The following is a 128,724-nucleotide window of genomic DNA, read 5'->3' on the forward strand; positions in this document are numbered from 1 at the left end:
TTGAAATGTCAACTCGGCAACTGACCTGTAAACTCGCGTAAGACTCGGGAATACGTGGATATGAGTATTTAAAATATTTCTAGAGGAAAAAAAGGGGGGGGGGCGGGGGGAGTTAGGGAAAGCACGTGGAAAGGCCGCGGGGCAAGAGGCGGCGGCAGCAGCGCGGGCGGGAGGCGGCGGCCGCGTGAATCCAGTCCGGGTTTTGGCGCCGGGGCCGCGGGGTAGCAGCGGCGGCGGCGGCAGCAGCAGGAGCGGAGCGGAGCGCGCCCCGGCCCCGTCCCCGTCCCCGTCCCCGTCCCCGTCGCTGCGCGCCGCGCTCGCAGGGCGCGCCCGGGCAGGGGCCGAGCGGCGGGGCGGCCGCGCTCCCGCCTGGCCGCGCCCGCGGGCGCCCATGGCCGCGCCGCGCACGGCCCGCGCCGCCGCCGGGCGCCGCTGAGCGCCGCCGCCTCTGGCGCTCGGCGCCGCTGCCCGCAGGCTGCGCGGCGGGAGGCGGCGGCCGCGGGGCCGCGCCGTGCCGGGCCGCGCCGTGCCGCGCCGGGGGCAGCATGCAGGCGCGGCGCCTGGCCAAGCGCTGCAGCGCGGGCGGGCGGCGGCTGAGCGCGGCGCACGGCGAGCGGCCGCCTAAGCCCGAGAGCGCCTGGAGGCCGCCGCGGCGCGAGGGATCCGCCGCGGCGCTCGAGGAGGAGGACGAGGACGAGGAGGCGGCGGCCGAGGTGGAGGAGGAAGAGGAGGAGGAGGAGGGCGGCGGGGCGAGCCCCCCCGCCGCGCCCGGCCCGCACGGCAGGGGCCCCCTCAGGGGCAGCCTCAAGGTGCGTTCCCGCCGCGCGGGCGGCCGGGCCGGAGCGCGGGCGCTGGAGCGGGCGGCGGCGGCGGCCGGTGCCCGGGAGCCGCGGGCCGGGGCGGCGGTTGGAGCGGCCGCCCCGCCCCCCCTTCCCCTCTCCGCGCGGGCGGTTGGGGGCGCGGCCGTTGCGGGGCCATTGGGGGCGGTTGGGCCCGCGGCCGTTGCGGGGCCGGTGCGGGCGCGGCCCCGCGCTCAACAAGTCCCGGACAAAGCGGCAGGGAGGCAGCGGTAATGGCAGGGGGTGCGGGACAGCCCGCTGCTTCCCTCTCTCCCTCGCTCCTTCTTTCATTTTCCTAAACGCTAGAGGGGAAAATAACATTTTGGCAAAAGCTTTGGGGAAGGGGGAGCGGTTGAAACGGTCTGTGCCGGGGTGCGCGCGCAGGGAGTTGGGGCCGGGTGAGGTGCCGTTGGCGCGAGGTGCCCAGCTCGGCCCTGCCCGCGCCGGCCCTGCAGGGACAGGTACGTGCATGTCACCTGGCGCCGCGCCTGGCCCCAGCCTGCGGCCCGCCGGAGGCAGCCGCCGTGCGGGCGCTTCAGTGAGTGACTTTGGTGGCGTTTCGGTCTTGCAGCCCTACTTACGGGAAGTTTCCAAGTGTTGGAACCCCGCGCAGAGACCCAAAATGAAAATGGATTATTTGCATAGTCTGAATTGGGTGCTAGATGTGCGCAGGTGGGGATCCTGCAAATTTAGGCTTAATTATTTTATCGAGAGGGGCTCTCTGTAATTACTGTTCCCTTGGGATATGCCAGGATGGTAGAGTTCAATCTGTGTGCAGGTCTGCGGAAGATCAGTGTGATAGATATGCAGCGATTATGGCGAATTGATGTGTGTGAAAGGGCAAAGGGTATCCATTTTGGTTTGTTTTAATAGGCTGTGTAATGACTCTTAATTTAACAAGAGCTAGAGGTGCCTGTTGCAGTGCCTTTTTGACATTGGAGTCTTTCCTATATCCATAAGAAGGGCAAATGGAGAGCAGAGAAATTCAAGTTATCCCTCTGTTGTTTCAGAGAGTTTGATGCAGTGGTAACAGTAAATAAATCTGACCAAGTTCGGTCACTGGGCTCTCTGGCTAACTGTTCAGTGAGGTTGTCAAGTACCATGACGTAGCGTTATGGTCTGCAGGGGTCAGGCCAGCGTATCTCCAAACGCTGACACGCTGGTCCTGCGTTGTCACTGCAAAGCTATCAATGTGATGCTTGAACTGCAGCCTGGGAACGATGGGTACCGTCGAAGCGTCTGGGGCCATGGGTCTCCTGACAGTGAAACTGCTACTGCTGCAAAAACTTAAGAGAACATTATCCTTTGCATTTCATAGGAGAAGCAAGTAATGCTGAATTCCCAAATGGAGAACTGCAATCTGAAATATCATTTGGATTGCATAGCTATAATCTGTGTAAAATAAGAGTTATCTGAGTATATTGTTTTTTCTGCCAGCGCTTATCACACTTTCAAAGAGTAGGTCTGTTAACAAAAAGTGAGATAGTTGGGCTATCTTTCTTGCACTTAAGAGCATATGTTCACATAGGAACATGTACTTATTCCCCTGGAAACTAAATCTGCCTCACAGGTGAGATGACTGAAGTAATGTATAGCAGGCTCATTTTAGTATACAGAATCTTCTTTTAGTGTACAGAATCAAATCTTCTGTGTGTAATAGTTCAGTAAATAGGTGCTGGCATTTGCTCTCTTTAGAAGAGTATTTCTGACTCATGACATGCTCAATTTTTGGTTCCGGTATTTACACTACTAAGTACAGTAAAGAATGGAAATTGTTATAATTTAACATTTTAAAGAAATTACAGCATCTTTGCTTTGTGTTTATTTCTTTAGGGAATAATAGTGTAGGCAGATTAAAGGTGAATTAAGTAGATAAAAACAAATGCAGAGGACTGACTGCAAAACTGAGAGGATAATAGGCCTTGCACAGTACATCTGTGCCCTTGGTAAAATGGCATTTTACATCTTGACTTTTCACAAAATGACTTCCAGAGTGCATCACAGCAGCCCAGTTCAGTGTGGATACAAGTGTGGATGAGTGTATCATGGAACCTGTGAACTGGAGCTGGTAATTTTAAAAAAGTTCCTGAGACTTTTCATTTTGATGTGAAGTTATTTGGGCCATCAAGCCTCACAGCCATGGTTTTTTGTTGTTGTTGGTGGTGGTTTTTTTTTTTTTTTTTTTTTGGAGGGAAGTCTTCTGCATGCCCTGGATAGTTGCATCCAGTTTCTGCTTCTCTCAAATATGTGGAGAGAAATAGGAAGTAGTAGTTCCCCAATACAAGTCTTTTCTTTCCAAGGCTTGTATTTGGGCAAAAAGAATGTTTTGCTTGATTAGCAAGGGTTATATCATTTAGCTTTCATATGTGCATGAAATATATTCTAACAGGCTGTATGCGAGATGCAGAATTCTTCAAGCACTAGTTTTACTTGGTGATGGAGAGATCTCAAAAACTCTTTAGGAGGTTACATACAAGCTTAAAAATAAACTGAAATGTTCCCTCTCAGACTAATAATGGTGATAACAGTCTTAAGGAAAATGAATTTATAATGTCATAATTCCTGGTCTGACCTTGGAGCCTGTTATGTGGGTCTTGCTACAAACGCAGAACAGATAATATTGCTCCATGTTCTGGAAAGTTGAAGGGTAGCACCCGAGCTAATAACCAGCTATTGGCAGGCAGTGCAAGACAAGGAAACTGTAAGACAGCATCAGCAGATTAAAACCAGGAGCTCAGCCGTGTGTTGGTAAGTAAACAACACATTTATTTTTTAAGTTTCAAGCTTATAGTTTCCTTGGCTGAAACTGCGGCTAATGAGGTTGATATGGAAGCTGTGCAGCTAGACTTGGGACTTTTCTTCCTGATTAGAAATAAGAAGTTTATATGTGAGTGGAGGCAGAGATGGGGGTGGTGAGATTGTAAAGTGTTTTTTTTTTTTTTTTTTTCTCCGCTCTCCCATAACTCAGAATGAATGGAAATAATGTGGTGGGTTTTTTTATGTATTTTTTCCTTTTTTTTTTTTTCACGAAGAGCAGATATAACCATATTGCCCTTAAAAGGAACTGTGTTACTGTATTTGAAAACTGGTTATGTGAGAATAGAGAGGTATAATGGAGTCACGAATCTTGGTTCTTATTTGTTAGACCGTTTGCAGTCTAGGATGAATTCAAGTTAGGATGACAAATGCAGGTCATGACTGTGCAGGCTCTGCCTCCATGTATGCAGTGCAGCCTGTTAGACATGTGCATGCAGCTCTGTCTTCCTGTGTTTGAGAACTAAGTGTTCGAGAACTAAGTGTGGAAGCAGTGTCCTTCATGGACCCATCAGCAACATTTGCAACATGTTATGCTGAATGTAGGGGCTCACAGACCATCTGTGCCTGGCCTGGCTTGTCCCTATGCTGCTCTTTCTAGCCTTGCCTCTGACTCAAGTTCACCAGGAAGCCTCACAGGTCTGTAGCTCACCTTTGTATGCTCAAATTCTCCTCGACCATGTATTTTCCCAGCTGTTAAATTTGATCACTGAAGTGCGCTGGAGTTTCTGAAGGCACCAAAGAGATCTGAAAAGACCATGGGATTAACCTGTGTCTCGATGTCTGCTGCTTGGCCACATCAGAGGCTGGGATTTTGGCTGCTTGGGTTGTAGAGAACTTGCTGGTCCCAGCGGGTGTCTGCTCTGGAAATACTCTTGGGATTGAGCAAGGGGGTGGTGGTTGTTTTTTTTCCCCTCAGGATGAGAATGCTTGTTGGCTTTCTGATCCTTACCCTTGAATATCTGTAATACTTTCAAGTGATTTATTGAATGACTGATGGCTAAAAGTAGTAAGCGGCTTGACCCTTCCTACTACTTGAGGTCAATCAAGTGAGTAGAAAAGAATACTGGGCTAAGAGAAACTGTGATCGCTATCTCTGTTTATTTCAGAAGATTAAATGGCAAGTGTGCAGTAAATAAAAAGTGTGTTAACTTCTGCGGTGTTCCCTAGATTCCTGGGCTTGTGTTTGACATCTTGAACTGCGGGCTGTTGCGGAGCGGAGCGTGTAAGCGTTTAACACTACCAGCAGCGATGAACGCGCTGCGGTTTGATTGCTCTCACCGTTCAGGCAACTTGCCAAACTCTCCCATCTGAAATGATGGTTGTGGTGACATTTTTCTCATTGTATTAAAAAGTACATGTGTGGGTGGTATTTGTTGTTTGACAACAACACTAATGAAGACAGGAAGCTGAACAACTTCTAGTAGTTGAACTGTGGATAAAAAACACAGATCTTTTTGCTGTTTCTATAAGGGACAAAGACTCCAACTTCCATAAAATCCTAACAGAGCTGAAGTTGGTGGGGAAAAAAAAATCCCACTAATGTAAACAGAATGGGAATTTAGCCCAATTACTTAACCACATGTGAATCCATTAGTCTCCTAAAACCTTTCCACAGCAGCCCTTGTAAGTTTTAAGTATTGCTTCTAACCATAGGGGACAGTTACAATTACTGGACACAGCAAAGAAGTAAAACGTCTCCATGATTACATACTGAAGTGTGAAATTATACGGCCCATCATTTTGCCATCTTTAGTTTTTTTTTTTTTTTAACGTAATGGCAAAAAGGTTACTTGACCTTTAGAGAGGCAGTGCAATTATGACAAGCAATCATAAGATCGGATGATTACTTTAAAAATCTTTCTGCTTCAGCAGATGAAGTGGCTAATGCTTGTATCCTACTGACATAGAGAAGAAATTTTGATAACCTCATATAAGTGCGATGTTGTAAAGTTGTTAGCAAAACATTTAAGCTAACATACACACATATCTCTTCGAAACAACCAAAGGTACTGTGTTTGGATTAAAAATGTCTTTGCATGTTTTTTTCGCAAGTCCTTTTTAATTGATTACTAATGTAAGTACTGTCAAAGGAAATTCTGAAACCTATTTATTACCGCATTCTATGGCTTCAGGGATAACTACTGCTAATTAGTGTTCTCACACAAGACAAAGCTCCTCAATCCTGCTTCTCTGTGTAGTTAAATGGATGTTTCTACTGCCACATCTCCCACTCAGCGAGGAAAACTGACATTGCTTTTACCTGCAGCCACACATAACTTTAGGAGAACCTCTTAACTGGTAGCTGTGCATGTGTCCAGGGACACCGACTTTGCTGCATCCTGTACTTTTTTTTTTGGCCAACCCAGCCTGCAATTTCTGTCTCTATTGGCTCTTCTATGGACAGCCCAAACCGAGCCCTTAGCATTATAGAATGCCCGAGCATGTTCACCAGGTGTTGGGGAGGTGAGAAGACTAAGTTATATCACAGGGTATTTCCCCATCACAAAGCTGGGCACCAATGCCACTTGAAAATGTGATAATTGGTTTAGTTAAACTTACTCTTTGTGAAGCCAATATTTGGAAGAACCAAATAGGGCTTTCCCTCCCTGGCTAAGCAAGTCCCTTTAACTTCCCAAGAGTTCAATACTTAGCATACTTAGCAGTGCTTAAAATGCAATAAAAAGATTACTAGGTGAAAAAATGTTTCTGGCAAATCACTTTCCGCTTGTTCAAGGCTTTCCAAGCTAGTATCTAACATTTTAGAAATCTAGGGGCAATTTTTTGTTGTTATTGTTTGTTCGAAGAAAAAAGAAAATAGAGTTTAAGTCCTCTTCTGAGATTTCTGAAAGCCTTCCAGAAATTTCTGTTTATGGCGGACAGCTCAGAGTGAAATCCAGCTATCCGAGTTTTCAGCAATTCAGAGAGTTGGAGTGTATTTTTTAATTATAAGCATTGCAACCAAATTTTGAAAATGGACTTATTCAATAATTAGTTTTATTAATCATTAGTATTTTGTAATTATTATGGCATTTGGAAAATTATTTGTAATTATTATCGTATTTGAAAAAGGAAACTTCCAACTTTCACGTCTTTATCCCTGTGATCATGCATTAGAGGAAAAAATGACACATTAGGTGAAAATTAATTTTAGTTCAGAACCAAAAAAGATGTATGCAAATGGCCATGAATTCCTAGTTTTCTTATGTCTTTCCCCCTCTTTTCCAGTGTTATTACCAGCTCACTCTCCAGTCTCACATTTATGCTTCTTTAGTCCTCACAGAAAGTTTTGTACACAAAATAGCATTTCCAATGTCTTAAGTTGATGATTGTTCACTATGGGGTACAAGAGATACTCACATTTGAAAACCTGATACTTATCTGGGTATGTGCTTAGAGCGTGTTTTGGTCATTCATTTGCATTTATGCTGTATAATTCAGGAGTACCTTATGTTGGTGCTGGCGGACACACTTTTTGTGGGTATATTAATGTATAGCCAGGTAAGTACAGACATACACGATAAAATGGAAGGATAGCAACTTCTCACTTACTCTAGCTGTTGCACCATTATCAATCCTTCCAATATAAATGTTTAGATTTGTATTTTAATAATAAAAATGTATATACTCTAGACAATTTGGTATTCATTCAGATGATGGGGATACAGATTTTGTCCTAGCCAGGTTGAAAATGAATACTGTGGTCCCACGTAGGTATTGGAGAGAGCACTTTCAGTGATCTCAAAATGCATTTTCTTTTGTAGTGTTGGAGAGCAGCAGTTTACAAATGCTCAAAGTGAATAGATTGATATAGTTTGTGTGTAATGAGCAACCACTCGTGAAGCAAGCAATTAAATGCAAAGTATACTCCAAAATGTAATAACGCATTGAAATTCAGGGCAGAGTACTCCCAAGCATCAGTGCAACAATCTGTCTTACCTCTTTGTGTTCCTGTATGAATAGAAATTTGTGGAGGAATAGGAATTCAGTTTGTACAATGCTATCTTTCCTTCCAGTGATAATGCTCTTTTGAGGTGGAAAAATCATACTGTTCTTATGTAGGAACTCTTTTAAGAGAACTTGAACTGGAAATATGGTGCAAAGTAGTAAGAATAAAACTTTTATTCTTTTGGGGATTTAGTGTAAATATATAGATGTTTTACTTGTGCACTTATCTCGGAAGGTTCAGTGTTTCTCACTGCTGCTTGTTGTACTTTGCTGTGAGCTTTACCCATTATTTCTGTCTCATTCAGAAAAATAGGTAGACTTGTCCTTATTCCAAAACATATCCTCACTGTTGCAGGTAGGACTGTGCCTGAAAATAGACTTACAGCTATTGACCTCTTATTTTGGTCAAATAATATTCATTTGATTATTGTTTGTGTGCATTAATACTTTTCATTAATGCTGCTTAACTGAAATATATTGACTCCTGTTTCTTCTCCCTCATCAAGCTACATTTTTATTCTGTAGCAGATCAGAAATGGTGTTAAAGCCTCATATAAAAAGAAGCTCATTACTTTTGTTTTCTTACCAGACTGAATTTTTACGAGTGGTCCATACCACACAGCATGTTTACATCTCTTTTAGAAAATGGAAACAGATGGTCATAAAACCAGGATGGAAAAATTGCCTATAAAATACAATAGAGGCGTATTGCAGGTTGGCCAGTGCTGAACTGTCTTATCACTGGTAGTTTCTTTACTCTTAAATGGAATTAGACCAACTGATTATGTAGTGACTTGAGTAGAAATTAGGAATCCTTATCTTTAAGTCCTGTCTTTAGCTATGTGGTTTTAATGTTGCAAGTCCATCTGGTTAAAATGTTTTAATATGGACAGTGTAGATTTATCTAAAGTAGGGACAGTGTGTTGAGTGATTATCCTTTTAAAAAAGAAAAACATTTCTGAGACTGGAAATCAACTATTGCAGCATAGGCGAGAGAGTGGTGGTTTTGGGAGCGCCATGGGCACTCAATCCACTTACGACTTGTTTGGGTGCCAGTTGAAGTTTTAGGATTGAGAGAGGAAAGGAAATTTTTTGGGGGGGAGGGGAAAGGGTGAACGTGGTAGTGGCATCAGGAACAGCAGCTAGTTTCCCAAAGCATATTTGTAGTAGGATCTTATTATGAGTTTTGGATGCAGTTAAGTTTCATACAGATGCTTCTCTCTCCCCATGCGCTATTTTTTATAAGTTTTAGGAGTGCTCTTTCTTTTGTAAAACAAGCCCTTTAGCCTGTATGAAATAAATATAATGGCATAAAGAGGTCGCAGCCCCGAGATTACTTAATTTAGCCAGCTGAATCCTGGGATTCAAGCCGTGTCAGGAGAGCTGGGAGGAAAGGCCCAAGTCAGCGAGCATGCCCAGAGGCCGGAGCACCCAGCTGGACTCCCGCTCCCGTCCCGTTATCCGACAGCAGGATGTGAGCTGTGCTCTGCAAAGCTGCCGTTTGCTGGGTTGCGTCTTGGCACACAGATGCAGTCGCACGCGCCACCGGCTTTTCAGCTGGCGTAAGATAAAGTAGCTTCACTGAGGAAGCTGCATTGAGTTGCATGGTTAGATGCTGTTGCTCTTCAGTTAAATGCTGCTCCATGCTGTCCAGCTGCTTTCGTTCTGTGCAGTTCCACCATAGTCACTGCCCACAGCCCAGTGTCTTGTTGGTAAATTAGCCTGGGAGTTGTTTATAAAACTAATAGCAAAGTATGCACAGTATGCAGAAGTGATTGTCTTGCTGTTAGTACTGATTTGTGTAGGCCATCGCAAACCGTGTTAAAAATAAGGTCAGTGCCACCAATGTTCCCACCTGTATTGCACAAGAAAGAGAGAGCTTTGAAAGAGCTTAGGTGGGAGTCAGTTCTTACATCTGAAGATGTGTTTCTCTATATTTGGATCATGTATAGATAAGTGCAGCTAATATTTTGGGGAGTAATAGTTTGCATAGTATAGGACATCTGTTAAATGCTATTGAACTACTGAAAATAACATTTTAAGCAGCAGTATGTCAGAAGCAAGGGAAGGAGCTAAAGCCCAGTCCTGTTGTACTCAAGAGATTCCACGTGTTGGATTTCGTCCTTTAAGTTTGCACGCAGATGGTACCAGATAGGTCTGCTTATTGTAGTGTTTCCTGATCCTTTGGCTCAATACTTGACCTGTTTAATCGGGAAATGACTGAGGAACAAAAAGATTATTTGCTGTTCAGGGCAAAGTCCAAGCTCAAATTTAATTGGAGTAAAAATTTTACTGCACCGTGGTCATCTAATCAGTGAGAAGCTTTTGGGCATAGGAAAAAATGACTGTAAATGTGTTTACTCAGAAGTTTTAGGAAAAATTGCATTCTAAAGAAAAAGTGCTTTAAATTCCCTAAAACTTGTGTTGATGTTGAGCATGCCTTAATTTGGGCAGGACTTGGATTGCAGTCATGTGGTCCTGTTTGGAGTGTGTGAATTTCAAGACTGGTAACCTGGTTATTTACCAAATGTAAATTTTTATAGGCAGGTTAAGATGGCTAATACTATGAAAATTATAAAGAAAAGTGTGGTAATCATTTAGTCTTAATGTGGAATAGTAAATTTTTCAAATTAAAAATACTACTGGAACAAGGAAAAAAATCCTAAAAATATAACCTCAACCTAAATATATGCCATTGTCTTGGCAACCTCAAAACAGAAGTTAAAATTATTTCTTCCCTTCAGTAAATTTTCTGCTTAGAAACCAAAGCAAGCAGCTTCTTTCAGGTTTTGCAGGGACAGGTTACCAAACTCTCCAGTTAGCTCGTGTGTTGGGGTAGGGCTGCCACAACACCAAACCACGGAGCTCAGAGCACGAGTGTTTCCAAGTGAAGAGGGAGAGATGACTCCATGACCCTGAAAGTTCAGGTCTTTGAAGCAGTTCCTAAAAATAGTCTTGCTGTTAGATGCTGAAAACTTGGAGTGAATGGGAAGGCCCACCACATAAAGAAGCATTTAAAAAAATAATGCAATGGAAGGCCTAAAGAAAGAGCAGAATCTGAGTAATATCCACATGTGAGAACTGAGCTGTATGGGTGAAGATAGGGAGAGCAATGAACTGTCATTTCCAAGCAGTGGCAGATCAAAAGGTTTCACTTATCCAATGACAGAGGAGGGGAGTTAGCAAAGGGATGGGGGGGGTAACAAAACCAGTTGCAGACGGAAACAAAGTTAGAGCTGAAAAAGGCTCTATAGAACATTTCTATAGAACATTTATAACTGTTACATTTCTATAACCAAAATGCAAACTTTCAAGCAATGTCAGTTGCCTGAGGCCAGTTTACAAAGCACTTGATTGAAAGCAAGTTGAAAATTACATATAGCTTGAGGGTGAAATTATGCAGTGAACTATATAGAAAAGCAGTTACCTTGGTATCATTCAAACATGCCTTTTTCTATAAGTCATTGTGTGGATATGGAAAAACACTAGAAGATTTTATCAAGTGTGGATACTGGAGGCAATAAGGTAGCAAGTGCTGTGGTATGATGAGAGGAATAGCCAAACCATCATCAAACAAGATAATCCTATAGTTTAACAATAACTGCCCAACAAATGAAAGAGAAATGCAAAGTGCCAGAAGTTAAAATCAATTGATATTATTATGTTAACTGCTCCCTGAGACAGGTTATATTTTGCGTGGACTAGACCTGCTGCTGCATTTTTGGTGAAATTTGTTATAGATTAATAGGACCACCAAAAGGCATATGTGAAAAAAGTTCCTGGTAAGAACAGTTAAAAAGCTTAATTGGAAAGATATATTAAGAATTGGCGTGTTATCTCTGTGCTGTGAGGGATCGTGGTGCGGAGCTTAAGGACTACAATGTTTTCATGGTTAAGGATCAAGGCATTTACCAAAACATGAAAAAGTCGATCAGTCAAGTTCCTGTGGCACTTGATGCTTTCTGAAAGGAACAGCGTCAACAGCTGGCTGCAAATGTGGTTGGATTTCCTGAAGAACAGTTTGTACCCTTTCAAATACAACAGATGTACCAAGTGGAAATTATTTGTATTTGCTGACAAACTGAAACCTGCTGAAGAGTGGACAATTGCAAAGCACTGACCAGTGAGTGGCATTCTTGACCTTCTGTTATGACCACCTGCTTCTAAAGTACAAAAGGCTCTTTATCTGAATCTTTTTCTTTATGCTATTAAGGGAAAGTTTAGAAAGATGGTAATAAATATTTTCAAACATTCATTGAAAACTGAGGAAGAGGGTTAGTATAGGCAGTGTACAGATTTGGTCTTCATTTTTAGTGTTCCAGCCAATGGGCCTGAACTGACTGGGTGCAGCTCTGCGGCGCTCTGAACACTTATATTTGTGTGGATTGGTCATTTTTTCAGCTTGACTGTCAAACGCTTCTATGGGTCTGACTATTAATTACATTGTACTGAAATAGGAAGACCAAACTGTAATTTGGATATCTATGAGTAGCATATGGAAAAGCTGGAGTGGGGGGAGTATGTGATGGTACGATGAGAGGTGATACTGTAGCAGTGGGGGATAGAATTCAACTTGTGTATGCAGCTTCCTTTGGTGTACTTGTACCTTTTTCTACTATTTATATTCATAAAGGGTCTGTTTCATTTTTGGTCTTGAAACAACTGCCAAAAGTTCTGCTATGGCAACACTAGAATAGGACATATAAAGTGATCTGTCCTGAGTGTTTACATGTTAGTGATGACATGTTTAGCGTACAGAGCTAAACAAAGTTACTTGGCAAGCCTGCATTTCTGTAGACTAAAAATAACTTGCGCCAGTTTTACACCTGCAAAGGTTTGAAAGTAGGGTCGTGGGGGAAGAACTTTTAAATATTTCTTTTTAAGTTTATAACTGTATTTACATGCATACATACATATAATCATTTTTTGCATGATAAAAAGGGGTATTAAAGTACCGTAGCTTAAATAGGAAGGGGTCTCTGCTTAATCTCACTTGGCAGAGTTCTGCTTTGTGCAGGCAGAGGTGGCTGCTACCCCAGTGCTTCTCTTGCTCTCCTGGCGAGTTAGCACTGCAGCTTCTAACAGGAAAGGCCCAGATGAGCAGAGGTAGCAGCACCAGCTCTTGCGTGTGGCACGTGTGCCCTGCAGGAGAAGCCCTGTATGTCTGGGAGGGAATGGGAGCCGAGAGGCTCAGGGAGCCGGGCCTGACTCCTTCAGGAGGGAAAGCAACTGGGATTTCTTTTGTATGAAGTTATGCAATACAGATGTATGTGCAGGAAGTATATATATGTCCTGTGGCTTAAAACATCCCAATTCATATACCTTTTTGATTTAGTATTAAGAGAAAATTGATTATTTTATCAAGCAGCCAAGAATTGCTTCTTTTCCTAGATTGTCCTCAAAGCTGGTGAGAAATTAATGCCAGTTTCAGGATTTATGAAGGGGGAAAAAAAAAAAGGTATTCTTTGATTCAAAGAGTTATTTAGAGGTAGTTTTTTCTGCTTTTCTCCTACTTTTTAGTAGAATTATAGGAAGGAAAATTTAATAATTGCTTTTATTTTTGCAGGCAGCCAGCATCAAGCGTGAAATGACCTTCCCTGCATTTCAACAGGAGGATGTAAAAACTGATACCAGTCAAAAACTGCCAGACCAACAGTTTCTCCTGTTTGCCACGAAGGAGGAAGATTTAAAAACAGCAGAGACCAAAAAAACAAGCAGAGTTCATGAGCATGAAAAGGAAACCACTCGCTCTATTTGTCTTCTTGAACAGAAGCGCAAGGTTGTTTCTTCAAATATTGATGTGCCTCCAGCAAGGTAAGGGAAGATTTTTTTTTCTTTATTTTGCTTTTAGTATTTTTAATGCAGTATTAGAGGCAAGTTTGATTACTGGTAAGACTGGTAATTCATTTCCAAACATTCATTTCCAAACAGTCCAAAGTCAATGAAATCTTGGCTACTTGTTGGAAAACTGCAAACACTAGTAGCAGGAGCTGAGATGGTCTGAAATGCAGCACTCTTGTGTTGCCTTGGCTTTGCAGTGTGGGAGCTGTGCAGAGCCTGCTGTGCTTCAGTCCACTGACCTGTAGTACCATAGTGTCTTCTGGAGGCTTGATACCAGTGAGTAAAGAAAGGGGTGGTGAGAAAGAAATAAAATTTCTCTTAGAAGAACAATGTATGTAGTCGAGATTTGTTTGTTACTTAATATAATCTACAGTGCCTGAGGCACCCGAGAAGTGTGTGTGTCTTAACCAGCAGAGGATGGTGCCAGCTTCACCTTGGCCTGACAAGCAGTGCTTTAAGTGAGAGAGATGAGAATCATTCTACCTGGTAGCATTTTTTATCATGCCTGCAGCCTCTTCTATCCCTGGCTAGACATACTCAGCTGGCTTGCAAAATAGTTTGTGAAATGAATTACTCAAGGAAGTATCAAGGAGGACCCAATGCAAAGAAATCAAATTTGTACAAAACAGCTTTTGGCAGGTATAATACTGCTTTTTCATTTCTTATTTTTTCAGGTTCTACTGTGAAGCTTACCTAAACTTTTGTGACCTCAGCACTTTCATCAGGCATTTTTAATTACTAACTATTTATAGGGAATTGTATGGAGAAAAAAAATATTTAACATGAGACTTGGTAGACATCACTGCAAAAAAAAAGTTTCTATATTTTAGGTGGAATTGTAGAGAACAAGAAACTGGCTAATGTTTTAAAGAAAAGGATCTAGAAAATAAGGAATCTAAAATATTCTGAACTTTGGGGAAGGACTGATTTGCTTTGAGAGTTAGAGAAAGAATAAATACCCTAGAAAATACTAGAATATCAGTACGAAATAAACATATTCAGATATACTAAGCAGATTAACAACTATCATTGGCAAAGTACTGACAGTGAAATGTGTACTTTATGTTGCAAGACAAAAAGTTGATGGGAGGTTATTTTTGTTCTTTGTTATTTTGTTTGTTGTTTGTCTTGGCATCAGTCTGCCTGCAAAGATTTTCTTAACCTACCTAGTAAATTTACTTATTCTTACTTTACAGAGAAATGCCTTTCAAGTTTATTTTTTATGGTGCCTCTTTAAAAATATATAGTCAAACTGAATATTTTGATACTTTTGATTTCCTTTTTTTTTTTTTTTAAAAAAAGGCAGCATAAAACAGCAAATTTTGCCATATCATCCAGAACTGGATCGTCATTTTCCTAAAGTCTGAAGGCAATAGTTTTGCCAATTTTACTCTGGCTCTTATAGATGATAGTTGCAAAAGAGACAAAATCCATGAACATTTAGACATTTTTTCCAGGTCCATCTCTGATTTAAAAAAAAAAAAAAAGCTAAGCATTTAAGACTCGAAAAACTTGGGGACCTTATTTGATATTTCCAATGGTGATCAACTCTCTAATGCCTGAGTATGAAACTTCATGCTTGTGTATCTCAAAACACTTGTGATCATCATAAAATTCCTCTTGGAATTTGTATTTCAACTGTGTAGTAACTGTAGACCTTTGTTTTCTGTTCCTACATTATGTGTTTTATTGGGGTTAAAATAGGGGAGAAGTCAGGATTTTTCCTTATGTTTACGTTTTTGTCTGCAAAAAATGAAATACAAGGTTGTCAATAGGATATTTTTCCCGTTTTTAGAGTCCCTAATTTGGATATGACCTGCAGCTTAGATTTGAGTGGTCAAACATGGACCAGATCCACCATATCTGAGTAAAGAAAAAAACCTCAAGCTTTCTAATTGGCTAACTTTTTATACATTTACTTTGTGCTTCTAGAGGAAAAGCTAAAGCTTAGGTGATTATATACCTTCTGTTAGTTTGAAATTAGTTTTTTGTTTTTCAGTAAAAACCTCTATTTCCTATATTCTTTTGGTTTATTATATTCACTGATACTTAGCAATGTCATTAATCATGATCATAACCTACTGGATTTTTTGCCATCTTTCCTTTAAAGCTGTTGCTATATGACTACAAAATAATTTTTTATTCATATAACTGTACTTTATCTGCTAATGAGTTTATATTCCAATGGGAAAATATATAATTTAATTGAAAATAAGTAAGTGCAGTGTATTTAGCAACTCTGTCTCTCACTGTCTCTTTATATTCTTCAGGAATAGCTACAAATAACTTGTACCAAAATAAATCTGGGTGCATTTTCTGACGATCATTATAAAGAAAGCAGTATTAGCAGTTAAGCATTTTCATCCTGAAGGGTTTTCTTGCCTGGGCTCTCCAGGAACACAGCTCTGGGCAGCCTGCTGATTTGAGAGATTGCTGTTGATCCGCAGGGCCTGCTGGGCATGACTGCTTACGCCTCATGTGTCTCAGCAGCAACGTGTGCAGAGTCCCTTAGTCACAGCTCTCCAGGAGCCCCTCTCAAAGATCAAAAGCAGCCTCAGCTTATCTGTGATGCTCTCCCTAGGAGGACTTCACCATCTGGGGGAGGAAGAGCCTGATGCTCAAGTTGGTCTTCTCTGTTTATGCAGAGATGTTCTGCTTAATCAGGGATCATCGTATGTGGTTTTTCTCAATCTGTTTTACGAAACTCTGGTGCTCTCTTGGGAGAGCAACTTTGCTGTTTTCCAAACATTTTGCACAGAATAGATTGATTATTGTCAGAAATAATCAACTATTTGTTGGCTGCTGATGCTTTTCAGGCACATGGATGAAAGCAAAAGGCCAAGAAATAGAGCCTGTACTTCAGACTTGCTGAATGTAGCATTGTAAGCCTCTGAGCTCTCTAGCCTTTCAGCTCAAAACCACTTTCAAGCTCTTTTCGCCACCCTATGGATTGAGTCTTCTCATCTGTCCATTTTTTTGTGTTGTTTTTTCTTTTTGTTTACTTTTTTCTATTTTTGATAGACTTTTCAAAATGAAAACCGTGTCCTTTATGATACGAGAGTTACTCCTAGATTAAAAACTTCAAGTGGACCCTTTATTTTAGGGCTTCTGAATGTTAATTGCTGGCAATACTGAGCACTGATGATGCTTTCTAATACTGAATTTTCTTTCCCTTATAGAGGGACTATATTTGTTCCCGTTTATAACGGGGATCAACACAGGGGTAGTTAAGCCTCCTATAAATACCATTGATAGACCTGGATTTCGTAGCTGGGTGATAAAGACTCATGGCTTAAGTATCAGAAGTCCCCATTGCCAAAGATGCGCACTGGTATGTCAGATGAGCATTATTTTCAACAAATTATCTTACGTGTAGCCTTAACTACTGTAAGTTTGCCACAACAAGCAGATATCAGCTTGTAATAGAACCAGTTGTGTGATGATTACAATTTATTTTTTCATCAACCTTAGATAGACTAGCTAGTCTGCCCAGAAGGATTTTGTTAGATTTTTTTCCATGTGATATTGTTGTTAAAGTGAAGATTTTGGATGAGATAAAATTAGTCTTGAGATTTTTCACTTACACCCAAAGCCACAACTTAATCTCATTGACAAAGCAAACTACTTGTTCTGGCTAATAATATTTTGCATTCGATAGTGGTTTTCACCCAGTTTGTTATAGCACCAACTCTGTGTTGCTGTGATCTTTCAGCCTATTTTGCTATACCTCATTCTGTAAGAGCAAGATGTGATTTAAGAGTGATAGAATTACTAGGAATATTAAGCTTATATATCATGAACAAGTTTGTTTCTTGTTGTTGTATTTGTTGTTGTAGCAACTGGACATCACAGAGTTCCTGTTTTCATAGTTTTCAACCTGTACCCATTCTTCTGATGTGTACAAGAGCGTTCATATTAGGAGAGGGAATATCTAACACCATTAACATATGGTTTTAGGTGTTCTGGGTTTTTGCCAGTGTTATTGTAAAGCATTTTTACTGCGGACTTGTAATTTCCTTCAGAAGAAATGAAATTCCAGTGAAAAGTAAGAGCACAATAATTTTATTATGCTATTAGAATGGCAAGGCTAGCTTTTCCCAGTGCCTGGTATTGTAATCAGTACTTAAAAAAAATCTTCTTTATATATAATTCTTCAAAAATAGAATTCGTAGATAGTTTTTGCATTAATGCACTGCATACATACATACATACACACACATATCTGTATGTGCATATAAATATTTCCTGAATATCAATTGTCATACTTAATGTTTCGAATTTCTATTCTTATATTCAAACACTGAGGAAGATTTGTCTCCATCTGCAGAAGTACAACTAATTTTCCTTAAAATCTCGTAGTCAAAAGAAAGAGCTGAATTATTTTCTGTTGGATCAAAGTTGTCAAAAAACCAATGATCTCATTACCAAGCAAATTTCAACAAATTTTTCTACTGTAGCACAGAGGAAAAATGTCTCCCTAATCTGCAGTGGACATTAGGTAGTGGATCTTGAAGAGCTGTATGCAGCAGTCCTTGCTGTTAGCTATCAGTGTGAATGCACGTCTTGTTTTCAGACTTCAGTGCCCTTAAAAAAATAGTGTGTAATTTCAAAACACTTTTAAACAGCAGGCAATATTCAGTAAAAGTAATTTTTTTGTGGTGTACAGTAGTTGTAACACACAAAAAAAATCCTGTTGAAATGCCATCTGTGCTGAGAAAAAAAGTCAATAGATATGTGTTTTTTAACTTGTGTATCTGTGAAACATGCAGGAATGATACCCTGTATTTAGTTGTGTGGAAGCATGGTCATGGCTAGGTTTTATTTAAATGCTATGAAACTAAAATTTTCTAGCCTATTCAGTGATACTTCACTGTCAGGAAAGACACAAACCTTGACCTTCAAAGAGCTGTTCTATCACTGATCATTATTCAAAAAACATTTTTGGAAGTTAACATCTTCACTTCTGCAGCACCATCTCCTTAAAGCATAAGTTTTGCACATAATAAAAACTGGAGGTAGAGAGCGAGACATTTCCATCTTTATAGTAGTATACTTTGTGTTATGTACACAAAGATTTTTCAGTGTCTTGTTTGTATCCTTAGGACTATTCCTCTACAGTGAAACTCATTTGGTCCTATTGATTTCTTCCAGTAGATAGTGTGTAATTGGTTTGTAGAGATGAAGGGCTACTCTTAGCACCTTTTATTAATTTTTATAATAAAGATTTTCTATTCTCTGAGATGTTTCATATGGATCAGATACTTATTTGCCTACTGTTAGTTACTTCAGTTTTGTGACAACAAGAATGTGAAAGGATGGAGCATTTAATCAGGATATTGGTATAGCAAAGTGCTTGTGGTATGTACGTAGGTAGAACACTTATTATTTTTCTGAAATGTTAATAGTTAGTTTTTTCTAATGGGCTAGATTTGCTTGAAGCAGACCCACGTGTTTTTCTGTTTTTAGCAGACTGAAGAGATTAATATAAGCTAAATACCTTCAATCTTTCTTTTTTTTTTTTACTCCTTGATAGTTATAAAGTGATTTTTGATGAGAAATATTGTTAGATAGATATGCTCGTTAGATAGATAAGGTCTGAGTATAGCAAGTATAATTTTGCTGAGTTGCTAGTGTTTTCAAATAAAATATCATTTGGCATAGTTATAAAAAGAGCACTGGAGATGGCAAGGTATTACACAGAATAGCATTCTGTTATTTGTTTATTATTCCATATGGAATGCATAGTTATTTCTGCACAGCTGAATGGCTTCTTTTTGCAAGCTTACAAGTGTTACTGTGTTACGTCCGATGACATTTTAATACATACTAAATGGCTGGTTCACTGTTTTATGAGACAGTGAGGGTAATATTTTTTTGTTCATTAAATATTCCAGTCAAGTCCATTACTTAAGGAGGTTGACAGTTGTGCATAGGCCTTTGTTTTAAATTCTCCTGTAGGAATTCCCTATAGGATTCTGATTTTAAGCCTATCAGGAGCTTCCAGCCTCCTGTGCTTTACACAGAGATGTACTGAGAGAAAGCTATGGGTGAAATGTGAACTTCTACTATTACTGGCTCCAGAGGAAAGGACGTCTTGTAAAACCAGTCCAGTCCATCCCTAGAGTAAAGGTAGATGAAATGAAATGAAATGAAATGAAATGAAATGAAATGAGGATAATTAACATGCCCAAGCAAATGTTTGTTTACACTTTCTATAGAATCAACGTTTAGAAAAATACTGTTTTTTCCGTCATTCTGGAACAAAGCTTTTGCTATTAGTGCCTGTGTATATGAATTGTTTATTTGGTAACCACATCTTCAAAATAGCCTCCGTAGGGATCTGAAATAACAACTACGGAGTAGTGTTACCAGAATACAGTAGCAGAGGGTTTTCTTTCTAATTATTCTTAATAGTAAATTCTAGGAATCTGAGCATTCCCTTTCCTTCTCTCAAGGAGCATACCAAAAGTCCAGATATAGCTGGATACTGGATATTATTCAATGGAAATTATTCTTTGCAGTGTTAATGCTGCATGTTAATGTTGTTGTTAGTGTTGTCTTGGGGCTGCTGCTGTGCTGTCTGAGGAACAGAGAATGGATGCTTTGAGTAATGGGGTATTGAATATGGTGAACAGAGTCAACCCTTGGTGCTACTTTTAATAAGATCTTCCTATGTTACAGTACCATTACACTTCTTTCAGTTTGGTCTGCTACTCAAAATGTAAGGTCTACTACCCAATATGTGAGGTTTTTGCGGTTTCTTTAAGGCAGAGCAGGTAATGGTGCATCCATTTTTATCATCATGGTATCATTATCCTGGGAAGATGCATAATTCTAAAGTGATTTGAGTTACAATGTTAAGGAAGGCGTGTTACTTTGAGCTCTGGAAGGTGTCCAGGTGGTCATGGTGGCCTTGCTCATCATTCCCAACTCCATCTCTTCTTCAAAATATCATGTATCTCATCTGCGGGTGGCATCCAACTCACTGAGTTCTTACTGTGCTTAAAAGGACCTAAGTCACTGTCAATAACTATTTAAAATGGAGTCAATTATGTGTTTATGCAAATGCTTTGCCCTTGAAATTTCCCATTAAATACTTCATAATCTTTTACTTAATTTTGTATATAAATGACATTCTTCTTCCCGTGCTGGCTTTGATCAGCTCTTTGCTGATTTGCTTTCTACCTTTTCTTCTTAACTCAATTTGTATCATCTCTTTTTTTTCAATCTTGGATGTCCTTATGTTTTTCTGATTCTTTCTTCTCTTAAAGTTGAGACAGGCAATGAAGAAGGTTTTTTTGTTGTTGTTTTTTGTTTTGTTTAAAAACAAACAAGAAGTGAAGACATAAAGATAAGGGTTATTACAAGTTTCCCCTTGCCCAGTGTCCCTTCACAGAGTAGAGGGGGAAGCGCTGTGCAGTAGTTCAGTGTAAGATGATTGTACACGTAGTGAGGAAGAGATAAGGACCCTGATGTGCTTGGCTGATCTTAAGACTTGTTTTTACTGAAAAGTATCTGCGAAAACAGTTCAGTGTTACTTTTTCATCTCTCTGCTTTGATGTTTAAAGAAACTATTTGAATTGCCCTTTCCTAACCCTTCAGCCTCAAGGACTGTGTTCTGAAGGATACTGACCTGAGTTCCCCTTTTGCTTTTGAAAATGCCCTCTTGGATAAAGTGATTTGATGTCCTGTTCCCTTCCAGACACTTGATTTCTTGCTTACTTGCTCCTTGAAGTAATGATGTATTTTTAAGCCAGGGTATTCCTTTTCCTTCATTACCGGGTTTAGGCTTTGTATCTTCTCACTTCCACTCTTCTGCCTGTCATTTGTCCCCTCTTGCGTCTTTGTCCCCCTGCCTCTCCCACCAAGGCAGCTGAACCAGAAGAAGAGCAACAGGGAAAAAAGTTCAGCACCTGGGCAGGATTTCTCACTAGCCAAAAGGAGGTTGCAGCAGGTTGACTTGCTGGAGCACATCAACAGGAGAGAAAAACAAGTTGCAAGCCGAAAAATCCAGCATGATGTTCATGCCATCTTTTACTTCTCTATGTCACTTAGCTTATTTTATCTAACTATGGTGGTTGCTTATATAGGGGTCACCAGGCCTGGGCTCCAAGACTCCGCATGCATAACTCTGATAGTAAGTGCGGAGCAACTATTAAGTATTTCATATAATCAGTGGGTGGGCAGGTGTTTGCATGACGTGCGCTCATGTGCTCTCCCCTCTGACGCCCTGAGATGTCTCTTCCCAATACTTAACCCACCTCACCTGCAGTGTTGCCACTTCTAGTACCTAATTAGAGTACTTTTAGATCACATGAATAATAATAATAATAATAGTAAAAATATAATCACCGTTGAAAAACCTTTAAAACCATTTAAAATATAACTTACGTCTGAAGATTTTTGTGTTCTGTAAGAACTTGGTCCTCTTGTCCTTGCTTTCTCAAGTGGCAAGCATCATATTCTTGCACGTTTTTCTGCTTTTCTTTTTCTAATCTACCTTTAAAATTAAAGTTTGTCCTAGCTAAATCTGTCCCTTGATGTTATGCAGACTTACTAAGCATGTGGCCTAGTATTGTGTCCTGTTGACTCACGGTGCTCTTCAGCTTCCCACGCACTCAGGCAGTGCTGTGGATTCTCTTCCTCCCACGTTTCTCCCCTTTCTGCTCCTTTAGTGGCTGGGTCACTGCTCTAGCCAGCCCTTAAAAACAAACAACCTCCAGACCTCACCCTCTCTCAAATGTTTGGCATTTTTTGGTTGGACTTCTAAAACCTTCCCTTCAGTTCCAGTGAGGAACACGTTTTCCTTCCCTTCACTGTTGGTAGCTTTGTCCTTAAAAGATATCGTTCCACGTATTCAGGAATTACTCTCTTCCCTTGTTTTTGTGACATGCGTGATATTTGAGATAAATGGTATTGTGCTGAAATAAAGAATTGCATTGTTAAAAGCTCCTGTTCTCATATTATACATGGAGTGCATTTGTGTGTGTGGAAGAGGTCCAGATAACCTTTTCGTGCACTAGTGCGCTGGAGAGGGAGGCCGCTAGAAGCAACTCGATGTTGTGTTGGGAAGGAAGTAGCTTAGCCAACAGCCAAACCACCTAACTAAATACTTAAACCCAGGCATCGCTTCTCACTCCTATTTTTGCAAAATCATCAACATTTGTTGTCTATGCTGCTTATAGGCAACTTTTGTTTCTGGAGGGGAAAAGGAGACACTTTATATAAGCAGCGAGCAACAGGCCGGAGTTCTTATCTGCTTTGCTCCACGGTACGGTTCTTCCCTGCTCTGTGAGGTAGCTGAGAGCAGCAACACGCTGTAAGCCAAGGCAGCTGCATATATGTGCCAGGATATGTTTATGCGAAGCACTGCATCACAAAAAGGACGATTAAAGCTCGCTGAGTAACCCCTGTGGTGAGACCACAAACAACAAACACCTTGTGTTCTTTCTATAAGCGGTGACAGACAAATTGTTCCTGATTGCTGTAAACAGAACAGCCTGGAGAAAGCGCCAGACTGAAGCAACTTACCTTGCTAGTTAAAAAAAATAAAATAAGTAAAGCCAAATGAACAAAAAGCCTGGAGAGCAACCCTTATAACTAGGTAGCCAATTTTCCCTGTTTCTGAGCCTGCCATGTGTTGCGAGCTCTGACGAGCTCTTTTCACTGTCTTCAGTTTCACTGTACAAACGTGCTTGGTTACCTCTGCTCCAGTGTAGAGTTCGTGAGGGCTCCTTTGCAGGAGGGCAAGGCACAAGCTGCACGGCCTCGGTGCTGCCGCGCTGCCATCACGCTGGGGGTCTCCCTGCGTGTGCTGCTGCTGCAGCAGGGCTGTCGCGTCGCCTGCAACGCCCACAACAATCACGTGAAGCTGGGGGGTTTATAAAAGGCACTGGGGAAAGCTGTGCTGTGACTGGCAGAGATTTATTTATTTTCTGGAAATATATGTGTATGCATATATTTACATGTATGTTGTCATTACTACTGAGCCTTTTTTTGTTGATAGGATTGCTATAATTTTAACTGAAAATATTTAAATGTGTTTTGAACAACCTTAAACTTATGCCATGTTCTGTTTTAAAATATGCTGAATACTCTTCCAGATTCCTCCTTTTAAGAGATGCATGGCTGCGTGTTTTATTTCTGGTCTATTGCCAGATTTCCTGTATTGTCATCCATACCAAATAATTGCTCACTTATTATACTGGGAGTTGAACCAGTATTGCCACAGAGATGCTCTCTAGGAGCAATTGATGTAGTAGATAATGGTATTTTTTTGAGTTAAAGCATTGAAACAACGAAAGTAAGTCTGGGGAGCCCTTCGCAGACCACATAGTTCTTTTCCTCTCCTATAGTAAGATGAGGTGTATATATCCCCTTTAATAACTGTTTTTCTAGCCTGTTCTTAAAAATGTTAATTATTGATGGCCCATTGTCCTGCAAGGGAGTTGGTCCCTGGGTTCAGTATTTCTCCTGACTGACTTTTGTTTACAGTTTGAACTAAAACTTCCCTCATTCGTTTTTCCATCCGTTGCTTCTTTCCCTGACCCCAGTTGTAGCAGAGCTCTAGGGAACTTCACAAGCACAACTTAGATGCCTGGAGCCTTTATGCTCTCCATGGGGAATCTGTGAATCCTAAATCCTGCTATGCATCTACATTTAAGCATCTACATTTTTCTGGTCTTTCTCTCTCTCTCTTTTTTTTTCTTCTACTGCAGTTCTCCAGTTTTAACATAGAAGGTAAAATAGAAGATTACACAAGCTCCTTAGTTGCTCAGATTGAACATTATGTGAGGTTAGTGAGTAGAATAAACAGGCAAGTCTGCTAGTATTTTCAAGTGGTAACAGAAGTAACAGATTCTGAAAACTGCGTCCAGCATTTGCTTCCTAGGAAAAGGAGTGTAATGTTTTCCACATTGATGCATTGTATGGGCTTAGTTGGACCTAACCCAATCTGTTGTTGCTCATGTGTGGCTGGAAGCCCAGAAGTGCTACTGTTGTTCACTGAGCATGGTACTAAAACCCGTTTGGAGAAGCCATATCCGTTGTTCACTTGCAACACCAAATCTTATAATCACTGCCAACTCTGCAATTCAAAATTAGTGTTTTTGTTTGTTTTTTAATATATGTTTATGTTGAGTGGCTGGAGTTTAGAGGGAGGCCAGCATCTCTGGCTTTTCACTCTGATAATTAATATCTGTAACCTAGGATAGTTGTAAATTGTGAATATACTTTAGTTGCTCCTTTTGCCTGTCTCCTTCCCTCCGTGCTCCCCCAAGTTCCCGTGTTTGCCTTCCAGAGGAGCGCCCCCAGAGGCAGGGACAGGTTTGCCATGCCCAGCGCTTCCAGCCCTGTTTGTTTACAGAAGGTGTAAAGGCCGCGCATTGCGTTGTGCTCAAAGGGAAGTGTGGGCTTTACTGGCAACCAGCCGTATGTTCAACTTTGAAACGCTGTGACTGTTCAGTTGAATGCTGGGGCACTGGGGCAGCTTTTGGCAACCTCCCGAAACACTCACTGCAAACCAGTGATGAAGCTCCGGTTTTTATAGCTAAATGCACACGCGCACACAAAAGCACCCAATCTAGTTCCTTGTCAATGGGGATTTGAAAAGCCCATAGTTTGCGGTGGCTTAGATGAGTCACAGAAATTATGCCTGTTTTCTCCCCACAAGGTGCTTTAATGGTTCTGTATGGGAATTGCTTGAATTTAGAGAGTGGTTTAATCAACAGCTCTGCCTCCATAAAAGTGAAAGATCGTTTCCTACTGTGTGTTTTCAGATGTGTTGTCCATTTGCAATTTTGCTAAGTAGATCTGAAAAGAATAAATTCCTGTGTGCTTTTCCTTGTGCATATGTTTTTAATATTCAGTACTTATTCTGCAATGCATCTTATTGGTGTGGTGTATAATATAAAACAGAGGATATTTTCTGTTTTATGACTGAACTTCTTTGTGCATGCATAGGGAGATGGCAGTTTATTTTGGGGAAAGATGAAATTAGATGCTGATATCTTAAGAATTTGTCATGTCCACAGCAGTTTGTCCAAGGTAGTAACTTTGCTGATAACGCTTAGCAAGGCATTTTTTGTGATGCGAGGCTGTATTAGCATATTTGGTGCATTAACACATATTAAAATAACAGAGAATTGTAACCAGTCCCACTTTAAGGATGTTCAAAAAGTGATGCAGCAGCAGGAGGCATCCACACAGTAAGGCAGGAACTGTATAAGGATTAGAAATAGACAATTCCTGGATTCTATCCCTGCCCTCCTACTGCCTCAGTTTCCCAGGCACCATCTTCTGTTGCTTTTATGCTCCATTTATCACTTTCTGAGATCCATGATTGGACATTCCACCTTGAAGTCAAGCTGAAAAGCAGAGGAAAAAACTTCAATCTAAAACCAAAACAAAATACCACATCCCCCATATGAAAACGCATACTCCTGTTTAAAAAAATACAAGGGAAGGAGAATCCACAGAAACTCTAGCTCCGGTGACTGGTGGTAGTGTTTTAAAATCAGAACTTCCTGTAGTAGAATTTAGCTTCCCATCACTGAGTTTTGTAGTGTGTTTTACAGAATCACGGAATCACGTAGGATGAGAGATGCTTCAGACCAGGCTCTTACCTGGTCCAATCTCTAAGCGATTCCAGCTGAGCAGGTTGCTGCCACCCTCAGCTAGCTGTGATCTGAATCACTGACAAGGTTGGAAATTCCACAGCCTCTCCAGGCCCCTACCCTCATGGTAAAAGCTTACCCTCTTATGTTACATCAGTTTTTCAGGCTATTTAAAAAAAGAAAAGAAAAAGAATTTTAATTTAAGAAAGAATAAAAACCTTTGGGTTGCACAGCTGATGAGCAGCCTTGAATCTCTGCAAATACTACTTTTTGACCCCAGCGTTGTTTCTGGATTGTGTGTATGGAATTCTTGTAGTTTAATTCTTGTAGTCATTTCAGCTTCTAAACTAGTGCTGCGGCTTCTAGCAGAGTGGAGTTAAGGAAAGGAGCTGCAAATGCTTGTTCTACTGGCCAAACATGCAGTGAACTCTGAAGGGCTGTGAGGAATGGGTGGCTTTCCACAAGCTCTAGCCTCTTCTATAGCCTCTGGAAATCCTTCTGCCTGCTCCTGTGAGGATGGTCAAAACTCAGACTCCAGAGCTATTTCATTGGTTTCTTCCAAACGTAGTTAGTCTCCTTGAGATCTTTAAGCTGGGGTAAATAAGCAAGTCGCTTTGAGTCACTGTGTATTTAAATGTACATAAAACTTTAGAGCATAACATATGGGCGAAGTGGTTTGTTTTTATAAATGTGGAACGCAAAAACTGCCGAACAGATTTAGCTGAAGTGCTCCATATAAACAACCCGCCCGTCTCTCTGGGTTGAAACCAAATCTGCAAATGTCTGGGCCAAAGTGAATTTGTTGAGAAGTTTTCCGGAGTAGCTGGAAAGGTTGGGTACCTTTTTCAATAAGGTTAGTTTATAGTTCACAATGAATCTTTACGAGCTGCCCACTAAGGAAATTATGGTTCTAGGACTGTTGTTGCTGAGGTCTGGCATGAGTTGTGGAGCTGGAGAGGCAGGGCCTAGAGCGGTCACCTGCTTGCTCAGTCGGGCTGCTGTTACATCCCCTTAGACAAACTCCACTTATTGCTGCGGAAGATACAAGGGCTAGGGGAGGTGCTTGGGTGCCTGGCTCGTGCGTGCTTTGGGGGCTGGTTGCGAGGGCACCTGCCCGGCCTCTGCGAAGGCTCCTCTGCCCTGGGAGGTCCCTCGGGGTGCCAGGCCTTGGAGAGCGGCTCCCACCGCCATGTTGGGTTGGTATCTCCTGCTGGGAAAAGCCGGAGCACGGCTGCTTGTCCAGGCTGCCCCTGCTCGGGGGCTGCCCTCATCAGGGGAGATAAAGTGCAGGGCTGTTAATCACTGACACTACCGCAGGGGGCTTTTCAGTGAGAACTATGTTTCCTGATGCAGATTCATGTTCTGTCATTTGCTAACAAGTTTTGTGCTTTTCAAAATATTTTTTCTGTTAACAAAAGATCTCATAAATGCCCTGCTTTGGCAGTGTGCAGATTTTGTGTATCTCGGTGTTTTTTTTTTTTTTTTTTTTTTTAAAAAAAAAAAGTTCATTGCTAAATTAATGGCTGAGTAATATGCATGTTACGGTGAAGTATATATATATTTTTTCTTTCCCTTACATTATCTTAAGTCTGGAGACTTAAGAGAGAAGAAGAATCATCTCTTCTCAAATATGGTTGTTATAAAAAATTGTGCAGCACACCATTTCTCATCTGTAATAGTGCAACTCTTGTTGCTCTAATTTTCCCAGGTTACTTTTAGCCTATTCAGATCTTGGTTTGCTGCATCTCCAGTACTCATATCTGCAAATTCAATCATGCTATAAAATGTACATTGAAGAAACATCCAAGAAAGAATACTTAATAGAATGTTTGGAGGTTCATTTTCTGAGAAATAACTTCTAGGAGACTTAAAATGAGCTATTCCTGGCGTCTTCGCAACTACTGTGATAAAAATGGTTCCGTACACTGTCACTGGTTCTTACGTCTTATTTACCAATAACTGTAATGCTGCTTCAGTTTTGTTTTTACATGACTCTCCAAGCTAAGCACCCTCACACAAAAATTGAATAGCATGAAAATGTTAAAATGACTCTGATGGCTGTCTAATAAACTCTTACATGTAGTACAAGCCTATATATCCAAAGAAAATTAGATTCTGTTTGAAATTTGAAGTTCTGCTCTAAGTCAAAGCAAGTGGAGCTACTTTATTCCATTTTATCTATTCCATAGATTTTTTTAACAGCATTGCTCAGCAAAAGAAAACCTTGGATTTAATAACCAATGCGACAGCCTGAAATAACATTCCTATCCTGTAGTCCTTGTCTACTGTTTATCTAGCAGCAAGTATTAAATGAAGTTTTGATTAATGGAGCTCCCAAAATAAAGTAATAACTTATCTTATTGCAACTGGAATAGCTATATTCAGCGAACGTAAATGGAGCTTTTTACAACAGATGTTAGGGACAGGAGGAGCTTAGTAGAGCAGAGTTAGCATTATCTTGATTTTGGTGATGCTATTTATCTGTAGCTGTGCAAGAAGCATTCTTAAAACAGGCCGGCAGCTTGACTCTACTTTAAAGCCTTTTTAAAATGAATGACAAAAGTTATGTTTTGGCGGATTGGTAATTTTCCCTGTTGGACCAGTGCAGCACAAGAACCATGATGATTTTCTTTCCCATTTTTTTATTACTAGTACTTTATAATGCTTCACTGCCAAGTAGAAGAAAAAGGGTTCCTTAAGAATTAAATTGTGCAAGCAGAGAAATTAAGTAGCTGGTGAGGAACTGGAATCTTCTGTTTGTCAAGGTCTTCTGAAATTCTGTGCTAATCCGAGGTCCCTTGTGTCTTACCCACAAATATTTACAAACCTTTTTAGTTGACTCCATGTCTTTTCTATCTCTGTCCTACTGATTGCTGATTTTAGTCAGCAATCTGAGTGTGTGTCAGCTGGCGTTCCTAGATCAGGGATGATGACTGTTCTCTGTGGTGACTGGACTTCTCCGTTCCTCACTGGGCCTGTGTTGCGCTTGCTCTTTGCTCGGTCGTTGCCAGCCGGCTGTCGCGTCGCCCTTGGCTCAGCCCAGGAGGGACTGACTCCCTCCCGGCTCCCACAGGCTCCGTGCCCCTCATGGCACTTTGCTGCAGGTGCCTTCTCCTCATGCACCGCGACCACTCACTATTTGCCTTTCAGAATCTCTTCAGTTTGTTTTTCCTATCCTGCTTTGCTGTGCCTTCATTTATTTGGGACAGTTCCCCCCGCCCCCGCCTTTTTTTTCTCTCTTAAACTTACTATAGTCGGTAATCATTCTGTTGACAATCATTTTGCCTTCCACTGCTTAGCTCCTCTTGAAACCACCACTCATTTTACAGCAGTCTCCTCTTATTTTCAGTTTTTTAGCAATAAAGCCCCAAGTCTGTAATCACTTCTGTACCATCTGACCTCTTAACAGGTTGCTTCATGTCTCTTTTTTTGCATATTATTCATGAACTTGCCTATATGAAGCTCTGGGTGGTTAGCACAACCTCCTTTGTGCTGCTTCTCCCTGATCTCCCTTAAAGCCTCGCTTAAAGCTTGAGGGCATCTCTTCACTTCGGGGTGTGCACTGGCTTTTGCGAGTGGTTAAGATGTGCCTGTTGAGCCTCAATTTTATGGCTTAGGATTGTTTAAAATGAATAATTAAAGTGAGATTATCAATTTCACTATCAAAGTGGGAATCATTTTGCACTTTTGAAAGAAGCAGAGATTCGAGTCCTTCACACAGGTTGTTGTATGCAAGTTTTAGTGCAACAGTCAAAAGAAATAGCTGTGGCAGGTTTTGTCTACTGCTTCACAGAAGAAAGATGTCCTGGATTTTACCAAGAAGAATATGCTCAAGTTACTGTGTTTTGATTTTGTTACTGGGATTTTCTATATTTCATCTATTATTTCATCTATATATTTTTGCTTGGAGAAGCTTATCAAACAATGAAGACTAAAACTTCATGGCATTAGTCACTGCCTTACATTAATTCATTTGCTGGGGCTGTTTGGAGATGCAATGAAAGCTTTTCTTCAGATAAAAAGGTTTATTTCTAAGTTGCGTATCTAAAATTACTTCTATTAAGCAAAAGCTCTGCTGGTGTGTTTGTCAGTGCTTCCTGCGGCGGAGAGGGGTAGTGTAGCGAGATGGAGAGATCTGCCGTTGCCTTTAAACTTTCACTTTCTCCTTTGGCTTTGTCCAGACTAATTTAAAGCACCTTTTTTGGGAGGCCAGCGGGGGGTGAAGAAGGAAGTTCTGAAGGAGAAATATGTGTGTACTGTGATGAAGCTGCAAACTTTGGATCCAGGGGCTAATTGCCCAGGAGTTTTATGTTTACATGGGAGATTTCAGAACAGTTTATCATTACAGAAAGTCTATTTATAAGATTCAAAATCTAAACTTGGATCAGAAGAAATGCTTTGGCTTGCTGTCTGTTTCTTGCTCTCTCAAATCTTGAGTGCATCAATGTGCACATGTTTACCCAGTTCTGGGCAGGATCCCTTGAAGTGAAAGGAGATTCAAAGACTGGCGTCTTTATGCAAACATTGCTGTTTTTTTTTTTTTTTTTGCCTGGGGCATAATTTGTCTCGGGCCCAAGGGAGCAGCTAGTGTTGAAGATATCCAGTTAGGACAAATACTGGGCTAAAGGAGCTATGCATCTCTCTGTAACACTTGTTATTTCCCAAGGCTTTTTGTTTGCTGGGCAGAGAAGGAACAAATAAACGGTGGTGACCTCGTTTAAAATTCTTGCTCTTTTCGGTACTAGAGTGTTCCAAATAAAACACTTAGCCAGCCTCCTACCTGCTGCTTCTGGCGAGTGGTGGTTTCTGCAGCTACTTGTCATAGTAGATCCTGCTTTTGTAGCAAGAGCACCTCTCTCCCTAAATTGTCTTCCCATATTCTGTGGTGGTACTGGCTTCGGCTGCTCCACTTCTCAGGCAGCAAGGGGCTTTCTGTTGCTTCCTCTTCAAGCCTGGATGAGAGACACCTGCGACACTTGGCTTCAGAGTTAAGATTATGCTGTAACATTTTCCAGTACAACATTAGCATTAAGGAGCATCTTGTTCTCACATTTCTCACATTACTGTGTCATCACTGCCAGATTTACTGTTTTTGTGTCTTGTTTATATTTGTTTTCTTGTCATGTTGATTTTTTTTTCTGTTAGTCTAAAGAGATGTGATCTTCTTTTTCAGAGTCCTGTTTTAATTTCCATGTCATTCTTTTGTGCAGGTTTCTATGTGCAGAGCTTTTCTTGTATTACCAGGAATCCACTCTACGCATTTTTCCTTCAGACAGAAACACATCTAAATCTCTGCTTTTTAGGTAGCAGAGCTCAACAGTCAATTTGAATCCAAGAAAATCCACTAATTGAGAACTATGACTAGCAAGCCTGTAACCTTGTGAGAGCCTATTCTGTTATTCTTGCCCTGAACAGAAACTTTGAGGTTTGATTTTTACAAGGCAAGAGATGATGTATTGCACATTAAAAACTACTTTACTTAGCTTTGGGTAGGCATTTTGATTTATCTTGTTTTTTATAAAAGCTCCTGCACAACTGGCTTCAGAGCAACTACAGCACCTGGCTTTTGCTGATGGATAGAAAATAGTATATATAGTCCTTTTTTTTTTAAAAACATCTGTGTCTCTCTAATACATAGAAATTACAGAAAGGATTTTGTGTCTGTAAGAGAAATACATGCTGAAATTTTTAACCTTTCTCAGAATATATTTCTTCTGTGAATGTATTCCTATTCTACACAATTTGGATTTATGTAGCATGCTCCTACTCAAAAGAGAGGAAGAAACCTGGCCTTTATGGATAGGTTCCAGATCTGCAGAGGAAATGAGATGAAGAGGTGCTTCCGGTTTTGTTTTGCTGAGTGGTATTCCAGCTGCATGGGGCGCCTGAGTTGTGCTTTTTTACTGACATCTGCAATTTTGTAAACTTCTGAAGCAAAATAACAACATTAATTTATTGAAGAATATGTATTAGTCCTAGCTGAACTTGTTAATATTTTTATGTACTTCGAAGGCTCACTGAGGTTAGGTTTGTTACGGACCTGAGCTAGTGTACTCATAAGAATAAACAAATGCAGCCATCCTGTCTGTTCAGGGATAGTTAGCAAAGCACATTAGTATTAAAATTACTCCCTAAGCATTATATTCCAATATATTTTTTCTGTCTCAGGGCTTTTTATTAACTGCTTAGTTATCCGTCATTAATAGGCTCTGCCTGCTCACCTGTGCTGCGCATTTTTGTATCTGTGCCTAAGTGTCTGATGACTAACCGGAAGCACGATGCCAAAGAGAGGAGAGATTGACAACACAGCTATATAAAGATTTTGTTTTTCAAATACAGTTGCCCTAATGTTGGTGAGACTTGATTTTGAGAATGGTTTTGCAAGCGAAAGGTCATGAAAATGAACGATGAAAATCAAGTAAAAGGCCTTGGCAGTCCTTTGAAAAGTATTTGTGGGTTTTATTCAAAGGCATGTCTCTTATTTTATTTGCTCTTTATTGAACTGAGCTGCTAACCTTGCAGCTTCGTTCTTTAGACAGAAGAAACGAGTTCTTTTGTGTGGGTGGGGGAGCTGTGACAGACCTAATGGGACCAACCCCCTGGATATAAGAGCAGCTCCTTCTGCTCCGTTAGCAGGAGTATCTGGATATAATGTTCTTGTTCGGGAGGAGCCCTGGGAGAGCACAGGGAGCGCGCGCGGCCCGGCGAGCTTGTGTCATTCTGCTGTGCCCCACTGGGCGCGAGCGCGCTGGGGAGGGCTCTCGCCGGCTGCAGCTGTGCCAGCTCCGCTCCCTCGTGATTAGCATTCCCCGAGCTCCCTCCCCGAGCTCAGCGACAGCCACTGTGCTATGAATTATGGAAAGAGCAACGAGAGAGCCTGCTACAGAAAATCAAGCATCAGGGAAAAAACAAAGAGGAGCGAACTCTGTGTTTTGCTTTTACTACACTGGTAGAAAATGGCAGGATTGCATTCCCAACAGGATAAGCACATCCTTGCCTATCGGTTCCATGTTTTTTTGTCTTCTTCCATTCCCTAATTTTTTGTGCTCTGGTTTTCAGCGATAAAAACTGACTTGCTTTTTGTTGGAACATGGATGATGCAGACCTAGTGTATGTATACATACATACTTCTTGCTTAGGTACAGTTTAACATTGACAAGACTGTATTATTCCACTCTGAAGCTGGGTTCTCATTTTTAAGGGGAGTTTAAATATAAAGCTTGAACTACTAGCAAAAAGCAAAAAAAAACCCATATTTCTAGAAGTCAAGTATAGACTCACTAGAGTGTTTTGTATTTGTTTTTAAAATAAGCCACGAGAAAGTATTATCTGAGAACTAGTCTGTTTTGTCATTCAGTGTTTTCAGAAACATTAATACATTGAATATAAGTCGATTAGGGTTTAAACATCCATGTTAAAAAGTAAGATCAGATTAAAAATTCTGCCTCCCTTGTGAAGGAAGTTGGCCGCCTACAATGGCTGAAGACCTAGTCTGATTTTCTCACAGTGTTCAAGCCATTTTGCAAGTGGGTCAGAGCAGCTTTTAAAATGAATCAAATACAGTAACTAGGAGCTATTGCTCCAATACTCTGCTTGGTGCTTGCCTGTGTTGGAGAGGTGGGTTGGTGGATTTGTACATGCAGTACAATTGTCCTCCAAAGTGCATAACAGATTTTCCCAAAGATTAAAATACTAGATTGAGATTTGCCATGCAGCTGGAGAGACCAGAGTTTTGTCTGGTGTTTGCAAAATATTATGGGACCTTTCTGAAAAGCAGATGCAGGATAAATGTTTGACCCTATTTTGGTTTCTCACACAGACTCATATGTGTACATATGTATATGTGTATATCTATATATAATCTGTATCCCTCAGCATAACTGTTGTCTGAGATGAGGATAGGGCTAACTTCAGTATTTCAAAAGCCTTAATTATTGCTCACTATCAGGAAACCTCAGCTGCTTTATTTTGGTGAGCGCCATAAGCTGTAGAACAGTGAGCAATACAAATGAAGGGAAACAAGAGGTTAAATAGAAGTAGAGTCTGAGCTATGCCCTGTTCATCCCCGTTTCAAATGTTGTTTGTGAATCTGGCTGAGTCCCCCCAAAGCAAACAGACAATAGAACATTTCATCTGGAGCTTCGAAATTCTAAAGAGGGTGCTGCAGGGTGAAGTAACTCAATACAAAGGCCAAACTGTTTTTACTGGTATGTTCACCCAGAAAGTTGCCCAATTAGAAAATCGTCATTTCTTTCAACAGCAGCCAGTGCAAATACATTAATGCCACACTATTTCTCATTTTCCCAGGGTGAGAAAGAGCGTCTTTTACGTACAGTAGCGCAGGAATCCCCATGTAAGACAAAATAAAAACTGAATTGGTATTTTCGTCGCCTTTTAAAATAGCAGTATAAAAAAAAAAAGGAAAAATTTGCTACTAGAAACAGAATTGCTACTGGGTTTAGTTTGACTCTTATATTCTCAATATTTCTGAGAGAAGAAGTAACAACTTTTTTTGCCCCCTTTTTTTGTTGTTGTCCTTATGAAGATCTACTGAAAACATGGCCAGCACGTAGAGAGCTTTCTGTGGCCATAAAATGCTTCAGCGGGGAAGCCAGCCTGTTTTCCCTGTCCCTTTCCTGCTCCCTGTGTGCTAGTGAAATCCAGAGTAAGGCAAGCAGACTTACAGCGAGGCAGCCTGTTTCCTTATCAAGGTTGTCCGTAGCGAGTAAATTGTGTGCCATGATAGCTCGGGTACTTGAAAAATAGTAATCTTTTAATTTAATGCTATGAATGGGAGTAGTGCCAAAATATGCTTAGTTAGGGGTGAATTCAAAATGCTTGCAGTGTTACCAAACCCATACATCCACTGAACAAAGCTCATAATGTTCAACAAATACTGTGGAGTTTCCAGTATTTTACAGCACTTAACATACAGCTGTGTGTGAGGATGAACTTAGAAAACAACCATCTTCCATTCAAAAACAAACCCCAATCTTAAAAGTGCTGAGACGAACTTGCACCTTGCCTTCACTGGGGAACTAATTAATTGTTTTGGAAGATCCCCTTGAGAAAAGTTGCTTATGCTGCAGGTCCCTGGGTGTCATGCCAGGGATCCAGATGAAGGGGCATCCGTCCTAGGGCTTGAGTTGAATTGATGGCTGGTTCTGGGCAAAATCCTTCACTCTTTTGCCACTATCTTCTCACATGTAAAATCCGGACTGTGATACCTTTTCTGTACTTCGGGAGGTATACTGGAAAGGGCTAAATATTACAGCCTAATAGTATATATTTTACCTTTAAGAGTGCTGTTATGGACCATGATTAAACTTATCAATCATCAGCAAGGGCATTTAAAAGTTGTCAATTAAATGTATGAGAATGATTTTGATTCTGGAAAGCTTAATACACATGGGGTTTTCCTTTGCATAGAGATACTAGAGTGCAAGTATCTAATGTAGGCTCTTGCTATGAGAATTGGGGCACTTAGCCCATGTGCAGACATAGAAATGTCTTAAATGGGAGCTGAATCTGACTCTGTGTGTCAGCCAACTTTACATTTATTTCTAAACACTCTTCTAACTGAATCTCAGCGTAGTGTATATAAGTTTAATTGTGTCAAAATCCTCAAAAAACAAGTAATTCTTTTTTTTGCATTATAATAACGCATCTTACTGTTTATCACAGTGGTCTGTAAAACATACCATATGCATTGGGCAGCATTTGTTCTACACTGTAGAAAGACTCCTCCCATATACATCTTGACACAAATTCTCTTTTCACCATACAAAGCTACAAGAAGGAGCAGCATTGGAACTGCACTGACAAGCACTCAATTCTAGACACTGAGGTTAAAATATTGGGCTTTTGAGCATTAGGAAATGTAGTCCTGCTCTCATGCTAGCACTGGTAAGGACAGAAAATTAGTTTCAGAGCTGCAACCAAAAAGCATCTCTCAATTATGGTAGTTAAGGAAGCTCATGAAAACTACAAATCAGTTGTGACTGCAAGTGGCTTGCAGGAAAGAGAGAATAATCAGTGCTCTGAACTACATTCTTTTTGTTCCCAGGAAACTGCTTTAATCTTACTGGAGGCAATATTTTATTACATTTAAAGACCAAAGAAATATGGGCATGGGTGTCCTAAATTTGTTATTATAGCATTCTGAATATTTTGTATGTGAGTGTGTTTTATTTTTTCCAATATTGCATGATACAGGTAAGGTGGGAGAAGACAAGAGTGATGGAGAGTAGGAGGAGAAAAACTACCGGTTTTATTTTGCGTATTTACACATTGAATAGTTTGTTGCTTTGAAACCCTGGACTGGGAAGGGCTAGCACCACACATTAGGTACACGTTGGGTTGAGTACACATTGTTTTCAGAATTGTCTGTCCTATTCTTCTCAGATTTTTTTGCACACTTACTGGGTATTTCAGGACATTTATAGGAGGGAGAGCCTAGTCTGTGAATTCGAGATCAGTTTAAGTGCAGATTGAATACAGTGCAGAGTTAACAGGACTAGTTCACCTCCTACTGATAGGATGGAAAAAGTTACCGTAGGATGGAAAAAATGGAGTATTTTACTCTGCATGAATATCCTAACCATAGGTATCTGGTTATCTCTACACTCTGCTGTGTTTTGCTGCACAGATGTATTTTAGCTTGTGTTCCTGATTAGTTGTTGGGTATTTCTGGAGCTTTCCTTTAGAAACCTATTATTTACAAGTCACCTGTCATGTACATTTTTATGTGGCTGTTTCCAATGTGCAGTTTCCAGAACTGAGTTTTAATGGAAGTATTTTTTGGAAATGTGAAATAATTTTTCTATTTAATTATTATTTTTCCTACATTCCATTTTCTAAGCAAAAGAAAAATAAAGCAAATTATCGCACTCCCTTTTATAGAGGCAGAAGTAAAAAGGCATATGCATTTTAATTCTGTGCCTAAGTGCTGATTAGGGATTGCTTTTCTAAGTGGATTGAGATTATGTTCCAGAGAAAAAAAAAAGTATGACTTTTGATACCAATAATATTATTGGTATGAGCTGAGTTTAACAGGCGAATAGAATAAAAAGTAAAATAATTGTGTGTGTGTGTGTGTGTGTGTATATACTCCTTTTTTTCCAATATTTCAGAATCTGATTTTTATAATCCAAGGACTTCTCAAGGAGAGTACCTCTGCTTTTTGGATCTCTTCACAGGGCATGGAATAGCCAAGCATGCACAAGACCATTAACTTTAGCACATTTTTTTAAAAAAAAAAAAACTTCAGAGGTAAAAAAGATCACTTGGATGAAGAAGGAAATTCATTGCAGAAACTTCTTATAAGTCCTTTGCATTCCCAGATGGGAATTTTTCCTGTGGAAAATTAATGGAAATTAAATCAGGTAGCAACTCACCAGGGTTGTCAGCTGATTTCTGAGTAGAGCAGATATTTATTTTCTCTTTCCCCTAAAAACTATTCTTGTCACTGCTATAAGTGAGTTTTAAGAAGTGTTATATAGTCAATTGTTACTACATGTTAACAAGATGTAGATCAACTTGTTAAATTAATCTTGTCAAGTTTATCTTGACTAAGTGATCAAAAAGATAGAACATAATTTCATAAAATCTGAAATGTGACTGTAGAAAAAAATAGTTCCCCTTTTTTATGTCTGCTTCTTATGTAGTAACACAGAGTTGTGGGATGCTGAAACAAAATTCTCTCAAAGTGTGACAAGGGAGAATGCAGTCTGTAAGTCAAATGAAATCCTTCAGTCTGTATGTACAGCTTTCCCATGTAATGTTGTGAAACACAGCTTGAACATGATAAATGACTTCCATCTGCTAAAGAAATAGTGCAAACCGCAGCTTTCATAGAGGTAGCTTTGTCAATTACTTAAAAAACATGATTAAAGTATTTGTCATTTGATTAATTTATGCAGCTTCATAGGTTAAGTGGAAAGTGGATACTCATTTTAAAGCTTACTTTTGAGAGTTCAGTTAAAATACTGGATGCTAAAAGCTTCTCAAGATGCTCATTTGTAAAAACAAACAAACAAAACTCTTCTGGTCACAGAATTTGAAGTGAGGCTTGGGTTAAATTCCGGTCTTTCGGCTGGAAAAATGAACATTGGCCACAGATTTGGAACAAAACCTATTCAGTTTACCAAAAGAAATCATGAGATAAAATATATCTCTTCCATGGTTGTGTCCTCCCAGCTGAATTGACATCTTAATAACCTCCAAACAGGGCCCCTGCTTGCTAGATTATAGCTGTGGTTGGCTATACATTACGTGTGACTTTTTGTGCAAGATCCCTTTAAAACATGACAGCATTCTTCAGTGAATCTTCTGTGGTTTTGAATAACAATAGCTTAAAAAATCAACTGAGAAATGACTTTCTTGACTAATAAAAATGGAAAGAAAATAAAAAAGATAAGGCTATATTTATTTTTTGATTACTGTATTTGCATTATAAAATCTTAACTATTCACTATGGCAATAATATTTCAGTGAAGCTGCGCTAACCTTTCCTGCTTCCTTGTATAACTCAGGGATTCTGTGGGCTAAAGCATGAAACCAGTTTTTCTCTGCTTCTGATTCAAGAGAAGAGTCGTATTGTATGACTGCAACAAGTAATTGCAACAACTTTCCTTTTTTCTTTGGTTTTGGAGAGTTGCTGCTTTAATATTTTCTGAAAAACAAATCTTTCCAAGCTGCTGGGTTGCATGGTAACTGAAAGGCAGGACTCCAAACACACATGCAGGAAGATAATTTTGTTTTGATTTTTCTGAAATATTTTAAACCTGATGTTTTCAAGAGACGGTGTTCCTCCATCATCAAGTGGTTTAAATGTGCATATCTGAATCTGAATATTGAAATAACACCTGTCTGCTAAAATTCATGTCATATGGATATTGAAATAGGCCACATACACATTAGAGCGTAGCAAAATGTTACAATAGGCCTTTCTCATATCAATATATAAACATACGTGTTTTAAAGATGTTGCTTGGAGTTAGATGTGGTGGAGGAAGTGTGAATTACAGGAGTTGGCCAAAGCTTCTTTCATGTTTTTCATATATTTTATTGTGCATTTGTATTAACACTGTCCTTTTGAAAACCTATTTTTTATAAATATTCTTCTTTGACTAAGGGCTATGTATTAGGTGTGTTTTTATCTAAATATAAGTGAATCAGGTACAAACAGGTAATGCAATTGTTGGTAACAATGACAAGAGCACAGAAACAAGGCAGTTTGAAACCAATGGCAACTTTATTGGGCCGAGGGAGGAGGCGATGAGGTTCCTAAAGGAGCCGTGGGAGGAAGAGGCGGCAGTTTCCTCTTCCTTCTTCTGTGGTAGGACCTGTGCTGTGAACCTGAAACATTGACGCTCGGTCATCAGGGAGTTAGTGTGGGTGAAGAGTCAGGCAGAGGAAAGCTGACAAGGATGAGCCCTTGTTTTCAGCACCCGTTTAAATTTTGTATTGAGTTTCTTTGGAAAAGTGGAATTTTGCCTCGCCCTGGATTTGTAGTTCCACAGGTGAAGTAATGGGTGGTGTAATGCCAGGAGTTTGATGTTTCGCTAGAGTCTTCTTAAGCCAGGTGAGGCAGGTAAGTGCCATACGAACAGGATACTTACTTAAAGGGTGAGGAAAGCCTTTTAAGTACAGAGCTAGGATATGTGGTGAGATTAGTGTTTGAACTGGACGTGCTCAGCTTTCCTAGGGCAAGCAGTCAAAGCCAGCAGACAAATCACAGATGGATATGTTGCGTAACAGCCTTGCTGATCCACAAATTGATGTATTATTTGTGACAGAATATCCCTTCAGTACTGCATTTAGTGCAGAGTACAGTTAGTAGAATAGACGTATGAAAATAATCCCAGTTTGAATCTGCCCTTGAGTTTATTTTCAGTGCTTGAAAATAAGACCCTTGATAGAAAGCAAGGAAAAAAATCAATCCTAAAGCACATGTTATTGTTTCAATAATATTTATGCTCATTAAATGTTTTTGGTGAAGGTTGTGACATTCAGTATGTTTGTTTAAAATTGATTTGTTGTGCTTTGCCTGGGACTGTGTGTAAGAATACCTTTTCAGCAAGGTCTGTTTGTGGATCATGTATAAATTTGTGTGACTCTATGAAATCTCCTGGCAATATAAACCCATGATTTTCTTTTTAAGATGGTCCTTTGAAAGTAAAGGACGAACATATATCTGTTGCATGGTTCATTACCTTTTTTTTATGACATTAATATACTAAAATTCAGTTATGAAGGAGAATGGAAGATGGGCTAGAGAACAAACAAAACTAAAAGTGAATGTAGAGCCACGCCGTTCTGTGTTGATTTTCTGTCTTTGCTCTCGCACACGTGTGCACATTCGCTTGCCCTCTGCCAGATGGAATTCTGCACATGTTCAAAGTGCTGGTAGAAGTTGTGCGCGCTGCAGCTACTGCAGGTCCTGCAGCAGCCTCCAGTTCTTCGCTACTAGCACAGTCTTCCCTGAAGCCTGAATGGACCGCTTAGGTTTTCAGTCGTATTGTCACGGATATTGCTTCAGACTGCCTTAGTTGGCCAAGTTATGAATCTCATGAAAGTTCTTGAAGTCCCAAGCGAAGCTGCTCAAGGTCTTTTTTTCTTTCTTCCCTGCTGAGCGGTGCCAGAAAGTGGCTTGTTTCCTTTCTCCTTGTTTGTGTTTTGTGTGTGCTCTCTCAATGGTCAATACCCGTCTGATAATGCAAACCGAGACATGAGTTGAATCCTCTACTAAGAGAGTGTAGCCACAACGGTCAGAGTTATAAGCAAAGCCTTTTCCTTCTCTGCAGAAAGGAGCATTTTAGATCATTTATGGAACTTTCAACAGTTCCCAGCAGTAGGATGGTAGACTGCAGTGTTTGGAGGGCATCCTTTTCCTTGGGAAGCTCATGTTACTCTTCTTCTCTAGCTCACAAGTGATTAACTACTAAAGCTTCTTCCTCTTGATTTCCTGAGCCAAGTACTTTGACATGAGGTAAAGGAATTATTTCACAAATAGAAGATGGCAGTTTATTAAGATAATCTAGTACTTATTAAGAGTGTGTTGTGAAGAAAAACATGGGCGAAGATGTGCTCATCTGCTGCAGTTTGCTGTACAGATGTCAAAACAGTGTCTCATATGGGATGGAGAATAATTCCTGCTGCCAGGGGAACCATTTACTGGGTCAGCGAAGAACCATATAGTGGACCAGCAGGATCCGGGGGGGCAGCAGGGGAGGGAGGTGAGATGGGAAGGGCATTCGGCAAAACTTTTCTACCTCCAGCTTTCCATCAGTGTAAGGTGCCCTGGGCTTGCTAAATCTGTACTAAGGTGTGCCAAGGAGAAAGAGTAACGTCAGTAGCTTTTTTTTCCTGCAAAATAATACATCAGGAATTAAAGAAATTTTGAGGCAAGTTTGTTCTGTAATAGTATTGAATTATGAAAATGCACAAATATTCTCCAGAGAGACTTAACAGCAGAGGTCCGGCTTGCATAGAATGTAGATAACTGTGTCTCCAGGATGGCACTGTAATCTGCCTTTGGAAATGGTCATTTATCTTACTAAAAACTGTTGGCTCAGGTGGATGCTGCTTTCAGCTAGTTACTCATGGAAAAGTAGCTCATTCTCCATAGAAGTCACCTCTCCTGTCCGAAGGGCTTTAATCCTAACTGGGAGTTCCCAGGGCAACAGAAGGAGGAGGTTGTGTTTGTCCCGTATTGCAGAGAGCACTGGAGCAAAGTGGATGTTAAGCAGGCACCAAACCTTGTCTGCCAACTGCTTTCAGAATTAAGCTACTCCTTTTGATCTGTTTTATTAAAGAACTTATTTATTTATCAACTTATCTATTAACAACTTTATTTATTTTATACTTTGGATTTTCCTAAAACTACAGTAGCATTTCCTCCTCCCTCTGTATTCTCTGGTGGTTGTAAGAAAAGGAAAGCCTGCTGAAGGAAGGCCAGCAGGAATTACAAAGGAGAGAGAAAGAGAATTGGAGCAAGGCGTCAACAAGACAGAGGGATTAAGATGAGAGAGGAAAAGTTAAGGAGGAAAAAAATCTGAATTTATGGAAATTATGGACCGTTTGCCTAGTTATATGTGAAGCAGTATGTTTCAAGTTTGCAGTTGACTTCAAACATCCCAGTCTACAGCCCTAACAGGTATGATTTTAAGACTAAACTACCAAGAGTGCACCTCAGAGGCTTCCCTGCTTTCAAGAGGATGAGGCATCTTTCAGAGTGTTGTGGAGGAAAAGAATTATTTAAATGACAGGGAGAATTTAAATGTTGAAGTTCCTGTGGTGATATACCCTCTGCTTATTCTTTATCACAGGGCATTGCAAATGTGCAGGCGCTTGAACATCTGTTTTGTGAATACAGAGAAACTAGACTGCTAGGCCAGCAGCGACAGCACAAACAGAGAGAACAGATAAAACCTGTTGTACGTTTGTGTCCAACACTGGAAAAGAATCCACTTCTTTATATGGAAGTAACTTTAGAGTCAGGGGTAACTTGGCTGAAGTGTAAGACTGGATAACATGAGCGTAGTATCAGACTCTCAGTAAAGGACTGTCTATTTTATGTCATGGTTATTATATTACTCATAAGATAGCAACAATAACAAGAATAATAAGCATGCTCTACTATGTATTCTAAAAATCCACAAGAAAAAAAAATCATTTAACAGTCTGTATAAGTGTTCTGACTTGACCAATAGTCGGTAGCACAAATACAGATTTTTATCAAACAGTGTTTCCATCTAACAACAAAGTAGAGAAGAATCTGGACCACTAGACAGAGTCTGGGTAGTAAATTCTCGGTTTCCCTTTGATGCCAGTTGGCCACAGTTTAGTTAGTTTATCTTTAAAAAAAAAGCATTTAGGACAAGAATGCCAAAGAAGAAAATAGAATTAAATCAGATCTGTCATCTGCTATTGGGCACTGCATCTGCAAATCTGCTCTTTTAAATGCAAAGCATTCAAATAGCAATACTTAAACAGACTCGCAGAGCAAACACAATATAGCACAAGGAACGCTTCATGTTAAAAGCAGATTGGAAAATTATTTTAATCAGGATATTCATGATACCTACTTTCAAGTTTAATGCAGCTAAGTTGATATTTATGTCGTTTCAGCAGGCATGATCGCTTGTAGTTGCAATAACACCAGATTTTTGTGAAACATCATGTTTGTTTTCACAAATTCCCATGATGTGTTTTAGAAGCAGTCTTGCTACCTGTGTGCTGTAGAATTGAAGTGTCTCACACTGGGACTCCAGGCAATTTACAGAGCATTTGGAAATCATCAGTAAATGTACGTTGCCCTCTAATTTCCAAGAGGAAAAAAGAGGACATATTTTGGGAAACACAGATGAGGGTAACCTAGAGAAAGAAAATGAAAAAGACAACTTATATAGGCTGATAATCTGGATCTTAACTTAGGGTTTCTTTACCCATATAGCTAAGCTTTCATGAGTCAAAGTGAATCAACTCTATCAGCACTGGAGAGATTGGCGTGAACCAAGGCGAGCAAGAATCGAAGCCCTGTCCCCCATCTCCTTCAATGGTATGACAGAAGCTGCTCTTTTGGTAGCATCTGTGTTAGTATCCACATTTTTTTAAGATATTTTCAGTTGATCCCAGTGCAACAAAGGAGCAATGTTTAAATCATGGGATGAGGAGATGCATCTCGGCTCTAGTAAGATGGCAGCTGTCTGTGAGTTTGTTTGGTCTTCCTGGAGGGAGGAAGGTTGTTAAGGAGATCTGTGAAAGGGTCAGAAAACTGTTCTAAAGACAAAAATTAACATTATTTTAGGGATTACTCAGAAAAGAGATTGTTTCGTGCCATATTTGTTTCGAGACCAAAGAGCAGGTGCCCTTGTGCCCTTGAGACTTTGTGTTGGGTTGTGTTGGCCAGGATCTTCTGGTGTCAGTACTTCTGCAGTTCAGGATGTTGTGTCTGAATTCTGAGGTGCCCTTTAAAAAAATTACAGAAACTTCTCATCTGTAAGTATGAGATTAAAAAGTCCCTGAAAAATCCTAAAGATCTAATGCTGGAATACAAATGCTAAAATGCAAATTTAAGGTTTGTGATCTTAAATGCGTTTTTTAATTATTACAGAATGTCTTTTTAATATGTTTTATTTTGACATCTCTTTCAGCCTGCAGTCTAAGACATTCTTTCGTAAAGCCCACTTCTTTAGCTTTTCAGCACATTGCTAAGCAGTCATAAAATCAGTTTGTCTGTCTCCTGAATGAGCGAGAACGATTCCTTGCCACCGGAATAGCCTCTGGGGATTTGGTTCTATATTCACCTGTAATTTTGAGCGACTGTGACTTGCTCTAAATCCTATCAGACATCGGCCGAGCCTCTGACTGCTTCTGTAATTCAGAAGCTCTTTTAACCTTTCCACCTCTGCACTGGGGCCTACCCCAAACTCCGGCTTGATTAAACATGGGAGGAACTTGGTGTAAAAGGAATACTGAAGTCACTGCGGCCATGTACCTCCAAAAGAGAAATTAATAGGAGGGCTGGGATAGCAAATATAACAGTGGTTAGCAAATGTTGCCCTGAGACTTTCTACTCCCTGTGCGGGTAATGTGAAAATGCTGGAACAACCAGAGAAATAACTAAAAGCATCCCAATAAAAGGTGACATTCTCCTCCGGAGTGCGTAATGACATTGCCGTGCTCCTTCTCATATACTGCAGCAGAAGCCTGGAGTGTACTGAGCAGGAAGGGACTGTGGAAAAGAAGAGGAGCCAGGGCAATAGCGGGTAGAAAACAGGGAGGATCTGCCATTTTTGCTCTGGTTGGCAGCATTTGTGGAGGAGCACCGGTATTTGGGGAGGGAAGTGCTGGTGTTTCTCCCTGCCTCTAGTCTGCAGGGCTCCAGCAGCAGCACTGGCAGCTCCGCACAGCCCTGTCCAGAACCTGTGGCTTTTTTCTCTTTTCAGTTCTGTTTGGTTCTAGCTTGACAAAAAATGAGGAGTCAGATAGCTCAAATTGATTAAACATATAAATAATAACAGCAAACCACAAGTAGCTCCACAGGTTATTTTTGAAAGTGGTGGATTTCAGCAAAGTGCTTTCCATCTGGTTTGTGTTAGTAATTATGTGGCAGCAGGACAGCAACCTGCTGGTGGTTTGGTTTAGGGAAGGGAAAGCAAGGGAGATACGCTGTAGCCTTGAAAGCTTTTTAAAGTATAATAATATTAGTAAAAATATATAATGTATATAAATGTGTATTTTCCTAGAAAAAATGTGTATTTTAATGCATTGAGGGAAAAAGCAGTTGAATATTATTTTTAAATTAAATTACAGACGCTTTTTATAGATAAATTGTACAGAACAAAGTAACTCTAGATGTATTAGACGTGTGTGTTGTCATTGATGTTCTAAAGCATATTTTGGAATGTTAAATTAATTCAAAGTGGGAATCGTAAGGGAGAAGAAGAAGGAGGAAGATGTTTCTGGCATTATGTTCCGCATTTTATTTGGGGAAAGACAAAATTCCCGTAGCATCCACCACAGGGGATATCTTTGGCTAAACATCGATGAGAGAATTCCTTTGGAAGGTCAGGGAAGCTCTACTGAGAACGCTGTTTTGCAGAGGCTCTGTGAGAGCCTCCTGGAAAAGGGCTCCAAGGCGCGACAGCTTTTGCCCTACTGCGGGAGCAGGGGCGCAGAGAGGCCTTCCCTTGAGCACAAGGCCTGGTGCTGGTGGCCCCAGGACTGCCAGGGAGTAGAAGGGACGGTGGTTCCCTGCAGGATTCTCCTGCTCCCTTCAGAATTAAAGTTTTGCTTGGCTCATCACACGTTTGCCATTTGTTTGATTGTTCCGTTTTGAAGGGCACTGTTTTTATGTCCTCCTTCAGCTTCTGTTGTTGCCCTGAGGGCTCTTCACCAGATACATTTTGCTGATAAATCAGGGCTGTTTGGAAAGCAAAAATTATTAATTGGATCAGCTTTCCCAGTGCATAGACTAAATTGTTCATGTAATCAGATTTATCTCCCTGTGCTGAATCTGGCTTGTTTAGCTGTTTCCATTTGTGCGGACTGTATTTAGGAACTGTAGACCTTCTCACAGGCCCAAAATGGCAGCAGCGATTTGCTATACATGCTCTCTCCCCTGCCCCCAAGCGCGCTGGTCTGCAGTGTACTGTGTTTGTGAAACCAGGGAGTGAGACCTAGAGCTCAGTCCCCTTCCCATTTGACTGGGTTTGAAAATCAAAATGACTCTAAGGAAGCCAGCCTAGGTTCTTAAGAAACAGTGAGAAACAGACCTCTGTTTAAAAAGTATGTTTTGTTTGGCAGGCTTTTCCTTCAATAGACTCTTCTGCTGAATCTACAGCTTCAAAGCAGCTACTCCTCAGGTGGCACTGTAGTGGGGACAGAGGTAGCAGAGGGTCTCTTTGGTATCTCTTGGCATGGCACAGTATCCTGGGCTGGTGTCGGGGCAGTGTCTGTCTCCGGGCACTTGAGGAGGGGTGGGAAAAGCAGAGACACCCTCTAGGGGAAAGCTCAGAAGAAGGTAAGAGGCCATGGTACCACATCCATGGGCAGTCAGCCACTCTGCGCAACTGGATACTTGTCGTTTCCTGGTTATATTAATCTATAAAATGTTTTTTTTTTTTTTAAAAATAGATTATATTCTATTAAATGCTAGTGCATTTTAGCTAGAAAAGATAGGACTCTCTTTACAAAGTTGTGTTTCTTGCAGGTCAGAGGGAAAGTGATAGAATTGTCTGATGTGAAGAGAAAGAGCAGACTATAGGAAATGCTCGTTTTTCACGGATTGCCTTCTCCTGGATGCTTCTGTTCACTTCTGCTCTATTCTAGGATGCTGAGAATCACTTTGTGAATAATGCCTCTCATATTATATGACCACTTTCCAGAGGCTTTTCATTTTCTCTAAACCGCTGCAGTCCAGACAGAAAGCGAGTAACAGCACCATTGATCGTTCTTTAAACTCTGCTCCCTTTCTAACAGGCAGACCTCGAAAGGTTCTTTGATTAATTGTAGCACAAAATCTGTCAGCTGAGCCAGAGGGAGGAGGAGACATTTGAGGGGGGCTTTGATGTCTTTTATTTTTTTATCATAAGTTCAGGTACATGGTTTTTAGAAGAGAAGTTCCTGTATGTGTACAATGAAGATCTTGATCGTAGTTAATTTCTAGTAGCTGTGGGTATCCTGAGAAATTGCAGAACAGAAGAGACGAGGCCTTTACTCCATATGTGAACTAGGCCTCAAGTATCAGAAGGTTGGTGTGAGAGGTGAGAGAGCTGTCTGCCCACGACGAGCAAAGACTTGAGTTAATGCATCGTGTTTTTGTGTTTGTGCTTTGGATACCAGCCAGTTCACTTTTTAGCTGTGTAAATTGTAGTATTCTCTTATTTCTTAAAATGTGTCACTGTAGCACTGTACGGATTTAATGTAGTCTTTGCAAAAATATTTCCTATTGCTTTTTGCTGCACTGTAAATTGCTCCAGCTTTTACCAAAGAGTGCTCAGGATCTCCTTGGCTGTTTACATGGATCATTCTTTGTGTAATTTTTGCTCTGTCTTTGCCTAGCACGTTAATTTTTAACCAAAGATAACAACAGTGAGCAAGGTTAGCTCATTTGTTTACCTGTACTCTGGCAGTGTCTTGAATTGTTAGATGGTAACAAAATATTATTTTAAATCTAATCTATTTTATGGATTTGTAGTATTTTGCAGCACAGTTTTGTAGATCTTTGCTCAAGATAGGAGGGTGGTTTCAGTGATTACTTTAGATATCTGGAACTATCCTAGAAAACAACCATAATCTTCTTGCTGATTCCTTGTTAGGATGTTGGTTTTTGCCATTAATGGTCAATTAATGGTCAACTGGAGAAAACACAAAATCCTTTTATTTTACCTGTAAAATGTAATGCAGAGTTAGGATTTTCCTTTCTTTCGGAAATACTTATTTCATTACTGGCATGCCAACTGTCGCGATTCTTTATATTGCAGATCATATTTTTGGTAAGCAAAGGCTCGTAACAGCATGTTTATCAGTGATGGTTGTGCTCGGTTTGAGCACATCATTGTGATGTGCTTATATGTGGGCAATCAAAGTAAGACTTCGGAGGCTTCATTATGAGCATTTAGAATTACAGATATGGCAGGAAGAGAGCAATTTCAATATGCTGTTGTTTGGTTAAGGCATAAATAAGCAGCATCAGTTGTGGCAGCCAGGACCAAAGATCGAGGTGTTTTGTGAACCGCCCTAAAAGGTTTTGGGGTGGGCAGAAAGAGCCAGGTAACGCAGCAGTGCAGCCGTGTCCTTCCTGCTGCAGGATGCTCCCCTTCCCCTCAGCCCTTCCTGCACGTAGATGGTGCTGCTGTCTTTACCTGTGCTTTGCCTCTCTCTTGAAGGCTGTTGTTGCTGCAGCACCGCTGTCTGGCTGATGCATGAAATACCCGCGCTGACTCTTGTGAGCCGAAGTGTAAAGATGTGATCAAGAGCTGTTTCATGTAAGCCAGGACTTGTACCTGGTAACATTCTTGTGGCTAGGAAAAAATAATGAAAAAAAAAAAAAAGATAATTACTTTTTTTTTGAGGAATGCATCAAGAAGCAGTAAGTAATAAAAGATGACAGTGATTCAAACTGAGCAGAGAAAAAAAAAAACAGATTTTATTTATTTAGTCTTTTCATGTTGAGAAAATGCTTGATAAATTGATAGATTCTGTGTGCTGTTTAGGAAGGACAGGCTGGGAAGGCGAGGTGGTGGAGTTGCTCTTTATGTGAGAGAGCAACTGGAATGCATGGAGCTCAACCTGGGAGTGGAGGATGAGCAAGTTGAGAGCTTGTGGGTAAGGATTAGAGGGCAGGCTAATGTGGGAGACACTGTGGTGGGTGTCTGCTGCAGGCCACCTGACCGGGACGAGGAAGCTGATGAGGCCTTCTATAGTCAGCTGGATGTTGCCTCACGGTCACAGGCCCTGGTTCTCATGGGGCACTTCAACTACCCCAACATCAACTGGAAGGACAACACAGCCAGGCACAAACAGTCCTGGAGGTTCCTGCAGTGCATTGATGATAACTTTTTGACACAGCTTGTGGAGGAGCCAACGAGGAGAGGTGGGTTACTGGATCTCGTGCTAACAAATAGAGAGGGACTTGTAGGAGATGTGAAGGTGGGGGTTAGCCTCAGCTGCAGTGACCATGAGTTGGTGGAGTCCAGGATCCAACGAGGAGGAGGCAGGGCTGTAGGTAGCCTTGCAACGATGGGCTTCAGGAGGGCCAACTTTAGCCTCTTCAGAGACCTCCTTGGAAGAATCCCATGGGCTAGAGCTCTAGAAGGAAGGGAGGCCCAAGAGAGCTGGCTAGTTTTCAAGCAGCACTTCCTCCATGCCCAGCAACAGTGCGTCCCTGTGTGTAAGAAGTCAGACAGAGGGGGCAGGAGACCTGCGTGGATGAGCAAGGAGCTTGTGGCAGTGCTCAAGCAGAAGAAGGTGGTATACAGAATGTGGAAAAAAGGACAGGCCCTCAGGGAGAAATACAGGAACGTAGTCAGGGAATGCAGAGATGTGACAAGGAAAGCTAAGGCACGTTTGGAATGCAATCTGGCAAGGGATGTTAAAAATAACAAGAAAAACTTCTTCAAATACATTTACAGCAAAAGGAAGACCAGGGAAGACGTGGGTCTGCTGGTGAACGGGGTGGGTACCCTGGTTACAAATAACACAGAAAAAGCAGAGTTGCTCAATGCCTGCTTTGCTTCGGTGCTTAACAAGGGCAGCCCTTTAGAGCCCCAGGCCCTAGGCACAAGAGAAGAAGCCTGGAGAGAGGAAGGCTTGCCCTGGGTAGAGGAAGATTGGGTCAGAGAGCACCTAAGGAAACTCAATACCCACAAATCCATGTGCCTTGATGGGATGCACCCGAGTTCTGCATGAGCTGGCAGATGTCATAGCTAAGCCACTCTCCATCGTCTTTGAAAGATCCTGGAGAACAGAGGAGGTGCCAGAGGACTGGAAGAAAGCCAATGTCACAGCAGTCTTCAAAAAAGGCAAGAAGGAGGACCCATGCAACTACAGGCCAGTCAGCCTCACCTCCGTCCCCAGAAAAGTGATGGAACGGCTCATGCTGGCCGTTGTCTCTGGGCAAATGGAGGATAAGAAGGTGCTCAGGAGAAGCCAGCATGGATTCACAAAGGGGAAATCTTGCTTGACTAACCTGATAGCCTTCTATGATGGAATGACCAGCTGGGTAGATGAGGGGAGAGCGATAGATGTCATCTATCTCAACTTCAACAAGGGTTTTGATACCGTCCCTCACAACATCCTCCTGGGCAAGCTCCAGAAGTGTGGGATAGATGAGTGCACATTGAGGTGGATTAGGAACTGGCTGGATGGCAGAGCTCGGAGGGTGGTGATCAGCAGTGCCGAGTCTAGTTGGAGGCCTGTAGCTAGCAGGGTCCCCCAGGGGTCAGTCCTTGGTCCAGTCCTGTTCAATTTATTAATCAATGACCTGGATGAAGTCACAGAGTGCTCCCTCAGCAAGTTTGCTGATGATACCAAACTGGGAGGAGTAGCCGATACCCCAGAGGGCTGCGCTGCCATCCAGAGGGACCTGGACAGACTGGACAAATGGGCGGTGAAAATCCTCATGCAATTCAACAAGGCCAAGTGCAAGGTTCTGCACCTGGGGAGGATTCTGGAGAGCAGCTCTGCGGAGAGGGACCTGGGCGTCATGATGGAGGCCAAGTTGACCATGAGGCAGCAGTGTGTCCTCATGGCCAAGAAGGCCAATGGGATCCTGGGGTGCATTAAGAAGAGCATCTCCAGCAGGTCCAGGGAGGTGATCCTGCCTCTCTACTCAGCCCTGGTGAGGCCGCATCTGGAGTATTGTGTCCAGTTCTGGGCCCCACAGTACAAGAGGGATGTGGAGCTGCTGGGGAGAGTCCAGTGCAGGGCCGCAAGGATGATCAGGGGCCTGGAACATCTGCTGTATGAGGAAAGAGAGCTGGGCCTGTTCAGCCTGGAGAAGAGAAGGCTGAGAGGAGACCTGATCAGTGTGTCTATAAGTGGGAGGCAGTGAGGAGGATGGTACTGGCCTCTTTTCAGTGGTGGCCATCGACAGAACTAGAGGAAACAGACAGAAACTGAAGCATCAAAAGTTCCACAGGAACTTAAGGAAAAATTTCTTGACAATGAGGGTGACAGAGCACTGGAACAGGCTGCCCAGAGAGGTTGTGGAGTCTCCTTCTCTGGAGATCTTCCAAACCCGCTTGGACGCAGTCCTGTGCCACGTGCTCTAGGTGACCCTGCGTGTGCAGGGGGGTTGGACTAGATGATCTCTAGAGGTCCCTTCCAACCTTAAGCATTCTATGATTGGGTGAAGGAAAAAAGAATCTGGCAACTTAAAGAGCATGATTTACCATGTTCAGCAGAAAAGGAAAGGGTTTCCAGGCCTATTCCTGCCTACTCGTGTTTTAGAGAAGTTTCATCTTAGGCACAGGCACCAATGCTGAAAATTTTAGTGCAGCTTTAGCAAAAGAACAGGGAGAAGGGTGTTTTTTTAGGGCAACAATCTGAGTGATTGTAGAGGAAAATAAAAAAAAAATGCATCAGTACAAGGAAGCTAAAAGAAGTTACGTTTATAGGATACTGTTATCATTGTTTGTATGGAGGAGCTTTGTGTTTGGGATTAGCACTGGGTCTTTAGGCTCTGGAATCTTCGTGTCAACTTGGCAGATCCTTGCCACAGCTGCCGGAGCAGGACGGCAGTTCTTCAGAGCCCTGCCCAGCAGCACCACAGCTAATCCTCTTGCCACCTGCAGAACAGCTGTGTTGGAAGAGGAGTGGAGAGAACGTGAGCGATTGGGTTTTCAGGCGTATCGGGAACTTGTGGTTGTTTCTTCTTCATCACGTCCTAATATTAGAGGTTTATCCGCAGCAGGAGAAATGGGTAGGGGCTGTCAGTGTAAAGTTGCATGGGTAACTTAAGGACTCCTCCCTGCATTTGCTTTTCTCACATCTCATGTGCTCCGTATTGAACCTTCAGTGTGCTGATTTGGCCCATTAAACCATCAGAAACTTGTTCTTTCTTACGCTGCAGTAGTTTTCTGCCAAATTAATAAGCTGAATGGCCCATAGAGTGTGTGAAGAATGCCTGAGTTGGCTCAAGGATCTCAACAGGAGTCGTGCCTGGGGGTGAATGCAAGTTGGGTCAGAGACCACCTTTCATAGCAGCAGCACATTGTTGGCTCAGGTCGCCTCATGAAAATCTTGCCCCTTGATTGTGGCTGGTTGTGTCATCAAAATAAATCTTGAAAATTAATGGGCAGTGAAGGTGAAGTGAACATGATTACTGTGTATGTGGACTTTAAATAATTGGTTTATAATCTAATTAGGAAACATTAGTCTTTCAGAGAGAGTACAGGGAGATTAATAATGTTAAGCAGAAGCAACAAATAAAAAATGTGATCCCTAAGTTCCAGTTCGTGGCTTTTCCTCACCCTACAGAGAATAGTGTCTGTTTTTACTGTTACTAGTAATCTTACTTAGTTTTACATCTCTGTGTCTTCATCCAGAAATAAATCCTCAAACACATGTGCTTAAAGCTAAATGTGGATAGCTGAAATTCTGAGATGAGGAAGTGAATGACGCTAATAGAGGATCACAGTAATCCTGACAACTTTATGTGAAGACCTGTTCTCTTCTACAGTGTTTTTCCCATCACCACTGGGCTGATTTGCTTAAAGTTCACAGTGCGCTCAGGTTGACTGAAGACCAAGTGTTTTCAGGACTCTGGTAGCGTGCTTTGGTTACTGCTATCTTAGGGTTTAGTCTGTTGTGAAAAGCAGTAAATTAAAAAGTTGCTAATGTGTCTCCTGCCTCTCATTCCTTGTGTTTCAGAAAATCTTCGGAAGAACTGGACATGGATAAAGTAACAGCAGCCATGGTATTAACCAGTTTATCCACCAGCCCTTTGGTTCGCAGCCCTCCTATCCGACCCAATGGTAAGCCTTCAGACTAATGCCTGGGAAAGGAGCGTGACTGGGTTGTAATAGAAAATTAAAACTAAGGAACAGAGGACATAAGATACAGAGGAAGAATCTATAGTCTTTATCTGTATGAGTGGTAGAAGTTCAGATGGAAAAGAGAGCAATCGTTGTGATTGGTTGGCCTAGATGACTAGGAGCATTGGTAGTGGTGGCACAAGTGGGAGGGGTTGTCTTCTGGCAGTGACTCTTGCCTGCTGTGGCAATACTGAGATCTGCTGTGCCCTAGTAGAGTGCTTTGCTGCAGTATTGGCAGAAGTGAGAACAAACCTCTTCAGGGACTACAGAGCTGCTCCAGGTTATGAAACAGTAGGTGCTCCTCTGTGGGCTGAAGTACAGGAATGAGGAATTAGCTCTGTAGAGGGTTCTCTTATCTCACCAAAATGCTCACTTTCCAGTTTATGTGCATTTGCATATCCATAGTGAATAGAATAGCCATTCTTGTCCCTTCGCCACTGAAATGTGATCAGAGAGCGCTCAAGACTGCGAAGAGAGAGCACGGTTCCTGCACAGGCGGCAGCCCTAGGCCGAGCGGCCACGCGCTGCAGCTCTGCAGCGACACCCGTCCCTCTGCACGGGTGCAGGCTCAGATCCTCAGCTGTGGTGGCTGTTCTTTGTATTGCTCTGATGGTCTGCCATCAAATTCATGAATACTGTAACAGCAGAGAACATATTATAGAAATTAATCTAAAATGAGTCAATGACATTGCTAAGAAAATGTAATTGGTTTGTGCAAGCTTGGCTGCAGTTAGAAGACATCTTAAAATTGTTTTATTTTAAGGAATAATTGAAACTCATATCTCTCAGGGCTGTTTACAGAACTGTGGCTTTTCTTTGTCATTTGCCACTGTTAAATAGATCATAAGTGCTTTGCTACAGTAGATAAGGGAAAGGAAGCAGACTTTGCAATTCTTAATGCAGTCGGGACAATCCATTGGCTGATGTGTAAATTAGAAAAGAATCTGCTATGAGTCATGCCCCAGCTTCAGAGATTTTTGAAAAATAGTGTAATTTTCATATTTCAGAAAATACTAATTTTGTCCACTTGGCAAAGTAGTTGAAAATCTAGCAATGAATGCTCCTGGTTCCTCTGTGTTTATGTTTTCTGCACACTTACCAAATATTTTAAGCCAGAAAAAATTGCAGGATATCACTTGTGCCTGACAGAAAAGGAAAATCTCTGATGAGGGATCTCCCCAGTGATATGTTCTGCCTCAGGACTGGAGGTTATCAAGCCCCTGGGAAGGTCAATGAAGGAGAGAAAACAAATCTGCACTCCAGCTACTCTCGCTTTGCCTCCCTGGTAATCCGTGTTGGGAACCCCCTGTGGGACAAGGCATTATCAATCACCTGGAAGTATTTATAGAGGAGAGTTGTCAGGACCCCCAGTTCACATTACATAGAGCTGCTGGTTGGGAAGATCTCCCAAACAAGTCCTTTTCAATTGCTAATAGGCATCTGATGTTTCTTTATGCAGTTGGAGAGCTTCATCACGCAGATTGTTTGCATATGTTCTGAATCTGAAAAGTAATTCACTTATTTGCAGTAGTCTCGGACAAAGCTTTGAAAAACATGCCCAACGACAGCTTCAGGAATGTCTTAGTTTTGCCTGAGTTAGATCTTGTTAAAGACTTCCTTAAAGAATGAAATCTCATTACTTAAAGCCCAGTTGGTTTTGCATGGTAATACAAGATACAAATTCAGTAATGTTGAATTTTTTGTAGAACTCTATCCTTTTCCAAAAAAAAAAAAAAAAGGGCAGTAGGAGCACTCGAAGTAAGGCAACAATTATTTAAAAGAAATATGAATTTGGCCTAGCAGTAAAAAAATAATGTTGAAGCCACTAATGGTAATGTGAAAGTCAGAATCTGGACTTTGCCAGGATTGTTGAGTTTAATCATCCATATAAACTGGTTCCGAGTTTGGCCATGGTTTCCCTGCAGCTCTGTAATATTTGGTCTGGTTCTCTATCATGCAACTCCAGCACTGTGAAAAGAGCCCAGAATAAGAGTAAGTTACATTTGTTTATATTTTAAGGTCCTTTACACTGCCAGATTTGTTAGCATTAATGAGAACCAGTGTTTATTTTCTTCTTGTTGTCAACTTTGTCCTGTCTTTTATATATTACTTTAAATTGATTTAAATCTCTTTCCCAGCAAGGTGAAGAGAAGCTGTAAACTTGGAGAATACAAAACACCACCATAAATGTGTCAAAAATAGTTTAGAGAGTGCTGTTTCCTTTGTTTTTCCGAACAAACAGGAATTTTAAACTGTGCGAAGTCCACAAGTTGATGCCAGATGCGCTTCCTAACTTTGGCATGAGACTCAAGTACAAATACTTAAAAAAACAAAAACCACCTCAATTACAGCTGCATGAAACTCTGAAGGGCTGTAGTCAGGAACCAAAACATTACATTTTCATAGATTAACTTATTAGCTATAAGAAACTTATGGGTCATTTTCCAGTTAGGAATTTTGATGGATGGTTTTGAACAGTACCAGGACTTTGCTGTTGACTATGCAAGCAGGTATTTTTGTACATATGCTTACGTGACAAAGCACTGAATTCTGTTTTGTGAGGAGGTAATGATTACAATGAAGAGCTTTGTCCAAAACCAACTGAATTGGACATAAGACGTTACTCATTTCATTGGTTGTGGGTCAAGCTTTTGGTAACAGATAGTGGAAATCACTTTCTTGCAGATGTTATTAAACAAACTTGTTTGCAAGGCACTGAGAAGGAATGAAGGAGTGACTTCTGTAGAACGCTTAAATGCAGGCACTGACTTGAAAAGGCTCTTGTCTCACACTTAAGTAACTATTCACTAACAAAATAAATATTGTTATTTCCTTGCCAACTGCAAGGTCAGGTATTGCACATACCATTTAAACACTTATGGTGACAATTAGAAAGACTTTGGGGGCCTGGAGGAACTTTCCCAAACCATCCCTGTGTGCATGCCCAAGCCGTGTCAGCACCCACATCCCTTTAGTCATTGGCAAGATTGGCATTCTGGTGCACACCACCTGAAGACCTCGGTACATGAAGTGTCAAACTACAAGGTATCAAAAGCTGAAGCTCTAGCTCTGATTCTGTAATCAGCACTCTTTCTCCCACTCGCCTTCTTGTATAATAACCTACTAGGTAGCAGATTTGCTTAAAAAATGTCAGGGTATCTGCTGCAGGGAGGAAGAGAGGCCTCCCGACGAGCAGCAGTGGGAGTGATTTGAGCTCTGGAGAGGCACTTATCTCTTCTGCTGCAAGAGAGGAGAGTTTCAAATACATACCCAGTTGGTGTGGTAGTATTTACTGTAAAGTGCTCCTACAAGTCTCTAATTTCTGCAGAAAAATATGAGACTATGATGAGTGGCTATGAATTTTGGAGTCAGATGCCTAGCAGTGTAGCCTTATGAAGAAAAAGTGATGTCAGTCCAAGCACATGTACTGCCTAAATTTGAAAGAGATTCAAGTTAGACAAAGACATGTGCACTAGGAGACTGAGAAGGTGTTTGGAGTGTGATTATGATTTTCTTTGGGGTTGTAGCACTTGGCTGATGATTAGGTTTTTACAGATCCAGTTAATGCCGTAACAGTCAGAGTACATGTGCTCTTTTCAAGGGACTTCCTACTGGCTGTGCAGTGACTTGAAGCTTGCACTTACACCCTACTGCAGACATGTGTTCATGTTTAAGGTCAAGAGTGTATTGGAATGCTTTTTCCTTAATGATGCATGCAATGTCTGAGTGCTTATCATGGTCTATGCTCTGGAAGAGGTGGTTTTTCCAGACCCAGCATTTGCTTTTAGAAAAAAAAAAAAGGCATGTTTTTGTTTTTTAAAAAACATTTGTAATTCAAATGTGGAACCTGGGAATTAGCAAATGTCATTTGAATGCAATGGGACAGATGTGCTTGTCCACCCTGCATCCTGCACTTTTACTTTCCCTTGCTGGAGGTAGAGTTTATTACCAACATAGCATCTAAGACTCAGATAAAAGAACTCCCTTGCCCCGTCACATGGTATAAGATAATTTGCTGTAATGACTGCTGTTGTTATTCTTCGCAGAATCCCTAAATGGATCTTGGAAAGAAGGAGGATTTGTGCCTTCTAGCACCAGCAGTAGTGGATACTGGAGCTGGAATGCTCCCAGTGATCAGTCCAACCCATCTACCCCATCTCCGCCTCTGTCAGCTGATAGTTTCAAAGCTTTCCGAACACCTTCCCAGCCAGATGATGGCATTGACGAAGCTGAAACAAGCAACCTTCTCTTTGATGAACCCATTCCTAGGAAGAGAAAGGTTAGCCTCATGTTAAATTCTGTATAAGTAGGCAAGGTGAGTGTTGTTAGGCTTCCTTTGCTGTGAAACAGGAATAAATAGCTCAAGCAGCTCTTTGGACAGATCTCTCCTTAGCATCCAGCTAACGGAGGTACTCAGCCTAGTCACTGTGCCTCCTTGAACCCAGTCACATGCTGCCATCAGCACCACATTTGCTGGCAGATGGTAAGGTTCTGCAGAGCCTCCTGCTCACAGAACAGTAAAGCCATTTCCAGAAGGTGCTGCCTCTGGCCATTCAAGGGATTTCTATCCTACTTTGGCAAATTCTTTGCGTGCAGGATGCAACAGGCAGCCTCTACATGTCGTTGCGAAGGCTGCATATGGCTTTATTACTTGTTCCCTGAGAGTGCTGCCAGTCTGACAGCATGTCAGATATCTTAATACTGTTAGGCGTTCTCTGCTTAAACATATGGGGTGAAAAAAGGAGAGAGGGAGTCAAACCTGATGGCTTATGATACACTATTAGCAGTGGCCAAATTTATCCTTGGTAGGAGACCAAAGTGCAATAAATAAAACACAGTGTAAAAAAATCCAAAACGGAATCCAAAAAAGCACCATTATGCTAACAAGCAAGCTCCTCTCGAACAAAAAGAAAACAAAGAGATGGCACTAGTCCAAGTTTTCCTCCCTTCTAACACAACAGGACAGATTTTACATAGCGAGATGAAAAAGAGCTTTCTGTGAGGAGGAAAAAAACAGAATTTATTCCTCCTTAAAGACTTTGTTTCTGGCACAGCCTGAGAGAGTTAATTTTTTCACCACCAGCAGGAAGAAGTTTTATTGATTGTTTCAACTTGTTCAGATTTATCATTTTTGCTCCAGAAGTTGAGCAATTGAAATGAGAAATGAGCAACTTCTGGAGCAAAAATCATAGAATCATAGAATGACCCACACATTTGATGACCCACACAGCTCTGCCCTTGTTTGTGTGAAAGGGATGTAAAATGTCTTTGCCTGATACTAAAAATCATATATATATATATATATATACACACACACATATATATATATATATATTTTGGATGACACATTTGTTACAAGAAAGAAAAAGTTAGACCTAAATGTTAAACAGAGGCAGAGGGGGTTGGGTGAGGGTGCAGGATGGAAAGGGTAAGAACACAGAAGTGATTTGCCTTTTACTTCTCAGTTAAAGTTACGGTTGCTGTCATCATTCTTATTGTTCAGCTGTGATTAGACAGATGGTTTTACAGCTGCCATCTTTATTGTTATGTAAGTTGTCTTTAAATACTTCTACTTACATAGTATCCACAGATATATTAGAGTGCCTGTTCTGGTTCTCATGGATTTTGCTTTGTATGGCAAATTTTTAGTTTAGGTGAATAATAATATTACTTGCCATACAATATCAAAGCCAGATATTGTATCTGAGTATGACCTTGTACCTTTAGAAACTGGAAAAAAAATGTTCAGGTTATTTCTTCTCTAGGGGGCTGTAAAATCAGAAGTCATAAGTACAGGAATAGAGTGAATGGGGACTTCAGTTGATTCATGTGAAGTTTATTCTGTTCCATGTTTGGAAACAGCTACTTCCCATTGAGAAAGTTAAATGATTAAATGTTTAAATTAATGCAATTTCTCACCAAATCATTTTGTTCTGTTTGCTATAATAACACATTAAAGCCCATTCAGGGATTTTTTTGACCAGTCAGGAATGATAGCAAAGTTCATGATCTCTGTTTCTACTCTGTGAGATTTCATTTGGTTGATTTGGAATAATTGTGGGTTTTTTTCAGAACTCCTAGCATTGATAATAGAACTAAAAGGACAAGAGATATCTAATTTGACAGTAAAACAATCTGCTATGGATAATAAACATTCTGGGTCCCTAAAGATACATGTAGGCTTCATAAGACATATTAGAATTTCAGATCAAGCAATTGTGAAGGAAATTCATGTCCAATTTATGCTAAGGTGGAAGGTTTTTTTAGAAACAGTACTGGTTGATGATCAAGTATCTCAAGTAATGAAGCACTTGGCATATATTTTTCAAACATGAGTTGTTAGATTGCCAAGTAACTGTTTGCACATGTTACTACAATCAGCTTGTATTTGAAGAAATTGAGATCAATTGAAATGTTTTAATATTATTCTAACTGTTGTTTCTATAGCAAGTGCTGAAACTCGTCATATGTTAGCATGGGGTTCTATAGGGTCCACAGTCAATAAGCATTGAGTTTGATTCTGTTATAGACAGTATCTTAACATGCACCTAAGTATATTCATTTAATCTTATTCTTAACTAAAATTATGCGATCGTATTTTGAATATTTTCTTTGCTAATGTGTGTTCTGTACTAGCAGAGAAAAAGGACAAAATTTAAATTTGAATAACATGAGTTAAGTAGTTAGGTTTTTGACTTTTTTTTAGTTAAATGAGTTAGCTTTAAAAGTATATATACAATTTGTTAAAATCAATTATGTTTGCTCTCACATGCTGTGCTTCGAATCAGATTATTGATTAGTTTGCTCCAGGCTTTTTCAAAATATTGAGGGTGAAACTGACTACAGCCTTGTTTTCTGCAATTTGAATCAATGATAACTCTGTTTAGGCCAGTTGAGCTACCTGTGCAAAAGACTATTACACTGAGAGTATACACACACATTCTTTAAAAAAAGTCCAAAAAATTTCCAAGTGAAATTCCTATGTCTAAGTGAGGGTCATGGGAACTTCTGAATGTAACAAAAGTAGGTTTTGCCTGCTCTTTGGGTGAATATTGTCTGTTGTCATAGCAGAAGCTACAGGTTTATGACACAGTATCTTTTCTGTGTTGGGAATTCATAAGCAAAAATAGCCTTTGGAGCATACTGTTTGCTTTAGGAGGATATCCTGTGTTAAGTGGGAAGCCCCAAACAGCCGTTACTTGAGAATGAGACTCCAAATGCCTACTGAATGTTTTTATGTCATCTAGATCCTTTTATAGGAAGATAGAAATTGATACTTGCCAAGTAAAAAGGCATGGAAAAGATTAGAGAGAGGTAAATTCTTGGCACGAGCTGCTCCTGTTAAGTTCAAAAAGATTATACTGTAGCAGATATACTGCATGATTATATAGTCAGATTTAGAGGCTCTGGACTTGGGCTGGTCTCAAGTATAGATAAAATTGTTCGTAACTGTATATCTGTTTTGATTTGGTTTGGTTTTCTTCCTCTGTGCAACTAAGAAGACTATGTTGTTTTACTTGAAATTTTCAGAACTCAATGAAGGTGATGTTCAAATGCTTGTGGAAGAACTGCGGAAAGGTACTGAGCACAGCTGCAGGGATTCAGAAACACATACGGACTATTCACCTTGGGTAAGAGGCCACTGCCTTCAGAAGTTTGTAGGATCTGGTAGAGTGGAAAAAGTCCTCCTTTGTCAGGGACATGTGCTATCTTGGTTCTTTCCTTCTCAGATTTCTCAGTTTCTGATGAAATGGCAGGGCAATGCATTGAGGTGAAGAGGAATCCATTCCAAGTGCAGGATACTTTATATTCACTTATGAACTTGTTTGAGCCTCACGAGGAGGTCAAATACTGCACTCCCCTGAGGGCACTGCAGCCCTGCAGCGCTGGGCAGCTAGGCATTTTTGCTAAGTGTGAGCTTGCTGTGTGTCACATCCACACTGAGGCTGTGGGAAATGTGGCAGGTGTCAAGGCCCTCTGTGAGCACTTTCCAGCTCTGTTTCACATTGGGTTGGATTCTGAGTAAAACTAACTCAAAAAACAGAAAATGACATAGCTGCCATTTCCATATGTGTATTTACCTGGGCCAGAAGCAAGAGCTAATCAGTTTTATGTGATACAAGGCGTCTTTCTTTTTTTCTTTTTTTTTTTCAGAATTCTAGTTTGTAACTAAAAACTCCAGTGAAATTCAGGGAGTGAACTAGCCCTCTAATCCATACTTACAACAGGGATTCATGCTGCCCTTGAGAGAGCAGTCTGGGAGTCCATATCAGGGAAATGGAGAAAGGAGGGGTGTCCAGGTGTTGGTTTGCATGCCTGTGTATTCTTTGAGATTTTTTTCTCACTTCCTCTTCTCTGCTCCCCCTCGCCTGTTAGACATGTGGAAATGTGCCTCTATTCTATAAGTCTCTGTTATCCAGAGTTTAAAAATTGAAGTGACCAGGAGGAAGAAAGAATTCTGGTATGGAGCTCAAGAAAGTCTTGCAAAAATGGTAGTAATTGATATTAGACTTAGGGTCTGAAGAATGAGGCTTTGAGCAATAGAGAAAATAACTTACAAATTTTACTCCTTGTCCTTTTTATGGGTTGGGCAAAGAGGGAGAAGAATGAATGGCAAAATTTCACTAGAAAGTGGAACTCGTAACTTTGCTAGAGAGAGAATTTTTGCTGAAGGACTTGGTTCAGTCCAGCGGAACAGTTTTATTAGAGCCATTCAGACCTGCTGAAGCCAAGCCATGCTCCCTCAGTGAGTTCTATTGAATAATTGTTGGCTAGAGGACCACAGCTAAAGATGTACGTGGGCAAGCAGGCTGTGAAAAACCTCCAGAGGTGAATGCCAGGAAAAGCAGAGATGTCATGTGGCAGCATCCCACCTTGCTAGGTACATGTGGACAGGAGGACCCCTCCCATATTTCTCATGTGCAAGATGCAGGACAAAAATGTGTGTTTTTGAGCTACGTGAGTTATATTTGTAAGTCATGTGGGTGGGGAATGTGGGTTAGTGTGTAGCCTACTGGGAACCACCATTCTGGTAGTCCTTATGTGTCCTTTCTCTGCGTCCAAATGGGTTGTATGCTGAGACTGCTCTCTAGCAAGCTTTTTTGTTTGTGCTAAATAAAGTTACAGTGAACCATAACCGTGACTATGTTTAGTTAGTAACCTGTGATGAGATTACATATTATTTGCTGCTGTATTCCTGAAGAATATCTTGTCCATGTTCGCTATCTTTACCAGTATCTCTGTGGCTGCTTTATCATTTCTGAAGTCAAAGTGCTTTGAAATTCTTGCTAGCTTCAATAGTAAGAGAGTAAGAGATATAGAGAAGCAACTATTTGTGGAAATTTCACCTCCAAGCACAGAAGTTAAATATCTAGTCCAAGGTCAAAGGACGAATCAAGAATGACACAGAGAAAAGAAATCTACTTCCTACGTTTTTCTGCAAAGACTAGATGATTTTCTTTTCTTCTCCCCTTCCCTGCAGTCAGAATGCTGATAAAGCATGTAGGATTGAAACTGGGAATATTAATTTATTGACAGTATGAATAAGGTTGCTCATGTTAAAATTCACCTTAAGGTTCTTGCTTTCATTTAGTCAATCCTTTATTCTTTGTCTTGAAACAGACGTGTAGGGGAGTCTGACTACAGCGATGGAGAGGAGGATTTTTACTACACAGAAATCAGGCTCAATACGGACTCAGTAGCTGATGGCTTAAGCAGTCTTTCTCCAGTCTCTTCGTCTTTAGCATCTCCTCCTTCCTTTCCCACCCAAGATGCAATCCGTCCTGAAACACCCTGTGCCAAAACTGAGACTAAATTGATGACACCTCTGAGCCGCTCAGCTCCTACCAACCTCTACCTCGTACACACGGACCACGCTTACCAGGTAATGCTAGTGAGAGGGAACTGCATTGGTCATACTGACCTCATTAATATGTTAACAAATGCCTAATGATTATGCTCTTATTTTAAAAAGCAAAGTCTATTTTCAGTGATTAACAAGGTTTGTGGGACAGCTGAAGGGTTCATTTCACTTAAATTGAGATGTCCCCTTCCAGGCTAGTTGTTTATGGACTTAGTGGTCCATAAACAGTGGACTTAGGACTTTAACCAGTGGACTTGGTGCTATTTTTCCAACCACACACTGGAGCTTATTTCAGGTTGAAAGGATTGCTCTGTACTATATTCCACTGACTAAATCTGCAGTATAGTCCACTAAATCAGGTAATTCTCCATTGACTGCAAGGAAATACATGCTCAGATGTAGTCTTCTGTGTTGTAAACAGATACATTTGGTCAACTGAATCCCTTCCAGAGTTTTAGTTTCAGCCCCACTTGTGCTGGATCTTTCTGTAGGAAAATTCCCAAGGAATGCCAGCAACAATTAATTTCCGTTGCTTGTACAGTGTAAGATGTCTGTTTGCGTATGTGAAGTAGAGCAGGAAAAATGAAAAAGCATACAAGGTATCCTCCTACTCTTAGAGGTAAAATGCAAATGGCGAAAAGCCAATCAGATCCGAGGTGCTGTTTCAAACATTTCCAAACTAAGTTCAGATGGAAAGCATTAATTGTAAAAGTGCAGTAAAATTTGACATATTTTGGTCTGGATACCATATGAGAAAAGAAGAACGGAGACTTTGAAGTAGTATGGTCCATGACCTGCTCATGCACCAGAGAAATGAACTCTTAAAATTTATCAGACACAATAACCATCACATACAGCATTGTGTACAGTATCTCAGATGTACAACAAAAATGTTTAGACTTTTTAAGAGGACAAAGAATTCACAGGCTTGTTTTAAGCTCCCAGGAACTGCAGAGGGCATGGCTGGAGTTTAGCAGCTTTGATGGGAGCCGCAGCAGGTAGCCCGTCAACCTGGGGCCTGCTGGAGGGCGGAGGGCTCTGTGCTCTGTCTCTCAGAGAACGAGGCACCAACTCCAGGCTGCTGGGAAGTATCTCAGGCTTGAAACTCTTCCCTGGAATTTGGGCACTCACTTCTTTCACAGAGGAAGGGAGAAGAAAATGCCACCCCTTCCCCTTTTTTCTTTTTTTTTCTTTTTTTTTTCAGCTTTTTGGTAACGCACTTGATGAAGGAATTCCCAATTCAGATGTTTCAGCAGTTTGAAATGGATTTGGATTGAGGTGTCCCATGAGATGAGACTGCATGTGCTTGAGCCCTAGCCATTACATTTAATAGAGAAGTGACTATGCCTATAGTCACTGTATAAAACATTCATGTTGGCAGAGGGGGACATCGATTCCTCCTCTAGTTAACATTTAGGTTGTCCTCGCAAAACAGAGCAGCTTCCATGGAGTGGGTCAGTGAAAGCCTATGTCAGGAGCCCTTTAGCTCCACAAGCTAGTTATTTCAGTGGGACTCGAGGCAAAATGAAATCTTAAGGAACTTAACTTAGGTAAGGGAGATCAGATAATGTCCATCCCAAAATTCCTACTAAAATAGAAAAAAAAAATATGTGAAAGCCAAGGCTGGGTCACAAAAATCCTGCACAAATTTGTTAATTTGTATTTCCAATATGATTGGAAAATCGCAAATATGAGACTTGAAGTAAGAAAGGAGTAAGGGAGAAATGAACAAACAAGTCTTGTCTTTTTTGTCCAATGAAGTGATATGGTTGAGAAAAGATTTCAGGTGAATAATTTGAAGGAACTGTGCTAAGTAAATAAAAAAAATGAATGACAGTGGAGGAAAACCAAAGAGAGATTATGCTAGAGCAATCAAGATCAGTCGAGGATAGCATGGTTGTCTGTGAAGAGAGGACAAACATGAGAAGAGGGAAAAGAGAATCAAATGCTATTTCTTAAAAGGATAATGTTGGTGTACGAACAAATAATTATCAAATGCCCATGAATATAAGTAGACTGAAGATTACGTGGAGATTTCTGAATGTGTAGGTGCTGTGGAAAGGTTAAGCATCATGGTGTTTATTTCGCATGTTATTTTGAAACTAGTGTCTGTACCTCTTAAATTGATCTACAGATCAGGTGTAGATGGCCACTTTCAGCACGGAGGGCCTTGTAGCTCTCACTGAAATGCTTGATGAAGTAGCCATGTTGACCCTGGCTTTGAACTAGCATCCCAGTGGGATGCTGAATGGAGGCTCTGCCTCGCTTCCTACCAAGCTGCCAGGAGCTGTTTCTGGCAGGAATGCCCTGATCTTTCACTGGATCCCACTTGCAGGGGGCTGTGGTCAACTCTACTGGTACCATCTGGAGCTGCCATTTTTTAATCCGTGCCTTTCAGTGAGGTCCCTGTGTTTTAGGTGGACATTTGCTTCCCAGAGAAGGTCGTGTGTCAGTATGGATTCTCCCAGAGCTGTCTGCAGGCCTGACAGCACAGCATGTTCTGTGAACAACCACTCAGTGCTCCTGGTTTCTTTACCTTGGAGAGACTCCAGGGAATTGCTTCAGCTCTTGTTTACCCTGAAGATTATCTTTAAATGGGGACCATCAGACTGTAGTTTGTCATCACTCCTACTTCATGCAGCTGTTCGAGGAAGCAGTCTGTTCTGTGAAGCAGAGCGACAACTTGAGCAGTCTTGAACACAAACAATTCTTAAATAAATGTATCGTGTTATTGTAAGGCACAGGCAACTGAGGGATGGAAGGAAAGCGCATTCTTGAGAGCAAGTTCACTGTAAATCTAAACTAAGAAGTGTTTTTTGTGGTAAGAGCTTGACTCGTAAAAGCTGAAAGGAAGCCCATTCTGCTCATGCTGGCTGCTCATACTCCTGCTAAGTAGGATAAGTGCGAAGTTATGAACTTCCTGACTGCTAAATAAAAAAAAAATCTGTGTTCTAAAAGATGTGCTGTGAAAGAAAGGAAAGAAGGAGGAGGGCTCAGAGCCCAGTGAGGATGCTTGGGAAAGACGTTAGATGAAAGATGCTCAGTGATCTGATCATGGTATTACAGCCAAGATGGAAAGAAAATAAGAGTTCTGAGTAGCATAGCAGTTTTCAAATTTTTGATTTAGCTTGGTCTTTTAAGAGCTACTGCTGTATTTCTATTAGGGAAGGCTAATTTAATTAGGATATTTTTAAAGTGTATTTATATGGTAAATAGAAATTGGTCAAGTGTTTCTGATTGTTAAACCTATTGTCCCCAAACCCTCTCCATCCAATTTTTAGTTAGTGAAACCAGTTGCCATCAGCTTCCTTGTTTGCCATTGTGGAGCAGTAGACCATTTGTAATATTTTTTTTCTGCTGTCTGACCTTTTTTTTTTTTTAGATTTTATATATATATATATATATATATATATGATGCTTGAGTTCATATATTTTATCAGATAAGTTTTTTAAAGGTTTTATGTGGATTCTCAGGAGATTACGGTCTGCCTCTAAACAAGATATAAAGATGGTCTTTCATTACTGCTTCGTCTAAGATTATCCTACTTGGAAAGAGCAGAATACTTGTCACTGAAGCTTTTCACCTCTGAAGGTCTCTTATAGATTTATAGTTTCAAGGAGTGGAAGATCCTTTGAAATGCTTTGGAAGAGGAATGATTCTTTTTACTGGAATAATATTTTCTTTCCAAACAGGCCACTCCTCCGGTGAACATTCCAGGGTCAACAAAATTCACTCCTAATGGCAGTAGCTTTAGCATCTCTTGGCAGTCGCCTCCAGTTACCTTCACCGGCATTCCAGTAAGTCAATGACAAATAAAAAGAAAAACAAAGTTTTTAGAACTTTTGTTTTGTTTTTCACAGTAATTCTCTCGTAATAGATATAAAGCTCACGTATCAGGTACAGAAGAAATCAGATTAACTGTATGCCCCAGTTTACCTGTGTGACTGATTTTAACATTTCTTTGCTGGTCTCTTGAGCTCCGTGTAGTTTTCCTTCCTCCCTTCCTCACTCCCTCCCTTCCTTTCTCCCTTCCTCAGAACTGGAAATATATATGTATGTATGTATTTATGTATTTTTAAAGCTATAGCAAAGGAACATTCTGTTAGACACAGAGCCTGACCCAGCATACCCCTTTGTTGTGCCAGTAAACATTACTGAAAAAACTTATCAGCAAGGTGATGGTTAATGCTATCAGTCTAGCTGGGATCAGGCAGTAATGCTGGTATGCAGCTCTGAACTCTGGAAGCAAAGTACATTTGAAAGGCAGCGGGAAGGAACAGTAAAATGAAATGGTAACTCTCGTTCCAGGAGGCTGCATACATGAAGCTTCTTTCAACAGCAGACATTTCTCTACTTTTTTTACAGCAGATACGCATTTAATTCATACCATATTTTGATAGTACTGCATATTACGGTTTGCTAACTTTTGAATGAAGTGTTAGATATAAGTGTTATATTTCAGCTTTGACATCTTATCCAGAAAAACTAGTGTACAGGGCCTAATTTCACAAACAGGACTGCAGAGATAGAATGTTTACTTAAGTACAGACTTATCATAATCTTAAATATAATAAAACAATATTGCTATGGCTATGGTAATGGCAGTTAAAAACTTTTCTGAGGAGTTCAAAGGGATTAGATGTATGGTAGATGTTAATGATGAATGTAACTCATTACTTTTCAGTAGTGGAAAATCTTCTGCATAATAAATAGAAATAAATATGCGTAGGATATATCCTGTTTCTTATTGGAAAACATTTTTCAGCATATCAGTGATTGTTCTCTGACTATAAGCCTGCTTGATATCATAGCCTTTCATTTAAAATTACACTTTATGAATTCTTACAGTGTGTTACGTAAGGCACATTACTCGTCCAAAGAACCATATAGCTTTTTTTCCTCCTGACGGTGAATATTCGACATGATGATTACAGATACTATTTCCCTCTCTTTTCTTCACCAAGTGAATCTCTAAAGCTTCTTACTGTCAACCTTTGGCAAATCTTGGAGATTTTCTGCAGAGGCTGTTGTATCCTGCAGGGCTGATAAAAAATGAGAGTGACTGAATCAATTACACTGCGCCCTGCCAATGAATATTTATTAAATTCCATCAAGGAACAACTAGCAGTGAAGGACATCATGCTGGCAGCAATTTGAACAAGAGCGCCCTGGCGGAGCACGCCGTCCATGCGGTTCCCTGAGAATTTGATTTCACAACAATGGGGTTGATACTGAGTGATTATGAAACTGGCTCCTTTTGTGGAGCAGCGGAAATTGGTGCCAATAGTGCTGGGAATCTAAAAATGCAATTAGCAACATTGTAAATCAGCAACGGAAGAGGGCAGAATTAGACACATAGGTGTTGAGTTTACCTGTTCAAGCAGTAACATCGATCTGTAGCTACAGAATTGAGAGTTCTCAGAAGAATTTAAGAAACGCTAAATCACTTTCTAAGAATTATATCAAGATGCCAGTGCTTTAAGTACAATCTAAGAATAATCCCAATATGAAAATATGGAAAGCAGTGATGACAGCAGAATTAGCTATCCCTGGTAGCTTGGAGAGCCATATAAGCAGTTTTTATATCTGTGTCTAACAACATTTGTAAGGCTGTTTAGCTAAAAAAATCAGAATCTTTAAAGTTCTCACACATTTCACTATTCTGTCACCTGTGAGGTCATTTAAGAATTACAAAGGCTTGCCTTCAATAGGAAGCTAAGTGCAGTGAGGGGTGTAAATGCAAAATTATATTAAATCACTGAATTTTAAATGCGTGTTACATCTCTCCAGTTTCAAAGGGCACTGTCCTTCCCAGCTGTACACTGAGTGCAATAACTTCTGAACAGTAGGGAAGTTGTGCTGGATAGTGGACCACGTCCTCCTCCTCACCTGAGGTTTGCCTATCCTCAGCAGGCTGTAAGCTCCCGCCCTGAGCACAGAGCATGAGATTCTTTGTGTTGATATTCCCTGGCGTTAGAGGCATGGCCATAGCAATGATGGGGAATTGAGAGAGCAAGGGTGAACAGCTCTGCTTGCAACATTCTTCTTTTGTTTTTGTTTTTTTTTTGACACCCATCTTTGGTGCCTCCCCATCATGACTGCAGACCTTGAATCCTGGTGACACTGAGCTCTGCCCTCTTGCTGTCCAAGGAATGTGGGTGTTCAGGCACATGTTGTGAATTCCATTAAGTCCTCAGTTCTGGGCAGTCTTTAGTAGGGCAACACATCAGTGCCTTCGAGAATGTTGCATGAGCTTCTCAGCAAGTCCCTAAACTGCTCTGAACGTGCAGTACCTAAGCAGGAATAAATCAGAGGCAGATTCAATATCAATCAGTCCAGATTAGATTAGATTAGAAACCATATCAGTTAGCCTAGACAGCTGCTCAGAAATACTCATAGCTTCTAACCAGAGATGTTTATTTGAAAGTTTTTAGCTATCGAGTAGGAAAGTTAGGAGTACCTTAAGAGTCCTTAACCTTTGTGCTCTGAGCCATGCACAGGTTATTTCCCACCTACTTTGGGAATTGACGCTTTGTCCTACCCTTCTTCCAGGATAGTTTTACAGGTACAAGAGAAGGTTGACTGTTGGCACAGCCAAGAATCAACACTAGATAAAATTCTGCACATGGAATAGGAAGAGACAGGTTCGTGTCTGTGCTACCACTTGAGAATGAACAGTCTGAAGATGGGGCACAGCTACCTGATGTTGCGACTGCTTGAACAAGGGGCTGGACTAGATGGTCTCCAAAAGTCCCTTTCAACGTCAGCTGTTCATGAAAGGCATGTATGAGGAACTTGAATGAAATGATGCAAGCCATTCTAATGGGGGTGAACAGCGGTGGAGTGTGTCACTTAATCCTGACTGACCATACAATTCCACTTTTATTAATGTAAGATAGAGCTCGTCTTGCACTCCAGCGTGATCTCTGCTGTGTGTTATTGATACTTACCTGGCTCATGAAAGCCCAAAAGGTTGAAGAGAAGAAATCTTCGGAGTTTTCTTATTTGATATTTACAGATCACAAATCTTCCTTGTAACTAGGGGCAAGGAACTGCCCCTCTAGTTCCTTGCCCCTAGGAACTAAAACTAAGACAGCTAAGCCTTCCATTTTAGCAAACGTGTCATTTCACATTAGTTCTCTGCATAGACACCACTGCAAATGTGAAAAGTCTCCAAGGTGAAGGATTGAATTCTCAGGCCCTCATCTTATGCACATGGTACAAAGGAGTATAGCAAGCTAGTGTTTTTTAGACCTGTTGCAAAGGGCATTAAAATCTGCTAAAGCTCAAATTCAGCTCAGTCTCGCCTTCATGGGATGTTAATGCACAGTAACCATACTGTAGAGGCCCTCCCTGGAGTATGTGAGGGGAGACTATCTCAGACAGGGAGCAGTTACTACTCAGCTCAATTCTGCTTTTAGAAGTAATCAGGATAATGCTATGGTGCAATGAGAGCTGGGGAATATGTTGAATAACAGGTGGTAGTGATGGGTATCCAACCTTTGTAGGGGTTAATATGTTTGAGAGCCATAGCAGATTCGACTGAGATCTCTGGTTACTGGTAGCTACTAAAAAACTTTGTAGTGTGTGGTAAATGCCAAAGACTAGGAAAGTGTTACTGCTTTGCTGATATTAAAACACAGAAGCATTTAGCTTCTATGTTTCTATCATTCTTTAGCGAAACAAGGTAAGTAGTTGATAAAGGATAGAAAAATCATGTCAATCAACATGCTTTTATATAAAGCACAATTTGTCAAACAAACCTTATACCACCAGTCTTTAAGGATATTACAGGTTTGGTGAGGAAAGGCAGCTACACAAGTCTAACACACCGATTTTGTAAGGCAGCAGGTATTTCAAATAAAAGTATGCACGTACTAAGAGCACATGCTAAGCAAATTAAGCTCTGACAATCAGACCTGGGGAAGCAGTAGTTAGCTGAGAATCTTCTTTGCTGAGGCAGCATCACCTCCATGGTAGGGCTGATGCTTTTAAGCTTTTTCAAAACTGATCTGGGAATAAAAATATAAAGTTAAAACTGATGATCTATTTTCAGGATGACTGAAGGATTGACTGAAACATAGGATAAGTATATATCATTGTATACTTCATTTGTTAAATGGGGCCCTTTTCCAATCAAGTGTTTTAATTGTGCAAAACACATGAAGAAAAGGAACTTAGATAATCCCTGGTGTCTGGTGAGGGACACTGACCTTAAAAGTAAAGACTGCAGAGGATCTGGGGGTTGTTGCAGACAACAGACTGCTCTCAGTATTGAGGAGTGATAGGACAAAAGGAGCTGCTCTGGTCTGTGAATCTATAAAATGAGAATAAGGCAAAGAAAGAGGAAATTTGTTTGAACTTTCAAGTCATGAAATATAGCAGTAATGGCCTGAACTTGTACGGAGTGTTATTAGTGTAAGCTTTACAGGCAGCTAAATCAGAAGCTTCTGTAGTTACTAGTTGAGAGTAACAGTTGAAAGCATGCCTGCTGTTAAAAGTAAAAAAAAACAAATGAACAAAAAAAGAAACCCAATTAGAACTGTGGAGTACCCATAAAGTAGATAGTTAAGCTCAAATCACATTTAATAACTGTCTTCAAGTCAGGTTCTTCCTGTTTTTCCAGGAAGATGTTATCGGACTTCAAAAGGTCAGGAGTGAATAGTCATAGTTATACAAGAAACTATGACAGTGTTTGCAATCACTGGCTGCAGCGCACAGTGTGCCTTCCATGCGCCAAAGTTTGCTGTATTTGTCAGCAAGCAAAATAACATTCTGTATATGTCAAAAAAGAGTGTTCCTAAGTATATTTTCTTCCTGCGTATTAGTTGTTAGATGGTTATGGCCTTCACTCGGGAGCAAAATAAGTCCTTTGCAGCAAATAATCCAGGAATTATTTAAGGTCGAGCTTTATGCATTTTTACCACTTGAATTATGTTGCCTACCCCCGAACTCCTCTAGAAAGCTTATTTGAAAAATTTGAGAGCAACAAAGTACCCTGCGCATTCAGGAACATTCATGGAAGGGAAAACAAGGTGAGGAGGTTTTGAGTGCAGAGAAGAAGAAACTATTTGGTACATTTTTTTTGACAGCCTTGATCAGAAGGACCATCTTGCATTCTCATTACCCTGAGAGATGCATTCAAAATGTCCTATAGCAACCTCCCTCTCCAAAGCTGCTATCCTTATAAAGAATACAAAGTCACGTACTAGAGCCACGTGTGAATTCTCTTTATTTCATAGGGAGTTATTGGTACAAATCTTGTAGAACAGGCTGGTGTTTCTTTTCTCTAGCTTTTTTCTCTGCTAGAGAATTGGGAAGGGGTTTAGTAATAACTATTCAGAGTTTACGGAGAGAATGAATGCATGCATTTTCTGCCTTTTCCCAAAACTGAAATAATGCTGGTCTGTATTCTACTTTGCTCTATTTGAATGTTTGAAAGTTCAAAGAAATGAAAAGGAGCTAGTATAAGGTACCTAATGCTAAAAGGATATATTTCCAAATAGATTCCCAGCTTAATGATGCTTGCTTGATATGTAATAACCTTCTCTGGATGTCTTTGCCACCATGCATCATGAATTGCATTTTCTGGAGAATATTCTGTTTACTTGTGATAACCAGCAGAAGCTTTGCTACCACAGAATTAAAAGTGTGTTCATATTGATTCATACTTGTATGTGCTTCATAAGCAGCTTTTTTTGTCTGTATTGACAGGTCTCACCAACTCATAACCGTCCCACAGGGAGTGGAGAGCAGAAACAGTCCCACACAGTTCTTTCATCACCGCCTAGAGTAGCATTTGGCTTGAGGTACGGGACCATTAGCACCCACTGGCTTCAGCAGCTTCAGAACTTAGAGGTTATTTAGTAAACAAGGTTTGAGTGGCCAGAGAACCAGGAGAACTGCAGCACTAAGTGTAACTTCAGTTGACAGGCAGATTCATACTAAAACACTTCAGAATAAGCATTTGAGACCTATTTTCCTTTTCATTTTCGATCAAAGCTAAAGATCTGGGGAACATTGAATTGTTGAGAAATACAAAAGGCAGGCCATGAATAAAACCCCAGGAGCTGTGCCAGAAAAATTTGGAATTGAAGTGAAGATCTAAATTAATGGATGTTATCCAGATCCACTGTGCTAGTTTGAAGAATCCTGAGCTTGTGTAGCTTTGCGTTTTTCCCTGAGAGGCCAGGATGTCTTGTTGTGCATCACCATTAACTCAGAGTGGCCCTTGACTTCAGTTAAATTATGAAAACATATCTCATAACAAATTGTGTAAAAGCAAAGCTTTGTGCCTTGCCTTCCTCGATATAGACTACATTCAGTTCTATTAAAGATAGTCAGAATCAACTTAAGAAAACACTTAGGACCATTTCTCATGGTCCTTGAAGAGACTGCATCCTAAAAAGCTACCAAACTGCAAAAGGAAAATTTTACACTTCTCAGTTTCTTCATGTCTCTTGTATTTACATGTGCTACAAACTGAATTTGTCATCTTCCCAGTTCATGGATTGCGCCCATTAATGAGTGTTCAGGAACCCAGATGTGCTTATGTATGCAGCAGAGTAATGCCCAGATGATTCCCATCCCTCTTTGTGCTGTGCAGTATTTAATACAGATACAAATCAATTTTGTCTCTATTCTTGATTTAAAGATGCCAGGACTAACTTGGGCACTGCTGTTAGGAGCACTGGTCACTCCTTGCAGTTTTGCCTCTCAGCAAGTTTGCTGGTTGGATACACGTTGAATGAAAAAAAAAAAAAATTAACAGTTACTTTGGCCATTTTTTAAACTGTTCTTGTGAACTTTAAGTATGTGTTATACGACAGACTACATGAGAGTTGTCTAGCTTTAAAAGCAAATGCTCCCTGCCTTCCCGACTTGGAGGTGGAAGGGAAGGAACACACACGAGTGCGTTGCAGCGGAGGCAAGGCTTAAAGCTTGTTTCTATCACCTGGGTTTTTTTTTTTTCAGTCTCTTTACAGGTAAGCTCAAAGTAAACCATGCAGTAAGGACTTAGAAACTTAAGCGTTAAGCAGCTTTTCCCCTCTTCTATATAGCTGCTGTATGAAATAGAGTGTGTATGAGAGTTAGGCTGCTCGGAGCACACAAAATATGTGTACCACAGCTCCAAAGCAGAGAGTACTTTGTGTGACATGACATGGACTGTACTGCAGAGCAGACACAATCATCAGTTATGCCTGGGCATTTATGGGGCTAAAGTAAGGTTATTTCTATGTAAGGGTGAGTCACTGGCTGCAGCAAGAGTTGCACATTATTGGGCTGAGCCTTGGAAGAGAGGAGCAGGTCCAGCAGCTGCCACAGAGCCTGCAAGGAGAAGCACGGGTCCCTCAGAGCTGTGCGATCACAGCCACGTGGCTGGTCACTTCTTGAAAACAAACAAAAATCCCATTGAAAACAGGGGTTCCCTCCATTCTGCACTCTTCACTCACCGCCCTGAGCTCCGGGTGATGCAGCCACACGAGCATTTTGTTAACGAGCTTCCCTTTCTCTCTAACAGGAAGCCTAGAGGGGAGGGGAAAAAATGTCGGAAGGTCTATGGGATGGAGAACAGAGATATGTGGTGCACTGCCTGCCGCTGGAAGAAGGCCTGCCAAAGGTTCATCGACTAGAGACTGGGATTGTGCAGAGGATTTGGGGATGGGGCAGGACAGCAGCAGAACCAGGTTGCTGCAGCTGCACTGTATCACTTCCCGTTTTCCCGTCAGCGATGTGCTGTTTGGTTTTGGTTTATTTTTTTATTTTTGAAGAGCTTTGTATGTCAAAGTGAAGCACTTGTAGCCAAGGAGAAGCACTAATCAAAACCTGTGTGGAGCAATAGAGCAAAAAATAATAATAAAAAAAAACAAAACGAAGAACATGCAACAAAATTCTGTCTACTAAGTATTGAAACCAGAGCAGCTATTAGTGTTTTTCTGTAAAAAAAAGGAAAAAGTTAATTTTTTGCTAACTCTATGAAACTACTTGCTCCTTTGGACCCTTTTTAACTATTTCAGTCCCTGTGTTGTGAACGTCTGTATTAGCTAAACTGAACAATTCTTCTTTTCCTGGAACGAAGATTTTTTTTTTTTGAAAGCTTTCTAATAAACACTTCAAAGTTATATAAGCTACAGTTTACTCCACAAGCGCTATACCAAGACTGGAGCCTGCTAAATAATTCTCCCAATATGAATGATCATGGTTATATGGTATTTTTGGAAGGGGGATGTGGGGAGGAGTTGCATTTTTGTTTGTTTGTTTATAGGAGGAAAGTCTGAGTTCACAAGAAGGACAAACAATGTTTCTGGAAGATTTTTAAAACAGACACAGACCAGTAGAGTGAAACAAAATAATTTAAGTACCAAATTGGATTTGGATCCTCTAGAGGAAGAAAAGCAGCAATGGAAAGTCACCAGCAGATGTTGTCACAGCAGAAGTTGAGGGAAGAAATCCACTGATCCTTGATTGAAACCCATAAGAATATAATTGGGGTCCCATAGCTTTTCTTAACCACTGCCCCTTTTTCTAGGGAAGAGTAACAACAGGACCAGCTGATCTATTGCTGCAGAAGCCCTATAAACGCAGCCATTAGGGTTATAAGAAAGGTTTGTTCAGGGACATGATCCAGCCCAGCAGTTCTACTCTTGTTTCCTTTTCTCCTGTTTGAGAGAATGTTGTTAAATTGATGGTTTGCTCAGTTTTGTGTTTTTTTTTCATTAGAGTTCCTAACATGTATTATGTACAAAAAAAAATTGCTAGCGAAAAGAAAGTGCCCCCTTTCCACAACATGATCCCAGAAAGAGAAGTACAGCAGCAAAGGAGCAACATATTTATGGTAGAACTACATTCCTTAGCTCATGTTGATGTCTGGGTTGATACGTTTTTATACTGGCAGTACTTGGATAGGTTTGAATACTTTGTATCTTTGTCCAATAGAAAATCCACACCTGAATGCAGAAAGCTGGTATTCTGTTCCAACTGATACAGAATTCCCATTAATTGTTGTTTTAGTGCAAAAATAAGATGAGAATTTCTTAGAATATGAATGTATACCATTAAGCAATCCTTGTCCGTTAAGCAAAACAAGGCACCCAAGAAAACCACCCAAAAGTTCTCCTGTTTTTAGAGGCATGTAGGCTCATTGATTCCTGGATTTCTTTTTCATATCCCCTGAAATTAGGCCAGATTTTAGTTATCCCTTTTTTATTATGTAAGATGCCTACTTCTCACAGAAATAAGGGGACTTTAATTGCCTAAACAGCTTCCTAAACTCTGGTCCAAAGTTGTTTAGAATGCACTCTGAAACCAGTAAAGCAGTGCTAAGCAGTAAAATATATAATAGGAGCTTCTAAAGGATACCTTTTTTTTTTTCTTTTTGAGCAAGTTAATTGGGCAATCATGCTAGTCCGGTTGCTCACAAATTGTGCAATTTAAATGCACACATGGCCAGATGTGCTTGCAGGCAGCCAGTGACTAGATTTCATGCCCAGTTGTGCTAAGCCGTGTAAAAGGAAAAAAGAAGATAGGCTCTGAAATCTAGTAAGGCCCTGGAATATATATACATACATATGTGTATATATAAAAAATCTGGGGTTAACAGGGAAGAGAAAGTGGTTTTGTTAGTAACTATAAAAGAAACTAAACTTTGGTGGATATACGTAGCCATTGCTTTATTACCTTTCCCTTCAGTAAAATGTGGGGTTTTCCTTGCATGTTTTATTATTTTAATTTCTGTAGTAAAATACCTTGTAATTAGTAGTAATTAGTAGTAATTTCATCTTAAAACACTGAGTTTGCTGTTTTTGTGTATTTACCTTGGGGGAATGTAGAAAATCGCCTCTGTATTGCCCTAAGCTGTATCGCTGCTGGCTTATCTGCCCCTCCAAAGCAGTCTGAAGGAATGAAGGGGCTTCATTTAGCAGCAGCCCTCTTGCTACAGGTCTTTGGATGTCTGCTCATTTATGTCAATAGACAGAATTGCTCCCTAAGATACAAAAACAGAAGGATCTGTTCTATTAGTTTTGACCACCTACTAGTTATAGAAGTTGCCAGCATTGATATCTGACTTGATATGAACAGCATAGGTCCCATATGTTTTTCTTGGAGTCTTCCTGCTGTAACAACCCCACTTTTCCTACTTCCCCCCCCCCAAAAAATTACCTGGAAAAGGAAATTATTTAAGAAATAGGAATTTTCAGAGGCAATTCTAAAATATGATTATGTCCCAGTTGCTTCTGTGTGAAGTAGCATCTGTTGGGCTTTAAGTACTCTGATCATCTTATTCATAAAATTATTTTCACCCAAAACAACGTGCTTAATTCTCTAGTGCCTTGCACAGGTGTAAGTGAATACACAAGATGCAAAGCAAACAAAAACTTTTCCACTGCAATCTGCCTGTTTACAGTCCCTTTTTCTTGATCCCAGTTGTCATTTGTTGTTGCAGAAGGCTGTCGCGGGAGGCCTCTTTGCATGGGCAAGTTGTGCAGAATGCCTGTCTGCTGCATCCCATTGTACAAGTCCCTGGGTACTATGAGCGTTAGCTCTCAGGTGAGGTGTGAATTCCTTGCACCTGCTTTCCGCAACATCCATACCCTTTCTCATCCTTTCTCCACATTTTTTAAGGTGATGAAGCAGCAGCTACACAATGGAAGGCAAAGCTGTAGCAGAGAGTGCTGGTTGGACACGCACTCAAAATGGGTTCCAGCTGTAGGCAGTATCCCAGATGTTGACCCCCTCCCTGTACCAGACCTGTTTTTTTGGTGGTGTTGCTTGCATTCATCCTGCTGCCGTGCAACAGTCTGAATGGTTTCCTGTGCTCCGCCACGCGCTGGCACCAGCTGGAGTCAGCTGTAGGTGCAGCCATATGAAGGGATCTTTTTCCCTTGCTCTGTAAATACGTTGCAATGCCGTCTCAAAAACAGACTTCAGGAGCTTGCTGACCATGTGAGGAGACGTAACAAATTACCTGTGAGGCTCATCTGCCTTGGTTCAAGCTTCAGAGCAGCATTGGTAGGGAAAAATTATGCTGCTTCTTTTTTTAAAAAATATTTTGATCAGGAAGCTTTGTTAAATCTTATATTTGACTTATATTTATACTTCATTTTTTTATATAGATGGCAGCACTGGAGGTGAGACCTATAAGAGAGTTGGATTTAATCATAGAATCATAGAATCACAGAATGCTTAAGGTTGGAAGGGACCTCTAGAGATCATCTAGTCCAACCCCCCTGCACACGCAGGGACACCTAGAGCACGTGGCACAGGACTGCGTCCAAGCGGGTTTTGAAGATCTCCAGAGAAGGAGACTCCACAACCTCTCTGGGCAGCCTGTTCCAGTGCTCTGTCACCCTCACTGTCAAGAAATTTTTCCTTAAGTTCATGTGGAACTTTTGGTGCTTCAGTTTGTGGCCATTACCTCTAGTTCTGTCGATGGCCACCACTGAAAAGAGGCCAGCACCATCCTCCTCACTGCCTCCCTTGGGGTACTTACATACACTGATCAGGTCCCCTCTCAGCCTTCTCTTCTCCAGGCTGAACAGGCCCAGCTCTCTCAGTCTCTCTATTAGCCATTGCAGAACATCATAGTGCAGATTTTGTTCTAGTCTAAATTCAGAAGAATTATATGACACCTTTATCAAAATAACCGTAAAGGAAGTCACTAGCAAAAACTAATGAAGCTGATGGTTTAGATACAGAAGGTACCTACTAAATGTATGCAGCCACTATCTGCAGGTATTTGAGTCTGAAAAGCTCAATATTAACAAAAAAAAACCCACCCAGAATATACAGTTACAGTTAATAGTGCCTGCTTGCACTGTTGTTTTCCATCTGAGACTACAGTACTTTTGCCTAGACCACCATCTCATTCCTGTTGAAGTGAAGATTAAAGAACACTTTATAACTTCATAACTTTTTTGAGTTTATTCAGTGATATATAAAATGCTTCCCCCTGTTCTTTCTGCTTTAAACAGACAGTTTTCAATCAGAATCTAGAAGGACCCTGAAAACAGATGTCAGTCTGTTTCCGATGCCACCAAGCAAAATCATTTTATTGCCTATACTTTTGGCAGAAAAAAAACTTGGTCAGTAAATTCACAATACGCAATGCAAGGAACAATTTAATGTAGTAACAAACCAGTGTTGTGCTTTTTGAAACTCGTCTTAAAACCAAGAACTTTTTTCCTTCAATATTTGACTCGTAAATGTGAGAGAAATTAATTTAGTATTATAAATCTTTGTTTTGCCTTATTACTTGGGATTCTACACAATATAATACTAATGAGGCAGCATTTCAAGACCAAATCCAAATTCTTGATTGAATTGTGTGCTACGGATATACCCTAATGCTTAAAAATGTTTGAATGTCAATGTTTACTATCTTTGCCAAATAGGAAGTTCAAGATTTCTAACTTGCATTTATGACTAATAGTCTTCAAAAAGATAGCATACTAGATTTTAGAGTTTTTATCTTATTCTGTTATGCACTATACCTATATTAGCATATAATGTACAATGTCCAGAGAAACAGAAGTTACTAAAAAGTTTATTAAAAATACCTTGGGAAGACAGCAAAAATGATACAGTTAATATTAATTTCCTCAGGGAAAGTGAGAGGGCTGTAAATGCAGGATGCAGTTCTATTTGAGTGAAAGATGGTTAAGAGATTTTTCTATTCTAGGCAAACTTTAAAGGGCCTCTATGTTGTTTCTTAAATTATTAAAACTTGAAGGAAGCACTAATTGGTGAAAATGTTTGTACTTTAATATTAAAACTTATTTAGATCCAAATAGGAAAATGACATTTTAACTGAAAAAAATATAGAAAATGAGCTTGAACTGTACGTAATTTTAGTATAAATCAATAGATTTGTATAAAGCTCTTCAGAATGTATTGTAAATATAAATAATTCTTGTTTATACAATTCCTTAATGAAAATATACATTGTCTGTAATTGGATTACATTTTATCAAATTATATGTAGCCCGCAAAAAAATAATATAACAATGAGCTATCCTGAAGGTACTGAGTACTCTGCTTTGCAAGATGCTCATTGATATTTAAAAAAAAAAAAAAAAGAATGACACCACAAAACCTTTCTCCTATCTGAGAAGATATCAGCTTCAGCAAAACAAAATTAATATACATTTAACTATTATTTGAAGGAATATATGTGCAAGTTCTCAACATTTTCTTCAGTTGTAGGTGAAGAAAATCATTTCTGTCCATACTACTTTCTCCTTATAAAATCTTTTTAATCGTGGCTAGGGGCTCTGTTCCCCAAATTCTTGCATATTTATACTGAAATGAATAAAAATACGCATTAGAATAAAAGCACCTAAAAATGTAAATGGCACACGGCATCAGAATTTTTAGTATCATTGTTAAATTATGGTAATTCTCACGCTGATGCCAACAAATATTTCAGGAAGAGATGCATATAATCCATAAAGCATATGTGTTTACTATAGAGGTAGGTAGTCCAAAATCAAATAACAGATTCAGATTCATTAAAGCATTTTTAAGCTTTTCTGAAGACAAGACTTGGAAAGACCAGATACTCTTATAACTCTTATTTGAAATAGGCACTTTGTAAGTCAATCTATCTTTTTCTGATTTTATGTGGTTTATCTGGTATTTAGAAGACCAGACAAATTTAGAGGATTGAGATTTTTTGTATTTTTTGCTTTGCAAAGGGAAAGTGAAAGACTTGAAAAGTTTATTTGTTCATTTTAGCATATGAAACCATTGCTTAGATTTGTAAGAGTTTTGTGTTTGCCATCAAACTCAGAGGAACTTACCTGAGCATGTCAGAGAAATGCATGACAACCAGGTCACTTCATCTAAATTTATGTGGTTCTATCTGTATTCCTTGTGTGCTGTTCCATTGAATTGAGTACACAGGAGATCTAAAGCTGCAAGGAAATAAGTAAGTTCACCTAAAAAACAAGGAAGTACAGGAATACTGTACTGTTAAATCACAAATTATGTTGTCTTTGTATAAACTGTAGTGTTAAAAAGCATTAGTACTTTTACTGAAAAGGAAACTAGAAAGTAGCCTTATTAACAAGGTGCAATAATTAAAGGGCTAAATTATGGGAACAGGTGGTGTGTGTATGTACATCACTATGAAATGTGCACTCTTTTAAAACTAACTCCTATAGCACTGGGCTCTTATTACCTCTCTGAAATTATAATGGTGGCATGATTTTATAGCCATTTATTATATACTAGGAACGAGGATTTGGGATTCTGTAAGAATCAAAAGGATGAGGGGGGAAATGGTAAAATGCATAGAATAGGAATGTGCAGTCTAGCATGGAAGAAGTAACCTATAAAATCTATACAAAGCTATAAAAAGTGTGGATTACTGAAAGAAGAAAAAGTATTGACCTTGGTTATGGAGATAATTTAGTCTGAAATTGCCAGTAATATCAAAAAATACTACAGAGAAAAAAATATTTATTTTGTTTTATCATTTTTTGCTTAAATCTGCATTCTAATTGTGCAGACATTCCTAATTTGTCAATAATTGACTTGAAATTGTATAATAATTTGAGAACCACTTTTAAGATGGAGGCATTTCTTCTTTCATTCTCCTGTACATCTGAATCTCTTCATACAACATGATCAGACTGAAGAGGGGAGGTAGAGCAAGCAAAAGGGCAAGCAAAGGGTGAGAAAAGGACTGAAAAAATGATTGTTGGTCATTGATCCGTTAGAAAAAGTGTTTGAATACTGAGACTGAGGGATCCTCTTGCATATTTCTAAGGGAATTTCTCGTCCACCTGCACAGTGACGTTCCAACAGAGCACAGACTGTCCAGTATGTTGCCTCTTGCTGTCATGTATTTTTGCTGTTAAAGAATGACATACAAGTCCCTATTTTTGTCTTATTCTCAGAATGCAGAATTAACTAAAAATGGAAAAAAAATAGGTCTACTGAACAGAACACTGTGTGGTTGCTTCACTCTTTGACTTTCTTCTGGTAAAGTGCCAATGGCCGAATTTGAATTTATAGAGACCTTATCTGAAACAGGCTTGAGCCAACAAGGTAAGACCTAAAAGAACAAAATACCCAAACACATTCCTCAGAGTTGGTCACAGGAGAACAAAACTGTCTGTCTTGGGTCAGGCTAGCGACTTAAAGTTAGGCAGAGTAGACCTTACAGTGTGGCTACTATTTTCTGTGTTTAGGTAATACCTTTTAGTGTGCTGTTACTTCTGTAGCCTCATCGCTGTATGTTTTTGATAGAGATATTTTTCATCTCCAGAACACTGCACTATTTTGTGTGCGTAAGGGAAAGATTCTGCCTTCTGTCGGTAACCAGCACTGTTTTATTTGTAGTTTTATAATAGAATATTTAATCCTGCTGGCTTATTTTACTTGCTAATATGTAGCATCACTTCTTAGAAGAATCTGAAGCCAAATATGATCAGATGGTACAATTGTAGTTACTTAATATCAGATGTGTATAAATAAATTTGACCATAAAAGACCAACTCCAATGAATCAGACAACATCAATGCAATGCCCTGTAAAGTCATGTTTTATACAAACTGTGAGTTAAAAAAAGCTTTTAAGCTTTTTTTTTTCTTTTCTCCTCAATCACGACAGGAGTTTAGCAGGAGTTAATTCTAATTAATTTGAGGAAAGGAGGTAAAAGCCAAAAGCATTTTTCTGAAATAAACAACCCTTGCTAAGCTCCTGTGAATTTATCTATAGCCAAGACATCCAATGTTCCACCTCGCATGTTGGCACTGCTCGAAGGCAATCCATTACAGAGGTTTTTATTTTTTTTAATTACGAGGCTGACAATATGTCTTGTCAGTTAAGAGTGAAGTGCAGATAGCACTGTCACTATCTAAGTCCCCAAAGCTTTACATTTTTTCTCAGGAGAGTTGCCATTATTCCTGTGAATAGCTCCATTGAGTGGGACTGCTCACACGGGTCACACGGGTGGGTTTTCTTCAGTGTGACTAGTTCTGCTGTAACTGGAGGTATGAAAATGCAAACCCCCGCTCTGAGTGCTTGAAAAGAGAGCTTAGCTCCCAGGTTTTGTGAGGAAGGTGGGTATGTGCCCAGCCACGTCCTGCGCTGCTGTTGGAAGATCTTGGCTTAGTTCTGGTGCTGCCCAAGGGGCTGCGCTTTGGGCAGATTTAAGAGCTGTTGAGCACGCGGCCGTTAGTGCGTAATCCAGGACACTGGTACCACGTGTAAGGCAAAGTAGGTTTCTTAAAAAGGAACCCAGGACAGCCAACTTGTTGTGAAGGGAAGGTACTGCCACTCTCAATGTCACCTTAAATTCCAAAAAAAACCCACAATTGCCCAGTTTTCGTGCAGGTGGGACTTCCGATGTAGTCTGCTTGCGTAAGACTGCAGTATTCAGCCACATGTATCCTCTTGTCTCTCTTCAGTCATAAAAGGGGAACATCTGCCCCTGATGTTGTTCTTCCATTGTTTCCTATCAAATTTATTTGGGGGCAGATAAAGTAAATTTTAGGGGTTCTGAAAAGCACTTTTTCCCTGTATTTTTGTCTTTAGAAGGATAGCATTTACTCTTCTACTTGGCATAAAATTAGTGACCTTTAATTTGCTCAGCATTGCACTTTATATATATTTTCACTTGTTGGACCATGTATTTTTGATATACTAAGCAAAAAAAAGTTTTGTTAATCCAGTTCTAACTAGAAATTAACTATGAAATGAAGATGTTTTTATAAAAATGCATTTTTTAAAAAATATGCTAAATATAGCAAATATACTATTTAGATTAAAAATATTTTAATGAAATGCTGAGAAATACAATATCTTCTGAAATGATTTACCACTTATTAAAATCAGTATGTTGATGGATAGCGTAATTTAAAATGATATATGGGTAACGAAGAGACAGCAGTAGACATTTGATTTGTTTACACACAAAACCCACATTAGTTAATTGATTTAGCACTTAAAAAATTAATATAATAGGGTTTAAATAAATATAAGCTCATTTAACAAGGCAGGTTAAAATGAAGTAAAGCGTTGACAGAGAGGTTGACATAAGTTTACCTTAATCACCAGCAAGACAGGGTTTTTTTTTTTCCCAAGCTAACGCAGTTCTGCATCGTGGGCACCTGAGAAGGCCCTTGTCCTGGGAAGGGCCGAGCTCACGTGCATGCTGTGTCCTTGAGGTGCAAGTAAGGGCTAACTGCTGATCTTCATGTCATTAATAAGGCTCAGCTTGAGCTGCAAGCGTGTCATCTGGACATTTTTAAGCAAGCTTGAGTTTTACCTGTGAAGGAAGTGCAGGGTCAGGGTAAAAAGCGGTTTGGTCCTTTCGAGGACTAACACGAGGTCTTTGAGCATGAGTAGTTCGTTGCTAATGGTGTGCAAGCTGCATAAAAGTGGTGAACACAATACTGTGCCAAAGAGAAATACTAATGTTACCTACACGTTGTACCACAGAGGAGTGCCGCGAGTGCCACTAAGGTGTTGTAGGCATGGAGAAAAAGCTCAGCTTGAAACCTGGCCTGTGCACATCATGTCTCTGGGAAATTGGTTTCTGTTTGAGGAACAAGTGCCATGACAGACTGCCTCCAAGGTGGCTGCCCTTCGGGCAACACAAATAACAGCCGTGTTGCCCTACGAGTTTCTGTGTTTTCATGATCTTTTGAAGAAAAGCTTAGAAGAGAGGGAAGACACTTGCATGTACCTGATCCTTGTTGGATCCGACCGTGCAGTCTGTGGCAGAGGTAGGTGCCTCCTTCCGCTGTGAGCTAAAAGCTGCGGCTTGCCAGAAGCTTAAGAACAGGCCGCTTTTTTTTTTCCTTAAGATGCAAAAGAGAGCACAGTGTCAGCGGTGTCACGGCGGTGTCACAGCGCAGAGCCTCCCAGCCCGCGGGCTCCCGTGCTGGCTCCCTGGCGCCCACTCCGCACAGCGCAGGCCGCGGGAGGCAGCGGGGAGCTCGCGGCGTTGTGGCCATCACCAGCCCAAACGCCACTGTGCCCCGCTCCCCCGGGCACGCTGCAGTGGTGACACACAGGTGTTCAGGTTTGGGCTCTCTAAGAACTTTAGTATGAAAAAAAAAGAGTGTTTAAATCTTTGCATGTTTCTGCACTGTGGTGTGAGAGCACTTCCAGCCGACTTCGGGTGTTTGAAGCAGTCGTTTTCAGAGGACGTTCCAAGTATTTGCTGATTTGGCAAATGTGCTTAGGAAAACTATTTGAAACGTACATTAATGCCTAAAAGTCTATGAAAATATTCAAGATAAGTACTAAAATGTATGTGTTTGCACTAGTGGCTTTAAAGAAGGACTACTGAATTATTTGTTTGCTAAGCACTAGCTCTTTAGTTTGTTGATGCACTAGACCAGCTTTGGGCAAAGTAATTTCTTCTGTACATACAGGAGGAAGTTTTTCTTCTGAAATTATTCCTATAATTCAGATTAATGAATAGTTTGTTTTCAGTCACTGAGGTTTAGACGGGGCAAATTTCATCCTCTTGCACTTTTAATAGTCATCATGTGTAGGGAAAGGAATCTTTTAATTTCCCAGTGAATGACTGGTTCACTAGCTATAGTCCATGTTTCTTAACATCAATTGCAAAATTTAATAAATTTATTCTCCTCCCTGTGTATCCTCATTATCTGACATAATATTTTCCAATTTTAAAAGTACTTTTGTGGAATTTTCATAAAAGCATTTGAACTAATATTGCAAAGAAAAATCTAAATAATGTAAGAAGTGCATTAACTGTTTTTCCTAACAAGAAAATTAAAGTTAGAAGCATATAGAAACCTAAACAGTCATGAACAAAGTCACTTAATTACTTAAGTAAGTATTTATAGTGTTTTGATTTGTAAAGAGCACTAATCTTTGTTGAAGTTACATTCAATTGCAATTGTTTTAGTAAGTATCACAAAGGAGAAAGCAATTTCTCCTCTGAAAACGAAGAAACAAACAAATGGAAGACGAGATGAAAATAGGTAACTCACACTAAGGACTTTGCTCGCTTTTAAGTTCGTCCTGCCTGGCACATCACGGCTGTGTGTCCAAGGTTGCTCAGGGCAGTAGACATTCCTAAAGGGAAACAGGCAGATTCCAAAGTGTTAACTGAAGCAAAACGCAGTGAGCAAACCTGTCCTGTTCTCGAAGCAGAAGTAAGCTCAGCTACTGCCAAAAAAGCAAAAAGCACTAGTAGTTCTGCTGAACTAGAATTTCAGCATTTTAAGCGAATCACTTTTTAATCTAGTTCATGCACCACATATAAAATAAGATTTTGTTCTTTTTTTTAGGTCTTATATCTGTTAAACCTCAGAGCAGGGAACACTAATACTCAACTAATGAGAATTAAGTAAGAATCTCAGTCCACAATACATTTTTTAGAGAAACAACAGTCTACAAATGAAAAAATGCTTTAGAAAAAAAAAAGATAAAAAGATGGTAATTCTCTATTTGGGAAATATTATTCAGTTACCATTAACTCACAAGATGTGTGGTTAATTGGTCTTACGTGCATTTGTGAGATCACATTTTCCTTGAAAGCAGATGGCGATTAAACTGCGTAGCAAAGAACCTTGCTTTGGTCTTGCTAAGTGAATGTATGCACAAGAACTATGCATTTCCCTGCAGCTGCGTCTGGCATCTGGAGTCAGTGCAACCCCGGCCTTGCCCCGGGCTAGCAGCTCCCGAGCAGCCGGAGCTCCCACCCCATGGTGCCTCCTGATGGGCTCCTGTCCGGAAGCTCCAGCCCTCCTCGCCTGGGCTTCAGGGCTGGGGTGTGCAAACGTGCTGAGCCAGGTATTAGATACTGTGTGCTTCTTTCCGCTTATCCTACAGAGAGAGAGACAAAAAATGTATTAAGAGCATCTCTGCTTTAAAGTAAAGCAAACCTGGACTGAACAGCAAAGAAAGATTGTGTTCATATGCAACCTATTCAAATACATGATAGTGTAAAGGCACTGGTATTTTATCTATCCAGAGGTGTGCACTCATCTAGGTTATATTCAGTTAAAAATATTTTTACAGTATGTATTTGTATTTGATGGGCTAAAGCCCTTAATTTTATATTCTTTTCAAGAATTAGCATGGAACTCATGTTTTCTGGTTTGCTGAGCTACCTGACTCTGCTAGTTTTCAATTTGTATAAAGAATATATCCAGTACTTCTGAGGTTTTGGGTTTTTTTTTTAAACTGTGTCCTTTTAAAAAGTGCAATGCTTTTGTATGTTGCTTGATGACAAAAAAAAAAAAAGGCAGATTTGTTACAAGGGCCGGTGTGAGCTACAGAAGCCACTGGCAGGCGAACCCACCTGAGGATGGGCACCTCCAGCCGGGTTGCCTGGAACTCTGACCATTTCTATCCCCCAGAGGCTCTGCTCCCAGGCAGGTGGCCCAGGGCTGGCTCGAGGGATGTGTCCTGCGACGTGCGCCTGCAGCGTGTTCCTGCAATGTGCTCATGCAGCGTGCTCTTGTGACGGGCTGCTGCGATGCACTGCTGCAATGCGCTCCTGCTTCGCACTGCTGTGATGTGCTCCTGCAACACGCCCCAGCGCGCTTCTGCAACGCACTCCTGCGACGCGCTACTGCAACGCGCTACTGCAACGCGCTGCTGCGACGCACTGCTGCGACGCACTGCTGCGACGCGCTGCACTGCTGCGACGCGCTGCACTGCTGCGACGCGCTCCCGTTCCGCGCGCCTGCCCTAGCTCCAGCCGCGGCCCCTCGAATCGGAGCATTGGCTGCAACGCTCTGCCCCTCGTTGTCACTCTCACTAAATTCACTTTTTGAAATGAGGAAGAGCTTCCAAATCTGGCACTAAGAGAAATAGTGAGTACTTTTAATATGTATGTATATATTTGGAAAGTATTTGGGGAAAAAAAAGTGTTTTTTTTAATACAACTTTTAGCCAAATAGAAGTCTTCTGATTATTACTTCTGTGGATATATGTCCACCTGTAAATAAACTCATATGTTCAGGTACATGAACCTGGAGGAAAAAATAATAATAAAGACTGTTCACTGGCTATGCGTTTTGCTAGCCCTCGATTCCTTTGTACATAGGAATTAACTGTTTAAATGTTGGGTGGGTTTGTTTTTCTAATTTAATTGATGCTCCTATACAGAAAGAAGAAAATAATCTTTTGACTTTGTTTTCTCTTTTCTGAGTTAATACAAAGATTTTCTAACTTTTTACTGCAGAAATGGTTCAATACCTGGTGCTATGTGAATTTGAGTCAAACTGGCCATAACAAACACACCAGTTTTAGAATGCACTTTTCCTATAGCACACGATGTATTTTCTCAGAATGGATTTCAAAGGACCATCAGATGTTTACATTTCTTCTTGTTGCCCCTACTAGTTTTGGATACTGAAAGATTTCCCAGAACATAAGACATGATGCATCACTGATGTAAGGAAACCTCAAGTTTAGGTATCTACTACAGGTTTGTGCAAATACCATTTTAGAAATAGTTGAAATATTGGGCTCTCATACTTTATAATGCTTTGACGTGACAATACATATGCTGTTGCTATCTAGTCCAACCTCATTGTAGACCTGTAATTTCCTGTTTATGGTTATGTCATGAATTGCACTGGCTTCAATCCAGTTGCCAGCTCCTGGCTGTCCAGCTGAAGTACTCTGACTGTTATGGTTTTCACGGAACATTAATTAAATGCACTTGTAACTGACTAACTACCAAGGAGTATGTAAAATTATTCATGTAATAAAAACCTTTGTGTATAAGCTTTTCCTCTTTATTTACGTGAAATTCAGTCCTTCGACACCCATGACCGCCAGCGCGTCAGCCAAGGGTCAGCTCACACAAACGGGAACTTTTGCCTGGCCTCTGGTACGAACAGCAGTTTCACAGCATGAACCTGGACGTGGTAAACAGCCCCTCAGATTACGCTGTGATCTATAAGTAGCTGCGTGACAGTCAGAGGGAAGGAATTCCCTCACGCTGGCGCAGTGGAACCGCTGCTCCTGGTGCGGTAAGCTCCGGGAGCCGCTGTCCTGCCGGGCCGGGGCAGCCGGGCCTGCCTGCGGGCAGCGCTGCTGCTGCGCCAGGCTGAGCGGGAACGGGCACTGCTGATCAGGACGGGGTGTCTCTAACCCCATCTGCTCTCACACACAGGCTAGAGCAGCCTGCGGTAACGTTGTGCTTGTTGCCCAACAGCTCCTTCCTCAGCAGGCCGTGAATCCAGCAGGTCTTCGGTCACTTCTGCCCAAGGAGCCTCGGCCCTCCCAAGGCCCAAGGCCCACAGGCGGCACCCGGAGCTGCCTGACTGGGAGACCTGGGTTCAGGTCAGTAAAGCTGCTTCAGACAGCTCCTCCAGATACGGAAAGGAAAGGATGTGAAGCCATACAATTAGCAAGCTCACTGCTGTAGGAATTTTTAAATTAAATCCCGCACATTAAATAGCTCTTGAAGAGATGATAGTTTCTGCTGTAATTGATGCTCTGATGCACACACAGACCGATACAGTTGCCTTTATGCAAATAACAGGTTTTCTAACTGTATGGAGCAAAAATATTAAAAGAAAAGGATTTCAGTCCAGCCCGAAGTCAGAGAGCTCCAATCCCCCCACACACACCCAGGCCATGCCTTTTTGAGGTTGTTCTGACAAGCCTTTAGGGAAGTGGCTACCTCGGATATGTTTGGTTTAGAAATATTTTAGACAGTCAGATACTTCTTTTAGAAAGTTTTGAGACAGAACATTCTCTGCCTGCACCAAGGGCCTCCTCTCACCGCCGCTCATTTCTTTTAGCCAAAATTCAAATGAATTTTAGCTGAATTCAGATTTGGGTTTCAAATACTCATGACTGCAAAGAAAAAGTACATCTCTTTGTTTAAATATTCTACGCATTTTATACTTAAAATGTTGCCATGCTCTTTTCCTTCACAGTTGTACCTTTGTGAGCTACTCCCAAACCTGGTTATTTCGGGATCACTAGGAAATATATCGATTCCCTTTTTTTTCCTGTGAGGTTCTGATAGAAAGCTGCTGCTCCCAGAACAACTTATTAGCAATGAAAGTATTACTTAGAAAATAACATTATTTTGGTGCCCCTTAGTTAAATGCTTTGTTTTGTAGCTTATTTTTATTAACTGCCAGCATTTTTCATGGTGCCAGTAAAAATATTTAGGTTTTAAAAATTGCAGCATTGGTTTGGAAACCAAGCTACATTTCTTTTTATGCCTGTTAAAATTAAAAATAAACATTATACTAAGGTTTATGTTCTAAATTTAAAGAGAAGGAGAATTAAAAATTGCGCCTTCCTTAATTGTTTCCCTGCTTGTCCCCAGATAATACCACCATGAACAGATTAAAGGTAATTTTGCAATTGAAGGGAGAGGAAAAGAGATTCACACATTCACTTTAACACAAAGCAGATGACAAACACATTTCTTGTAACGCTGGAACTCAGCTTTGTCCTGCAGCTGCCACAGCAGCACAATGCCCTGCTCTGAGACAAGGCTTCGTTGATTTTTTTTTTTTTTGCCAGATTGTTAAAAAATTAAAATAAATAAATAAATAGAAAGAGCAAGAGAAAGGGGGGGAAACATTACCAAGGATTGTTTTAAACTTGTTTTTAAACCAGCCGTATAGGATATCCAAGCAAGTTTGTGGAACTGCCTCTGCATCAAACTTTACCCTCAGTGTTTTCCATTACTATGTGATCAGTCCCTTTTGGGTGCAAGACTTACCCTTCCTTTCCAGACTTCTTAGCTCTAAGACAGACAGGCTTTCAGCTTGCTTTCATAAGGAAAAATATAGCGCTATTTTAGAGGCCCATTTTCCTAAATCAGTTGTGAAAATGAAAATGTGGGTAAAAAAATAAAAAAAGAGGAAAAAGAGGAAAAATAACTACAAAACAGTCCTTTGTAGTGGAGATTGCAGGAGAAATATGCACCAACTACACTACACCCACAGCCACTACTGAGAGCACCTCAGTGCTCACTGGGCTTTCTGAAACAGGTGGGAGCTGCAGATTCTCTGCAGCTGAACGTGTTACGATTAAGACCATAAAGTTATCACGGACTGACCTCTTGTGGTATGTGATGATGCTACAGTCTCCAAAAATTGAGTTGGCAAAAATCAACACCGTAAATGTCAAGGGTGGAGAAATACAGTTACATTGGCCCTTCAGATCCGAGCTGGGAGGTTGGAGATTACAAACTGAACATCCCAGAGAAAGCTCCCCACCTTAAATAAATAAAAATGTGAAAAATCTTAAGCGCACAGTAGAGTACTACACCTAAAACATAACCAAAACATGGCAAACCCACAACTTTGTAGAAGAATTTAGCTAAGCTCTGCCCAAATCCCAGATCACCGCAGATCAGAGCTGACCCTGCATCACTTTATTTCTAGCATTGAGCTACTCCCTCTGTGCAAGACAAAGAGCAGCGCTCTCATCTGCTGTGCTTATGAATCCGTGGAGGTCCATGGCTCACGCTTTACTGCTGATTTCCTTGATAGCTCTTGTCCTTTCTCCCACCAGCACCGTCCCAGCGAGGTGTCCACACTCTGCAGCTCCACATTTCCCCTACCCAACTGCTCAGATTGCTTCACCCCTTCTATGCAGGCCCCAGAGGACCAGAAGAGTAGTTGGTAGAGGTCTTCAACGAGACCCCCTAATGGCAAGTCCAGTGCAGGTGATGGGAGGCAGGTACCCCAGCTCACTATGACGTGACCTGTCAAAGCCTAAGAACCAGGAGAAGGTGAGTAGGATTAACCAGGATGAAGCCGCTCCTAGAAATCCTTCCCAGGCAAACAGAACATTTTGAGGGTCTTTTCAGGCCACCCCACCCCTTGAAGGTATCTCAGACCAAAGAGCAGCCCTTCATGTTCACCCCTGCAGGTAGCACCTTTCACACGGCCACGGCAGCGCTTTCTCTTCCCCGTCCCTCCCTCTGCCACCATCCATGCACTTGCCTGGGTGCTCACAGCTTCTCACTAGGGTCCCCCAGAGCAGGGACTGGAAGCCAAAACAAGAGCTCCTTTATTTCGACTTTACCCCTGTTTTCTGTCTGTGGCAGGTCCCCTACCCTGCTGTATATTAGTATCCCCCTCCTCGGTTCCTTCCCATCACACTCGAGGTGTGAAATCAGCGAGAGGTGGCTCAGGTGACCCCGTAGCTGGGGCTGGCAGGGCTTGTGGCCGTGCTGCAGCACTGAGGTCTCAGGCAGGAGCCTCGAGCGATGGCCTCCCCGCTGCGACCGTCCTCCTGGCTTCTTGTCACAGACCCCTCAACCTGTGAAGCCAAACAGGACATGGTGTGAGGAAAGGAGAAATAAAGGAACATAATTTCCACTTCTGCAAGCCTAGTAAAAGAGAACTTTCCAAAAATGCCCTGAAAAGCCCCCTCCCAGGCTCTATTCACAGTCTTGTTATTTCTTGAATTCTCTTTTCTATAAATGATTCTTTTTCACCCAGAATAGTGGTCAGGAGTTAGGGTATTTCGTGCTGACCTCACGCCTTACTTTGAGGGGTGATTTTCAGAGCTCTTGCCTGCAGCAGCTGGGCTGCTTTCTGAAGGCAGCAGTGAAAGGAGAAGTTTGATTCCTCACCAAAGATGTTTCACATTGGGAATCGGTGCTTGCCGAAGTCGTGTCCCACGCTGCATCGCCACGAGACACGTGGAGGAAGGCGAACCTGGTAGAGTCGCAGGGCAGAGGAACCAGGAAGGAAAGCGAGATGAAAGAGGAAGGGAAATGAAGTAAGTGAGTGATAAAATAATTCTGTTATATAGGGAGAAAGCCAGGAGGATCAAAGAATCTCTTTTATTTCCATTTTATCCTCATTTCTGTTCCTCGCAGTTTCCTTCCTCTGCTGTATATTATTATCACCTCTATTATAAAACTTTCTGGTTGCCTGCAATTATCCCCCCTTTAATCTCACACTAGACTTTTCCACTTTGATCCCGTGTGGTACAAACCTTCTTGCCATATGACTGGTTGTGCAACTGCTGCGTATATATGTAAAAGCATATATTTTTTTCAACCTGATTTTCCCCATTGTGCCTTAAGTTTAAGTCTATAAAGTCTGGGCAAAGTTGTATGTATGTCCTTCACAGAGTCCCTTCCGCTGACATCAGCACGGAGCAGATTCAGCTCCCAATAAAAGTGTTATAAATGGAAAACTCCTTCCCCAAAAAACACCTGGAAAAAATCTTAGTCTTATTTTTGCACAGAAGTTATAGTTCTAATTCCAAGTAATAAAAAGCATGAGCCACAGGCAGGAAGACCTAATTATGCCTCTCACTTTAAGGCTGAGTTCAGTAAGAGGAGATAAACCTGTTACTGTCATTTCCTCGATCCTGTCTCTTTTTTTTATAAAAACCAAACACCTTCTCTTACCATTCCCTCCATCCAGCATCCTCTCCTGGAAACCTTGGCTGATGCCAGGGCCGCGATGTTGCTGAAGCAGCCTGGGACCTGGAGGCCAAAAAGACCACTGATGTGGTAGGGAACAAGCAGGCGGTCAGGACTGTCCTTTTCCAGAGGACAAGTTCCTTCCATGGTGGGAAGGCAGGAGCCGATCCTGGCACCATCCCCTGAGGAGCCTGGATCCCTCCTGGACCAGAGAAGAAAGCAGGGGCTGCGTTTAAAGACACCTCACCAACATCTGAGGAGTTCCTCAGGAAGCAGCAGGCTCGCAGGCCTGGGGCCCTCTTCTGCTTTTTCTTACCCTGTCACATGTTTTTAGCACTGCTCAAGTCTTCTGAGTGTATGAAAAACACTGGCCCTGCTGTTTGCTCCGAAAATGGTAAGGAACTCTCATCTTTATTCTCCTTCTTTAAAGGGAACACCGAAAGAACAGCACATGGATGGTCTGAGGCTGCCACCTCTATTTCTGAATACTATAAGGAGTCTCAAAAAATATCAAAGCCCACATAATACTTAAGCAATTTATAGCAGGACTACTGTTCGTTAAGTCATTAATTTGTTTCTTTATCTGCTTCACATATGCTGAATTTCCGTCCACCAGCTACGGCAAGAGTACTCATAGTTGAGGGGGAAAAAGGAGTCTGGCATTTACCACTGAGAGGAGCTAGGAGAACCCTGGGTCCAAAACACTCATCCTGGCCCACACAGGTCTGCCACAAAGCAAAACACATGCGGCACAAAGCAAACTCTTTCTGCGTCATTAGGGCCGTCAGGTCCCCATGTTCTCCAGAGTGCCAGTTCCCCCTCCGGATTCTTCCTCCATTATTCCATAGCTTCTGTATCTCCTGAAGACCCACAGTTGTTCCTCAACAGCCTCCCACTAACAGCATGGGGCCTAGCGCTCTCAGAAGGAGATGGATCCTGCTTCAACATCCACAGTTTCAAAGTCACATCACCCTTAACATTGCCCTGCCTTCGTTATTACCTTCCTTGTGAAGATGACAGCTATTCAAGAGTGAGAAGGAACAGCAGGTGATTTCATTTTGTTATCCTTCACATGATTTTTTTTTTTTACCATTAAGCACTAAACAAAGGATCTGCAGAGATTGAAATGACAAAGAGTATTCAGATATTTTTGGCTTTATGCTCTTGCATACACAAGATTATCTCTCTGGAAATATATCGGACCGCAGTTGCTTTTTTTTTTTTTTTTTTTTTTTTTTTGCATGCTGCTCTGCATTCAAATACATGCATTGATCACAGCACAGGTTGCACTACCTTCCTTTCTAGCATTCTTAGATCATAACACGATCATATTGAACAGGTCTTTCCACTGCTGCCTTCACAGACTAGGCTGCAGAAACACAAATGTGTATTACACAGCACAAATTAATTTATTGAGGTAAAAGAGCAAGCTCAGGCTTTTCCTACCTCACAGCCTGCACATGCCCTACTGCTCTCTGCCCATTGGCATCATCTCCAATTGTGCAGTACAGAAAATCTTTCCACACTATAACTGATGTCTTTTTAAGATCTCAAACATTGGCCAGTTTATTGATGCCCCCTGTGATTAATTACACATCTCCTGGAAATAAAGCTTACTTGATAAATTGTGGAAGGTTCGAACATCAATAGTAAGGACCTGCACAAAACTGAAAAGCCCTGCAGTAAAAACACCTTGTGCAGCTGCGAGCACCAACGCCTACTCCTCAGGCTGCTTTTTTTAGCCTCCTCTTTTGTAAGGTGTCAGGCTCCCAAGATCAAGCCCTTTAGGGCCTTCTTCGCTATTCCTGTGGTCCTCCTTTGAGCTCACGCCAGCCTATGCCTTTCCAAAACATAAACAACTGCTGTCATAAATATATATGATAAGAGTTCACAGAACATTAACATCAGCAAGCCAATAAATGGCTACAAGCTTTGGAGACACTGCAAGCAGGAGAGATGGGACCGACCACGGAGGCCCTTTGAGGTCTTGGGAGGGCAGCCAGTCCTCCTGGTGGGCACAGCTGATAGGAACTGACCCACAAGGCCAGGATTCCATCTGAAAACCTTTGGGAAGAGACTGAGTTCTTCATTTTGGAAATTTTGGAGCCTCCTAGCATATATTAATGGAAAGAAGGTCGCGATCTTTGTTAGTTTATTTATTTGCGCTGGGTGGAGGCTTTCTAATCTCCTAAGCTTTTGAGAGAAATAAGATGCTGGCAGGCTGGTAAAAGGCATCTGTGTGGCCAGTCAGCTAACTGACAGCATTAACAAGCCACGGAGGGTTGCAGAGCTGAAGCAATAGCGTAAAGAGCACAGACCAAATATATGTGCAAGTGTGTCCTTAAGTGCTCTTTGACGTAATGATGTGGTTGCAGTCCGTAAAGGGGAGATGCATCAGGGGCAATTTTTGATACCTCTAACGAGATCTGTGCTCTATAGATCCTTATTCACTCCTTTCTGGGTTAGCAATACAGAGCAGAAGGGATCATGCGGGCTCTTCTGGCAGCCAAGACCTCCTGGAATGTCAGAGCTTCCTGACCAGCCTCCTGTTGCCATCAGCCAAGAGCTGTGGTGTGGAGGAGCATCCCTTAATAGCTGCATGTCTTGGGGTACCCTTGGGAATACTGGTTCTCTGGCATTGAAGCACCCCCTTGTAAAGAGCGGGAAGCGAGGTGCTGCATGGGCAGAGTGACGTCTGCGCTCTGTTTTGAGGCTTTCTCTTCTGATCTTAAGGTGTGACTGCGAGTTTGTGTTGCATGTTTGAGTGAGGATCAGATTTCAGTAGCATATGCAAGGGCTTTGCTTTCCGCATAGCCTCGACACTCAAAGCTGCTCTCAGTCTCCTCAGGCACTGCCTTCTCTTCGTTTTCTCTCAGATGTCCCCATTTATCTTCATCTAGAAGGGCTTGAGGATGTTTCTGATGCACAGAGACTTGTTCTTCCAGCAGCTCCTTGCTGAGGCAGAGCCTACCCACCAAGCAGACCACGCAGCACGCTCCAACAGGAAGTGAATCGTGCCGGGTCTGGCCAACCCAGCCAGGGGACGTAGACCACAGAGCACAATTACCAGAGAGAAGCTGGCCGGAGCACAGGGCCGCCATCGCTCTCGTTGCCCCAGGTACCACCCAGGGAGCAGCGGGAGGGCTGGCACCCACAGGGCCAAAGCGCTGCGGGGAGACATGGCCATGTGGGGGCTCCCCGGCAGCTCCAAGCGGGCGCCAGCGCAGAGCCCTGCTGGGGAAGGGGGAGGAGGAGGCGCGCGCGCTTCGGAGGAAGGCCTTGCTCCACACGGCTCTTCAGCCAGGCAGACGGGAAGAATTACTGGGTTTTCGTTGAAAGGGCCGTAACTCCAGGTGTGACCAGGAAATTCAGTGCAGCTGTCTCGGGGCACAGGCAAAGGCAGTAAAATCGGAACGGAGAATTGATCTCTCTGAAGTGCAGTGAGCAGCTAGGTGTTCTGAACAGAAACTGGTTTTCCTAATGCCTTGTGACAAAAAGTGAAAACACACATTTTTATGCTGTGAGAGAAGCCATACTGAAGACTTCTGCTTCAGTTCCAGGGTAACATTTCCCTGCCCTTTGCACTGTTTGGAGCAAGAGAGGCTTCTTGAAACTCCTTGAAACTCCTGAGAAGCAAACCTTCAACCTCACACCTTCTTTGGAGACTTTGGCTTTGCTGAGATGACCCAGAATTTCTGGCTGTGTAACTTCCTTCTTTCACAACATGACTGCTTAGCTTGCACTGCATGTAGCAAGGACTTGGTTACTGGAGATGAAGATGAAAATCAGAGGAGAATCAGGTTTGAAGTGACATTGCTGTCTAGTAAAATCACGGTAAAATTTAATCCAGGTCATTAGAGTCCTCTTCAGCAAACTTTCTAACACCTCTGATCTGTTCCTGTTGAAGCACAACTCGTTTCGATGAATTAAATCTACGTGGAGGGTGCTGTATGCTGTTGGAGAGTAGGTGATCGTGCAGACTAGCAGGGCTCGCGTTGGCTGTCCAAGGCACCTCTCTTGTTTTGCTGGGGTAATCACAGTCATCACACCGCGAGCGCTTGCACTGAGTTATTTGTGCCATTCGCTTATGGGCAATTCGTGCCTTTCTCTGCTGGCTCTAAGAAGGGGTGATGGGAGGCACCCAGCTGCTGCTGCTTGGAAAGGCAGGTGCTTGTTGGCCCCCTGTAAGGCAAACCTCCAAGCCCTTCAAGCCTCCTTCGTTTTGCCTCTGCAGCTGAGTCTGGGTGCAATGGGATTAGGGGACTGAAGAAGGGGCTTGAGGGACCAGCAGTCACAAGGAAAGGACACAGAAGCGATAAGAGAGTCTCTGCCCATCACAGAGCAGGGCTTGGTTCAGTGAAGATGGTTTATCTCAAGCTGGCAATGATTTCTGCCTCTTTGATCTGCCAATATATGGTTGCGGGAAATAGCACAGAGAGGCTTCAAAGCTGGAGGATTTTTAAGGTAGTATTTTAAAAAGCAGCTCAAGGTTATCTGAGGCCCAAGATCAGTCAGTTGCCAGAATAAAAATGAAAGGGGCTAGAAAAGAAAGGGAGCTGATGAGCACCTTACATGGAGCAACGGAATGGAGAGGAGAACCTGGAAGTAACGATGGTGCTGAGGGTAAGTGTGGGCACGGGGTTGAGAGTAAGGATTCCCACAGAAAAATAGAATAAAATAAAAAAGTAGGGGGAGCCAGGGGGAGAGCAACATTAACAAGAGGGGTGGAGGCCAAGACCTCTAAATTTTGCCTGAAAGTCTGTAAAGTGATGCCAAAAAATGGCTCTGCAGAGAGGGTGCTGTTCAGCAAAGCGTTTGTGCATCTGCAGATGTTCTTCCGTCTGCCCCTTGCTCAGCCCTTCTCACCTCTTTAGCCACCCTCTTCACGTGTCAGCCTCCCTGCTCCGCTCTGCGCTGCTCCTCCTACCCGTGTCCCTGTCTTCTCTCTTTCCCTTAAGGGGCATCACAGCCCACAGAAACCGTCTGATAAGCTGAGCCCCGCGGCTCTTCCAAGGTAGGAAACCGTCTGATAAGCTGAGCCCCTACCTTCCCAGGTAGGACTGAAGCAGCTGATCTACAAGAGGCTGCCAGTCCCTCAGCGTGGCTCTGCCCAGGGGCACTGTGATGGGGAGAGTAGTTCTGGTGAGGGCAGCGACAGACCTGGGGCCTCCCAGGCAAGGGGCAAGCGAGTAAAAAAAGAGAAATGAAGGACAAGTTCTGTCACCCTGTTTCTTTCAGTTTGGTGACTAACACACCAATGTTACCACATAAAATACAAGCTCTGGTGAGTGCTTCTGGAACTGAGAAAAAGGAGAAATGAGCATGTTTTCTTCTATAAGTGGTTTTCATGCAAAATTCCAAAGGCCAAATATGCTTTTAGCAACCTAATAGTTTTTAAAATGTGCTTTATAAAGACTGAAATAAAAAGGGAAATACACAGCTTTGTGGCTCTAGCCTTGGGTAGGTCGGGGGGCTCTGACCTTTACAGTCACAAGCACGGGAAGTCTCGGGTTCCAGAGACAGGCAGAAGCAGGGGCCGCGCGTTTGAGAAGCCCTGCACGTTTCTGTGTGTCAAGCCAGGATGCACTTCCTCCAAGGTGCAGGAGGACCACCGTTTTGGAAAGTCCCCTCCTCCTCCATGTTGATCAGGAGAACCTCGGAGAGCTGAAAGACAAGAGCAGTTGTTGTTCAAATCGCCCAGGCGGTATCTGCACAAACCTGGGTTAGCGCGTCCTGACGCTACTCGCTGCAAGCGGCTCTCCTCCATCATGTGCACACTCACCCCCCTTTCCTTACTACGTGTGTCTTTCCCACATTAAAACAGACCTGTTTTAAGTATGTGAGAGGTGAGCATGTAACTTGATTTTAGAGGCTCATCAAGAGTATAGCTCCTCTGCTGCTCCACAGATGGCTGTTTCAGGGTACAAGATCAATGCAGTTATGAAGCTCCAAAGCCACATGATCCAGTAAATGCGTCTGTAACTTAAACTGTCCAGTTACTCATACATCCCAGCAGGAGTGGAGAGGAGCAGAAGCAGAATGATCTTAAAGCTGAGCTGTTTTAAAAGTGAAGACTTGCATTCGTTGTCGTTTTTATTTATTTATTTTAAGGAAAGCTGTTTTAAGATGAGTGCAGATTCCCTTGTCCTGTTTCTGAGCTTAACTGGATTTCACTGCTTTCAGATGGGGCCACATGAGAACCAGGCAAATTGACAGCGCTTGGAGGCACCACACAGACAGCCTTCTCGCCCAAACAAATATGAGCCAGCCCCAGCCAAACCCTAGCCCTGTGAATCTGGCAGTAACAGCTTCCTTAACAGCTTCCACCTTTAACTGACATGATAGCTCAGCACCACCTGCCTTTTCCCTGACTCTGCTGAAGCTGCTTGAGAAAAAAGACAGGACCAGATTACCAGATTTCTACTCTCATTATCACAGAACTGTCTATCACTGAAGGACCGTGCCTTTTCCTATGAAACAAATGTGGTCAGTGGAAATTTTGCAAATTTTGCATAACCTAAGCAGGTGACCACAGACATTGCTTAGGGAGAGCCCAGCATGTTTGGGGAGAGAGGTAAAGGGAAGCTGGGAAATTTTGCATTTTTACAACTGTCATAATCCTCAGTGTAGTGGTTATGTGGCTGAAGCAGCATGCTGAAGGAGACAGGTTCCCCCACATCTTCCTGCTCCATCAAATTCATTTTGGTCTCTCTGACAAATGCTGGCTTAGCGAGACTTAGCAACAGTGCCTGCGGTGTCAGTGCTGCCACAACAGCCACTGCCAGGACTTCCAGCAGGAGAAGAAAAAATGAGTTGTCTTCAGCTTCTTAGTCCTTCTCCCCCTTTACCTTGTAGTACGTAGCTCAGATCCTAGAGGAAAATCATGTTTTCCGGCTACAAGACTAGTCAGAATGGTGCAGTTGAAATGTCATCTAAGTCTGCATTGTGTTACTTAAGTAACTATCCCCACTCTTGTTAGGAAACTAGGCAGGCAGACTCGTGGCCCTTATGCACCACACTGGGTTGAGGTCCTCCTAATGGACTCTCTGTAGGACCAGGGAGAGTTTTCGAGGAAGGTGCAGGAAAGCTAAGTGCTCAGGGCAGCTGACACTTGTGGCAGCATTTCTCCCAAGGTTATTCAGACATGCCTGAAACACGAACACCGGGGATTTATGGCTTGACAGCGGGGACTGCCTGTGATCCTTTGCTGACGGGCTGCTAAGCTGGATGAAAGGTTAGTGCCCTGTCCCAGGATCTACCACTACTGGCCTGGCCTGCATCACCTCAATAGTTGCAGCTCAACTTCCCACTTGTAAAATGAGGAATTGCCTCCTTTATAAATTACTTCAGTTACATCTGTATTGGTAACTTAAACAGCTCTCGTGCTTGACCTCCAACCCAAAGGGCTGGTTGCATTGCCCAGCTCATGTCCATGTGGCAACAGTTTCCTAAAGGAAGTCCCTGATGGCTATTGGGAATGCTTTCTGCCTCATACCTGGGCATTGCCCAGAGATCTTTGACAACACGGAGCAAAGCCACCCCAGAAAGCGTGCTAGCAGCATGAACATCCTCATACCATGGATTGCTTGTGCCCTGTTTAGTTCACCCATAAGCCAGCCAGCTGATAGCCTGTTTAAGAGAAACAGGAATGTGCTTGTCATTTTGTTATTAAATACTGTGAAATATGACTTATTTTGTTCACTATAGGCAGCAATGCAACAGCAGGGCAGAATTTGGAGTGCTGAAGGGACACAGTGAGCGGTCCTTCCAAAAATGTGCAACACCACATTCTGCACTTTAGGAGTTTTTAGGCTTTTTAGACTTGTAGATGAAGTAATCATGCTTTGCAGCAGGATTACTCTTTTATTTACTGGGCTCTTATTTACTGCGAAATGTAAAAAAAAAGTAAAATAAAGTCTGTAGGTAAATGCTGTGTTCTCAAAGAGTCATGGCTGAACTAAAACCAGTAGAAAACACACTCCCATTTCAAACCTATTTGACTCCTGGATTTGGTGTGTATTACACAGACTGCAAACCAGATGCTATTAACAACATATTTTTTTCTTTTTTGCCCATCTTCATGGCTATTTTGGTGGATCTTCCACAGAGCAACAGGAAGGGGAAAGAAAAAAAATAATTCTGAAAGTGTGATTGTAAAACCACAAAGTGCTGGCTTGGGAACTTGGCTGCCTGTCCCTGAAATCCCTCATTTCAGTCCAAAAGTAACCCAACAAGCTCGCACTGAGCACTCGCCGTCCCCCACCCTTAGCAACCACCATTTCCTCAGCTACGGCCAACGCTAAAACCGTCCTAAAAAAAGCTGCCGCTGCTGGTTTAGCCTGTGCTGCTCGCTGAATATGGAGGTTATTGGTCCCTGTATATGGTCCCTGTAACCAGCCAGGGCTTTTTAGGTCGTCTAATGAGCAAAGCAGCCATGACTTGGTGCACTCCCTGGGTGGTGATGTGACTTCTCCATTTGCTGAAGATCGCTCTAATCGGGGTCTGCACAGAGAATTATTCCCCAGGGTTGCTCAGGGTTGCTCAGGCACACACTGCCTCCTCAGTGCTAGTGACCATGCTGTTGCATGGATTTTGGAGGTGAGGGCCACTTTTCCTGCTGTTTTCACGCCCTGGCCATGGAAACTTGGGCAGCAGCCAGAGGAAACCTTCCTCCCATGGCAGGAATTGCAGAGACAGGTCCCCTCTGCTCAGCCCCATCCCGCCGCAGTGCTGATGCACCTGGTGACAAGGCCAGGCCGCAACGCGTGGCCTCGCGGTGCCCTCAGCCACGAGCGTCCACACACGGCGGGGTGGGAAGGCCTCACACAGGCCTGGGTAGTTAAACCCTGCCGGGCCAAGGGTTATAGAGGCAAAAGCTGTGTTTATCTGTGCTTGAAAACAAGCACCAGGGGCCCTGGTGTGGGCAGCGCCGGGCCGCGGCCAAGCCCTGTGCACGCGTTGCCTCGAGCAGGAGCCCGCTTGGCTGTGGAGCTGGGCAAACCTCCTCGATATTTTGTTTATTATACTCCTGCTGGGAACTCTCACCCCAATTAAATAGTTTTTGAACAGCTGCTTTACAGGAACGTGTGAAGGTTAGAAACCGCTTCAGGTTATATTTATGGACTAACAATAATAATAATTATTATTATTATTTAGTGCTTCTGTAGTAAGCATTCATGACTCCATGCTTGAGGAGCTTGCTGGATGGAGTCCAAAACCACGACATTGCAAAGCAGTAAAGAAAAAGCTACTGTTCCTTAGAGGAAGGCAGCACATCACAGAGCAGTCACGGAAGAAGCTGCTGTATTTAAGGATGTGCAAAGTCGAAAGCTCCAGAGGAAGGGACAGCAGGTGGCTTTCAGAGGTGCTCAAAGACAAGTCAGGGTGAGTGAGGAGCTAAATTCGCAGTGGGGTTTTAGAAAGTGCCGGTGATGATGATCACTTTGCAGCACCTTAGCTTTTAATAAAGGCTCTGACACCTACTGGCACCCCCACATTTGAGGCAGATGATTTCTCTTCCCTCCTGAAACACCCAGGGCCAGCAATCTGAATAGAAATCTCTATGAAACAGTTATAGGAAATGCTAGGAAGAGCCACAATTTAAGTCCAAGGGACTTAAAAGTAATTAGTACCTTTAAATACAAGTTACACATCTAAATCTTTGACGCTCAGGATCTTAGTTAACCACGTCAGGACTGGAAGAAAGCACCTTCTCCTTAACTGAACCACAGTCATAAGGCCTCTCCTGGATTTGGGTCCTCTTCCCACTTTCAACATTTCCAAAATTTCAGGGCATTATTTCCTATCGTGGCAGCTAGGCTGGAGTGGTGGGGACTGCAAGAGTCTCCAGGAGAGATGAGATGGGCTTGTGGGTTGGGCAGGGAATGTTATAATCACTAGTCTTTCTTTTTGTCTCTCTATGCTCTTGCAGCCTAATGTTATTAAACTTTTCATTTTTCCTGAAAAGCTTTTCAGGAATCTTGGCATTCACTTCTTCAAGATAATCTGGATTATAATAGTTAATACTTATAAACCCCCTCCTGCTATAAAATTATGAGGTAAACAAAGAACCAGGTTTAAAAGCATCAAAGTGCATTTTGATAGCGGATGAGAAATTCAAAATAACAGAAACGTTTCTGTGGTTTAAAATACAGCAGAAGTAGTTAGCTTTTAGGTTCCCTGAAGCACTTATAGCCCAGGCATTACAGTTTTGCAACAGCCCATGTAATACCAGCTAGAAATAAAAGCCCAGGAGTGCCGGGGCCCTTTCCAGCTCCACAGCTCTCACCTCCTGAGCGAGATCTTCACTCTGTCCCACACCTCATCAGGCCAGAGCTTCCTTGTCACTCCGTTGTGCACGGGCTCCTAGGAGGCACCCGCAGGCCCGCTTCCTGCGACTGCAGAAGCGCTCAGGGTGACCACCAAAGTGACAGGACTATCTTAACAGCCAGGTAGGATACTCATAAGCGCTCTCACTCGCGTGCTGCTGTGTACCATCCTCGTGCATGCTATAGAGACTGCTGGAATTAATTACAGGAATCCACTGAAATGGATGCATCCCACCGTCTAAGGGGGAAAAGGCACCTCTGTGTCCCTTACTCCCGCTGCACCCTCGCAAGGTGACAGAGTCCCGCAGATCTGCAGATGTGCTGTGAATCCAGAGGGCTCTGGGAGCAGGAAGGGGTAGGTGGAGACATCCTCGAGGCTGGAGCAAGGCTCGGACGCAGCTGCCAGGGGAGCTCTGGCGGGATGAGGAGGAGGAGGAGCAGGAGGCAAGGCCATCCTGGCGCGGGGCCTGTCCAGCCGCGCTTGCTGAGGCCACATGTGGGAGGCAGCGGCCTCCGGCGCTGGGGAAGTGAAACCGGAGCCGTGTGAATCCCCCGCGCCGCACTGCCCCACCTCTCCCCCATCTCCCAGTGAAGAGGAAGCTTTGCAGAATAACAGCACTATAGCCATAAGGTCAAAACAACGGTTTCCACTCCTGCTGGTGTTCCCTTCATGCCAGCATTGGCTGTGTGTGTGGTACCAGCACAGAACCGCACTCTCTACTGGAGCAAGAAAAAATTGTCCCCAGCCTTCAGCCTAGCAAGGAACAGTGGGGTTTCCAGATGACGTGCATGGAAATTCCAGCTGCATTAACCTCTTTGTAGCATGTAACACTCTATTTTTGTTTTTTTCTCCTCAGGCCAGCTCTGAGAGAGCGCCGGTGGGATGTCAATTGGCACCATTCAGTGACTCGAGTTCACTGGTGCTAAGGCTATTCACCGAGGTAGGGGACAATGCATAGAGCGTGGGCTAGGCAGAGGACAGGACTCCACTGAACATGAGTGCTTGCCAGCTTCTCTGGGGAAAAAAAAACAAAAACAACAAAAAAGAAAACACACACACACACACACACAAAAAAAAGTAATAATTAGATCCTGGTTTATTGGTAGATGCTGCAGAATTAATTGAGAGGTCTGCCCGTGGGCTAAAACAGCCATTAGAAAGTTGCACGTAAGAACTTGATATAAAGCACTAGCAAGAGAGAAAAGTCAAAATTCCAGGCAGAAACTATAAATGTCTCAGAGATGACAAGTTTGTGTTACAGGTCAGAGAGAGGAGGAAGTGGTCTCGCTGCACCTGGAAGGCAAGAGCATGTCACCTGGGGGGGCGGTTTGGACTAGATGAGCTCCAAAGGTCCCTTCCAACCTTTATCTTTCTATGATTCTGTAACGGCTCATAGGCTTTTTTCTTTCCATATCCACGTAAATGTAGCAATCTTGGGCCTTGCTTGTAGCAGGTTCCTAAAGCCTGTTACCCAATGAAAGACCAGTGCAGCCAAAGCAGATTGGACAATATGGCTTTGTTTTGCTTTGCTTTCCTAAGCAAGTTAGAAACATATTGTCTTGATCCCCTTGTTCTGGGAGCAGTAACAAGTATTTGTCATATGAAATATTTTCTATAGACTTCTAAAAGATAGTTTATATTTTTTAAAAGTTGCATTTTGTCTCTGTGGACAGACAGACTCTCCCCAGTCAGTAGAAGCAGAGCATGGGAAGGAACTGCAGAACACCTGGAAAGTTAAGGTGTCTGTTTTACAGGTATTTGCTGCTCAAAACTGAAAGCAGAGGAACCACAGCACGTTGGGGTGAATGTGTTCATCTAGGAAAGGATATTCAATTATTTTCTAGGGGGAAAAATGATTCATTGGACTTACAGTAGGAAAAGGGGATGATTTCCTTTGTTTAAGACTGTGCGGAGAATTCCTTATTTGGAAACTCTGTGCAATTCCCCTTATCCGGGAGAGCCTGTGCGCCGGTTCCTAAGGGTGTGGGCCTTGCTCAGCTCCAGAGCAGACCAGATTTTGAAGGCAGAGGACTTGCTTCCCACTAGGAATCCACTCTACGGAGCCGCTTCAGCTGTTCCTCCGTCCAAGTAAACATTTGTGTTTGATTTGGATATTGAATTTAGTTATCTGCTCAGAGAATACTGAGTGAATGACCCCGCTGTTTTTATGTCTGCTCTGTCTGGATCCTGAACTTAAACTGGACAGATAATAGTTTTAGCCATTTATCTGAAACAACAGGTGGTTTAATCAGGTAAATAGGGGACCCAGCAACAGATGAGAAAAATGCGGCTGGGATAAATTAAAAGTCCCAGTGTAAAAAAGTCCAAGTTCACATTCACAAAAATGACAGCATAGAATTTTGTAGCACTTTTTTTTTATATTTTTTTAAGCAAAGTACCAAACTAGAGAATGTAAAAGTGACATGGAAAATTCCTTGAGATTTATGTTTTGAGTTAATGCTTAATCAGACTTTGCTAAAGCCTGCCAGTCTAATACAGTGGAAGACAGGAGTCAGGTCAGATGCAAAAATCCCTATTATAACTTGGAAAAAAAATATTGCACCACAGCTAGAAATTTTGCTTTTAAAATGAGCTGTAAAATGTACTCTGGCTGGGAATATAGTGCATGTAGTTAGATTTTCCTGCAAAACTTGTCTCTGGAGGGCTAATAATCCCATTTGCTCTGCGGCAAAAGAAGAAATGCAGAGAAAGATTGTAGAAAGAATGTGAGAACTCCATGCAGAAGGGAAGAAAATGACTAAGTCTGAGGGCTTTTTTAGGCTCCCATTGGCCTGGTGATACTCCTGACTTCTCCACTTCTGCAGTAATGTGGTTGCATCTGGCTGCTCGCTAGGAGCTGGAGAGGGACAGATGGTAAATTATGTGTGACTTAGCCTGAATTGCAGAGTATGGGCTTGTTCTGGGCGTCAGACATCCCCCCCGTGGCTGTCGCGGTCCTCAGAGGGGTGTTGGCGCTACCCGATGGGGCAGCCGCTGACCGTAAGTGTCCCGGGGCAGGGCTGCCCCCTGCTACTAGAGCAGTCGGGGTCACACGTCCCCTCAAGGGTCTGAAACAAGAGGCAAAGCCACAGCTCTCCATCCCATTCCGCACAGAGGAAACCCAGGCCTCATTTCTGGGCCTGCGCGTGGTCAGTAGCGGCGCCCCAGGCCAGCGAGGTTAACGGGGCCCGGCCTGGAGGCCGCGCGTGCTGCATCCGGCCGAGCTCCCCCCTGGAATGAATAGGGAGCCGTTCCTGAAACATCTGGGGGCCATCCTGTGCTGCTCGGCCCTCCGAGGGCTGAAGGGGAAATTAGTCATCAGCAGTGGCAGCATAGGAAGGAAAAGAGGATGAGCCAAAGAGAAGGGAAAAAATAAAGTTGTACACATTTTCTTTGTCTCTGCTTTTAGACCTGAACTTTCTCCTGATAAAAATAACGTTCAGATGCAGCAGCCATGAATTTTAAAAGGAAGAGGGGTGTGAAATCTGTGTTATAGCTGACCCATTTCCCATTGCTCTTAATTCCCTCCTAGTCAACAGAGTATTGTGACTTTTTATTTTTTCCCTGAGCGGTTAAATCCAAGAGTGGCCCCTGCACAGTGGCAGAACGCGGCCTCCTCGCGCACAGCCCTCAGCGGAGTTAACTTTTTTCCTTGATTCCTCCTAGTGAGAGTGAAATTCTCCAAAACTTCTTAATATCCAGTTTAAGCAGCCTGCTTAAGTTAAGCTAGGACAAGGTTGTTCTTTACTTGACCTTCCAATATTTCGTGCTTTCTCGCAGATCTGACCCTTTAAATCACATTTATGTTTTTTGTTTTAATTTTTTTTTAAAAAGTTTATTTTTAATTACATTTTTTTTTCTTTATGGTTAAGCAGATGTCAAAATACCCGACTTTTAAGTCCAAAAATCTCACAACCTAAGTCAGTGTCATGATTATTGAGGTCTTAGTTTTGGCAGCATTGGTGATTTTCAGAGGCGATCAGAGACTTGGGAGTCTTTCATATACAACCGTTAATTAGATTCTGCAACAATTAAATCTAAATACAGATTTGCTGTCTAAGCTATTTAGCCTTGTTAATACTGCTGAGCCATCAAACAAACTCACTTTGTTGTTATATCCAAACAGCAAAGGTTGGGGCAAGCTTCTTGGCTTGCTCTCAGCTCTACGCCCAACAGGAAATCTAGGTTCACCCTGTTGAAATTCCCTCACCTGGAATAGCCCCCGTGCGGCTCTTCCAGCAGGCAGGGTCCGTGTGGGCTCTCCGAGGTCTGCTCAGCTCTTCGGAGTGTTGTTTATTGGGAGGCCTGGGAGTTGGACACCTGCCTGCAGCGGCTTCTCGGTGCCTGCACCGTCACCCCCATGCCGGCTGGAGAGGGAGACGCCAGCAGCCTGCGCGAACCCAAGGAATAAACATGAAGAAAGAAATAATGTCACGTCTCCTAACACGTTTTGGCAAAGTTTGCTCTAACAGTTGCCGGGAATGTGAAAGCGTTTTGGAGATGAGCACATCTACTTGTTACCAGCTGTCATGGTTTTTATCCTTCGTCTTTCACCGTTTTACCCATTAAAATCTCAGTTGCTGAAGTTTGAGATTAGGCAAGAATTCCACCTTTTTCTTTTCTCTGCTGTTGATAATCCTCATGGTAGCAAAGAAAAAGTGGAAAAATCATTCCCCCAAACCCCTGGAATTGAAAAATAAAAAGTAAGTTTAACTTCTTTTTTTTTAATGGCTCCTGGTTTCCAGGGGCCTGCCTTGATGTGACTGCTCAGTGTCACCAGAGCTGCCACAGGCTCTGGGAGGGCAGGAAAGCACCGAGGGGAGGGAGTTCACCATCACAGTTTACAGGGGTTGTATTTCTGCCTCTACCTTTTTCATAGTAGCAGTTGCCTATTCTGAGGTTAAAATAAAATGGTGGGACAAACACGTTCTCTGGGTTTCAGCAGAAGGGTCTGTTTGGGTTTATTTGGCATTTGGAGCCACCTCCCTCACAAGCGGTCACCTGCCAGGGAGCGCTGCGGCTGCGTGTTCATGTCCTCAGCCAGTTTCGTGTTACCTCCTCCTTCCCCGATTCCAGTAGGGATCTGTTTGTTTACCTTGCGGCAGAGGTGCCCGGCTTGAGCGTTAAAATAAAAAGACCTGCCCCCCCTCACCCTCCCCATCCAGGTGCCCCACGACGTGGTTATTTATTCTCAGCAGCGTCGCTGGGTTCTTTATTTGCTTTCTGGTCTCGGAGCTTGAGGATGGAGCTGACTCACATTTTCCAAGCTCTCTGCGAGCTGAAGAACTTTTATTTTTTTCTCTTCTTTCTAGCAAGGAGAGCACTGTTCCCTCACAAATCCTTGATTCCTACCCCCGAGTCCGGAGGACACAAGGTGACTGCGGAAGGGACGGGGCTGCCGGCGGAGCCCAGCGCTGCGGTCTGCGTGGGGCAGGAGGGAAACAGGAGCTGTCCACGTTAACCACTGTGGCAAAATATCTTGTGATCTTAGCCCAGACTAAGAAGGCTGTGGGTAATGTGTGATTTTGGTTATCACAAGACCCTGGGACAAACCAAACCTGTGCTGCGCTGGCACCGTAGCTGTAGTTCATAACGAGAGTTATGAGTTCATAACGAGAGAGTTCATAACGAGAGCAGACCAAGAGGACTACCAGCATCCAACCCCAAATCAGCGAACATGCATGAAGAGAGCCGGGAAGGTGGCTTTCTAAATCTGGCTGGATGTTTACAGCTCCAGCAGGCATTAACTCAATGCAGAGCGCTCCGGAGCAGAGCAGAGCTCGTGCCTCCCACTGCCGCTCGGTGACGTGACCTGAGCATGGGTCCGACTCCACGACACTGGGAAAGAGGATGGGGCTCCAAAGCAAGTGCATTATATTACTGTGTTATACTTGCCCCTCACACAACTGGTGTGCGGGGAAAATAGATTACAGAAAGTTTAATACCTTGCAGCTCTTCTTAGACTTCAGCTGCGTGAGACGTATAACGTGGTTTTAGGGAACTTGATATCCGTCAAAACTTTCACAGCCACAGAACTCAAACTGTTATAAACCTGTTGGACAAAAAGGTTTGAAGATGTAACTGTCACTGCAAAACCAGGTATGGCTGCCAGCTCCTTCCACTGATCCAATTTCATATAACTGCAAGTTATATGAACTTATATAGAGCTGGGGTTGCATAGACTAAAGCAGATAAAGCAAAAGTTGCCAAGGAAAATTTCCTCTTTTTTTTTTTTTTTTAAGCTAAAGGTCCAGCTTCTTATTTATCCATGTCACTCCTGAAGAGCATGAATTAGAGTACATGAACCCCAGGTAGAGAGGAACTACCTGAGGAACTGCCAGTTTTAACATAATGCGTCATATTTGTGAGCATTTTAAGACAGAATACTTAATAAGTCAACTGAGACTCTTCTTCCTCCAAGAAAATACCCATCAGTTAAATGATTTAGAAATTAAAAATGTTTTAGCATGCTGCGATACAGAGATTTTTTTTTAATTCAGAAAATAACTGACATATTTCAATAAAGGAAAATTGAAAACAGAGGATTTTACAGAAAAGTGAAAACTGAATAAAGAGACATTCTTAATATTCTAAAACATATCAACTCAGCACATTAAATACTGTAAATGTTCGCCTGGGGAGGCAGGCACGGTGGGCATGCCTGGTGCCCTGATTGCAGTAATGTTGGCTGTGCGGCTTGAGCTACCATGACCAGGACGGTGCCTGAGGCATATCCGTACTTGCCTCGAAGCCTTTTCCATAAAACTGAGTTAGACTAAAGCATCACTGGAAGGCAATTAGCCCGCCCTAGTTCATCTTCTAAAATGTCTTGTGATACCTGCAAATTTTATTACCCTTTGCCCGGGGGTTGAGTTGTGCAAGAGCCGCTGTGGCGTAGGTAACATCTGGAAGCAATAGCTTCCGCGTGTGCACGTTGTGCACGGAAAGCCTGAGCAGGAGCCCCCTTCCCGTGGCTGTGTGTGCTGCGTGGCCGTGGCTCACTCAGTTTGCACACTTACAGGTTCTGTCCATGAAATTCAAGGACACGCTGCCATGGGGACTGAAGGCAAGCGGGTTCAGGTAGCATCTGGTAGCATCTCGGGGGGTAGTGTGGAGGAGGTTGCGTTACTCTCCTGGCTGATGGACACAGACCCTGCTCCCCACAGCGGCCTGTTTTGCTGGCGGAGCTGCTCCCGCTCGCAGGTCTTCACCAGAGCTTCCGTGCTCCAGGTGAGGCAGTGGCCGGAGCAGTCACAAACCCTGGCCTAGCTCCACTGCGCCCGTTGCCTCCAGGGGCAGCACCAGGTCTCTGCTGACCTTCAGTCCACACTGTGTCTACTGTATCACATTGCACTGTGGCGTCAGAATATGGCAACTCCAAAAATTTCCAAAGCCTTTGGATGGTGGCACATGTAAGGATTTGAATCATCAAAAGCACTCTTTAATCTTTTGCTATAAAACTTCAATATCTGGTGCAGGTATGCACGTTCTGTAACACAACGTCAATGCACATTATGCATATCAAGATTTTCCATTCCAGCAATTACAACTGCTTTACAGTTGGAAACTGAAGCAGGTGGCCGAAGAGTGCAAATCGAACAGCCTCCAATTCTGCACAGCAAAAAGCTGAAGTATTAAAATGCAGGCATTCAGGCTCATTTCTCCGTTCTTTTGCCTCTAATACCACCATTCTCCCACTTTTTAAATATGTTGATATCTCGTTTTATCAAATAGGTGTATTTTAAAAAAGTAACAGCCTTTGAGCCTTCTCCTAAAGCCCATTTCAGCCCATCAGCAGAAGGGAAATTGGTCTTTGAATAGGGAACAAGATCATCAGTAGGCAGCAGTGGTGAACCCACATGGCAGACTATTTAAAACTCAGTCTTGTGCTTTGCCTACTTTATACAATAAATCATGATTGGAACTGAAACTCAGGAGTTTATGGTGGAATTGATCATGCTAGTCCTTTTCACAGGGTATACAGAGGAAGCTCCAGTGAGCATATATACTCTTACCTATATACTTCAACTTGACTCTATATGCATAAAAACAAAAAAATTCAAAAAAAAAAAAAAAAGGCCCTTAACATTTGGTAATACATCTTTATAACACCACAATCAGGAAAAAAAAAACCCTGATATTTCAGATATCACTATTAAGTTTATATTGTCGTTTATGGTATTATAGCTAAAAGTTACGGGGAAAGGTGCCTGGCAGTTTCAAACTGATTTGCTCCAATAATGAAAGCCTTGTTAAACGTGGAGAGAGAAAGAGCCCTTGCTTTTCTTCTTCAAGCACTTGGCAGGTCATAAATAACCCTTGAGAAAAAACAAAGGAAGTGAAATTGTGCCAGCCCCCAAAGCACCTTAAGGTTCATTTAACTGTCAGAAGGATTTTCCCAGTGAAGAGAATTTGCTGGTATAAAGTAAGGTGTAAAGCAGTTTATAGTGGCAGCATTCATTTTTTTCCTATGTATTTTATCCATTTTGTTTTATTCTGCGGTATTTCAAGTTTTGATAGCATCAAAAGTGTTGTGTTGAAGAAATACTGGATAGCTAAGCACATTAAAAAAAAAAAAAGTTACATACTATACCTTGAGCTAGAGGTTGGGTTCACCCACATTGGTAGGAAAGGGACTTACACACCAAGGGACAGTAAAAGCTGTTCGACAGCAATGCTCTCCTCCTCTCAGAACTGAGGAATATTTGATAACAGACAATTCAGCCATTCCTGCATCTGGGACATGCCTATCGCTTACACTCAGCAAATTAAATACATGGTTGTATATAAATTCCTCTGGTTTGTTTATTCAAGATTAGCAGGAAATACCCAGAGTGAAAGATGCTTGTTGTAGCCTATCTGTTTTATATAGCTTGTACAACCTGATCATGCAAAAATATCCAGCAACTGAAGCTAAAAGTGTGCAAAGAGCCCTGCGACACTAGTCCATGAAAAAATGCAAAGTTTTTAGTAAGCTGCACTGCTCCACTTGTTATATTTTGCTTACTATAAATCTGCTAATGTGCCTGCAATCATCAGCAGCCTCTCCAAGTCTGTCATGAGATATCTGTGTGCTGGATACAATTTATATTCATGCAAGATCCAAAAGAAAACCCTGTGGTTGCTCAGTGCTCATCATCTGCTATTTATTTTCCCTATGAAATCCTAAGATTTATTTTGTGCCAACCAACCAACCAAAAAAAAAAAAAACCACCAGAAATTAAATTCAGAAAGAAAACAGAATCGCAGTAAGCAACAGTTTCAGTTTCCAAGCTAAAGACTCCTGCATACGAAACCTCAAACTTTTGCAAAGTCAGTGGGACTCTGGTAGTCTGTAAATATTTTTCTGCCTTTAAAGGAGTGTAATAACTGTTTAATAACTGCACCTTAACTTGATGTACAGAAAAAAAGAACAAATACATATAAATATATGTATTTACAGCTGTAATTTGGTATTTCAGGACTGTGCTGTTACACGCTGCAGCTTCTAGCAGAAAGTTATTAAGCTGTGTGTGCACAATCTTCTTTATTAAGTCTTTTATGAGCAGCTATGACAGACTTGACAAGAAATTAGTAGCTATATATAATTTTATAGCTACATGCATTTTTACAGTTTCCTGAAAGATCAAGTTTGTACAGACATGCTTTAATTACACAATTATAACACAATCCATAATGGCAAGCCCCTATCAGTTGACATTATCTGTGTATGTCAGCATGAGCTCCTTTTGCTGAGCTTTTGCCCATTTCCAGCCTCCCTTTAATCATTATCTTTGAGGAACCTACCAAGGTGAGCACAGCCTCTTGCGCACAACGGATACTCTGATGCATTCGGCACATTACAGCAGTACAAATTAATTTAAGGAGCAGCCACTCCCAAGAAATCCTCATCAGAAGAGCTGGGTTCCGTTGCGAGGATTTCCTTGGCAGATTTAAGAGCACTCGGCCTTCTGTGGCTCTCACATTTGCTGTGATTGACTCATATGCTTCAACTTTGAAAACTGCTGTAATGGAAGAATAAAGAAAAGAGTCTCACACTTCAGGTCAGGCGGTTGACAAGAACCGACGTCTTCAGGATTGCTAAATTTAAAAGAAATTAGTGAAGCAATAGTTTCTTTGATGTATCCCTGTACGGTTAATCCTGTTTCCCTTGGAGAACAAGGGGGAATACCGCTGAATACGGTTCCCATCTTTTCTTAGCCAACATTTAGTTGGCAAAACCCTTCTGGCCTTTCTGAAGGCCCCACACCCAGCGTTGCTCTCCGTTTTGCCTAGGGCTCTTGTTTAGCTTTCAGGTGCCCTGCTCTTTTGGCTGTTTTGCTTTGCCAGCTTCCAGAAAGCAGTAGGCATTCAAGGGGAGTTTTATCTGACCAAGTACAAGCCAGAATTTAGCTCCAGTTGAAGACACCTGAATTTGAGCGTCTGTCTAACTAGGCTCAGTGGAGAGGGGCTCTTCATGGCTTGTCAGAAAAGTGGGTCTCTGGTCTGTATCTGAGCCAGGCACCTGAGCTTCCAGGGCAGTGATTCACCCTTATCCAACCAAGCATCAGCAGAAGGAATCGATTCAGGGCCCAGCTTCTCTGCAACATCCCTGTGAGACCGGCAAATACCACACAGGATCCCTGGGATATCCAAACCCTTCCCGACCTGCAGCTCAGAGGAGACACCCCAAGACATCTGAAGCGGTTATATGCCTATGTTGTACACCCATGCTTGGGCAGGCAAATTGAGACCTAACTCCCTTCATTTGAATAGGGCTTTCTTATAATTCCATGTGTTTCATATACATCCAGAATACAACATCTTAAATGAAATTTTGTGACTCCATTCCTTAGTTCTAAGGAAACTTCACTATTTAGGCTATTACAGCGTGCAACTGGGTTCTTTCCTCTGCAGTTAACGTCGCCTGTACACCTCTTTATTCATTTTACTTCAGTTTGCTCTTTGTTAAGAAGCCTGGCCTCTTTCCAGGAGCAGTTTCGGATGCCTCTCTGACTTCAGAGCTGAAAGAGAACAGGTAGAATTATGACACTTAGCTTCCATTTTAGGTGCTGTGGTCAGGAATAACATCCTACTGAAACTTGGAAAGAGTGGCAGCCGCACTAAGGTTTTAGAGACAGAAAAATTAAACTTCCTAAAAATATCCACAAACTCTGTCAGGCATTAAAATATCATTCTTCCCTGAGGCTATCACAAAGGTATTTTGCTTATCAGAAGAGAGTTTATTAGTATGAATGCGTATAGCAAGATAAGCAAGTACAAAGAGGTGAAACTATTTGAGAACAGTCTATCACACAAAGTTTATACAGCGCTCAAAATGCTGTTGGGTGCTGTAAGAATAAGACCTGCCATGCTGAAGATCTGTCTTCCCCAGTGTCACATTCCCCAGTATTGGCCAAGCTGCATAGATATGAGCATAAGACCGATACAGTATATGCAATACTTCCCTGAAAACATCTCTCAGGTTTCAAGTATTAGTAATTTAGGCACAGGAGAAAAAGAGACAGCACCATTTTCAGACATCGTAGACAAGAAAACTTCTACAGCCACTTCCCGTATGATCACGTTATGTTTAATAGACAATTTTTTAAACTATTGCTGTCTTTAGACTTCTTTTCCACCTATTGCCGGTATTAATTCAAAGGATAAAGGGATTCCTTTGCAGTTTCATCAAATGTGCTGTATTTTTGTTTGTTTTATAGAGGAAGGATAAAGAATTGGGCCTTGTGGTTGCTTTGTTTTGAGACATACAGTGGTTAAAATTCCTGTCTTCAAATACACTTAATTTCTTAAAGATGATCTAAAATATAAGAAGGTTTTGAGGAGAAGCTTGAAAGGGAAGAGGGGCCTTCAAGGAAATATTTAATCTATAAGACAACCCTATATTTATTCAGTTAAAACACACTCTTAAAAGTGCCTTAAGAAGAGCATTCTTTGCCATTCTTCAATGCATTCCAGTTATAACCACACTGTTGTGGTTACTGTGTGCAACACTGCTGTGGTTTTCTTCTACTCTGTCTCATTTTCCAAATCCTTATCCTTTGGGAAAGATTTTTTGGAAAACTTTGTGCCAATCTGAAGACCACAGATTAAAATCTATTTAAATCTATGCACCTGATTTTTTCACACAGGTGCAATAAGAGCTTAACAACAGCAAAAATTTACTATGAATGTAAGACATTACATAGCTGAAGAAGCTGGTCAATATTTCCAAGCAAGGCATTAACAAGGAAAGAAAACTACGGTAAGTCCACCAAGAACTTGGTGGCCATTGACCCTGTCGAGAAAAAAAAACAACCCACGGGGTCTGGTTTCTAAAGAATGGAGAAACTCTTTACTGGAATTTAATTCCTATGTTAGACTTTCACAGATTTTTAAGTTGGAAAGAGGATGCTCAACCTGGGATCCACATGCCAACCTACTTAAAGGGGAGAACAAAAGCTTTTATTGTGTGATTTGACAGATTTCTGTGTTTCTGCCTTCTCCATTAGAGGGTTTTCTGTACTATATTAAAACCTTGGCAAACTCTTAAGATTGTCAAGAAATACTCAAAACTCTGGACTACTTAAGATAACAAATACTTAAAAGGGGCTTTGTTATTCAATTCTGTTCTTTTTCCTTTGTGATGAGCAATACTTCAGCATAATCAGCAGCGTTAGCAGATCAGACTAAGTTTGATCCCCAAATGCTTGCGTAAATTAAGAAATATATTTTGAAAGCACTTAAACTTGTGATCTAAAGAACCAGAGCCTATAAACTCAAGTCAGAATTCAAGAGGCACCTGATTAGGCATTTTCAAACCAACGTAAAGTGATTTTAAAAGTTTAAATTAAAATGAATCCAGAATTAAATATTTGCTTTGGGTAGTTTATTTTGGAATCTCCATTGAGAAGAGTGTTAAATTCATATAAGATTGATCATACATGACCAAACTAAAAAATGGCATATAATGAGAGAGTCAGTATCCAAGGCACATCTCGTAAGTGGGACAGAGCTGTTGCATTACAAGACATTTGAGCTTAAGTATTAAAACTGCAGCCTCGAGGCAGTTGTTTCAGAACATCTGTTTGTGTGCGCTGTCCCCAGCTCTCACTGCCTCAGGGTTACATGGGAATCCCAGATGAGGTCCCACACGTTAACGAAGATGAGGTCAACCAGCGCTTTCCGCTGTGAGGCTGGAGGAGATGAAAAGCCCCTTGCAGGGCTGCGTGCCCAGCGTAAGTCACGGAGCGATTCCTGTCGCTGCGCGTCGTCTGCCGGAGAAGGCTTGGGTGGAAGGGCTGCCACACGGGTTCTGGGGTCTTAACAAGAAAACAAAACAAAACAAACAAACAAAAAAAAACCCAAAAAGAAACAAAACAAACCACACAACCATTTTCCCTGAACAGCTGGAGCCCAACTGATAATGTACTAAGTCCCCATCTGCACTGGAGTCTCTGACTGGACTTGACTTAGCCCAACTGATAACATACAGGTAGGAGCAACCGCAGACTTCCTGTCCATTTTGAAACCAGAACTGTCCCTTTCCCTCCCTGTTCTAAATCAGTTAGCCCACCAAAAGATGCTAACCGGCTTGCTAGGGCTGTAGGGATCATCCCTTTGGCAAGACATCTACTTGCCACCACTACCTGCTTGGCATCATCACGATGCAATCACTGTCATCTCTGGAAGGTAGCTAATTTGTTGCCACACATTTAAAATCTACACACAAAGCTTTGCTGATAAAGCTTCACACTCTATGTGATCAGCAAGCCTCAAGCCATTTTTATGTGCAAAATAATAGTCTCACTTCAAACACTTCTGTGATTTTCTTCACCATACATTTTAGGTCTTTCTCTCACTTGTGGCTGACAGGACCTAATGTGTTACTTTCCCTGCGAGATTCTTTTCCATCTCATATATTCAAGGGGAAAAAAAAAAAAAAAAAAAAAAAAAAAAGAAAGAAAAGAAAGAAAGGAGAAGGAAAAAAAGAAAAAATGTTATTATCAGAATAACATTGAAAACAAGAGTGCCCTTGTCAGGTAAAGCATTGCAGCCACCAGCTAGTAGGAGCCAAAGAGCCAATGCTTAGGTACACGTAGAAATAATGTATAACTTTCTATAGTCATATCATTATCAGACCTACATAGCTAGAAACAGTACTGCCCCCAAAGTCACAATAAGTGTGTACAAACTTTTAATTAAAGCCTAAAATCGGCTCAAGCTTAAATAGGAAGTGTAAGGTTTGAATTATTACAGTTGTGGGCTTAATTTTTTTTTTTTTTTTTTTTTTGAGAAGAGACAGATGAAGAGTATTAAACAACCAATTTACAACTTGTGATGTGGCAGATCTGCCTAACATATGAACAATCCATAGTTGTGGAATCTTCTGTTTAAAAATGGAGTTTTAAGAACAAAAGTTTGTATGGGCGCTCTTGTGACCGCTAGTATAATTAAGACTGGTTTCCTAACTACGAGCAGGCATAACTGTAGTAACTGCACTCAAAAAGAGTCAAGCATAGCTTAATTAAGCTTAATAGCTTAAATTTCGATTCATTAATGCCTGACTTACAATTTGCAAAAAAACGGAATCAGAGCGAAGCAAGATTGTTTCACTATTATTTCGAACGCTTAATGATCTCTCAAAAAGTTTTGCAACACAAACAATTCTTTATGTAAGGTGAGAAATTATCAAAATACTAATCAAGTAAATTATTGTTCTTTCTAGGACACAACAGTGCAACTCCCAGAAGGGTAAATGAAGTAAGGGATTTCTCTTGAAATATAGTACTTTGTCCAGTATTGAGAAGCTAATGGCACTCAGACTTTTTCTGAAGGAGGGGAAAAAAAAATCTGCCTGGGTTCAATCAAACTGGGGGAGCCTGAATTTCCTGGAAAGCTCTGGGAGAGCATCCTCCATGCTTCTGCACGCCAAGCTGCAAGAAAAGCTCATCAACCTGCACGCAGCTCTTGCTGAAGAGTAGCCAGGGCCAGAGTAATCCCACTGAGCTTGCAGAGCACTAGCCCTGCAGTGAGCACTGCTACCTCCACTTCCCAGTTACTGCCTCTGCTTCCAATGCCTGTGCTGCATCACCAGAGCAGGCTTTAAAAGAAATGTTAAAGACACAGCAAATATATGTTTAAATCACCATGTTTTGTGGGTGTCAGCTTCATCAAAAAGTTGAGTAACAGCAGGATACTGAAGCATAACTTAAAGAAAATAAATCAGGATATAGGAGATTTTAGATACTACATCAGCTGGAAGAGAAATACCTTCCTAGCTCCCAGTTTGTGCAACATCAAATTGCTGAAGAACTTGGGTAAAAAAATGCCAGCAATTATCAGTGCTTGCAAATCACTTAAGTAAACACTTTCAAAGTAAAAAAGTGCTGTGTGTCCTCCTTTTGGTTGTTGGCACAGCTGATGCAAGCAAAAGCAGTGTAGCTCAGGAGTAACATTTACTGGGGGACCTTTTGGGCACATCCATGAACATGTGGTTTAATAAAGATGATCTGTAGGCAGTTGTTCATGTGACACACATTTTGGGGAAATTTTCTGTTGAAATAGCTTTCACTTGGTCCCATGAACCAAGGGTGCGTAGTAGTTGAAGCACATCAGGAGCTCCCAAAGAGTCTTCAGTTTCATCCCAAAGGGGTTTGATGATGCGTTTAGAGCTCTGCAGTATCAACAAAATGAGTTTAAGTGGGAATGATGGAGGCTTCTGCTTCAAGAGCAGCCTCCTCAAACGAACTAACACAGCACAGTAACGATGCATCTTTTTCCTAGTTTTGACTGACTGCCATGGAAAGTGATGCATTTTCTTTATCCCAACACAGATTCAACAACTTGGAAAGTCTGCACCGTGACTCTGTAGGAGAGGGGATACCTCAAGTCTTCCTGTCTCTCATCGACTAAGGGACAGTACCTGAGCAGCACTGAAGAGATGAGCGTTTCGTGTGATTTCGAGCGCATTTCTTGCGGGCACCACAAGAAGTCTTTCTCCCAGCACCAGTCTCAGATAGTCAAAGCTATTTTCAGTGACAAAAGACACCCGAAAAACTTGATCATCCTTGTTTCTTCATCCCTTCCTTCTGTCACGTATTGGGTTATACTCTGCTTTCTATGAACACTGGAGCACTACATCACATCTAGGGTGGGTTTGGAACAATTCTTTAAAAGCAATAAATACATCTAGCAAATCCAAACAGTGGTCAAGAATATTCAAAGATAAAATTTCGGGGCGTCAACTTTTGCCCCTGGAGGCCCAAGTTATGAGAAAATACTAGCAAAAATGCCCAAGCTTAGGCCTTTCACAGATTTTTTTTTTTTTGAGGGAAATAAAAGCTAAGTAGAGATTAAAAGAAATGTTGCAATGATTCAATTGCAAGTCATGAACTGCACTTCTCTGCCACCATAAAGTGAAACAAAGGAAAAAAAAACTTCAAAGTTGTACAGTTTAATGAAAAATGACTCCTATGATTCTTCAGAAAAATACATAATTCAGGTTTATAATTAAGATTATACATTAGGTGTGGAAGTTGAAGAACATCAGACAACTCATAGATAAAGAACTTCCAGGTGATGAAGATAAGTGTCTATGCAACAAGATGGCGTAACATTGCAGGCATCTAACAAAAGAGTCTTTTAAAAGTCTTTAAGTCTTTAAAAAAGTATTTTATAGTTGCAAGTACTGCAAGCCAGAAAACAAACTGAACTTTTTTTTTCCCCTGAAGCAAATTCATTCAGCATAAGTGCTGAATGAAAAGGATCAGAGAAAGAAACTATGAAAAAAAAACCAAAAACAGCATAATTTGATTTTCTCGTTTGCTGGAAACAGGAAAAAAAAAGTGATAACAACTATATGAAAAACTGGGCATGGATAAGTTTTCAGAAAATAACTGTTATCCTGAGAATAGGTACCTGAGCACAGTAAGTTCTAAACAAGCTAGATCTAAAAGTAAAAGCTAACTTGTCCTCTTCATCTGTGGCATCTACGCCAATTCCCTCATTATTTAAGTCATGAATCAAGGGCTGATTCATCTTTAGATCTAAAAACCGTGGTAGCAAACTGATAAAGCTTAAAAATAATGTAGCTTATTAGCACTGGCAGCTTAGCAAGCAAACATCATAAAAGAGATTTTAAACAGAAATTTAATCTCCAACCCTTGCTCTCTGGCTGATAAGAGCAGAAGGGCTGGAATAGCGATTAATGAAACTCCAAGAGCGGTAAGAAGCCGTGGTAGCATAGCTTTGATATAAATGCACTTAAGTCCAGAGCATGTCAACCCTATCACCTGTGTAACATGGGATCTCTATGAAAAGAGAAGGGAGAGCTCAATACCAAGCTTGGAAAGCTGGGTGTATAAAACCTCTCTTGACATACAATTCGTAACACATTTCAAGCCTCAACCACTGTCACGCTGCTCCAGACTCTGCTTGGAGAAACCTGCACATTAAATAAGGGCAAACACAAGAAATAACCGTTTTCCTGGGAAGAAAGGGGGATATCCAATGTGTTTGTATTCTGTCTCTCGAAAATTATCCTAAGGAAAAAGTCACTTACAAGGGCCAAGTATTGTCTTCTTGGCAAAGAGCAAAGAACGAGGACATGACAAATATTCAAATATAACCCGGAGGCAGGATTTTCTGATAATTCTTTGCTTTTTTTAGCTTGAGCTTTAGCAGGACCTTGGTTACTTCCACCTCCCCTGCCGAAAACATCTGCAGCTCCATTTTGCACCATGCCCTGTTAATGGTAACAGCCGAGCCCACTCACAGTCACACACTTCAGCAAGGAACCACCTGAGGTTGCTTTGGGGGCAAGGCTGATAGCACCACACTAATGAGATACTGCTGGGCCATCCTGAACATCAGGAATAGTCTCTATTTGAGCACCTGAAAAACCTCTGGTGTCTTTTCAAAAAATTATTATTATAAAAAAATAGCTGGAGTTTAGAAAACATCAACTTTCAAACTATATTCTTACCAAATAAGCTAAACACAGTATGAAGATTTTGGAGCTTAACCAGTACAGGAAAAGCAGCTTTTCAAAGCTGCTTTCTGAGCCAGCCTCTGGGTAGGAAAAAGGAAGGTAACTTGAGCTGAAGCTTCCTTATCTGAAGGAAGAACTGCAGGATGAGACAGAAAGCTCTTGTTGCATGTGGAAAGATATTGCATATTTTAACTTTTATATCAATTGCATTAAATACTGAATTGACTCAGTGTCTGTCACAGCGGACTCTCCAATGCTAATGTGGAAGCAGCTTTATTTAAAGTTTTAAATATTTGACAGTGGGAATTCAAGTTAGAGAGCTTAAAAACAAAAGTTTTAATTCACAAACAACAGGTTGAAGGCTTATGGTTACAGTGTACTCACGTAGCTCTTATAGCTGTTAAGAGGATGCTGTGTAAGCTCAGACTTGAAATATCTAGGTGCCCTAGCACAAAAGTTCAAATTCCAGCAAGGCTGACTCAGTCCTTCCGCCTTCCAAAGTACATAAATCTAATTCCACACGGTTTTACTGTGAAAGGCATTCTTAAAAGCAGGGGTCCTCCTTCCCACTGCGTGTAACAGCCAAGGATTCCCTCTCCTGTGATACTCTCCGCTCTTTCCTCAAGCCAACTGACTAGCTGGCTCCATGTCAGGTCAACACTGACCAGGTCAGGTCACGTAGTTACTCACAGATATTGAACATCTTGCTTTGAGAACCCCAAATCAGGGTATAGACATATAAATTACGGCCAGCCATAATTTGTGCGGCATAGCTCCAAGTACATCCACATAACATCTCCCTACATAGCACCTAAATAACATCTCCATCCTTAGATGAAGCATTTTAAACCCTTCATCTAAAATTAATTGAAGAGTGGTTCATAAGATCCCAGTGTCAAATTCAAAACTAAAGGACTAGATAATTTGCAAATTGTTTATTTGCAAATTGTCCAATGTCAGCTATCTTCAGGATTCAATAATTTGCAGGGAATTTACAGATTTGTGTGTCCCACATCCACAACGGGGTCATTTAAATATTTACTGGGACTTATTAGTATTACCACATTGAGAAAGTTGGGCTATTAGCAGCTCACTTTGAGCATTACAGACCCAGTTCTCCCCAACTCTGTTAACTTCAATGGTTTTTACATCTCCAACAAGAAAGAATGTGGATCTTCATTTTCAGCTGTTTTTTTAGAATCAGCAGAGATAGTCATGAGCTCAACTGAACATTTCCAACCTGTGAACAGACAGAATGTGTTTGGTGAATACATTTCTCAACTACACGAGCAGGTAAAGTGCTTCCCAGAGAACAGTTGTTTGAGATTTTAAGCCTGCGATAAAGAAATGAGTCATCCTCCATCACACTGAATATACCCTAAGGTTAAATCATTTGATGTGGCAACCTAAAACCACATTTAGTTTTAGATACTTTTCTAGGCCTACATCAAAGAGTAAGAACCTTCTGTAATTATCATTATAGGCCACATATTTATATGAGCTCTTTCATGCTTTGCTCTGGGGTAGTGTTTTCCTCAGGACTTTGGAGAGCTTTCTAAAGTATCTCAGTTAATAAAAAAGCAAAGGAAAAGACAGTGATATAACTCAGGAAGGACATACACAAGAGTGAAATAATCTCCTGAAGAATATCCAGTAAGTCATGGCATAAGTGAACAAAATGAAGTACTGTAATAATGGGACTGCAAAACTTCCATATCTACTATTACTTAAGCAGTGCAAATAAGCTGTGCCGCACCATTTATAAAGACACTACTTTTGTTTGCTTAAATGGTGCACAAACACCCACATTACTGTACCAGGTCAGACGAGCGGCCTCCTTGTTCTACCATCCAGGCTTCGAAATTTAAATGTTTGAGGAACGTGCAAGAAACTCCAGAGCAGTGTGGCAGAGTAGAGCGCCAGGCAGTATTTTTCCCCACACATAGCACATACCTTATCCCTTTCCACATCTGCCAGGAGACAAAGACAGGATACCAAAAAAATCAGGGGCACAGTCATACAACAGGCCACATTATTCCCAACTGTTTTGGGAGTGTTGCACATTCGTACACTGCTCCTTCTAGAAAGTGAATAGATGCTCCAAAGCTAATGTTTGTGGAACAAATGAAGGAAATGATGATTGAGATTTCACTAGATTTCAGGTGTGTTTGTTTTAAATTAAGCACGGCAATGGTCACTTATGCAGAACTTACATACGTCCTAGGTCAGGATGACACTCTTCATTGATAACATTCTGTTCTTACCCATAAAAAGGAATTTTAGGCTTGTTTGAGGGAACTGGAACGCAGGGAGGCTCTATCTTGGCAGAGCATAGCAAATACTGATTGAAGAGAGAAAGCAGCTCCTTCAAAGAGGTATTTGTCAGAATTAAAAGGAGTGAGATGCAGTTACCACTTCTTGCCAAGTTGCCTGGTTCTAGGAAGCCTCTGAAATGTCAAAATGCTGCTGGACTTTGAGCATTTTCCGTTTCACCTTAACTGTATGAAGATGCTGCTGTATGAAGTAATTATTGAAATTATTTTTCTGCCGTGTAAATACTATCTTGACACGAATAGTATTCAGTATTTAGGCAACAACCTGTCTTCGAAAGCTTTTGAAATGTTAAGATTTAAAAGTTTCGGCACTCATTATCAAGAGCATTCTTGACTGAACTGAACCAATGATCCATCTCTACTGCACAAATTTGGGGATAACCCCTTAACCTCTCAAAACGCCTTTCCAGTTCAGTTGAATGCAGGTTAGTCTATTTTTCAGCAGAAGTTTTACCATTAATCCCATAGGTGTTTTCAAGTTCAAGGGCAACAAAAAAGGTCAACTACTTAAATTAAGAATTTTCAAGTGCAGGTTGACTTCTTAATCTAAGAAGTTTCAAGTGCAGGTTGTCCCTTTCAAAGGGCAACATTTCAAGAGCTCAGATTTTTACAACGCTAACTCAAGGATGCTGCAAAGAAACATCTTGTCCTGTCCTTGGCAAATGCAACAAGGCTTCATGCCCCTTGTGAGGGCTGCTAGATGCCACCTCGTCCAGAACTATGAGCCCACAGGGTCCTTCCCAGTTTATCTTCTGGGATCGTTTCCTCCCAGTGGTGTTATTTCCTTTGTAATTGGTGTTAATTTTTCATACATTTCTTTCTTGCTGCTTCTTTCTAGCAGTAACTCCAAAACTAATGCTATTCTGTGGAGCGTGAAGCTTTCTTTTCCCATAACATTTGTACAGAACACACCAGTTTGCAAAAATTTAATAAAACACCACATTACTACTACCTGCCACTTAATTCACAACTTGAAAACATTCTTCAAATGCAAGAACATTTCCCTGAAAAACACTCTTCAGGTGATTTTAAAAATGTGATCGACTGCTGTGTTAATGCAGGAGTTTGGTTACTAAACAAAGTTACTTCCCAGCTCCTTCCAAACCAGAGCTATTCTCACCCCCAAATCCAGTTTTCTTATGTGTTTCACCCTTCAAATCAAAGCTCTGCAATGCTAGATCAATGGGAAAGCTAATCCCAGAGAGGGCTTAGTCCTCCCAACACACTGCTACCCAGGTCAAGAGGTGCAAGAAGATTTGCCTACATGGATGCAAAACTTAAAACATCCTCTAAAGGATGATAGTTTATATCTACCCTTGAAAGAACTAGGAAATAAGGTTACCTCCTCTTAACACCTCAGCTACTGAAGGAGCCCAGGTCTTCATAGCCCACCAAAAGGCAACACTTGTACAGGAAGATGGGAAGCCAAGCTTGGTTGGGTTCCCATCCAATCCAAGTTCCCCTCCAGTATTACTTTGCTGATAGACTTTCGGGCAGCCTGTGGGAGACCTGGGCTCCCTTCTCAGCAAAACGAAGCGTCCAAGGCCAGACAGGCTGCGTTGGGCAACGGCTCCAGGCCCTTGGGTCTGCGCCGGTTTATGTCTAAGGCATCCCCCAAGCCACCAGCACGCTGAAAGGCTGCCGGGAGTCTGGTTTGGGGTATATGCAGCCCTTCTGGGAGGCCACTACTTAGAATTTACTTTAAGGCTATATTTTAACGTACAGTCACAATAAGGCAATTCATTATAAAACCACTAGCTGCTCTTCTGCATGAAGCCCTTTGTAGAAGGGGGTTGCACGCCAAGAGCCAGGCACCCCACAAAGTCCCTCCATGCCGCGCTGAAGGAGGAGACAGAGGCAGCGCATGGAGGAAGTCCCGCAAGCGAGTTACCGGGACAGACTACGGGAATTCCCAAAACTACCTTCACGTGCCAGTATGTCAGTGAGAGGGTATTTATGGCTGCATCTGGCTAATCCAAATCACTTCAGGTAAGTAGAAAAAAAATACATAGTTTATGGCTTATTTTCTTAAGCATTGGCTTCAGTCTCCAACAATATTAACTATGACATAGTTAAGCCAATTCTGGCTTCCTACATCATCCTTCAAATATATTTGAATGTATTACATGTAACATTAAAAAAAAACATAGAAAATTATACTTGGAATCCAGACAAGCATCTTCATCTCAAAGAGGTGCTCAGCAATGCTGCTGCCTCTGAATTTCAAACTTCTCTTTTCTTTGTCACCAAAGGCTGAATATTTTATAATGTACTTGTTAAAGTAACACTACGCTAAAACCAATTAGCTTCCTTTTAGCCAGCATGTCCACGTTTACCAGCATACTCTTTGGTAAAAGATAGCAGTAGGCTATCATAACACAGAAAAGAAGATATTCCTGCTTCAAGGAACAAACACTTGCCAAATAAAAAATAGTTAAGAGAATATACACTGAGCAATTGTGCTAAGAGAAGCTGCACATAGTAAAGTATCTTCTGCAAATCACCAGAGTCTGAAGGCAGTTCAGAGACCCCAATAAAGTGGAAATTGGATTATTTGCTGTTATTCCAGTAAATCACAGCTAGAAACTTACCCAACACCAGTGCCCTGGTCCCAAACTTCTTTATACCAGATAAGGCTCCTCACTCTCAGAAGAAAGGGAAATTACTACTGGATTCTAGTGATATCTCAAATCTGTGCATTCACATAAGTATATGCATCTCAAAATGTAATTACTTAGTACTGGCACCCATAATTTCAACCTTGCTCCTTACCGATGCATCACAGTGGTGGCAACCAAATACGAGCATTGGCTTCCAACACTAGCTTCAGTCCAGAAAAAAAAATCTACTAAAAGAGCTGTGGATGAATTTGACTATGAGAATTGTCTACAAATGATTGTAGAAAATGTCATTTTACACTCAAGATCTGATTGCCATGCTACTGAAAAATGCCTGATATTGCATTGTAATAAAATGTAACATAATCATGGAGTCAGTTAAGTTACCTGTTTCTTGCATCACACCTACTATGACAGGGACTTCTTATAAATTTACACTTATTTACTTGATTTTGTCCTGCATCAAGATTCCCATCCAAAGAGGGCTCGGTATATTTATTTCTAAAAGGCAATCACCACTGTCCCCCAAAAAATGGAACAGAATCCCCAGCCCCTTCACAACAATTCTTTACATTAAGATAGTCATCAAAAGGGAACACTCCTAAAATTAAAATTCCACGTTGGTCTCTGCAATACAGTAGTTTTATAAAAGCTGGATGTATCACACTGCACCAAACAAGCCAGTATCAGATCTGTGCTTTGAAAATTATTTCATCCAGAGATGAAATGAAGGACTGGGCAGCTTTCCAAAAAGGTTTGATTTGAGAAGGGAGACGCGTTAAGAGTCTTTTGCTACACGGATTCATTCCCGCACTTACTGCACATTTACAGCTCCAGCAGCTCCTAAGGCAACGACTCCTAGCGCTGAAACTTCTTCCTGCTCCTTGTCAAGAAGCTCGAGCCTTCTCTCTCAAGGCAATTCTTAGGAAACGTCCCAGGACGTGCGGAGCTGGGGTCACATCCAGAGCCACCCCCTCCCGCCACCCTGCGCCAGGGCCGCCACGGTGTCCATCTCCCAAAGGAGGCACCGGGCTATTCCCAGGGAAACAGGGATTGCCACAGGATTGCGGCAGTGCACAAGCGTACCAAGGCCAACGCGTATCACCCGAGTATGCACAAACAACCCCGGCTTCCAAGGAACGCTTCCTTCCGAGGCATAACCAGAACAAAAGCACAACGATTGTGTAGTGTACCAAGTGTATATTTCAATTTACTGTATGCAGTCTAACAACAAATTTGGTCATAATTTACCAGATATACATAAATGATTTAAGTAGTAAAAGAAGATTCAGTTCCAAGAGAATAAGTTCATATCTTGAGGAAAAAAAAAAAAAAAAAAAAAAAAAAACAAACAAAAAAACAAAAAGGAAAATACATTAAGAATGTTGAGCCAGGTCCAGTTTCTAAGCATTAAGTGAGCAGTATTCTAATAAAGCAGATTTAGGTGAATTTCAGATATATATATATTTTTTATATATATAGACAGATCTACCAATTGTAAACTATGGTTTTAAAGGGGATAAATGGGATGGAAAAATCTTTATGCTATACTTACATATTCACAAAGCAGAACATTACTTTAACGTTTAAAATACTTTTCATTCATATCATCTTTGCCCAACTAATTTCTACTTTGGACCCCACCAGAATTACACATTGAACAAGGAGAATACGATGTAGTCTTCAGTGTAAGGAGAAAAGAAATAAAATAATAATAAAGCCAACCCCCTGCCCTCCCAACCCCCCTGAAAATAAAACAAAAGCAAAACCTAATTGTCTGTCAGGTTTACAACCATGTGGAAACTGCCAATGAAACAAACGGATTAAAAAGGCGATTTTTAACTCCCCAATAATTGTTCAACTGTTCTCAGCTGCAATCATCAAATACAATATCTTAACATTACGTTACTGTTCTAGTGATGTAAAGGACAGCAGGAAAGCTCGTCTCCTGAAATACCTACCAGCCTCGGTCGGATGGAGCACCCCTAGGATTCTGCCCATCAAAGCACAGTTCAAAGTTATCCACACAATTAGCATAATTTAGTTACCTGATATAAAATAGGAGAAATATATACTTATTTCAGAATTAAAACAGAGCTGAAAAACATGGTGAGCGTTAATTGTTTTTTATACAGTACTGTCA

At 41.5% G+C, this 128,724-nt stretch overlaps 1 protein-coding gene across 2 annotated transcripts; it reads left to right on the plus strand.

Moving 5' to 3' along the window:
* Positions 1-545: 545 nt before the first annotated feature.
* On the plus strand, positions 546-75,039 carry ZNF704 (zinc finger protein 704). 2 transcript variants are annotated; one of them, XM_088522737.1, is made up of 9 exons: positions 546-809; positions 13,168-13,415; positions 52,940-53,043; positions 57,150-57,382; positions 60,634-60,734; positions 62,725-62,986; positions 66,659-66,763; positions 72,681-72,775; positions 74,488-75,039. In XM_088522737.1, exons 1-9 carry the CDS (start codon positions 546-548, stop codon positions 74,597-74,599), a joined length of 1,524 nt encoding a protein of 507 aa, XP_088378863.1. In that variant the 3' UTR covers positions 74,600-75,039. The 2 variants fall into 2 exon arrangements, with proteins under 2 accessions (XP_088378863.1, XP_088378864.1); XM_088522738.1 differs by lacking the exons at positions 72,681-72,775; positions 74,488-75,039 and adding an exon at positions 67,931-68,126.
* The last annotated feature ends 53,685 nt before the right edge of the window (positions 75,040-128,724 follow it).

Source organism: Tinamus guttatus, unplaced genomic scaffold, assembly GCF_059628265.1.
Source record: "Tinamus guttatus ecotype Peru unplaced genomic scaffold, ASM5962826v1 Tinamus_guttatus_pri_ptg000156l, whole genome shotgun sequence".
Classification (NCBI taxonomy): domain Eukaryota; kingdom Metazoa; phylum Chordata; class Aves; order Tinamiformes; family Tinamidae; genus Tinamus; species Tinamus guttatus.

What these genes read in the sequence shown, in the direction of transcription:
- ZNF704 (XM_088522737.1), top strand. Translation starts at nt 546, where the DNA reads ATGCAGGCGCGGCGCCTGGCCAAGCGCTGCAGCGCGGGCGGGCGGCGG. An exon ending in CCCTCAGGGGCAGCCTCAAG is followed by an intron (nt 810 to 13,167) that starts GTGCGTTCCCGC and finishes TTATTTTTGCAG; the next exon opens with GCAGCCAGCATCAAGCGTGA. An exon ending in TTACCTTCACCGGCATTCCA is followed by an intron (nt 66,764 to 72,680) that starts GTAAGTCAATGA and finishes CTGTATTGACAG; the next exon opens with GTCTCACCAACTCATAACCG.